Raw genomic sequence first — 144179 nt, 5'->3', positions numbered from 1 at the left:
TTAAAAAGCTATGGTGCAATGGCATCACCTTGTCTCAAACCTGTTCTGATGCTCCACACCTTGGATAACTTCCGCTGGTATTTCACCTTGGCTCTTGTCTGCACTGTACGACGAGTTCATTAACTTCCTTGGTACGCAAGGCTTGCTTCGTATGTTGTACATAATCTGTGTATATTACCATCAGCCTTTGAGAAATCTACAGACGTTACCAAGAACCGATGGATGAATTCTCACCACTCTCCTAGATTTGTCTCAGGTTGAAAATTTCATTCATAGTTTATCTTCCCGTCCGAAAAACTGCCTGGTACTTTCCAACAATATCTCCAGAAAAAGCCTTCAGCTTTTGAAGAACTGTTGATGGCAAAACTTTGTATGGTACACTTAGCAGAGAAATACGTCTAAAATTACTACTGCTCCGTGTGTTGTTCTTTTTGTGCAGTGGGTTAATGGTAACTGATTTACACTTTCTGCACGCTTCACTTATGAGATTGTATATTTTCGTCTGAAGTGTTCGACCTCCTGCCTTCAACATCTCTGCCATTATGCTGTCTTCTCCTGGAGCCTAATTGTTCTTCCTTTCGTAATCGCTCTATGTACGTCCTGTTAAATTATTTCGATTTCTTATTCGTCTAAACCCTCTGCAATTCTTCCATCTCGGAAGACATTTTCAGGATATTCAGCAGTCAGCAACTCCTCAGAATATTCCCTCCATCTGTCCAGAATCCTTTTCTTGCCCATTAGCATCTTTTCGTCCTTATCAGTAATAACTAACGTCTCATTTCTTTGGCCTTTGCTCGCATGTTTCATCGTATGAAACATTTTTCTGTTGTCACATCCGAATTTGGCCTCCCTGTTTCGTTAACCACGTTCGTCATGAACTTTCTTTTCCCTGGCCGCGGAATTCTGTTTGTTTCTACTTCTATGTTCTTGACTGTTTCCAGCTTTTCTGGACAATTTCCATCCAGCATGAGTGTTTCCCAATCTCTCTTCCTGGACTTAACAGCGTGTTTACATTAACCTTCAAACCAATTATTCTTGGTTGTTTGGTTTCTTTCTCCTAGAATTTAATTTGCTGCTTTAGTTACAGTGGTCTTTATTTATCTATTTAACCTGATGTGATTAAGGTCATTAGGCCCTCTCTCACACATACAGGATTTTACACGTACAGTACCTTTTCTACAGCATAGTTACCAAAGAAATAACCATTTCAATATGACAAATAGTATTAAAATAAGTTAAGTGTCGAAGTGACAGTGTGAGTAAATTATGCTGACTATGTACTAATAAAGTTAAAATTGGCAGTACTTGTACTATTGCAGCTGCTGTCACTAACACTAACAGCAATAACAATAATATTAGTGGCAGATATAAGAAGAATTTATAGGTGTAAAAATAGAAGGTTTCTGATATAGTGAGTTCCAGGGAAGGGAAATTAAGGAGACTGCATTCGCTAAGAATAATGGTTAATCCGGAAGATCAGGCTCGAGAGATGGATGTACAAGGGTAATGACTTAGTGCAGCAACAACGGTAATACTTATTGTAACTTCAGTAGATATGTCATTAACTGTTTTCTGAAGCCAAAGAATAATGGTTAATCCGGAAGATCAGGCTGGAGAGATGGATGTACAAGAGTAATGACTTAGTACAAGAACAACGGTAATACTTATTGTAACTTCAGTAGATATGTCATTAACTGTTTTCTGAAGCCAGGGATGTTTATTCAGTTCTGTAATACAGTTCAGGCGGTTATTCCAAATTGCTCAGGCGAGAGCATTCACATCGAAGAGAGATATGAGGGACGCTGTTCATTGATAAAACAGTAGAGAAGACAGAGGGTACGGAAATCTCTGCGCTTGTCTGCGTGCAGCCAGGGTATCTTTGCATATGATGGTGAAACATTACAGAGGGGCCGAACGTAGACTCCTGTGCACGAAGTCAGGATAATAGCAGTTGGGCACCTGTGAAGCGTCTCTGCCGCTAGTAAAACATTGTCAAAGTTGAGCTCTTTATTAACCACGTTTACAGTCGTCTTGTAGCCATTGCCTCATCCAGCTGCGTGTTGGATCCCCGCTGGTGGCTGCCGAGTCAGCTCCTCATCTGCAGGCCCAGGCGAAGGGTGAGTGAGCTCGGGCCGCGTGGTCGTGTGGTCGCTCGATCTCCATCCTACCGACCAGCAGGCGCCTAAGTGTTGAACGGGAACTTGGACCCCACGAGGAGTGAGCTTAAATGAAATTTTCTGATTTTCAACCCCTAACTACACTCCTGGAAATGGAAAAAAGAACACATTGACACCGGTGTGTCAGACCCACCATACTTGCTCCGGATACAGCGAGAGGGCTGTACAAACAATGATCACACGCACGGCACAGCGGACACACCAGGAACCGCGGTGTTGGCCGTCGAATGGCGCTAGCTGCGCAGCATTTGTGCACCGCCGCCGTCAGTGTCAGCCAGTTTGCCGTGGCATACGGAGCTCCATCGCAGTCTTTAACACTGGTAGCATGCCGCGACAGCGTGGACGTGAACCGTATGTGCAGTTGACGGACTTTGAGCGAGGGCGTATAGTGGGCATGCGGGAGGCCGGGTGGACGTACCGCCGAATTGCTCAACACGTGGGGCGTGAGGTCTCCACAGTACATCGATGTTGTCGCCAGTGGTCGGCGGAAGGTGCACGTGCCCGTCGACCTGGGACCGGACCGCAGCGACGCACGGATGCACGCCAAGACCGTAGGATCCTACGCAGTGCCGTAGGGGACCGCACCGCCACTTCCCAGCAAATTAGGGACACTGTTGCTCCTGGGGTATCGGCGAGGACCATTCGCAACCTCTCCATGAAGCAAGGCTACGGTCCCGCACACCGTTAGGCCGTCTTCCGCTCACGCCCCAACATGGTGCAGCCCGCCTCCAGTGGTGTCGCGACAGGCGTGAATGGAGAGACGAATGGAGACGTGTCGTCTTTAGCGATGAGAGTCGCTTCTGCCTTGGTGCCAATGATGGTCGTATGCGTGTTTGGCGCCGTGCAGGTGAGCGCCACAATCAGGACTGCATACGACCGAGGCACACAGGGCCAACACCCGGCATCATGGTGTGGGGAGCGATCTCCTACACTGGCCATACACCACTGGTGATCGCCGAGGGGACACTGAATAGTGCACGGTACATCCAAACCGTCATCGAACCCATCGTTCTACCATTCCTAGACCGGCAAGGGAACTTGCTGTTCCAACAGGACAATGCACGTCCGCATGTATCCCGTGCCACCCAACGTGCTCTAGAAGGTGTAAGTCAACTACCCTGGCCAGCAAGATCTCTGGATCTGTCCCCCATTGAGCATGTTTGGGACTGGATGAAGCGTCGTCTCACGCGGTCTGCACGTCCAGCACGAACGCTGGTCCAACTGAGGCGCCAGGTGGAAATGGCATGGCAAGCCGTTCCACAGGACTACATCCAGCATCTCTACGATCGTCTCCATGGGAGAATAGCAGCCTGCATTGCTGCGAAAGGTGGATATGCACTGTACTAGTGTGCCAACATTGTGCATGCTCTGTTGCCTGTGTCTATGTGCCTGTGGTTCTGTCTGTGATCATGTGATGTATCTGACCCCAGGAATGTGTCAATAAAGTTTCCCCTTCCTGGGACAATGAATTCACGGTGTTCTTATTTCAATTTCCAGGAGTGTATTCTGTGCCGTTATAACATGATCAAATAGTCGAGTATCACAGATACAACGAACACAGGCATTCGTAACAAATTCCGTGCGCCGTTGGGATTTCCTGAGAAAGGCCTCACAGGACAGCACCACTGTAATCAATAATAACTGGAAGCATAAGTGTACAAGTTTCTTTGCAAGTTAAGATGGAACAGTTTTTTATATTTTTGTGGGGCATGGAGAAATGCTGATGCCTTATTTCACATTGTTGTTAAGTGCTCAATCCAATTTAGATCATCTGTTATTAGTCGCAGAGCCTTTGCTGAAAGAGTGGAGTTGATATTTGTCCCACTTAGAGTTAAAGATGGTAGGAATTTCCGATATTTCGGGCTAATGAGCCAAGAATGAGGAACCAGTGCTGTTTAGATTTTGGATGCGTTGAGCTTCAACGTTATATCCTGTGCCCACTTTGATAGTGCACAAAGGTCAGTATTAAGATTCTCGATAGCTGTCTTCAGGTCTATTGGTTTTGCACTTACATACAACTGAAGGTCTTCAGCGTTGTGGTATTTGCAGTAGGAGAAAACTGATGACACATCATTCACGTACAATGAAAAGAGTGTAGGACTTAACACCAAACCCTGGGTGACGCCTGATACTACATGCCTCCATTGTGACTTCAGGCGCCAGATATTACACGTTTCTGGCTAGACATCAAGAATGAGTGAAACCACTGCCTACACTTGGAGAGAAATTTAAGCTGCCAAGTCAAATGTCATAGTTGACATTGTCAAAGGCCTGGCTTAAGTCTAAGAAGCACGATAGTTGCCCCTCTTGTGCAACGATGGAAAGCTTCAAGTCATCTGTCACCTTCATTAAGACAGATGTTGTATTCGTCTAGTAGGTTGTTTGCAGTTAGTAGATCGTGTCCAGAGCAGGAAGAAAGCAAATAGGTCGGTAGTAAATGGGTGCTGTGTCAACGTCCTTATTAGGTAGTGGATTAACTAGTGACAGCTTCCAGGTCTCAGGAAAAACGCTTGTGATTAAGGAGTAGTTGAAGATATCTGTTATAGTGGCCAGTTTGGTCAACAATAAGCTTCATCATTTATACTGTGATGCCACTGTGTCCAGTGGATGTTGATCTGATACATATCATGGCTTTTTTTTTAACGGTGTTCCAAGAAACGTGCACAAGACAGGATTTTTATGGCTCTGGTCGTTAACCACCACGCATTAATCAATGAGTCTCTGTTTCTTCTGTGGTTCAGTTGTGGTTGTAGGTAATGTGAAGTACCGCTTCAGTTCTTTGGTTAGTACAATTGGATCAGCTGCAGCTTTTACTTTTCCTATACCAAGACCATGCAGGTTTTTCCATTGGACAGCTGGTCTATTTCTGCTGTCGGCTAATATATGGGTTTGCCTGAGGTTTGCATTTCTCACAGCTTGACTGACTCTGTTCACCTGTGCTAACCACAGCGCCACCTCACTTGGCGATGATTGTTGGATGTGTGTTGCACAGCAAATAATAAATCTGAATGTATGCATGGCCCTACTCAACTCTCTCGTCAGTTACATCTGACATGTCAGAAAGCCATCTAGATTTACCGAACTTTACATCTCCCAGTTGATCATTAACACATCTTTCATTATTGTGGTCTGATCACAGGAGTTCAAATTTGTTATTCACTTTGATATTGTACTGTTGACATAACTCTTGATCCTTAAGCTTTCCACACTCCGACTGTCTCTTGACCACGTCTCTCCTCTTTCTTTTATATCACAGCTGTAGTTGTAGTTTGCCAATTATCAGATAATGGTCTGCACTGGATTAGCCCCTCTGTAAGATCAAATACTTCTTGCACCTCTTGTTTATAAGCATATTATCAATCTGATTGATGGTAATACGATCTGGGGAAGTCCAGGTTCCTTTTGAAACTGCTTGCTGGGTAAGGTCTTCAAACTCCCCACAAGATTCTGGCTTAGCACCAAACTCATTAGACACAGTTCATTGTCCTTTATTTTCCAAACCATCCAGTTTCTTGGAATGCAGTGACATCAACTTTATATTCTTCCAACTGTGACACTACAATTTTGGCAACTGCCAGTCTATACGGACATCTCTCATGGCTGTTAGCCAACATGTCTTTGTGTCCCATTTTGACACTGATCTATCCCAAAATGAGTTTAATATTTCTGGAGTCAGTGCTTTCCACTGTTCTTTCTAATTCTTCATAAAACTCACTTTTCTCTTCCTCAACACTTAACATTTGTTGATGCATATGCATTAACAAGTGTTACATCTCTGTATTTTAATGCCTTATAGTGATACATGATATGCTCTTACCTTACCAAACAGTCACTCACCACAAATTCTGTCCATACTCATGCCTTCCACTCCCTTCACAGCCTCCAAAAAATATTACTGAATTATTGTCACACAAAATCCCTTCTCCAAACCATCCAGTTTCTTGGAATGCAGTGACATCAACTTTATATTCTTCCAACTGTGACACTACAATTTTGGCAACTGCCAGTCTATACGGACATCTAACATTCCAAGTGCTGAGTCGTAAACTAACAGGATATGTTTCACTAGACCTTAAGAGCTCATCCTGCTCTATGGAATACATACATACAGGATGTATAAGGAATGGAAAAAATGGGCAAGGCAGGTCGTTGTGAGACACACGTAACCTGGCTCCTTTGCTGCTACTTTTCTGACTAGGTTGAACCAGCCACAGGCTATGCTACCACCAATACAGCTTCCAGCTTCACTGAAGAACACAACCTCTCTCACCTGCAAGGACAGTGCTACAATGCTCCTATTACATTTCATTTTAATCATTGTGCTGATCTCATATGCTCTCAATTTTTTTCATATCATTCTTTTTTTCCATTTTGAATCATTGCACATGTGATTTTAAATATTATTATTTATATATCATAATATTTAAACGTTTGGAACTTCTGATCTATTAGATAAAACAAAAGATGAAGTAATCTAATTATATCAGCTGTACAGTGCTGCCAGAAGTGTACATTTAGTTACATGAAGTATCTGACATGTTCCACATCCTGGAGGACCTCCTCACTACGGATCAATTGGAATGAAAGTAAATCTAATCTAATCATGGGTTTGGATGGTAACCATCATACAAACATTTAACACACAAATTCTTGTTGCACCATAGACAAAATAACACAGATGAGGATTTAAACAAAGAAGTCACTATAAATAAAATGAATTTCAAGCCAAATGAAGAACAGGAATAATGAATGCAGTAACATAGATGAAAATACAAAAGATGAAATGGAAGAAATTGAATCAAAGTTACTTACATAAAAGTACTGAAAATCATATGGACAAAGATTCCAAACGAAAAAAGAATGACACTTTTCTACAACTTGTTACCGTTACCGTTGAAACTAGATTCCTATTAATCAGTAATTCAGTATGGGCTGATAACACATAATTTATGGAGCATTGATAAGATTATGTTCTTACAAGTTAATACAACCCACTACTTATCTTTTGCCATTAATAATTGTAAAGATGGAGCATAGTAATGAGCATGCTGACTTTATTTCTAAATCAATTTTCCCTTTTGTACAAGCCAGACAGCTTTGTCATACTTCAGTGACTGATGTCTGCTGTTCCCTTTGTTAACATTACAGACCATCCCTTCTCTAATAGTTTTTGGCAGTCCCCAGTACATTGATAGCCCCCTCTGACAGCAACCTGATACAAGTGCAACTCACATCTATGCAATATGAGAAATGAGACCTCTGCAAGTTTGAACATGCCAAATATCTTGACTTGCTGATTAAGAATATGTACACATCTCAGCACATTCCTTCTCCTGTCACATGCATGCAGCCACTTCCTACAGTGACTAATACCCATGAAGTCATGTAACAAAACTATAATTTCCACTCAGTTAAGCAGATTACTGAGTAGTGAAAACAATCATGTTATGTTCGAATACAATATTCGTACTGCACTGCTTGGCACAGTCACATCAATTAATTATCATAAACAATGGTCTGTGGTTCAGTCTTTGTAACAACTTGGTGCAAAACACAATTTACTCTCTCAAGTAAACTCTCATGATATTACTTCCACACCTAAACTGCTGCTACATACAAAGTGCATAAAAATGTTGTCTAGAATGTTTTCATTAAAACTTGTAAGTATTCTAATCATCTATTCAATATTTCATTTTAATCCAGTATGACACAATGAATACAGTTTATCAATAACAAGAGATACTCTCTTTTCTTCTTCTTCTGCAGCTGTACAACGCATGATGAGTCTTGGCCTCTTCAACTATCTCCTTCCATTCATCCCTATCCCTTGCTAGCACTTTCCAGTTCCTGTGACCAAGCGAGGTGGTGCAGTGGTTAGCACACTGGATTCACATTCGGGAGGCGGACAGTTCAATCCTGTCCTGATGTAGGTTTTCCGTGATATCGCTAAATTGCTCCAGGCAAATGCTGGGATGGTTCCTTTGAAAGAGTACAGTCGACTTCCTTCCCAATCCTTCCCTAACCCAATGAGACCGATGAGCTAGCTGTTTGTTCTCCTCACCCAAACTACCCCAACCCCCAGTTCCTGTAGTCCATCTTCCAAAGGTCTTCTATGACTCCATCCCCCAATCCAGTTTTTGGTTAACGATGTTCTCTCTATCCACCTGACTTTATTTATAATATCTTTTTTGGTATTTCAGTATGATTCATCCATGCCCTGTGTCCAGCCCACCTCAGCCTAGTTGACTTCACAATTCTTCTAACAGACTGGCCTTTGTAGATGGCATACAACTTATGGTTGTATCTCCCTTTCCTTCCACAAATTGGTCCAATTATTCTCCTGAGTATCTTTCTCTCAAATGTGCCCAGTGGTTCAGCATCCTTTGCTGCCAGAGCCCAGGACTCAGAGGTATATTTAAGCACTGGTCTGATCATCATTTCATAAATGGTTAGTTTTGTGATCCTAGTCAGGAGGCTTATAGATAGAAGCTTTACTTCATGTGAGGTATCATTCCGGCTGATTACAATTGAACCCAGATACTTGACGTGATCGACTCTTTCAAAGGTATAACTTCCCATTGTTATTTTGGCTGACATGTTCTCCTGTGCACTTTCCCAGCAACTAGGTATTTTGTTTTCTGCTCATTAATATTTAGTTCCATGTTCCTGCTGGCAATTTCAAGTGCAACAAATGTCTCTTTTCTTGTTACTATGTCGATGTCATCCTCACAGATTTATGAAAAATCATTCCCCTATTCAAGATATTTGCTTCTCTCATCACCTTCCCCATGGTGGCATTGAATAGCAGTCATGCAACCACATCATCTTGCCACACTCCATTTTTAATTTCTAAAGTATTGGACAACATTCCTCCAGTTTTTATGCAACCTTGCATTTCTCTCATTGTTATTATTAGTACCCTTACCATTTTTTTGGAATAATAATTCACCTAGAGCTTGATATAGTTGCTCTCTGTCTGTACTATCATACACTGCTTTAAAATCAATAAAATGATGGTATCTTCTGACCCCATATTCCTTTGATTTTTCCAGAATTTGTCTTTGGGTAAATATTTGGTTGATAGTTGACTTACCAGGGATAAATCCACATTCGTATGGCCCTGTTTCACTCACTATTACCGGAAGGAGTCACTCATACAGAATGTTAGAGAGGGTTTTATATCCCGAATTAAGCAGTGTGATCCCTCTATAGTGACCACATTCCATCTGGTCTCCTTTCTCATACATAGGGCATATAATACTGTTGTAGTGGACTGACAAGACAGCCAGTCCACAGTGACGGGTAACCGAAAGGCACGCGTTTACACACGCCGGCTGGCGTTAGGTCTGAAACAGGATACGTAATGAATGCTATAAAGAAAAGTACGTAGCTGCTGGAATACTTAACTTTAATCCATCATTTGTATACAGCATTCTTGATGATACAAGTGAGACTCTCTCTAGAAATGGTTAATGGCACCTTGCTAGGTCGTAGCCATGGACTTAGCTGAAGGCTATTCTAACTATCTCTCGGCAAATGAGAGAAAGGCTTCGTCAGTGTAGTCGCTAGCAAAGTCGTCGTACAACTGGGGCGAGTGCTAGTACGTCTCTCTAGACCTGCCGTGTGGTGGCGCTCGGTCTGCGATCACTGACAGTGGCGACACGCGGGTCCGACATGTACTAATGGACCGCGGCCGATTTAAAGCTACCACCTAGCAAGTGTGGTGTCTGGCGGTGACACCACAACTGTCTTTCCATATTTGAGGCATTTCCCCTTCTTCCCATACTACTTTAACCAGTTTCAGGATGTTCATTTCCAATTCAGAGTATCCTTGCTTGAAAAGTTTTACTGGAATGTCATCTGTTCCTGCCACCTTGTTGTTATTTGATTTTCTCATTGCAGTTCTTATTTCTTCTAAGTTAGGTGGGTCCACACTGTCATCTAAGTACTCTTCCTCCTGTATTTCTGTTGGGTTCCTTGGTACAACTGGTCTTCAGTTAATTAGTTTATCAAAGTAGCAATGCCACCTCTCACGTATCTCCTTCTCTTCACTTATAATTTCACTATTTTCATCTTTTATTATACTTGTTCTGTCCTTGAAAGGTTTCTCTGTCTTATTTACCTCCCTATAAAATTCCCTGGCTTCATTTTCACTGCTCAGAAACTCCATTTATTTAATATTTGCCTTCATCCACTTCCTCTGTTTCCTTTGATGAGTCTTTTTTTTTTCAATTCTCTGTTTTTCTTTATATTCTTCCATTATCCTCCTGGCACAATGTAGTTGCAATGTGCTTCTGTATGCTTCATTTTTTCATTTGTTACTGTTTCACATTCGGTATTGAATCATGACGTTTTTGTTTGCCTTATGCTGTTCCCAAGTAACGTATCTCACTTGCTGTTGTGTGCACTGTCTTTTTTATCTTTTCTCATTGATCTTCAGTGTTGTTACATTCTCCAGGGTTTTCAAGGGCCTGAATTATTCTCTCCTGATATCGTCCCCTTGCTTCCTCTGATTCTAAAGCTGTTGTCATATTTCTGTGTCTTGGGCCAGGTTCCTTTCACTGCATTGGATATTCTTACCCTCACCCATGCCCAAACTGGGAAGTGGTCCATGTCTGTATTTGGATCTCTTAAACTCCTTACATCCAGTAAGTCTGACTTGAGCCTTGCATCATTTAGTACTTGTTCGATCTGATTTATTGTATTTCCACCTAGTGCTTTCCATGTTCCCTTATGTATTTCATTGTGTGGGAACCATGTTGAGGCTACCACCATATTTCTATATGTTGCAGATAGTATCAACCTTGTCCTGCTGTCATTACTTACAGCCTGTTTACTATAGATACTCATTATTGGTCCATATATCTGTTCTCTTCCCATCCGTGTATTTAAGTCTCTGGATAGTACTTTAATACTGTGCCCTTGGTATTCATCAAATGCTTTTGCCAGAGATTAGTAGAAAGCTTCTTTCTTCTCATTCTCTGTTTCTTAATTTGGTGTGTGGGTGATAATTATGGAGTAATTCAAGAATTTTGCTTTCATCCCAAGTGTCGACAGTCTTCGGTTTAAAGGAGTTGAATCCAATTACTTAGTACTTTAGTTGATGGTGCACCACAAATCCTGTCCTGAACTTATTTCCTTTCACTACAGTTATAAAATATGTTTGCTTCTTTCTTACCTATGATTCCACTCCCAGTCCACCTTACTTCTTGTAATGCTATGATGCTCAACTTCAGGCTCATTATTTGGTCTAGCATCACTTTCACAGCTCTTGGGTGGTACAGAGATCTCATATTCCAAGTACTGATGAATGAATTTGAATTATACTTTATATTATTTTTCTTTCTTGTCTTACTTTTCTTGACTACATCATTTGGTAGCCCGTCCTCTATAGCCTTGTCCATGCCGTGTCTGTCATCCTTTATCTATCCAGCTTTTCTTTGTTGAAGTTTCATAACAAATGTTTTTTACAGAGTAGGCTGTTAACCCTATGTCCAACCCCAGGGTTTTCTCCCCTTAGCCTTTGGAGACCCAACTCCCAGCTGCAAGGCAGCAGTGTGTTAGTTTTGGTCCACCCTGGGTATTTTATTTCCTCAATGTCCACGGTATCTGGTGAACATTCCCCTATCCACCAGCTGAGGAGGAGCCCGATGGGAGAGTAGCAACTCCACATGGGACAAGAGATACTATTTTGTATCATTTATTCATAAATTTTCCTTGCATTGTTCAACAGCCATTTGCAAAATTTGCTCATCATCATCATCATCATCATCATCATCATCACCATCCACTTCCTCGGTCAGATCTATAACTGATAAAGAAAAGAGCAAAATCATCAGATACTGTATTTACAAACATGGTTTTAAATTAAGTGCTATCAATAACAGATCCACAATCAAAAACGTATTGAAACTAGAAACTTCCTGGCAGATTAAAACTGTGTGCCCGACCGAGACTCGAACTCGGGACTTTGCCATTCACGGGCAAGTGCTCTACCATCTGAGCTACAGAAGTACGACTCACGCCCGGTCCTCACAGCTTTACTTCTGCCAGTATCTCGTCTCCTACCTTCCAAACTTTACAGAAGCTCTCCTGTGAGCACTTGCCCGCGAAAGGCAAAGGTCCTGAGTTCGAGTCTCGGTCGGGCACACAGTTTTAATCTGCCAGGAAGTTTCATATCAGTGCACACTCCGCTGCAGAGTGAAAATCTCATTCTAAAAACGTATTGGTTATGAACTATAGATTATAACAAGAAACTGCAAAAAAGTGGAAATTTAAGGAGATGGTACTTGGATAAACTGACAGAACCAGTGGTTGTACAGAGTTTCAGGGAGAGCATTAGGGAACAATTGATAGGAATGGGGGAAAGAAATACAGTAGAAGAAGAATGAGAAGAATGGGTAGCTTTGAGGGATGAAATAGTGAAGGCAGAAGGGGATAGAGTACGTAAAAAGATGAGGGCTGGTAGAAATCCTTGGGTAACAGAAGAAATATTGAATTTATTTGATGAAAGAAGAAAATATAAATATGCAGTAAATGAAGCAGGCAAAAAGAAATAAAAACATCTCAAAAATGAGATCGACAGGAAGTGCAAAATGGCTAAGCAGGGATGGCTAGAGGACAAATGTAAGGATGTAGAGGCTTATCTCACGAGGGGTAAGATAGATACTGCCTACAGGAAAATTAAAGAGACCTTTGGAGAAAAGAGAACCACTTGCATAAATATCAAGAGCTCAGATGGAAACCCAGTTCTAAGCAAAGAAGGGAAAGCAGAAAGGTGGAAGGAGTATATAGAGGGTCTATACAAGAGTAATGTACTTGAGGACAATATTATGGAAACGGAAGAGAGATGAAAATGAAATGGGAGACATGATACTGCGTGACGAGTTTGACAGAGCACTGGAAGACCTAAGTCGAAACAAGGCACTGTGTGTAGACAACATTCCCTTAGAACTACTGACAGCCTTGGGAGAGCCAGCGCTGACAAAACTCTACCATCTGGTGAGCAAGATGTATGAGATAGGCGAAATACCCTCAGACTTCAAGAAGAATATAATAATTCCAATCCCAAGAAAGCAGGTGTTGACAGATGTGAAAATTGCTGAACTATCAGTTTAATAAGTCACAGCTGCAAAGCACTAACATGAATTCTTTACAGATAAATGGAAAAACTGGTAGAACCCGAACTCGGGAAAGATCAGTTTGGATTCCATAGACATGTTAGAACACCTGAGGCAATACTGACCCTACAACTTATCTTAGAAGATAGATTAAAGAAAGGCAAACCTATGTTCCTAGCATTTGTAGACTTAGAGAGAGCTTTTGACAATGTTGATTGAAATACTCTCTTTAAAAAACTGAAGGTGGCAGGGGTAAAATACAGGGAGCAAAAGGCTGTTTACAGTTTGTGCTGAAGCCAGATGGCAGTTATAAGAGTTGAAGGGCATGAAAGGGAAGCAGTGGTTGGGAGGGGAGTGAGACATGGTTGTAGCCTATCCCCGATGTTATTCAATCTGTATATTGAGCAAGCAGTAAAGGAAACAAAGGAAAAATCTGGAGTAGGAATTAAAATCCATGGAGAAGAAATAAAAACTTTGAGGTTCGCCGATGACATTGTAATTCTATCAGAGACAGCAAAGGACCTGGAAGAGCAGTTGTATGGAATGGACAGTGTCTTGAAAGGAGGGTATAAGATGAACATCAACAAAAGCAAAACGAGGACAATAGAATGTAGCCGAATTGAATTGGGTGCTGCTGAACGAATTAGATTAGGAAATGAGACACTTAAACTAGTAGATGAGTTTTGCTATTTGGGGAGCAAAATAACTGACAATGGTCAATGTAGAGAGGATATAAAATGTAGATTAGCTATGGCAAGGAAAACGTTTCTGAAGAAGAGAAATTTGTTAACTTCGAGTACAGATTTAAGTGTCAGGAAGGCGTTTCTGAAAGTATTTCAAATGTAGCCATGTATGGAAGTGAAGCATGGATGATAATCAGTTTGGACAAGAAGCCAATAGAAGCTTTTGAAATGATGTGCTACAGAAGGATGCTGAAGATTAGATGGGTAGATCACATAACTAATGAGGAGGTATTGAATAGAATTGGGGAGAAGAGGAGTTTGTGGCACAACTTGACTAGAAGAAGGGATCGGTTGGTAGGACATGTTCCGAGGCATCAAGGGATCACAAATTTAGCATTGGAGGGCAGTGTGGAGGGTAAAAACCATAGAGGGAGACCAAGAGATGAATACACTAAGCAGATTCAGAAGGATGTAGGTTGCAGTAGGTACTGGGAGATGAAGAAGCTTGCACAGGATAGAGTAGCATGAAGAGCTGTATCAAACCAGTCTCTGGACTGAAGGCCACAGCAACAACAACAACAACAACAATAACAAATTGTGAATTCTTACATTTCAATAAAAAGAGGCACTTATGATCAAAACCTATCTTTCTCTACTTCTCACACAGATCACAGCAACACACAAGATTCATGTTCTCAGATAGACTAACAGAGAGAAGGAAGTATAGGAGGTGTGCAGTTATGTTTATCTACCAACAACAATGAATCCATCTTGCAGAAACTGGAGCATACAACCTGCTACTCACAACAACAAATCAACATTGTAATAACAGATGCACTCATGTGTTCAGTAATATGCATAACAACTGATGACAAGAACATTTAAAAAGTAATATTTGCTACATTGACAGACATATTCAGTCTGTATATGCTCTGTGGGATGTAAACAAAACAAACAGCCTCAGAGGCATGTCTTTGGAATTGAGGTGCAATGCCTACCAGCTATGAGAAACATATAGTGCTCACATCTTTTATACTTCCAGACTTGGTGCAGCTATTGGGCTCACTGATCTGCACTGATGTTTCCCATGTCATTGACCTCTCACCCAAGCTTTGCAAGTTGGTAGCAATGTAATGTCTCTTGATACATGGAGAGCAATGTGCAAACACCTCTGTGTAATGCAAACAGGCACCCAGGAAGCTTGCTCGTCTTCTCCACCTACATATGTCTGGTGAGAACAACTTTGTGATTACTACACAAGATGTACGTCGGTGATAGTAGAATTGTCCTGCACTCTATCACAAATGCCAGTTCTCTAAACCTTCTCAGTAATGTTTTGTGAAATGAGTGTCTTCTTCCCTTCAGGAAATTCCAGTTTGAGTTTATGGAGCATTTCTGTAGAAGCTCACGTGTTAATCAAACCTAGCTATAACAAATCTAGCTGCATGTGTCTGAATTGCTTGGATGTCTTCTTTAATCTGACCTGAATCCTGAAACACTCAAACACTATGCAAGACTGAGTTAAGCTTTTGATAATCCTGAACAGAATGTTGTGCTTATGCAGTAGTTCTATAACCTTTAATTACGAGTTCCCTTATACACTCCTGGAAATTGAAATAAGAACACCGTGAATTCATTGTCCCAGGAAGGGGAAACTTTATTGACACATTCCTGGGGTCAGATACATCACATGATCACACTGACAGAACCACAGGCACATAGACACAGGCAACAGAGCATGCACAATGTCGGCACTAGTACAGTGTATATCCACCTTTCGCAGCAATGCAGGCTGCTATTCTCCCATGGAGACGATCGTAGAGATGCTGGATGTAGTCCTGTGGAACGGCTTGCCATGCCATTTCCACCTGGCGCCTCAGTTGGACCAGCGTTCGTGCTGGACGTGCAGACCGCGTGCGACGACGCTTCATCCAGTCCCAAACATGCTCAATGGGGGACAGATCCGGAGATCTTGCTGGCCAGGGTAGTTGACTTACACCTTCTAGAGCACGTTGGGTGGCACGGGATACATGCGGACGTGCATTGTCCTGTTGGAACAGCAAGTTCCCTTGCCGGTCTAGGAATGGTAGAACGATGGGTTCGATGACGGTTTGGATGTACCGTGCACTATTCAGTGTCCCCTCGACGATCACCAGTGGTGTACGGCCAGTGTAGGAGATCGCTTCCCACACCATGATGCCGGGTGTTGGCCCTGTGTGCCTCGGTCGTATGCAGTCCTGATTGTGGCGCTCACCTGCACGGCGCCAAACATGCATACGACCATCATTGGCACCAAGGCAGAAGCGACTCTCATCGCTGAAGACGACACGTCTCCATTCGTCCCTCCATTCACACCTGTCGCGACACCACTGGAGGCGGGCTGCACGATGTTGGGGCGTGAGCGGAAGACAGCCTAACGGTGTGCGGGACCGTAGCCCAGCTTCATGGAGAGGTTGCGAATGGTCCTCGCCGATACCCCAGGAGCAACAGTGTCCCTAATTTGCTGGGAAGTGGCGGTGCGGTCCCCTACGGCACTGCGTAGGATCCTACGGTCTTGGCGTGCATCCGTGCGTCGCTGCGGTCCAGTCCCAGGTCGATGGGCACGTCCACCTTCCGCCGACCACTTGCGATAACATCGATGTACTGTGGAGACCTCACGCCCCACGTGTTGAGCAATTCGGCGGTACGTCCACCCGGCCTCCCGCATGCCCACTATACGCCCTCGCTCAAAGTCCGTCAACTGCACATACGGTTCACGTCCACACTGTCGCGGCATGCTACCAGTGTTAAAGACTGCGATGGAGCTCCGTATGCCATGGCAAACTGGCTGACACTGACGGCGGCGGTGCACAAATGCTGCGCAGCTAGCGCCATTCGACGGCCAACACCGCGGTTCCTGGTGTGTCCGCTGTGCCGTGCGTGTGATCATTGCTTGTACAGCCCTCTCGCAGTGTCCGGAGCAAGTATGGTGGGTCTGACAAACTGGTGTCAATGTGTTCTTTTTTCCATTTCCAGGAGTGTATAATATAGTAATTGCCTTATATAATCTGGTAATTGGCACTTTTGCCCCCCTCCATTCATACACCCCTCCATCCAGTTCCTGCAATCATTAGGTTCAATTACACTGACATATTTTCCATCACCTAACTGGTATCTTCCCCACCCACTTTATTCCTGAATCCATGTCACCCCCCCCCCCCCCACCTTTCACTCCCTCCCGATTCTAATAAATGTACTTTTATCTAACTGACAATTCTTTCACCAACTCCCAAGCACCATTCTCGCATGCTTTGTTCTCAACTCAGTTCCACCTCCCCACACACTCTGCCCTCCCCTGCATCCCTACTCCCCCCCTGCCATATCCCCCCACCCTCTTTTACTCTATATTTATAAACATCTGGTCATTATGTAAATTCTGCATTTAATATCTTATATTTCATGCATTATATTTTTTTCTGCAATGTATTCATTACAACACAGAATATTTCAAAGGAAATCTTTCCTTACTTTCTGTACAATTTTTATGTATAACACATAGCCCACTTTATAAAAATATTCGACAGATGGTTGTATTCTGTCATGGTTATCAATGTTCTACACTGCATTGATGTATGGCTGTTTCTCATTTAAACCAGTATATGATGTAGGGTACTCGTTTTGGCATGATATATCTTCATACTATAAGCATATTGTTTACACCTTGTATTCACAGATACCTCTGTTCTTCCTAAGATATATTTACACATGTATTCACAGATAACACAATTCTTCCAAAGATGCATGATTTTATGTACCTATGACCTTTCCATAATCGAGGAGTATGTAACAAAGACTTACAGCCTGCGCTGTTCATCTTTGACCACCAGTCAACCAGTAACTTCCATAGTATATTTTCAGACTATATTCACCGCACGTGTTGGAGAGATTTTACAGTTCAGTTATGGCTATATCAGAGAGACATTTATAGTGTCATGCATCCATATACTGTTAAGATGACAAAACACACTATGCTTTAGGGGAGTCACCATTACAGACTTCTGAAGTTTATATTAGCTGCATCCCTTGCTGTAATTAATAGGTCTTTGTTCCGCATGATATTTAAACCATATATGACATTTATGGCATTCATCCAGAATAGGTGAGAAAATTTTGGGCAGGTCTTCGATACATCTATAGAAGTAACTATGATCATGGGCCACCTGTGACCAAAACATGCAGCACGGCACATAAAATCCCAAGCAATTAATGTGTAAACTGTCTCACATTCTCCTTCTGCACTACTCACACTACTCAGGATTTACAAATCTTTAAATAATTTAGTTCATTGGTTATGAATGAAACTTTGCAAAATAATAAACAAATGAATGAAACATACAATAAAAATTATAATTCATAAGAACAAATGGTCATAAATTGTGTGTTACATCCTCCATCTACTGCTTTGCTGTATAGGTACTTGCTATGTGGTAAATTTTATATCACATCCAATTAAAATATGTCTCACTGCTGAATTAACCGTGCTATAAATCATGTGAACGTTACAGTCAAAGCATCTTACTGAGAGCTAAAATTTTATTGCCCCATCTTCACTGCATATTAATTAGTAAAGTAATTATTACACATTTGCTGACTGGCAGTGACAGGAAAACTTCTCAGTGCTGTATCTTTTTATATACAAGGAATAAAGATAATATCTTCACATCAGCAGAATTGTTGTGCTTCCCTCTTTTATCTGATATATCGTCTTTTGTTGTAATATTACCATTAGCGCAGCATGAGCGTAAACACGAACAGTATGTTGTTCACGTATAAACACAGTCCACCACATAACAGATGACAGCTTACATTGCTCCACGTGAAATAAGGAGCAATAAAATTCATATTCTTCTGTGTCACAAATATTTGACTCTTTGTTTCCAAATATTTGATGATTTCTGAGAGTGCAGCTTGGAAGGCACCTAAGAAGACAGTGTAAATTGCTGTGAGTGAAATGAACAGCAATAAAATTCATATTAGTCCTTATCACATCATTGGCTATGCTTACCATGCAAAGATCATGAAAAGACAGATACTTCATTTGCTACAACTAATTACAGGCACATCTGGCTGGTATAATTTTGCTGGTAACAACATGTGTTTTTGCATCTTGCTCAATGCCTGCATCTGTCTCACCCTGTCCTCAGTACAGCACTGCACAGAGGCACTCGATTTCTTTGTTGTCTGCAAGAATGTAGAAGTGAACAAATGGGAGGATGATGGAATTCCATAACATGATACACAGATATTTGACCAGTGCTATGGAACACACAAGGTAATATATACAAATACAAGTCCCATATATACAAATACATGTCCCATAATTTTTGATCATAGATGTATCACATTCATAAATTTCATTGTTCTCTCACTGGTGAACAATGATAAAATATTAGTATTGATATTTATATACTGAAATTTCAAGTTACCTTAATGAATTCCTGGAGTCCTCCCACCAAAGCAGTGCAAACATCTTATACCATGAGGCACACCAATGAGAACTGCACATTAAAGAGGTACAGCAAACTTTTGTATTAATCATCAGTGGCCAAAAACTGAAGGGTGAGTGCCAGTCTTGTTGTAAAATATATTTAATCTTTCATATTGGTATTATTCTTAGCAGTTCTCAGATGAATCGCTTTTACAGTACGTTTAAATCTGTGTTTCAACATTCTGGAAAAGGTACGCATCCAGCATCAATTCACAAGATCATTTCAAGCAATTCACTTACTGAAAGAAGAATGCATCCACTAAGTCTGCTGTTTTTCCTAGTAACGTTTTTCCTAGCGAGCTGCAAATACGGGAGAGCTGTGCTCACTTCCACTAGCTCACTTACATCAATTTTGTGGCTGTGTAAATACTTCGGCCCGTAAAATCTGTTGTCACCAAGACAGCTGAGAAATAATGGCTGGCAGTATAGTCAAACATCTGGCCAGCAACATTGCCAGATTATTATCAACAGTGCAAGTCTGTTGTCCTTGACACAAATCGGATGATACACACATGCAAAGTTTTGTAAACAAAGTACAAGCTTATTACTCAGCAAGGGGAACTGGCCACCTAGTCTTAACAGGCCTCAGGTACAAGACTATGTATGACCATGTTCCAATTCAAAGTAATGTGCACTGTTACCTTGCAGTGCAAGCACAAAAAGTGATAGTGGAAAATACCTTCACAGGCAGTCATGACAACAATGTCATTAATTTTACAGTGAATGAGAATGAAAAAATGCGATTAGTGCTGACAGGTAAGAAATATACAAATATATGTTGACAACCAACCATTAAGTAAGTCAGTTATGTGAAAATTCCAGAAGGAGGGACATGATGATGCTCCAAAGCAGAATAAATAAAACATGTAGAATAAACGTTGCTTTGATGATATAGATAAAAGTGTTGTTAAACAGAATTTCAAGGTAATACTATGTTTGAAAAAACTATACCAAACAGAGTGAAGAATATAAATTAAATAATGAGACAGTTAAAAAAGTAGGAAGTACAAAAATTTGAGAAAAGTGACAGATAAACATTTGACGTGGGGGGAGCACACAGATGTATTGAGTAAGAAGATAAACAAATTGATTGTTGACATGTGTAAAACAGCAAAAGTTGTGGATGATTAAGTTCTCAGGGCACTGTACGACAGACCTGTGTTCCCATATCTGTCCTACTCAATTCATATATGGGACAGTGCAGAAGATAGCTACCTAAAAAGATTATTAAAATTCAGAAAAGAACAGTTGGACGTATACCATAGATACCACTAAGACAAACTTGTAGACAAGCTTTTATACACCATAATATTATGAAAGTGTGCTCACTGCACATGCATCAGAATGTTATGGCAGTGAGACCAGCTGCTAAACACCACATAAATAAAGATGTGCAAGACCACGCAACAAGAGGAAGGGAAAATTATCACACAAGAAATACATTGCAACCTATATTGTTACATAATTATTTAAAAACTATTGAATCTGTTGGAGTTATATATTCGCTGTTTTCTGAAGTCATTTTATCCAGTGTAATATGATACTCCATTGGGGGAGGGGGGGGGGGGAAAGGGGGGAGGGGGTGGGCTATAGCCTCCATAGCCCCCCCTTGCCACTGCCCCTGTAAATATACATTGTATCATCTAGCATGTTGCAAGCCTTTAGGCATAACTCTATTTCCCTGCATGTCAATTTCACTGCTCTTATATTCAAGCAGCTCTTCTGTTGACGTCACAAGGCTGCGTACACCTCCTTCCAGACCTTTGCACCAGAGCAAAATTTGAGATGGTCACCAGAACAGACCCATGACCTCAATGTTTCAATTCAAAAATGCTAGCCACTACTAGAGCATGTAGTCAGTTTACTGTCTCTGCTATGACATTAGTTTGTTGACATTGGAAGTCTTGAAAGTCATGTATTAGGACAAAAAATTCTGTGATGAATGCTGGAGGAGAGATACTTTGGCAGGCAAGGGAAGATTCAAAACAGTGGGCATTATTATGCAGAACTGAAGCAGTAATCTACAAATCAACAGAGACAGCTGTGGAAAATGGCAACATTACCCAGGAAAGTAGTTTTACAAATACGGCTAGCTAAGTATTGTAAGCAGCCAGGGCAAGATATACCATAAGCACTGGTTCTGTTCACATTAGTAATGGGCACTTCTCTCAGTGACACAAAAAAGAATACATCTTGTGGCAGCACTGTTTTTGCATTAGAACTGATCTACTGGAGAGTATGTTGTTACTTACTTTCCTAACTTCTCCTCTGACATAAAAATGATGGTGCTGTCACCCTGTCCAAGTACCGTATTTATTCGAATCTAAGCCGCACTTTTTTCCCAGGTTTTGTAATCCAAAAAACCGCCTGCGGCTTAGAATCGAGTGCAAAGTAAGCGGAAGTTCTGAAAAATGTTGGTAGGTGTCGCCACAACTAACTTCTGCCGTCGAATATATGTAGTGCTACACAGGCATGCTTTGCAGGTACAAAGATAAATACTGGCGCCAAAACCTCTGCATCAGAAAGGTGGAAGACGAGCTTTTTTCTCCGCCCCGAGTTTCGACCACTGCATTTCCCTACATTATACAACGAAGTATATACAAAATCCGTATTGTTCATCTTTGAATGTAGCAGCATTTCAATGCACTACGAGAATCTGACTGGCAAGACTGTTTGGGATTGTTCGTCAATATGCCCAACTCTACGTTCTGAATTTTTTCCTACCTGTGAGAAGAGATGATTGCTAATAGGAACTTTTATGAATTGTGAATCACATGCAGTATTCTCTTCACCATAAGACTAATACGAATACAAACATTTTGCCATGTATTCTTTCGTGTTTGCTGTTATCTCATTTAAATCCTGTCTGCCTAATAACCTACGAAACTAGAGTGAGACAACAGCAAACTCGGAAGAATATACATATCTTGTCATGTTTATATTGGTATTATTCTTATGCCTAATAGTGATAACAGTCAGAAATGAAGCACGGCAATTGACTAGATTTTCAAATCTAAGATGACTCTAATTTCTGTGCAGAATGCAATGTACTAAAGAGGCGTCTGCAAAGATTTTCAAACAGAGAAAAATTTTCGCTAAACTCTTGTTCAGAACATCTTCTATCATACGCAGTATGTTATTTCGTTTTTGTTGATCATTATCAAAGCAGCAGTGTTTAGTAACAACAAATAGCAGTCTCTTGCCATTGTTTCACAAATGAGACGATTCCTCTCTCTCTCTCTCTCTCTCTCTCTCTCTCTCTCTCTCTTTTTAATTGGAAGCAGCGGTAGTGTGCACAGAAGCAACAGCTCACTATCAGAATGCGACAAACAATGCGTGACACAGTACAATAATGCGTTTTCAGCTTAGAGTGACGTAAACACGTATAACAAAGAGAACAGCACTTACCAGATCAAAGAAAAATAAGCAATCAATTCAAACCAGATGAAGCACGTGAAAAAGGAAGGGTACCCGTATAAATATGGACAGAGCGACTGACGCATAGCAATGGCTATCTGGTAAAGCTTAACTGATAAGCTTACGACTCCAACCAAACTACTATAGCTGTATCGTCATTCATTCGACCTAAATTGTGTCTCATATTACAATGGACCAACTTTGTGTCGTTTTGGAGGTGCGGCCTAAAACTTTTCTCTCCCCTTGAATTTCGAGTCTCAAATTTCAGGTGTTGCTTAGATTCAGGAAACTTTTTTTTCGCTTGATTTCGAGTCTCATTTTTCATGTGCGGCTTAGATTCGAGTAAATACGGTAACCAGTTCACCTTGCCAATGACTGGATTCAGGAACTGTCAGTGGATAAGATAACCCGACAAAATCGACAGATGTAAATATATCTTTGGGCATATCTGAAAGGCTATTATTGTTTCAGTATACGAGGGGTGTTCAGTGCGTAATGCAATTTATTTCTTTGTTTATTTATTTATTTATTTCTGTGTGTAACAATGTGCATTCATAGGTGCTTGTAGAATGTCTACGGAGACCTGGTACTGAATAAAAGAATGGTCAGCTATTGGGTGAGATGTCTGCCATCATCACAACAAAGTTGTGCAAACCTGTCCATTCTCTGACATGCCAGCTGATGGGCCACAATGAAGCACAGCACTGCTCAACTGGATGTCTCCATTGGTAGTGTTGACACACTTGTCCAGCAGTTGGGGTCCTCAAAGTTGTGTGCCCACTGGGTTCCTTGCCATCTAACAGAAGACCATAAAGAGCAATGAAGGACCACATGTGAGCAAGGCTGTTTGTGACAATTTTTTGTTGAAAATCATCACAGGTGATGAAACATGGGTTCATCACTTCAAAACATAAACAAAACAGCAATCTGTGGAGTGGCACCACACAACCTCTTCTCCAAAGAAGAAGGCCAAAGTCACTCCCTCAGCCTTTAAAGTCATGCCAATAATCTTCCGGGACTCTGAAGGGGTTATTCTGTTTGTTGTCCTCCATCATGGTGCAATGATCAACTCTGAAGTGTATTGTCCTATCCTCAGGAAAGTGAAGAAAGACTTCAGCATGTCCAACACCACAAAAAAGCAAATAAACTTCTCCATCTCTATGAGAATGAAAGACCTCACACAAGTCAGCACAGCCAAGAGTAGCTCACAGAACTTCATTGAACTGTTCTTTCTCATCCACCCCACAGCCTGGGTCTTGCCATCTGACTTTCACCTGTCTGGCAGAGTGTAGGTGGATGATGGAGAGGTTATTGTACCTCTGCAAGATATTGCCTTTGACATCGTCCAGTAGTGTAGTACCATGCAGGCACATGTCTTCCCAGTAAGGTGGCGTAGGGCCATCACAGTGAACCAAGATTATGTTGAGAAATAGGATTTTGTACCAAAAATAGTGGGTGCACTGGAATCCTGAATAAAGTTGACCTGCTTTCAGAAGAAAAAGTGTTGCTTTACTTACTGAACATCCTTGCATATAAATGACCTAGTGGGCCTCTCTGCAGGCAATAGGCTTGCCGTTCCCCACATGAAGAATGCAACACCAGAATACTGTAACAAAATGCAGGAAGATGTGTAGAGGATCAATGATTGGTGCAACGGCTGGCAGCTGTCAATTGCTCTCAAAAACAAATCATCACTTTGGTATCTACTTTGAAGTAAGCTATGAATTATGTCTCTGTACAAAAATAGTTTTGTGAAACACTGTCTATTTCCATCAACTGGTACACTGACTCAAGAACTGCTTTCAAATTTGGAGACGTGTTGCATGCTGTGACTGTGAGCGTATTTGAATTTATGCAGCAAGTCAATACAAAGGGAGTCCTACAGTACTCATTCATCAATAATAATATTGAACCGTGTCTTCTGATGACAGCTTTCTCATTCAGAGCTCTAAAATGATTAATTTCGCTGCAATGAGATACAAGGTTTTAAAAACAATTCACAAAAAGGACTAAAATTGGAATTTGCATGCAGAGCCACAGCGGTAGTGTCTTCACTTGTGACCCCCCCCACCCCTACAAAAATATCAAATAAGTTTCTTTGAAAAGGCAGTTTTTTGATAGAAGTGATTAAGTAAGAAACAATTAAAATCGCTCAAAAGAGGAAAGGCCGCTGGACCTGATGGGATACCAGTTCGATTTTACACAGAGTACGCCAAGGAACTTGCCCCCCTTCTTGCAGCGGTGTACCATAGGTCTCTAGAAGAGCGTAGCGTTCCAAAGGATTGGAAAAGGGCACAGGTCATCCACATTTTCAAGAAGGGACGTCGAACAGATGTGCAGAACTATAGACCTATATCTCTAACGTCGATCAGTTGTAGAATTTTGGAACACGTATTATGTTCGAGTATAATAACTTTTCTGGAGACTAGAAATCTACTCTGTAGGAATCAGCACGGGTTTCAAAAAAGACGTTCATGTGAAACCTAGCTCGCGCTATTCGTCCACGAGACTCAGAGGGCCATAGACATGTGTTCCCTGGTAGATGCCGTGTTTCTTGACTTCCGAAAGGCGTTCGATACAGTTCCCCACAGTCGTTTAATGAACAACGTAAGAGCATATGGACTACCAGACCAGTTGTGTGATTGGATTGAAGAGTTCCTAGATAACAGAACGCAGCATGTCATTCTCAATGGAGAGAAGTCTTCCAAAGTAAGAGTGATTTCAGGTGTGTCGCAGGGGAGTATCGTAGGACCGTTGCTATTCACAATATACATAAATGACCTTGAGGATGAAGTTCACGGAGGCTTTTCGTGGATGATGCTGTGGTATATCGAGAGGTTGTAACAATGGAAAATTGAACTGGAATGCAGGAGGATCTGCAGCGAATTGACGCATGGTGCAGGGAATCGCAATTGAATCTAAATGTAGACAAGTGTAATGTGCTGCGAATACATAGAAAGATAGATCCCTTATCATTTAGCTACAAAATAGCAGGTCAGCAACTGGAAGCAGTTAATTCCATAAATTATCTGGGAGTACGCATTAGGAGTGATTTAAAATGGAATGATCATATAAAGTTAATCGTTGGTAAATCAGATGCCAGACTGAGATTCATTGGAAGAATCCTAAGGAAATGCAATCCGAAAACAAAGGAAGTAGATTACAGTACGCTTGTTCGCCCACTGCTTGAATACTGCTCAGCAGTGTTGGATCCGTACCAGATAGGGTTGATTGAAGAAATAGAGAAGATCCAACGGAGAGCAGCACGCTTCGTTACAGGATCATTTAGTAATCACGAAAGCGTTACGGAGATGATAGATAAATTCCAGTGGAAGACTCTGCAGGAGAGACGCTCAGTAGCTCGGTACGGGCTTCTGTTGAAGTTTCGAGAACATACCTTCACCGAAGAGTCAGGCAGTATATTGCTCGCTCCTACGTATATCTTGTGAAGAGACCATGAGGATAAAATCAGAGAGATTAGAGCCCACAAAGAAGCATACCGACAATCCTTCTTTCCACGAACAATACGAGACTGGAATAGAAGGGAGAACCGATAGAGGTGCTCAAGGTACCCTCTGCCACACAACGTCAGGTGGCTTGCAGAGTATGGATGTAGATGTAGATGTAGGTATGATTAAATGATGATGGCGTCCTCTTGGGTAAAATATTCCAGAGGTAAAATAGTCCCCCATTCAGATCTCCGGACGGGGACTACTCAAGAGGATGTGGTTATCAGGAGAAAGAAAACTGGCATTCTATGGATCAGAGCATGGAATGTCAGATCCCTTAATCGGACAGGTAGGTTAGAAAATTTAAAAAGGGAAATGGATAGGTTAAAGTTAGATATAGTGGAAATTAGTGAAGTTCGGTGGTAGGAGGAACAAGACTTTTGGTCAGGTGAATACAGGGTTATAAACACAAAATCAAATAGGGGTAATGCAGGAGTAGGTTTAATAATGAATTTAAAAATGGGAGTGATGGTAAGCTACTACAAACAGCATAGTGAACACATTATTGTGGCCAAGATAGACATGAAGCCCACGCCTACTAGGCAGTACAAGTTTATATGCCAACTAGCTCTGCAGATGATGAAGAAATTGATGAAATGTATGATGAGATAAAAGAAATTATTCAGGTAGTGAAGGGAGACGAAAATTTAATAGTCATGGGTGCCTGGAATTCGACAGTAGGAAAAGGAAGAGAAGGAAACATAGTAGGTGAATATGAATTGGGGCTAAGAAATGAAAGAGGAAGCCGCCTGGTAGAATCTTGCACAGAGCATAACTTAATCATAGCTAACACTTGGTTCAAGAATCATGACAGAAGGTTGTATATATGGAAGAACCCTGGAGATACTAAAAGGTTTCAGATAGATTATATAATTGTAAGACAGAGATTTAGGAACCAGATTTTAAATTGTAAGACATTTCCAGGGGCAGGTGTGGACTCTGACCACAATCTATTGGTTATGAACTGTAGATTAAAACTGAAGAAACTGCAAAAAGATGGGAATTTAAGGAGATGGGCTCTGGATAAACTGACTGAACCAGAGGTTGTACAGAGTTTCAGGGAGAGCATAAGGGAACAATTGACAGGAATGGGGGAAATAAATACAGTAGAAGAAGAATGGGTAGCTTTGAGAAATGAAATAGTGAAGGCAGCAGAGGATCAAGTAGGTAAAAAGACGAGGGCTAGTAGAAATCCTTGGGTAACAGAAGAGATACTGAATTTAATTGATGAAAGGAGAAAATACAAAGATGCAGTAAGTGAAGCAGGCAAAAAGGAATACAAACGTCTCAAAAATGAGATCGACAGGAAGTGCAAAATGGCTAAGCAGGGATGGCTAGAGGGCACATGTAAGGATGTAGAGGCTTATCTCACGAGGGGTAAGATAGATACTGCCTACAGGAAAATTAAAAGAGACCTTTGGAGAAAAGAGAACCACTTGCATGAATATCAAGAGCTCAGATGGAAACCCAGTTCTAAGCAAAGAAGGGAAAGCAGAAAGGTGGAAGGAGTATGTAGAGGGTCTATACAGGGGCGATGTTTTTGAGGACAATATTATGGAAATGGAATAGGAGGTAGATGAAGATGAAATGGGAGATATGATACTGCGTGAAGAGTTTGACAGAGCACTGAAAGACCTAAGTCAAAACAAGGCCCCGGTAGTAGACAACATTCCATTAGAACTACTGACAGCCTTGGGAGAGCCAGGCCTAACAAAACTCTACCATCTGGTGAGCAAGATGTATGAGGCAGATGAAATTCCCTCAGACTTCAAGAAGAATATCGTAATTCCAATCCCAAAGAAAGCAGGTATTGACAGATGTGAAAATTACCGAACTATCAGTTTAATAAGTCACAGCTGCAAAATACTAACGCAAATTCTTTACAGACGAATGGAAAAACTGGTAGAAGCTGGCCTTGGGGAAGATCAGTTTGGATTCCGTAGAAATGTTGGAGCACGTGAGGCAATACTGACCCTACGACTTACCTTAGAAGAAAGATTAAGGAAAGGCAAACCTACGTTTCTAGCATTTGTAGACTTAGAGAAAGCTTTTGACAATGTTGACTGGAATACTCTCTTTCAAACTCTGAAGTGCAGGGGTAAAATACAGGGAGCGAAAGCCTATTTATAATTTGTACAGAAACCAGATGGCAGTTATAAGAGTTGAGGGATATGAAAGGGAAGCAGTAGTTGGGAAGGGAGTGAGACAGGGTTGTAGCCTCTCCCCAATGCTACTCAATCTGTATAGTGAGCAAGCAGTAAAGAAAACAAAAGAAATATTCAGAGTAGGTATTAAAATCCATGGAGAAGATATAAAAACTTTGAGGTTTGCCGATGACATTGTAATTCTGTCAGAGACAGCAAAGGACTTGGAAGATCAGTTGAATGGAATGGACCGTGTCTTGAAAGGAGGGTATAAGATGAACATCAACAAAAGCAAAACGAGGATAATGGAATGTAATCGAATTAATTCGGGTGATGCTCAGGGAATTAGATCAGGAAATAAGACACTTGAAGTAGTAAAGGAATTTTGCTATTTGGGGAGTAAAATAACTGAAGATGGCCAAAGTAGAGAGGATATAAAATGTAGAGTGGCAATGGCAAGGAAAGCATTTGTGAAGAAGAGAAATTTGTTAACATCAAGTATTGATTTAAGTGTCAGGAAGTCGTTTCTGAAAGTATTTGTATGGAGTGTAGCCATGTATGGAAGTGAAACATGGACGACAAATAGTTTAGACAAGAAGAGAATAGCAGCTTTCGAAATGTGGTGCTACAGAAGAATGCTGAAGATTAGATGGGTAGATCACATAACTAATGAGGAGGTATTGAATAGAATTGGGGAGAAGAGGAGTTTGTGGCACAACTTGACTAGAAGAAGGGATCGGTTGGTAGGACATGTTCTGAGGCATCAAGGGATCAAAATTTGGTACTGGAGGGCAGCGTGGAGGGTAAAAATCGTAGAGGGAGACCAAGAGATGAATACACTAAGCAGATTCAGAAGGATGTAGGCTGCAGTAGGTACTGGGAGATGAAGAAGCTTGCACAGGATAGAGTAGCATGGAGAGCTACATCAAACCAGTCTCAGGACTGAAGACCACAACAAACAACATACAGCATCATACACATATTGATGAGGCTAATGTCAAGGCAGAATTTAACGAGAAGTCAGTACCACTTCTTGAAGTGGATCCTGGTTCTACACAGACCTCTCAGTTTAACAAAAAGATTGACACCTCCCATCCGTTTGTTGTAGAGTTGTATTAAGGTCGATTGACCCACGGGTACATGCTTTTTTTCTGCTTTACTCCATCTCTCGCAGGTCTCCTTGGCAAGACAATCACTGATTTACAGATATGTTGCTAATGTCACTTGGCAGTTGTCATACCACCTTAGCAGCATTAGTCGTTCATCTTGAAGGACGTGAGAAGATCCACGCGGTTCCCTTTTTAAGTCTTTCAGTGGTGCTTTCTCAATCCTGTCTCTCCAGATAGTGCCAATGAAGTGTAGTTCATGCCTGCTTAGTGTTTCCAAGAGTGGCAGAGAGTTGAAATAGTTGGCAACAAAGACAACATAATTAGGAGGAAAAAAAACCTACCCAAATTTTTTTCTGTTATTGAAGTTCCCAATATATTTCCTTCTTCGTCATCACCAGCACCAGAATAAGGACTGAATTTCACAACACAGCCATCAGATATTGCAAGGCACCATAACTTGTAACCACAACAAATATGTTTTCCTCTTATGAATTGTTTCATCCTGTTATGTCCATAGTAGGGTTCCATGGCTTCATCTAAAGGGAATGAATGTCTTAGCAACCGAACAAGTTGCAGAAACATAATGTCGATGTGTTTCAAAAGCAGATAAATTTTGTAAGTTTTATTACTTGGATCTATAGTTGTGTTATCACTGAAATATGAAAACAATGAATTTGTTCAAACCTGTTTCTGTTGAGTTAATTACTAGGTAATTGTAAATATCTGTTCTTCTCTCCCAATACATTCTTCTAAATGGCACAAAGGGACTGGACTGTAACCATAAAGAATAAGAATTCCAAAATATTTGTACAACTCATCAGCCGAAAGTTGAAATTTTAATATCCTCTCTGAGCAGCAATTTCACTGTCTCTTTACAAGTTTACTCCACAAATTCTTCCTTGAAAACGTACTTGAATATATCTACAGGCATTTTATGAGACACTGAAATCTACTTGACTGCCAACAGTCACGGTTTTCAGTTCCTTTAATATGCACTTCCTTGGTATTGTTTTATATTTCTTTGGTAGTTCTCGTGTGTTCTTAGCTGCACTGTTGCATTCTCTCACAGGCTGAACAATAACATCATTTCTGTTTCCTTCTGAAGTGGCTTGTACTTCTGTTGGTTGCAAAAGAACTCCTTTACCAGTGTCACAGAAACTAACAAGCCTTTCATACAAGGCACATCATCACGTGGTGGAAGGAGGACTAAATCCATCTCATCAGCTCGTTCTATTTCACTGCAGATACTATCTTCATCACTAAGATTCTTCATCACTGAAATTCTCAAGCACTTTTAGAATCTCTTCTGCACCATGGGGATTGTCAGGATTATAATAGTATTTGTCTGACCTGCCAATAAGCTATACTACATCAGAATCTAACAGAATGACCTCAGGAAACAACTGCATCTATTATTTTACTCTAAAAATAAAAAATAAATGTTTCCTGAATTATGTTTAAATGTAGTGGTAGTTTCCCATTGTATGACACATCATACGATAAAGTATTACCCTATTACATAGATAAAGATTTAAAACCAGAAATAAAGTAATGCTTAATTGTTATTCTGATCTAATACTAGAGCCATGAGCCAGACATTTATACCAATACCAGCAGTTTCAGTATAGGACAAAATTCTTACCTGTCAAACATTATCTTGCTGGTTCAGAGTGGCACTAAGAGGAAATGGCGAACTGTGCAGTAATGGTACTTTTGTGTCACTAAGAACTACCATTGTGGAGAGGCATTCACTGACAGTACGCACAAATACACTATTCCATCTAGTGGTAACAATGCAAAATAAAAGCATATGGGCTACCTATGATATAACAAACTGTCGGCATTAATGGGTCGAAAGATTACTTACCGAATTCAGTACATAAATTAGGAATGAAAGGAAATTTAAGAATATTGTATGCATATATCCACCACACTTAAGAACAAACAGAAATGGTGTGATCAATATGTGCAAAATGTTCCATTTAAAACTGGTGTCCATCCATTTTTGCAAACTGCAAAGAAATGCCAAAACTTTTCATCCCCATATCTAGAAGAATTTCAACTGCAGCAGACAGCTATATCCAAAAGGAATATCAAGGAATTATGGATGTTAAAAGCGATAATAAATGGGGGAATTTGATACACATTGTAATCTCTTTGAGGTTGAAATATGAGCTATCCCATCTAAGAGAAAAACAAAAACCCAGAAAGTGGCCAGGTGTAACTCTAGTACAGCCACTATTACAAAAGAAAAGACGAAAAAATTATAGAACGTGAGACAGCTGAAAAAGGTGACTGGTATGAACTCCAGGTACAAATTACTAGAGCAGCAAAGAAAACATTAGGATTGGTCAAGAATATATATATATATTAAAAAAAAAAAGGACATGGTGGAATGATGAGTGCGGAGAAGCACTAGAACAAGTATTTCAAAAATGAAGAAAAGGAGATGTTCAGAAAAGAACACCTGAAACAATTAAGATCTCAAAGAAAAGAAACATAAAAAAATATTCTGGAAACTCAAAAGAAGCTTTGATAATCTCAGCTTATAGAAATACATGAAAATTTCATCAAAAATAAAACTTTTGAACACACATTCAAAGTGTATCAATCCCCAAGTATTTGTTTAAAAGCTGAAAATGGCATATTGGGATTAAATAATACAGAAAGTTTTGAAATATTACTAAAAATTTTTGTCAGGCTGTTACACCACTTACCTCAAATAGTTAAGTTAGAATTTCCAGGAATACCAAAAAAATCTTGAGAAAGATTTCCCAATGACAGAGTTAGAAATTCATGAATGCATCAAAACACTCAAAAACAAAGCAGGTGAGAAGGTGACATTTCAGCAGAATTATTGAAATTGGAAGACCCAAAGATTATTAGTCGTCTACATTTGCTTTTTGAAAACATTTGGAGAATAGGAGAGTTGGAAACAGCTTTAATCCACAAGCTACATAAAAAGGCAGAGAAACAAAATATCAAAAATTACAGAGGAGTATCACTTCTGCCAGTGGCATACAACATATTGCAAACATTCTCCTGGAAAGAGTTGAAGAAACTTTAACAGACAACTGGGAGCGTATCAGTGTGGATACTGCACAGAACAGATTTTTAGCTGAAAAGCAATAATTTGCCACACAGTGTTCACCAATAAATTTATAATAGTATCATTTACTGATTTTAAGGAAGCAGTTGAATTGGTAGACAGACAAATATCAGGGTGTATATGCGGACAAGGAAAAAAAATTCCCAGATTTTTCCCAGATTTCCCAGTTAAAAATACACTTTCCCTGGTGAAAACACTTTTTCCATGTTAAGTAACAGTATATTTTTCCTTGGAATTGCAAAACTTATCAATCCTTTGAATGGTTATGGTTTTATACATGGGTGTACAATTTCCCGGCACTTTAGAAAACGAAACTCAGGGGGGGGAAAACACCTTTTGGAAATATCTTTGATGTGCAGCAACATGTACGCTGCATATTTTTGTATTACGAAAGTATACATTGGAATTCCACCATACACCGCATGTTACTTTCAGAATCATTGAAATCGAGATTGCGATGCGCTTTTGTAAGTGTCATAGCTCATGTCACGTGGTCTCACCAGCCGATCACAGCAAATATTCAGAGCACTTGACCAGCCAAAAGCTACATCACTGTTAAGTAGCACGAACACACAAACAGGGAAAGTTAATAGTTTAAATTAATATACATAGTGTTGCTACAAGAAACGTAAAGCTTTCACATATAACATAGGTCTCTAAGGTTAATAAGCTGCAAGAGAAGCTAAGCTTTCGCATATAATGTTGATCTTTTTTGCACGTGTTACACTTCAAGATATACACACAAATGAGCCAGTAAAATTTTTAACAATGACATAAATGTCTGATCTTCAGGGTTCGAAATTATTCTAAAATGGCTTGTCATCAAAGAGTTGATTTCTAAATGAGAGTCAAATGCTCTGTGATTTAAGAAATTCATGGGACATTCTCGCACGTAGTTCAACTTAAGTAAAAGGATATTTACTTTGAAAGTAACGCTTTTCAAACCACCATTCGCAATATTTTCCCGCGACCTGTTAGAAATAGGTTCGTTTCAGCAGTTGCCAGAGAGCGCAGATAACAGGCGACACGGCACTTGTGCAGCTACCATGATGCAGGGAGCCAGTATGTACGTACGTTAAGACATTGAAAGATCATAAATTATGCCATAAAAGAAATAATACATCAGAGGATACTCCAAGAGCATCGTAATTTCATGAACCATACTAAAATGTGCACATTTAAAGTGCATACTTAAAGTGCACATTCGTATGTCTAGATTCCCAATGAAGTAGACCTTGACCTGATATTAAGCTTTCCAGTGTGGTTTTCAGGATGAAAATTTTCTTGGAGCACCAGTACTGTATTATATCATGTTTGGTTCATTATTATAGCATAACGCCATACATGCTAGAAGATGAAAACGTGCACTTGAAATGCAGCTAACAGCTGAAGACAGCTAGTACTGTGGAATTAAACATTTCGTTGCAAATACATTGGCTGCCTCTGCTGGAAAGGTTCATAAAAGTCAAATTTCTTTAACAAACAGACTAAAATAACTTCATTGTTCTGCAAGGTGATTAATGCTTGACTGTCAGAAAGGTGGAAATAAAATAAAATCTAAAACTAATAACATATTTTAGGCTTCCATAATTATGTGAATGTATTTTAATTCACTTGATAGCTCCCAGCCCTTTTGTTTTCATTTGACATGAGAGTAAACGAAGGGGAAACAGCAAAATCACTAAACGTAAACACGGGTCATGTGGAGACTACCCACTATAACTCAAGACTGCACTGTGCATCAGCCCCAGATCTGCGATATTTGATAACCAGGTCAATACTAAAAAAATTGAACTTTCAAAAATATGTTCATCTTGTAGCGCACATCTTTCTGGAAAGTCTGAAACATAAAACATATGTGATCGAGGAAATTTAAGACATGTTATTTGGTCTTAAGTGTGCCAAGATGCAGTGCCACGCCTCTTCATACAGCATTCTTCTATCACACGTCACTGTATTTCGCTCTGTGGAACTGAAATGTGTATGTTTTGTAATGGATGCCATCAAGCTGTATTCAGGACAGTGGAAATTGAAATGTCCTGTGGTGCCTCTCCTGCTCCCAGTCGGCCGGTTTGACAGCCTGACCAACCCCCCCCCCCCCCTCCCACCCCCAACCCCCCTTTAAAAAAAAAATCGCTCAGTTAACAGCGGATGAGATTATTTATAATCAGGAGAACAAAAACTTTTCAGAAAATTTGCACTCTATATTACCTATTAGCTAATACCTTGCTGTTTTGCGTGACATAAAATACATAAAACCAATAAAGACAAGAGACAAGCAAGAAAGTACACATTTCTTCAATCCTTAGCTCCTAGCATTTTCTCTTTAATCTCGCTACAGCTTTACATGGCATGCTTTCCTTTCTGCGAAAGAATCTATTACCTCATCAAAGTTTGTCAACCGTTTTGCTATATGAAAAATCGAAATGTCATTATCTAATACTGAAAAAGCTGTTAGTACAAATAATACCCAAGACTGTTGTGGTTTCTCGATGTGATTAAGTCTATTTTGTCACAGTCTGCTAGATAAAACATAACAGGCCTTTCTAATATTACAGCAATTTTGTAACACACACCAAATAAACGAGACTGTTTTGGCACAAATGGTCATTTTTATAACACGACAGAATATAATTCACGAATATCAAATGCCTGTTAGGCCTACTACAAGCAAAAAGCTTTATATTAGGAAATAGTTTCACATTTCATTCATGATGATGATGATGATGATGATGATGATGATGTTTGGTTTGTGGGGCGCTCAACTGCGTGGTTATCAGCGCCCGTACAATTTCCCAACCTTAGCTCAGTCCAATTTCGCCACTTTCCTGGATGATGATGAAATGATGAGGACAACACAAACACCCAGTCATCTCGAGGCAGGTGAAAATCCCTGACCCCGCCGGGAATCGAACCCGGGACCCCGTGCTTGGGAAGCGAGAACGCTACCGCGAGACCACGAGCGACGGACATATTTCATTCATACACACCAGTTTCTCAAGCATGAGATTGAAAAGTAGTATTATGAAATTTTTATATAAATTTGGAATCATCTAATTCTTCCATAATTTGTGTGACGTCTCCGTTTCTTCTCCTTCCTCGTTCTAACAAACAATCTTCCTGCCACTGTCAAAATTTGTTCGCCGATTAACTTCACTGAATCACAGGTTTAGTTATCCCGCTATTATTCTCCGGTTAGGCATTGTTACATGTTCATACAACATGTTTTCCGCCTTACTTCCAGAATAGAACTTAAGCAGCTGCTAGCCGGGGACTGTACAACTGGTCTTTACTAGAGTAGGAATCTAGCCAAAAAAATTTCTGTCAAAATTTGATTTTCTTGGATACACTGAGAGGATAATACGTAATATTTGTCATCTGTTCTTCCTGTTAGTCATTTATTTCCATTCTGGCAGTCTGAATCTACAGATTTCGCTTGTAATTGTAATAACGCTGATCATTCACGAACTCAATCAACCACATAATCAGACAGCGATTGGCATTATTCATCCGTTCGGCTTTACTCTGCTCAGCTCATATAACCCCGTTCCCTTTTGTCTGCGGAAAGTTTATTTCTAGATGCGACAAGGATTCTCCTGACAGAAACATCACGTACACTACACACGCATTCAAAAATCAACTTATGATTCATTCAGAAATCAACTTAAAATTTGTTCAAAAATGTTCAAAAACCAACATGGATGCTTTTCAAAACCATATGAATAATCGATAGACCAACGTTTGCTGGACGCTTGGCTCTTTGGGAAACAAGTTTTTTTTTTCCTCAAGAATATGAATTTAACACCCCCTTTTCCAATAGCATCTATATGCTCGCTGCAACTGCTTGCACCACCAACAGCCACATTCCTGTAGCCAGAAACAGGAGAATCTACAACTCAAACGAGACTCAACTGTGCGTGCGCATGAACCCATTCTTAACTGCTAAAACGAATCTAATGTAAACAGTTGTGACTTCACGCTCATCGGACACACTTTGCTGTTGGCAGATGCTTGCATGAGCACTGTGTGTCGTTGTTACATATGGCGCATTTCCTTTGCAATTTAAGTAATTTTCGTTTTTTTCTCTCGCTTATGTTTTGTTGTTGAAGTATTATTCTGCAGTAGTGGGATACAGTAATATCCTTTGTTAGAGTATCGGTTCTTACCAGTCAAAATTACAAAAATTTAACAGAAAACTAAAACAATCTAAAATTCCCAGAATTCTAAAAAATTCCTGGGTTTTTCCTGGTTTTCTCCCGGATGAAAAAATTCCCGGATCTCCCGGCTGTCCCAGGTCGTATACACCCTGAATATTAGATAAAGTCCTTGGAGACTTTATCTCAGCCATGTGAAATAAAACCAGATTTTTTGCAATGTTTTCAAAAGAATTGTACGAATCTGGAATTTTGAACTAAAAAAAAAAAAAAAAACACAAAATTGAACCAACAATTCTTTCTGCTTATAAAGACAAATGAGATTAAGGAAAACTGCCTGGCTTTTGCAGACATTTTCATAATACTTTCAGAAAATCTAACAGAGCCAGTTACATTTTCTGGAAAAAAATAATGCATAGTAGTGAGCTCAAAATCTAAGCTGCAAAAAATGACAAATATCAAATATGCACCAAAACACATAGAAACACAAACAAGTAAAATAGAGTGAGACTATAAATTTAAATATTTTGGAGAAGCTTTACAGCAGAATGGAGTAGGTAACTTTGCAATAGAGACGTAAGAGTTATAACATTTTGCAAAAAAAACATCTACAATAAAAAATAATCTCTAAAAAAAGAAAACTAAAATAATCTACCACAGTTACCACTATGGTAAGAATAGAATGTTTATACACATATGAAAACCTATGATGAATTTCATGCTGAGCAGAACAGAGCCAACTGAAAGAAGGTTTATTAGAAAAATAGTTGATGAATTACAAATTAAAGATGGTTGGGAAATTAGAAACAACAGGGAGCTCAATGAAAATATCAAGAAAGTATCAGAGGTGACGGCAAAGTGAAGATTAATCTCCTTTGGGCAGTTCTACCTAAAGAATGAGAACACACTAATGAAACAAATATTCCCACTATTTTGTAAAAAAATCAACAATACCATGAAATATAGAAATAACAAAATAACTACAAAGAAATGCTGTCAAGGAACCAGGAACAAGAGACAAAAACATTTTTCAGAATAAAATATTAAATTTAGAAGTCTTTCAAGGCAGAAAAAAAGGAAAAAAAAAAACAAGAAATCAGGAGCAAAACGGACAGAAGAAAGGAATAGATGACAAGATAGAGCACAGGAAAAATAGAAAACAGCAAAGAAAGAAGAGGTAATGAAGTTGTTAGCTGACCCTAGTTGACCTGCTGGACAGCCACAGCTCAGATTGCTAAAGAACATACTTCTGGGTCACCTAGAGGTGCACCAGCCCCAGATCAGATCCACCTCAGTGATTATTGGCGATGGACAGGATGCCAGCCAACCTGGTTGCAATCCTTAGCCAGTTTCGCACATCTGAGTAAGAAAATACCAGGCTGGTATCCACGTCCTGCTTTTATATACACATTATTCAGACACTTAGAAAATGTTATGCCACTTGAACTTGAGATATACATTAGATGACACAGACAAGGTAGTGGTACTGTAGATGACAGCTCTGTTGAAATGCTGTGCATTTGCATTTCCAAGCATATATTACAGATCATGGCAATTTAATCTGTTGCATGCTTCCTTTGTGGTGTTACAATTTACTTTACAGCAGTGAAAATAATTGTTGTCATAATTATATGGTACCTAATAATACATTTCTTCACTTACTTAATTTTATTTTTTACCTATTTTAATGCAAAAGAATTTTGTAGTGTAGTGCTTAAGCAAGTTTAAATTTTTCTTCTTCCTTACTTAAAAGAACATCCCTTCCCTTATTTGCTACTGCTGGTTACAGAAAAAACTCAAAGTGTCTTATTTTGAACTCAAAATGTTTCTGGATCAAATCCAATGACAAGCAACTACTCAAATTTCCAGGGAAGTGGACTTTGACCATAATTTATTGGTTGTGAAATGCATGTTAAAATTGCAGAAAGGTATGAAATTAAGGAGATGGGGCCCAGTTGAAAGAATCAAGAGGTTATTGAGATTTTCAAAGGGAGCAATTTGGCAACATCTGATTGAAATAGAGGAAAGGAATACATCAGAAGGTGAATGGACAGCTTTTGAGAGGTGAGATATTGAGGTTGGCAGAGGATCAAATAGGCAAAGAAACAAGGTCCAGTAGTAATTCTTAAATAACAGAGGAGATACTGATTTAATTGGTAAAAGGAGCAAATATAAAAATGCAACAATTGAAGTGGGCAAAGAAGAATATAGATGTCTGAAAAATGATATTGACAGGAAGTGCAAAATAGCAACACAAATATGGGTAGAGGGCAAAAGCAGGGCTGTACAAAGAAGCACTAATATTGCAAAGATAAATTAAAGAAATCTTTGGAGAAAGGAGAAGCACCTGTATGACTGTCAAGAGATCAGATGGCATGCCTATACAAAGCATAGAAGGAAAAGTTAAAAACCAGCAGGAATGTCTACAATGTGTCTGACTATTACAGGCAGAAGTGAAAAGGAACAAGTAGAGGACAATCAAACCAAGCGAACAGTCTTAATAAACAATGTATTATCACTGAGTACATAAACACCTTGTAAAAGTTCCCAAGGATGCAGACTGCAGATATGCACATGGGAACAAACACATTATAACAAGTGTCCCACTTTATGAAGTATAACATGAGATTTTCCAGAATGACATGTTCCACTGCTATCCTCTTAGGCTGATGAAAGATGGTCATGAAAGTAGAAAACATAATTTAGGTAGTTTGTAGGTAGCAAACACGCAACTGTATGCACTTTATGTTGATACAAGCAGAAAAATTAAATGAAGTGTGGACACAGGACATCGGCAAAGTGTTATGATGATAGAACATCTCCAGCTGCTGTGAAGGGATTGCTTATGCTTTGGCATCACAGCTTGGTGATATTTTGGATGGCAGAGACAAAGGGCTGCTGTCTACAGTGTCAACACCCAAGAAAACAATTGAAATGATTTAAGTCTGATATGTAACATGACTCGATGTACTCTTGACATGAAGTCATAAGATTCACTTCCAATCTGTTGCTCGAGTTAATGAAATATGTGTTCACCCAACTGTGTCATAGTTTTATTTGAGCAACAAAACACAGAAGAGTTCTTTCAAAAGTAGTTACATCATTTCGTAGTGAGTTGACATAGTTGTGAGCTCTCTTACAGCTCTTGAGCCTCCGCAGGTGGCGAAGAAGTCTGCATGGTATAATTTAATAGAACTGAGTAGCAGGTCCATGGCTTCAAGAAAATACAACAAGGTAAACATCAAGACTTTTTACTATGTACAGCATTGGGGTGACAGATCAACTAGAAGTGAGAACATAGTTATAATCCATAACAATGGAATCCCACTCCGTCCCACTTCAATGACCACCAATCGTGAAGGCAGGCTTCAACACATCTCCTCATTGAGCCTGTACATGTTCATACATCCTAAGTATGTTTCAAAGGCACTGACAGCCATCCACAATGCATTCCCACAGTTCACCAATTCTGTCAACAGGACTGGAATACATCTAAGATTTTGCATATTCCCACACAAAAAAAAAAAAAAAAAAATCCAAGTGACTTAAGTAAGAGAGCTATGGCACTGGCAAACCAAGAATGATAATAAAACACAAGGCAGTTTATCACTTTGTAATTTACTCCTCACTTGCTGTGTTTTGACAGAAACATAGCCTTGAACATCAACAGCCTTGTAACACTGGTACAACTGCACTGGTGTATCAGGTTTCCCAAACAATGTTCATCACAATTATATGTTTTTTTTTCATGGTCCTCTACTTGCACCTTTAATTTATGCTTACAATAGTCAAACACCCAGCAGAAGAGCTACACAACAGAAATTAATGTCAAGAGAAAGATATTAGTTTTATGTTCCACTGATAATTTGCACTGTAAATCATGATGTGGAATGAGTCATTTTACATTCAGATCACAAATTAATTTGTAGATATGGCTGCATGTGACGACTTACAAGAGTTAATATGTACATGTGAGAGAAATTTTTGTCCACCACCTTCCATACACTACAGCAACAGAATTTCTTCTATGAAATATCAGTTATCAAGGAGATGTTTTCAATTTGTTTTCAAATTTTACTTTGCTTTCTGTCAGACATTTTACATTACTGAGTAAATGATCAAAAATTTTGGTTGCCACATTGTGCACCCGTTTTTGGGCTACTCACAACCTTATTGTGGTGTAATTAATGTCATTTTTTCCTTGTAGTATTGTAATTGTGAATGTCATTCATCCTTTCAAACTGCAGTGATTCATTTAAACAAATTTTATGATAGCATAAGTGTATTGTGAAGCAGTAGTCAAAATGCCTTACTCCTTAAACAGATGTCTACAAGAGAATCATGTGTGACCATTATGTAATATTCCTACAGCACATTTTTGAGCTTAAAGAAGAGTTATCTAAGAACATTATTCCAAAAAACACTACTAAATGAAAATATGCAAAATACGCCAACTTGCTGATTTCTCTCTCCAAGTCCAAATGTGACTAAATTGTGTTTGTATTAAAGAGTATCTTATTGTTCTTTTTTCAGTTTAAATTTTTACCAGTATTAACAACTAAAAATTTTGATGTTTCCATCCTATTTATTACTTCCTCACCAAAATTGGGAAAGGGAATTAAAGTTCAGTGAGAGAAAAACAATGTTTAGCAATGACATTGGAACTCTATCAGGTACGACAAATGATATGGAAGAGCACTTCACTTCAATTAAATGGGTAGTGTCTTGCGCTTTTGAAATGTAGGGCTACAGAACAATGCTGGAGATTAGACGGGAGATCAGTCAACTAATAATGAGACATTAAACCGAACAGGAAGAAATTTATGGTACAGCTTGACTAAAAAGTAGGATCAATTGATGGAACACTTTCTGAGGCATCAAGGAACTCACAGTTTGGCAATGAAGGAAGTGTATGGGGTCGTATGTTTGTAGGAGGAGGTCAAGACTTGAATACAATGAACAGGATCAAATGATTGCACGTTGGTACGAAGAGATGAAGAGGCTGGCAGAAGACTACTGCGGAGAGCTGCATCAAACCAGGACGCGTGCATTCAGCATTTTCTGAACAATTTTGTGGGGACTGTGATTATCATGTCAGACATAATTTCTGCTTTGTTTGCACACCTGAAGTCAAGGTTTTTCTGTCTAATACTTTTCTGTTGCTCTGTAACTTTTTTTTTTTTTTTTTTTTTTTTTTTTTTTTTTTTTTTTTTTTTTTGGTTGCTCTGGAACATCGGAGGTCACTATTTTCTCTGTCTGAAACATCGGGAGTCACTTTCTACATGTTCTCCTGTCTCCCTCACTCACCTTCCCATGGGAGCCATTTTGTAACCAAATTCCCTAGTTTGTGTTCAGATCCCATATTTAAAATACACAACACACAGACAATTTATCAATATGTTTATTCTGCTTTTATAACATGAATGTGATTTTAGCATTTTCCACATTATTTATGTTAACATCAATTAAAAATCAGCTCTATAGTAAGTATGTGGTTTTCTTGTTACAGTTCTATAATTCTGTACTTGCATCTATTCTATCAGATTACAGGTACACCTGGAAATTTTAGTATAATAAAGTCGTTCTCGATTGGTGGCTATTATAAGGAAAAAAAACTTCAAGAAAGAATTTAAAATAAATATATTTCACTGCAATAAAAATGTACACTGAATACTTTGTACAAAATAACATAACTTTATTTAAAAAGTACAGAGTATATGACTAGGAATTTGTATCATTGCTGACTGAGAATATGCACATACTGTGGAGTCTTCACATTTATTCTTTGGTCATCTGCCTTTCACAGCTCCTTTTTTTAAAAATTAGTTTATGACATAGGTATTATGGTATTTGATGAAAATAATTAAGCATTGCAAATAGTTACATGTATCCAGAAGAGCTTGTACAGTCAATTATCTTCATCACAATTTGCTATACACATGACACTCAATTTAGAATATGCATTACAGAGAAATGATTTTTCAACCAATTAATACTGTTAGCCGTATCATCATTTGTACGAGGTGACAAATTCAAACATTATGTTCCAACAGTACTTAAAGGTTTTACATAAAAATTTATAGAGTGCCACTGTCTGTGACATGATGATATTAACATGTTAACATTGTCTCTAAAGATTATATCAGATGTTTGAGCATTAAAAGAAAATATTAATCATGAATAACAGAAGCTTACCAAAATTGTAGGTAGACATATTACCAGTAACAAGTAATTACAAAGTTAAAACAGCAGAAGGAAGAAGTGAGGAACACCTAGAACTGCCCCACTGACGAAGATTGCAATACAGTCCCAACTTTTGATCATCACATAATTGTTAAAGTGGCATACATAAATGAGTAAACACAGAATTGACAAAACAGTTGAAGCTACTCAACAGACGATTGTGTATTGAATATGACATGGCTGTCATTAAAATCTGTATTAAGTAAGTGGAAGAAATGGTTATCTTCCAACATCAGTTTATTGTAGGCAACTGGTGCAGTTAAGTGTCAGGCAACCAGATTCATGCACAAGTCATTCTAATCTGTAATAAGGGTTGAAAGACATGCAATACTGCCTGCCAAACACACTTATGTAAATTGGTTTTAGAATTATGGAATACATTTTGTGCCCACATTTGATGACTTTTAGAGACTGAACAGCTACTCTGCTCGAATCAAGACTGATTCTTCAAGAACAAATCATGTGAAAAATAGCTTATTTCGTTTGTGCATGGTATGCAGAAGACAGAGCTTGAGTTGATGCCATGCTTCATATTCAATATAGTCTCAGATCATTATCTGCTACACAAAGGACATCCTTCCTGAAGATGCAGGGTTGCAATCGAACTGAGAGATTCCCAGCAAATGGAACTCAGTAATACTTGGTACTGAGGTAATGTCAGAGGAGAAATGGACATCTTTTATACCTCATGATAATCGCATTAGGCTGTTAGTATTCACGATGGATGACTTTAAAAGACGACAACTTTGGTTCAAAGAGGCGCTTTGCCAATGAGTTGGGCTACGTAAAATAAACTCAATACTTTATGACTACATACTTTGTCATCAGTCACTGAGTAAATAAGAGAATGAAAAATAATAGTTTGACATTATATCCACTGCAGATACCCTTACTCTTCAGATACTGAGAGTACACTGTCTCCGACATAAAGCCTTCATAATGGCCACAACTGTAAAATTAGATAAATTTATGTTTCAAACAGTACTCTTTCCTGTCTGCCATATGCTAACCCCACCCCAAACACACACACACACACACACACACACACACACACACACACACACACAGAGTGTAAGGTTGTTTATGGAGCAGAAATGCAAATGTAAATGGACATCAGAGAAAACACACCATGTATTCTAAAGCAATAATCACTCTGTATTTAGCTAGTAATTTTCTTGATCATAATGTTCCATTTTCCAAAAAAAATTAAAAAAATAAAATAAATAAAAATTAATTAATTAATTTAAAAAAAGCCACCTCTAATTTCATATGATGACAGCAGTAGCACAATCACTGTATTAATGTCTTCTTTTTCACTATTTGTATAAGATGTCACGCAATTTCGGCTGACAGCATGGGGATAATGGTTGTCCTTTAAAATGTCGACACACAAGGGGTACTGTTAATCTTTGATGATATGATATAGAGATATTGATCCCCCTTATTTATGACTGGCTTACAGTATTTTCGAACCTTGGAGTGCTTTTTCTCTGGAGGGAGCATTGTCTTGCTACATAACATCTACAATGCCACAGTGGTACCGGTCAAATGCCAAGTTAAGAGTGGTGAGAGTGTAAGTTAGGCTTCAGTAAGGAGTGGAGAGGAGCAGCCATGTTGTGGATAAATAGTGTGAAGAGTCTGCTAGAAAAATATATGAGACACTTGTTCATATTAGGCACATGGTAAGGTTTATCTAATAACAAAGCGAGTTCTCTGAGTAAAGCCACCAAACTCTAGTTCACGAAAAAGATACTTAACAAACCAGGGGTACAGAGCAGGTGTATTACAATTGTCTCTGTGACAGGACACAATTTAATTTTTATCACTGTAACAACAGAGAAGAGAAGATATATTACAAAGTTTCAAAATTTTCAAATAATCGGCAAGCCAACTTCTAAACTAGAAGAACCCATGAGAGGTGAAATGAGGAAAGTGAGTAGAAAACATAAAAGCACAATTAAAAAAGATAAATCATGGCATTTTAGAGTAAAACAGGAAAAGTTGGAGTCAGCAACAAGCGAAACTCTAGCACAGGACTTTAAAAGCCTATTGGACTACGAGTAGTCTGACGAAATTGTAGAATACTATTAACCACAGATGAAACTATGAAATTTAACTCTTCCTAATAAGAAAAACAATTTTCCTTTCAGCTGTGTTCTTCGCTGTTCTGTTCATTTTACGGTACTGTTGATTTCACGTCCTCTGACTCCATCTTGAGAAACATGACAGAAGTGCACAGTATAATAAACATTGGCAAAAATGTTATATGGTTTTTTCTATCAGCTGTACCAGGAGTGGATCCTGATGAAGTAACATGCTAGCAAATTAAGGAATTTCTAAATAGGACTTCTCTTTTTATACAATAAACCACCTTCTTGGTCCACCATTGTCTTGTTATTTCCCAAAGTGTTAGACTTCATTCTTGTCTGTTGTCTGTTCCAAATTTCTTTTAAAATGTTGACTTGTTTCATGTGTCTGGCAGTCAGTCTCCTCCTCTCCCCTGCTATCTTTTTTTGTAGAAGTCCTTTTTCTAAGGTCAGTTACCATTTCTCCTACTGAGATGCTGTTCATTCTTGTCTAGAAATACTTTTTCTTTCCTGGAGAATCTCTCACCACATACAGAACAAAGCGACAAGCAACGAAAAAATTTGACAATCAGACTTATTTCCTTGCTTGTTAATAAGTTTTACTCATTTGGTGATCTTTTCTTATTTGGGTGAGTGAACTACTTTCTTCATCCAGCCATCTTCTTCTGTAGTTTTATTTCCTTCAATGACCTTTACAGTGTCTTTAGAAACTTACTTCATTGGAAAATTGTTTGGTACAATTTATTACAAAGCCCAACAATCCTTTTTGTGCACTTTGTCTGACACCTATTTGTCTCTTATAATGTTACTTTTCATCAGTGTTACTTGTCCCCCTTTTTAATTAGTAGCCCTCTGTTTTGTTTCCAATACTACTCTATCTATAATGACCTCAATGTCAGTGGGATATTAAATCCTAATCTATCTATCGATCTATCTATCTATCTATCTTTCTTCCTTCCTTCTTTCCTGTACCATTACATGTGCTTTTCTCAGCACTCCTGTAAAAATGCATTCACCATAGCTAATTTACAGTTCTCATTTTTCACACAAATCCTGCAGGATCTTTGGTACTGCCTCCAAAGACTTCATCTTAAAAGCTTTTATACCAAGGCACTATCCATCTTTTCAATGAGAAGTTTTTAAATTTCCAACAGACAAAACTCGGTGCCTGTTAGCTTTATCACTGACCAACACATTGTCTCTGTTGGGTACTTGAGAGCCATCCACTATCTATTCAAAGATATACCAGCATGAGGAGTACTCTATTCTTAATATTGCAGCTCTGGTATTTCAGTACATTTGGTGGTTAAAGAACTCAAATGTCACTGAAACAGTAATCATAATCACAACATATATGGAGAAATTCTTGAGGATGTAAAGATAGACAAACCTGAAGCTAAGTGTAATAGCTTGGAAATTTGAAAATGATCCATCTCTGCATGCTGAAGCTGCTGTGTGTTGTTCCATAAAAAGGAAAAACTCCACAAATGGGGTAACCCCCAATAAGCAGTTCACGGTTACAACTCAAAACCGTTTCGAACCGCTAACAGGGAGAACAACCACCAGCAACGCTGCAAACACCAAGGCAGCAAATCCACCTACACAAGAATGCAACATGCCTCCAACTACCGGTCACTATCACGGAAGACGAAGTAGCAGCCGGCCTCCGACTACTAAATTTCAATCCCAGACAAGTCTACCAAAACCGAAAGAGAAATACAGAAACCAAGGATCTTTACTCAATAGACATCTTTGTCGTCACACTAGACAAAAAACTAGAAAATGACGCGATCTACCATGTCCGATATATATTGGACACAAAAGTCACAATCGAAAGTTACGAGAGCATGGAAGGCCCCCCCCTCAGTGCAAAAAATGCCAGGGTTTCTTCCATACAGCGAACTATTGCGACATGCCCACCAGATGTGTACGCTGTGGAGGGGACCATAGAGCTAGAGACTGCACCAAACCACCAAACGCAAGTTTCCACTGTGCAAATTGCAATCAAGACGACCAGAAAGCAATCAGAGCCTACCACAAACAAAGACCAGTCAACACAGCAACCACCACCAGACAACTGCAACAAACCATAAAGAACACTGCAATGCCAATCCCAGCAGAATCACAACAAATGAGGCACAGAGCCTTGGCAATAAATGTACAAGCAAACGAAGCAACCACCTCATCCAGTGACAACCAAAACCAGCAGACCACAAACAACAATCAACAGAACAACTTTTCGTCCTTCTTTGAAATGTTCAATCAGATCAAATCACTGTGGGAACATCTTCAGTGGAAAAATATAATTACAATAGCAACAACAACTATTCAAGAATTTACAGCAGCACCAGACATCATGTCAAAGATCATGGGAATCATAGGAGGAGTGATGAAATTCTTCGGCTCCGATAATGGAAATTAGACCCCCAAAACGTTCAAACCTCAGATTTTGCAATTTTAACGCAAGAGGAATTAAAAACAAGAAACACATTTTAAATGAATTTGTAGAAGACCAAAAAATCGATGTCTTATTCGTCACAGAAACCCACCTGCACCCAACAGAAGACTTCAGACTGCGAAATATGACATGCCACAGAACAGATAGAATCAACTGACTGGGAGGAGGATCAGCAATTTTCCTAAGATCGCACATAACACACAATCCAGAACCGACATCACCGATGACATCACTAGAGGCCACAGTCGTCACAATAGTAGCAGACCATGGAAAAATAGCACTAGTAGCAGCATACCTCAGCCCACGCGTCGTCTTTGACAAAAACGATTTACTACAAATCTTCGACAATCATAACCAGGTAATTCTGTGCGGAGATCTAAATGCGAAAAACGCAGCTAGGAACTTGCGCCAAATAACGCAAGAGGCCACATGCTCCAAAACCTAGAAGGATGTCTCCACGCTGTTATTACAGCTCCTGAAGAAATCACCTACATCCCCTATAATCGAAGACACCAACCGGACGTTCTCGACATCACCATCGCAAAAAACATTGACCCCGATTGGAAAAGCGATTGAGCCGCCAAGACCGAGATGCACCACCACAATAGACTGGGATCAGTTCGAAAGAAGGCTGAACAACAATGTACGGCCAAACATCGAACTAAACACGCAACAATAAATTGATGAAGCAATAGAGAAACTAACAGGAAAAATCAAATCAGCACATAGGCAAGCATCAACAAAAGTCACATTTCTGGAAGAAAAATTCAACACCCTCCCACCACTCATCCAAGACCTCAAATATCTAAAGAACCAAGCAAGACACAGGTGGTTACGATTCCGAAATCCGGCAGACAGAACAGAAATAAACCGACTAACGAAACAGATCCACCGTAGAGTGAAGGAATGGAAGGCAGAAATCTGGGAGGATCGAATGAGTGAACTTCGCCTCCGCAACCGAGACGACTGGAAGTTAATCAAAGGCATCAGAAACTCTAAACCAAGAAAATCCACACTTGAAGACAACACCACCACCTTAATCATCAACGCCCTAAGAAAAGCGGAACTCTTTGCCGCCACACATGAAAATCAAAACACGATAAATGAAGAAGCTCAGCCACACCCCGAAGCAGCAGACTTCGAAGGCAGAGTCGTAGCCACAGCAAACTCCATAAGAGAGGACCCAGTAAACGATAGACCAGAACTCACGACACCTGCAGAAGTCAGAAAAATAATTAACCAGCTAGGAATGAACTCTGCACCAGGACCGGACCAAATCTCCAACATGCAATTGAAGCACCTGCCACGGAAACCCTGGTTCTCCTAACAAGAGTAATTAATGCGTGCGTGATCCAACACTACTTTCCTCATGCATGGAAAATCAGTAAAATAGTGCCAATACCGAAGAAAGGAAAAGACCTGAAAAAACCAGAAAACCATAGGCCCATAAGCCTACTCTCAACTTTTTCTAAAGTACTAGGAAGGGTGCTATTACCCAGAATCAGACAACCACTATTAGACGGAAACATCATACGCAGGGAACAATTCGCCTACCAAGAAACTCTATCTGCGGAACTCCAGCTACTGAGAATAACCGAACACGTAACAAGAAATATGAATTTCTCCAAATACACAGCGGCAATCCTACTAGATGTTGAGAAAGCCTACGACAAGGTGTGGAAGGAAAATCTACTGGCTAAACTCAGAGTGAACATAGACATCCCACATTGTTACCTAAAAACCATTGACAGCTACTTAATAAACAGGAGGTTCTACATACAAATCGATGGCAAGAGATCCGAAACAAGACCGCTGAACCAAGGAATCCCCCAAGGATCCGTGTTATCGCCCACCCTGTTTACGGTTTACGTAAATGACATACCACTAACTGGAAACGCCCTACTCGCACAATTTGCGGACGACACAGCGCTACTAGCGAGTCACCGTCGTCTGGATACCACAATACGAAGGCTCCAAGAACAGACCGACCTCACAGAAAAATGGGCAAAGCCAAATAAAGTCAAAATAAACACGGAAAAAACAAAAGCAATTATATGTTCACTCACAGAAGACCCATCCTCCGTGACAGAATCGAACTAAATGGAAGACGCATTGAGTGGTCCAATGACGTTAAATATCTTGGGGTCACAATCGACAAAAAAATGCTATTCAAGAAGCACATAGAAGAGAAAAAGACAAGGATCAACAAAGCCATCCATGCAATCTACCCACTACTTTCCAGTAAGGAGATGCTACCATCAACGAAACTGAAAATCTACAAATCAATAATACAACCCATGATGCTGTATGGTTGCTCGTCCTGGGGAATCACAAGCAAAACTAACGCCAAACCACTATAAATATTACAAAATAGATGTCTTAAACTCGCACTCAATGCCCCATGGTGGACAAACACCGAACTGTTACACCACGAACTTCAAAAGCCGAAGGTAGAACAACAGATAACAGAAACAACAAGAAGGCTAATAGAAAAGGTAGATCAGCTCAGACCTGCTACAAATCAACTAGAGAACCTTGCCACTTTTGAGCCAGCCCCATGGCACAAAGTCAGAGTACCCCTACCGATTATAAGAAATTAAAACAAAATTTTGGAAAAGAAAGACTACAAATCAAAAGCAACAGAACACCAAGAAGGAATGCCTAAAAGGACCAACTTGAGCCCAAAGGCATCTCCAAAGATGACAAAATGGTACCCATATAATATTAATAAATGGTGTCCCAAGTAAGCAACCTTACCCTACACACACGAGGGACCAATCTCTGCAGGAGATAGAGCCCTGGCCTCTAACACACACAAAAAGAAAAAAAAAAAAACAGGTCGGGCTGACGGAAGAGACAGTCACGGTTCAACAAAGAGTGGTGCAAGTCATCACAGGATGTTCAGTCTGTGCCCATGCTTTATGGAGATTTTCAACAAACTCCCATGGCAGTCGTTACAATAGAGGCATTTACTACTGAAATGTCAAGATTATGTTACAGGAAGAGCCAAGCAACATATTACTTCCTCCTTCCTATGTCTCAGTAAATGACCACAAGACAATCCAATAAATTAGAGTTAAAATAGAGGTTTACCGACAATCCTTCTTCCCGTGCACTATTCCCAAATGGGACTGGGAAGGAGTGAGCAAACAGAGGTACCAGAAGTACCCTCTATCACACACTATATGGCACCTTGCAGATTATAGATGTACATGCAGATGTACTATGCAACAGGACAGGATAGAAAATGTATGCTTAACAAAGTATCGTCTACTCAGTGTTAGACATGGACTTCCTTTGCACTTTCAAGATAAGGAGTGTAGTTATGAAAATGGGCTACTGTCGCACAGAAGGGATGGGAAAAGAGAATGATACTACACAAAGTAAAAGAGTTGTGACATACAGGGAAAAAAAGACTTACTGACAGAGGAAGTCAGTGCAATGGCAGCTAAGGTTTTGTTATAAATTTACTGTCTCAGAGGAGAAAAGTATTTTTCTGTTTATTTTACGTGTCCATAATAAACAGTTTTATGTTGGGGAGGGGAGGGGAGGGGGAGGGGGGGAAGTCCCCAAGAGAATACAGCAGCTAAAACATGTCCACATCTCCACGAGACAAAAATGATCCTTGAAGAGCTTCTCAGGAAAGTTTTAATAACAAATCAAGAATAAATAGCTATGTATCTTCTACAAATACGAATAAAGCCTAAGAAGTCAGAAACAACACTACATTACTACTTTCCCTCAAATGAGGACAAAAAAGATGTGTTTTGCATGAAGCATAAGGGAAGTGCCAGGAAGATGTGAAAAACTATATTTACAGCCAGAAATCTGCAACAACTAGGACTTCATTCTACTGGTTATTTTGAAATGTATCGTACTTTATACATAAATATAAAGTATCTTCAGCAAAACTGTTGTTTTCCTTCAGTAAAAACATTAGAAATCTGGAAGTATATGCAAACATACACAGTCAATCATGGCTAAAAGTTTGTGCTGGGTGTCACAAGGAAAAAGAGAATATGACCGTAACAGATTGAATGGAACACATTAAGACAATAATTGTGCCACAGTGATAGGAAATCGATTTGCACAAAAAAGAGAGAGCAATAATGCTTCCTAGGCCTGCACATCCAGGCCGAATATCTTGTGACTGATGAATGATCACCTTCATAACAAGAATGTTCACAATGTTATATTTTTCATAAACATGAAAAACAGAAATCACAATCTGGTATCACACATAATTGAAAATACAAAGCTTATTTATTGTTGTCTTGATATAGAAACACTGACAACAGGATGTGTGGCAATAGATAAACAACACTGATGATGCAACTTACAATGAGAGTCAAGTTTGAACTGTTTCCCAATTTACAATTTCTTCTTCTATTATTACAATATCAATCTTCTCTTATATTAGACTTCTATTTTGCTAATTAAAGCATCTATAATAGATATATGACATAAAATGGCCCCTTTTTCAATTCAGTACAATGAGTAAACAAACTGACAAGGTGTGGAACTATAATTAATTATCACAAAAAAGAGGTGTTCAAGGTGTACAATCAGAAAGTTGAAAGATACTGCCTGTAAGTGCTGTTACTTATGATATAAAAATATGCCACAATCATCAATGGAAATGAACAATGCATGAAGTAAATGGCAAGCATAAATATTAAAGTTAACACAATACGATCAGTATGTATAATATGTCTGCTCTATCTCATTCAAACTATGTTAAATGCAAAATGCAGTAATACAGGAATGTAACATTCCTGTTGTAACACACTGTGCTTTATGCAGATTAATTCACACTATTTTTTTTAACTGATTTGATGATAATTTTGAAACAACTGTCAGTTACTGGCAACATAACAACAGAATCTAAACACTTTTCCTTCTTCATATTCAGTTACACTTTCACATTCCACAATGGGGAGTACTTCTGAAAAACTTCATTTTTAGAAGTACCTCATCTTTGAGATAATGCATTTGTACCAGACTTCTGGTTGTGCACTCTTCCTGTCTTATCTCCCTCTTAAGTCTGTGGCACATTGCACTGACCTGACAATTTCTTTTTTAATGAAGGAAGCTTTCTGAAATAAATAAAACAATTTCACTGCAATAAAGCTTATCAGAAAAATGCTGCAACAAAGATCAAGAATTATCTCAGATATAATCAAAACTCATAATATCTGAAAGTTCCCTAAATTTCAAGACACCACTACAAGACGTAAATACAGTAATAGTTGGTGAAGCTTCCAAGTTGTATGCTCACAGTCCATGAAATGCTTCTGTTTATAACATTTTGTCCATAGCTGTGGCAGAAATCTTCACAGGTGCTCCTGGTTAAACCACATCTTGATGACGGAACCAGGAGGATCTCTGAAGATGTTCAATGCGGCTCTGGACAAAATTTTCCGAACCACAACGTTTCATGGATCATGAGCATACAACCCAAAAGACTCACCAGCTAGGCAGTCTCAGTTGCATAATGGTTTTTTATTTATTTAATTTGCAATGTGTGTCACTATCACAGGGGCATCATCAGATATCAGGGGGGAAAACAAGTTCCTCAGCCAGGAATTAGCTATAAAGTTACATTGTCAGTTAAATAAAGCAACAGGGAAACCTTGGCCTGAGTTATGAAAAGAGCATAATCAAAGACATACTCAGAATATAAAAACACTCTAGGACCACTGGCAAATGTACAGAAAGTTCTGCCGTTACCAAAAATGGCTCATCATCCAATAAAATTTACAGGACACATCCACCAGGTAAAAACACTTGAGGATTACTGGCAATAGTACAGAACATCCCGCAATCACCAAAAATGGGACATTGTCGAATAAAACATACGCAACACATCTATCTATGGAAATAAATAAGAATATGTTTCAAAGCGAAGGGTGGTAAGCGGACCAAACGTAAGGAACCACGTAAGGAAGGTTGGAAATAAAGGAACAACTACTGAGGGCTAAGATACCTTGGTTCACAGAGTATGTGAGCAATATAAAGACTAAAATCATACAAGAGTCACATGTTACCCGTGTTAAGCATACCCACTCTTAACACAACGCAGCACATGTTTACAACATAGGTCAGGTGTATACATCATCCCTATGACACACATTTACAGCTCTTACTACAGAGCTATGAACCAAAGTGAAAGACACTATAGTAGGTGGTCCTGCCAGACAGGAAAACGGAGAATGTGTTCACAGAATAATGATATACTTAGATCCATTAAATAATATAAAAATAAGGAAGCACAACTAAACCATACCAATGTATAAACCAAAGCCAAGTGTGCAAAGACATTTATTTAAAAAGTAACATCATGGCCTCAAAGTAACCCAGGTTATAAAGGCCCCCCCATAAAAGATCAAACATTTTGTCAAACTTGACTATGCTTGCCAAATATCTGACTGTGAACAGTGCAGTTTGATGTGTTTGTCAAGCATAGATCATGTTTGATGCGTTTGTGAGAAATTTTGATTAATGAAAAGTTTGACCATACGGTGTACGTTGTTTGTGTCGATGTTTCACCGTGCTTGTTTAGTGAAAAATTGTTGTATTACAATTTATCTCACTGTATCGTGAGTTTCCGCTACTATTATCAAGTATAAAAAAGAATTGCACTGACAATCACCAAAATGATACCGGTGCCACACCTTTCCCAACCATATATTATGCATGAAGAGGTTAGGAACAAAATCAATATTTTACACATACAGTGACATATAAGTGGAGTGTAATGAAATAAAAGAAATCTAAGTTCTCCGGTTCTTCCATGGACGCTGTGGGCTAACCATGAGGCTCTGAGTGCAACATTTCCATTAACAGGTTTCCAGTTGTTTATTATCTAAATCATTCCTTGGACCAGCATCTTGTTTTCTTCTTCTTTAAACAAAGTGTCAGAAGCAAAGTTAGTAATGCTTTATCAGTACCAAAATACAGCATACATGAAAAGCATCTGCTTCAAAAGTAAGGTCAAACTGACAAGCTTTCTCAGTACATGTACGAGATTCGTTTGACACATCCGTAGCTACATAAGAGATAACTTGACAAGCTAGTTTGTTCCAGACTTAATAAGTATTTAAAACATTTCACTGTCCATTCGAAGAAAGTTGATGTACTCATTCTGGGAGTAATATTTCCTTTAGCATATGTACATGGAGGAAATCTCTCATTTTAAGCCATTCTGTGGATCAGAGTTATTTTTTCTGTCTTCTTTAACCACAGTACTTCTTTGTTTGCATTTGTGGCCATTCGCACTACTCTCAAAATATTCACGAACATGAATATCATCTGCTTCAAAGTGAGGTTAAACTGACAAACATTGTTTGAATGTGTACAGACTTGCTTGGCACATCTGTGGCTAGATAAGAGAGATTTTTGCCGTTTATGGGGGCCTTAAAGAGTCAGTTGTTTGTCGAGCAGGCCTGGGCTCTTAAAATAGACTCTTTTCAAAATTTCGAATTCTATGAGGGTGTTCATCTTCTTGCCTTTTTGTACGACACGCAAAATATCAAGGTCATTTATGGATGGTGTGTGATGGTGAAAAGTTTTCAAATGTTGTGCAAAGGGAGAATATTTTTTAAGTTGCCCTTTTTTTTGTTAAAAGATGCTCACTGAAACAGACTATAAAGGACCTCCCTGTTTGGCCGATACAGTGTGTCCCAATCAAGACGCTTAATTTTATATACTCCTGACCTCAAAAAGAGGAAAGACCTAGGTTTCTCATTGTGAGGAAGCAGGAACTGTATTCCCACATTTCTAGAGAACACAATTTGCACCTCAGTGTTCTACAGAAAAATGAGAACACAGTTCCTGCATCCTCCCTTTCTTGTGACTTCAAATAATAATCATGATTAATAATGTGTCCAATATTTGTTTACTCTTTTGGTCTTGCTAATGAGTAAGATTTTCCTGGAGTGACTTTTGTATATACCTGCCTTCCCACACAAATTAACACATACAATTTTCTCTTTCTGACTTACTATACACATGGGACTTTTCCTTTTATGAAGTTGGACTCACATGCTTCTTTGAATAGCATTTTCAGGTATCTGTCAATAAAATGAATATTTATCATTTAATTTTTACCAACAGTTTATGATGATATGGAAACATAACACTACATACTTTAGTCAGTCCCTAAAAAGAACAACATGTCCATCCAGAAATTATTATGTAACATATCAACCAACAAGTAAAATTGGTGATGAGTTTACAGTTTCTCCCTTAAGCCTCTCTCTCACACACACACTATATGTGACAGGCTGCATAAAAAAAACAAAGATGATGTGACTTACCAAACGAAAGTGCTGGCACGTCGATAGACACACAAACATACACACAAAATTCTAGCTTCCGCAGCCAACGGTTGCTTCGTCAGGAAAGAGGGAAGGAGAGGGAAAGACGAAAGGATTTGGGTTTTAAGGATTCCCTCTCCTTCTCTCCTTCCCTATATCCTGACGAAGTAAACGTTGGTTGCGAAAGCTAGAATTTTGTGTGTATGTTTGTGTGTCTATCAACGTGCCAGCGCTTTCATTTCGTAAGTCACATCATCTTTGTTTTTAGATATATTTTTCCCACGTGGAATGTTTCCCTCTATTATATATACCAAACAAAAGCGCTGGCAGGTCGATAGACACACAAACACAAACATACACACAAAATTCAAGCTTTCACAACCAACGGTTGCCTCATCAGGAAAGAGGGAAGGAGAGGGAAAGACGAAAGGATTTGGGTTTTAAGGGAGAGGGTAAGGAGTCATTCCAATCCCGGGAGCGGAAAGACTTACCTTAAGGGGAAAAAAGGACAGGTATACACTCGCACACACACACATATCCATCCGCATATACACAGACACAAGCAGACATTTGTAAAGGCAAAGAGTTTGGGCAGAGATGTCAGTCGAGGCGGAAGTACAGAGGCAAAGATGTTGTTGAAAGACAGGTGAGGTATGAGCGGCGGCAAATTGAAATTAGAAATTAGCGGAGATTGAGGCCTGGCAGATAGCGAGAAGAGAGGATATGCTGAAGGGCAAGTTCCCATCACCGGAGTTCTGACAGGTTGGTGTTAGTGGGAAGTATCCAGATAACCCGGACGGTGTAACACTGTGCCAAGATGTGCTGGCCGTGCACCAAGGCATGTTTAGCCACAGGGTGATCCTCATTACCAACAAACACTGTCTGCCTGTGTCCATTCATGCGAATGGACAGTTTGTTGCTGGTCATTCCCACATAGAAGGCTTCACAGTGTAGGCAGGTCAGTTGGTAAATCACGTGGGTGCTTTCACACGTGGCTCTGCCTTTGATCGGAAGGTGTACACGATCAACACCTTCAACCCATTACATGCAGTCTCCCATCCTTCATCAAAGACACCAACCACTTTCTCGAATGCCTGGAATCCTTACCCAGTCTGTTACCCCCGGAAACCATCCTTGTAACCATTGATGCCACTTCCCTATACACAAATATCCCGCTCGTCCAGGGCCTCACTGCAATTGAGCACTTCCTTTCACTCGGATCACCGGCCACTCTACCTAAAACCTCTTTCCTCATTACCTTAGCCAGCTTCATCCTGACTCACAACTTCTTCACTTTTGAATGCCAGACATACCAACAATTAAAGGGAACAGCCATGGGTACCCGGATGGTCCCCTCGTATGCCAACCTATTTATGGGTCGCTTAGAGGAAGCCTTCTTGGTTACCCAGGCCTGCCAACCCAAAGTTTGGTACATAGTTATTGATGACATCTTCATGATCTGGACTCACAGTGAAGAAGAACACATGTGACCAAGCTATTGACCAACGAATCAGTGCATGGTAAAAATTTAGTAGCCATAAATCCCAAGAGAATTGGATGAACTTCTTGAAAACACAGAAGCAAACAAGCAAAATCATTCGCAGTGAAAAACGACAGTATGACAAACAGCGACTGACAGATCGAATCGGACTTAAACAATTGTGACATTCTGGCAAAGTACTTTGAAAAACTGCTCAACACGGACCCCCCTATGGAAGAAATGATGACAGAAACGAGCACATACAATCCAGATAGTGAACCTCCAACTCTAGAAGAAGTTAAAGAAATAATCAAGTCACTCAAGAATCGTAGAGCACCAGGAGAAGACGGCATCATCGCGGAAATCTGGAAGTTACAAGACCCAGAACTCACCAAAGACATCCACAGGATCTTGGAAGACATCTGGAAGACCATGAAAATTCCTGACGACTGGAAAACTGCCCTGATACACCCACTACACAAAAAAGGTGACAAGGCTGACCTGAGCAACTACAGAGGAATAGCCCTACTACCGGTCACATACAAGATCCTCTCTATAGCTTTACTGAACAGACTAGAATGCCAGACCGACCACTTGATTGGGAAATACCAAGCAGGCTTCCGTAAAGGGCGGTCTTGTGTGGAACAAATTTGGAACCTGAAAATGATTTTACAACACAAACAGAACCTGATCATTACCTTTGTTGACTTCAAAAAGGCGTACGACTCTATCGACCGGAAAACTCTCTTCAAAATTCTAGCAGAATACAAAGTAGACAACAGAACACAGGCTATCATAGAGCAAACTTTAACCAACATGACCTCCAAAGTAAAGTTCTGGTTTTTTTTTTTTTTTTTTTTTTTTTTTTTTTGTGGTTTTAGGGCGCACAACTTCAATGGTCATTAGCGCCCTGACTACTCTAAAAATGCACCGCGAGGCACAAGTTGACAACAACAACTAAAAGGGAAAACACAATAAAAGACAGACGGACAGGCAGAGCATTAAAAAACATCATCAAATGTCCTTAGCGAGGTTTGTCAAATTGATAAAACAAAGAACACGAGCAGCTGCTCGTGGGTCATCCGCTAAAATGGCATCGAAAGTATTAGGCAGGTTAAGATTGAGGCGCAGTGTGGTAAGATCTGGACAGGACATTAAAATGTGCCTAACCGTCAGCAAGTGCCCACATGGGCAGAACGGCGCCGGCGCAGCCGTCAGCAGATGGCGATGGCTGAACCGGCAGTGTCCAATTCTTAACCTTGCTAAAACGACCTCCTCCCGCCGAGAAGGGCGTGAGGAGGACGTCCAAGCCACGGGAAGAGGTTTTAAGGCCCGAAGCTTGTTGTCGGTAAGTGCAGCCCAATCGGCATGCCACAGCGACACGACGCGCCGACAAATGACCCTGCTAAAATCGGACGAAGGGACACAACAAGAAGCTGTCCGAGGCTGGAGGACCGCAGCCTTGGCCGCGGCATCTGCAGCTTCGTTCCCAGGGATACCCCAGGAACCCACATAAAGCTAACCGGAGAACCGACGTCCACCAGCTGCTGAAGAGAGCGTTGGATCCGGTGTACGAAAGGGTGAACCGGGTACGGATCACTGAGGCTCTGGATGGCGCTCAGGGAATCTGAGCATATGACATAAGCAGAATGTCGGTGGCGGCAGATGTAAAGAACAGCCTGGTAGAGGGCAAAGAGCTCAGCTGTGAAGACCGAACAATGGCCATGGAGCCGGTATTGGAAACTTTGTGCCCCGACAATAAAGGAACACCCGACCCCGTCATTGGTCTTAAAGCCATCTGTATAAATGAAAGTCATGTTGATGAACTTCGAACGAAGTTCCAAAAAACGGGAGTGGTAGACCGAACCGGGGGTGACCTCTTTTGGGAGCGAGCTGAGGTCGAGGTGAACGCGGACCTGAGCCTGGAGCCAAGGTGGCGTGCGGCTCTCGCCCACTCGAAAGGTTGCAGGGAGTGAAAAATTAAGGTGTTGAAGGAGGCGACGAAAGCGAACTCCAGGGGGTAGCAAGGCAGAGACATACAACCCGTATTGAAGGTCAAGAGAGTCGTCAAAAAAGGAACGATAAGACGGATGGTCGGGCATTGACAGTAGCCGACAGGCATACCGACAAAGCAGTATATCGCGCCGGTAGGTGAGTGGCAATTCGCCAGCGGCAGCATGAAGACTCTCTACGGGACTGGTATAAAATGCTCCGATCACAAGTCGTAAACCCCGATGTTGTATGGAGTTGAGGCGGCGTAAGATGGATGGCCGTGCAGAGGAGTATACGAAGCTCCCATAATCCAGCTTGGAGCGGACGATCGACCGATATAGACGAAGTAGGACGGTTCAATCCGCTCCCCACGACATACCACTGAGAACACGGAGGACATTTAAAGAACGGGTACAACGGGCGGCCAAATATGACACATGTGGAGACCAGCTAAGTTTCCTGTCAAAGGTAAGGCCTAAAAATATGGTTGTCTCCACGATTGGGAGAGCAACGGGACCGAGTCGTAAGGACGGTGGGAGAAACTCTTTGTAGCGCCAGAAGTTAATACAGACCGTCTTCTCGGCAGAAAAACGGAAGCCATTGGCGACACTCCAGGAGTAAAGACGGTCAAGAGAACGCTGAAGACAGCGCTCCAGGACACGTGTACACTGCGCGCTGCAATAGATGGTAAAATCGTCCACGAAAAGGGAGCCTGATACATCAGCTGGTAGGCAATCCATTATTGGATTGATTGCGATGGCGAAGAGAGCGACGCTCAAAACTGAGCCCTGTGGCACCCCATTCTCCTGGCGAAAGGTGTCGGACAGGACAGAACCCACACGTACCCTGAACTGTCGATCCAATAAAAAGGAACAAATAAAAAGAGGGAGGCGACCGCGAAAGCCCCATGTATGCATGGTGCGGAGAATGCCCGCCCTCCAACAGGTGTCGTAAGCCTTCTCCAAATCAAAGAACACAGCCGCGGTAGGGCGCTTCCGCAAGAAGTTATTCATAATGAAGGTCGACAAGGTAACCAGATGGTCAACAGCAGAGCGGCGCCTTCGAAATCCACATTGTACATTGGTAAGTAGGCGTCGAGACTCGAGCAGCCAAACCAATCGAGAGTTAACCATTCGCTCCATCACTTTACAGACACAGCTGGTAAGCGAGATAGGTCGATAACTGGAAGGCAAGTGCTTGTCCTTCCCCGGCTTAGGAATCGGGACAACAATAGACTCGCGCCAGCATGCGGGAACATGTCCCTCAATCCAGATGCGATTGTATGTACGAAGAAGAAAACCTTTACCCGCAGGAGAAAGGTTCTTCAACATCTGAATATGAATAGAATCAGGCCCTGGAGCGGAGGACCGTGATCGGCCAAGTGCGGTTTCGAGTTCCCGCATGGTGAATGGTGCATTATAACTTTCACAATTCGAGGAGCGGAAGTCAGGTGGCCTAGCCTCCTCTGCCTGTTTGCGGGGGAGGAAGGCAGGGTGGTAATGAGCGGAGCTCGAAACCTCGGCGAAAAAGCGGCCGAAGGCATTGGAGACAGCCTCAGGGGCCACAAGGACTTCATTCGCGACCTTCAAGCCAGAGACTGGGGAGTGGACCTTAGTGCCAGATAGCCGGCGCAGGCTACCCCAGACAACAGAAGAAGGAGTAAAACTGTTGAAGGTGCTTGTGAAAGCAGCCCAGCTGGCTTTCTTGCTTTCTTTAATAATACGACGACACTGAGCACGTAATCGTTTATAATTAATACAATTTGCCACTGTAGGGTGGCGTTTAAAGGTGTGTAAAGCACGTCGACGAGCACGTAAAGCGTCTCTACATGCTGCGGTCCACCAGGGGACCGGTACGCGACGTGGAGAAGAAGTAGGGTGAGGGATGGAATATTCAGCAGCAGCGAGAATGACTTCCGTGAGGTGTGCGACCTGACGATCGCAGCTTGTGAAGGTTTGATCCTGAAAGGTCGCCCTGGAAGAGAAGAGCCCCCAGTCTGCCTTGGAGATGGTCCAACTAGAGGAGCACGGGGAGGGAGTATGCTGCAGGAGATGGATAACACACGGGAAGTGGTCACTCGAATATGTATCAGCAAGTGCATACCACTCAAACCGGCGTGCAAGTTGGGGAGTACAGATAGAGAGGTCTAAATGGGAATAGGTATGAGATGTGTCCGAAAGAAAAGTAGGGGCGCCAGTATTGAGGCAGACAAGATTGAGCTGGTTGAAAAGGTCTGCTAACAAGGAGCCCCTCGGGCAGGATGCTGGAGAGCCCCAAAGGGGATGGTGGGCATTGAAGTCTCCAGTTAACAAAAATGGTGCAGGTAGCTGAGCAATAAGTTGCATCATGTCTGCCCTGGTAACGGCAGATGACGATGGAGTGTAAACGGTACAAAAGGAAAACGTAAAGGTGGGGAGAGTAATGCGGATGGCAACTGCCTGCAGGCCGGTGTGCAACGTGATGGGATCGTAGTAAATATCATCCCGGACCAGCAACATAACCCCTCCATGAGCTGGGATTCCTACCATAGGGGGTAGGTCAAAACGCACAGAGGTGTAGTGTGCCAAGGCAATTTGATCGCATGGGCGTAGCTTCGTTTCCTGGAGGGCTACGACGAGCGGACGATGCAAGCGGAGCAGCAACTTCAAGTCCTCTCGGTTGGAGCGAATGCTGCGAATATTCCAGTTAATAAGTGCCATCGTAAGAAAAGGAAGATGAGAGAAGGGGTCACCGTGAAGGCCGCTTAGGGCCTGGCTTCGAGCGAGCACTGCCGCCGCTATCAGTAGGCGGACAGTCACCGTCCATGGGGTCGATAGGGTCATCGGCCATCTCGGGAGGATGGCCGGGAGGGGGAGCTTCCTCCGCCGGTGAACGGCCAGATGTTCGGCTACCAGCGGTGCGGCCAGGCGAAACGGATGACGGCCTGGGGCGGCAACCGCTGGGTGGCGCAGGAGAAGAAAGGCGCCGTGGCGGAGAAGGAGAACTGTGCTTCCTATGCGCCTTTTTAGAAGGACGTTTGGTGGAAGTACCGGTCGAAGGCTGGGAGGTCGAGGGACGGAGGAAGTCTGCACGGGATGGTTCCTTCTTGAAGGCCCGTGCATCTGACTTCGGGGTCTTCGACTTAGCAGAAGCTGAGGAAGTGGCTGGTGTCTGTGGGGTGATGGGAGGAAGAGGAGACGTCGACCGCGCGATCTTAGCACTGGCCGAACGGACGACCGTGGTGCTGAAGGTCAGATCGCATGTCTGGGTTGCTACCTCCTTGGTAGTCCGAGGAGAGGCGAGGACAGTGCTGTATTTCCCCGCTGGGAGCAGCGTGGGCTTCCTACTAGCCAATAGCTTGCGAGCAGCCGAGGTGGACACTTTCTCTTTGACCCGAATTTCTTGGATACAGCGTTCTTCCTTATAGACAGGACAGTCGCGGGAGGATACGGCATGGTCACCCTGACAGTTCACACAACGAGGAGACGGAGGTGGACATTCACCCTCATGGGCATCCCTGCCACAAGTGACACATTTAGCCGCATTGGAGCAAGACTGTCGAGTGTGATTGAAACGCTGACACTGGTAGCAGCGCGTAGGTGTCGGGACATAGGGGCGAACAGAAATAACCTCGTAGCCCGCCTTGATGCGCGATGGCAGCTTAACACTATCGAAGGTCAAGAAAAGTGTCCGGGTCGGTACAAGGTTATTGTTGACCTTTTTCATGACCCTATGGACAGCCGTCACGCCCTGCTCAGCGAGGAAAGATTGAAGCTCCTCGTCAGTCAATCCGTCGAGGGAGCTACTATAGACTACACCACGAGACAAATTCAAAGTTCGGTGGGCCTCCACCCGGACAGGGAACGTGTACAAGAGTGTGGCCCGAAGCAGTTTTTGTGCCTGAAAGGCATTCTCAGTTTCTAGTAATAAGGTACCGTTACGCAACCTGGTACAAGATTTGACAGATCCGGCTATGGCATCTACGCCCTTCTGAATAACGAAAGGGTTGACAGAGGAAAAATCCTTTCCGTCCTCAGATCGAGAAACTACGAGGAACTGTGGGGCAGGCGGTAGTACTTTTGTCACTGTTGGCTGGTCACGTTTCCGTTTTTGGGTCGAAGTCGAAAGCGATGGAGTAGAATCCATTGCGGAGGAATCCCCCATGATTGCCAGCGTCTCCGATGGCGCGCTCCTTCCTTGTGGGGACCCTCTCAGAGGGCACTCCCGCCTTAGGTGAATGTTTACACCTCAGGTCACACCTCCCGAGAAACAGACGGAGGGACCAATCGGCATGGTCAGAAGGTATCAGCTCAGGCAATCACCCCTCCCCGGGCCTGGCCTTTACCAGGGGGTACGCGCGTGCCTTACATGTCTACCCAGGGCGGGGACTTACGCGTTACCCCGTCACCGGCTACGCGTGCGAACGCGTGGGTCGGCCTTCAGACACGCACAGGGAGGAAGGAAGAAGAGGAAAAAGAAGAGAGGGAGAAAGAGGACAGACTGTCTCAAACGCCGAGGCGGAGACCAGAGAAGGCAAGGAGAAGATGGCAATGAGAAGAAGGCAATGAGGAAGCAAGGAGAAGAAGGCAATGAGAAGGCAAGGAGAAAAAGGCAATGAGAAGGCAAGGAGAAAAAGGCAATGAGAAGGCAAGGAGAAAAAGGCAATGAGAAGGCAAGGAGAAAAAGGCAATGAGAAGGCAAGGAGAAGTCAAGGGAAAGAGTAAGGAACACAGTGAGGTGGAGAAGAGCAAAGAAAGGAACCAACAAAAGGAAGGAAGAAACGAGAAGTGAAAAACCAAAAAGACCACGATTATAGGTCGTGAAACCGTCCGTCTCCGGACGCAGGCGCTAACTACCCCCGTGAGGGGGATGGACTCCTTTTAGTCGCCTCTTACGACAGGCAGGAATACCTCGGGCCTATTCTAATCCCCGGACCCGCAGGGGGAAAAAGGTCTGGGGGGGAACTATCAGAGCCCTTTGAAATTCGCACAGATGTCAGACAAGGCGATGGCCTCTCACCAAATCTGGTGTTAGATAAGGTCATAAAAGAATGGGAAACATCACAACAGGGGATAACCTTAGGAAACATACAGATTAAATGCCTGGCTTTTGCAGACGATTTGGTGATTGTCACAAAAGGTATAAAGGAAACAAAAGACGCTATTGAAAAACTGCACGAAATTGCTTCCAAAACTGGACTACAGATCTCTTACGAAAAGACACAGTTTATGAGCACAAAGAAACTCTCATCTCTGAACAAAACGGCAAACTTCAAATACCTCGGTGAAACACTACAAATGAGTGGACATAACAGAGACTCAAACGAAGAAAGAAAGAGTAAACTGGACAAGGCATACAAAGTAGTGTGGAATCATTACAACAAGAAGTCTATCTCACAAAAAGCCAAATTACGCCATTACGACATGATGGTGCTCCACGACGCACTATATGCAGCAGAGGCCACACTAATCCTAGGGCATACACGTATCAGACAATTAGAAAAAGTAGAACGGAAAATACTTAGGAAAATATTTGGCGCAACTAACAACAATGGAATATGGATCAAGAAACCTACAGAGGAACTGTACAAACATACGGAGACAATCACAGAAAAGATTAGAAAACACAGACTACAGTTCTATGGACACCTAAACAGAATGTCATCACACAGGCTGACCAAACAGATCTTTGACCGGGTAACCACTAGAAACAACAAATGGGTGGCAGAGATAGAAAACGGCCTGAACCAACTCAACATAACAGCAGACACAATAAATGACACAAAAAAAATTCAGAAACATCATTAAGAAAAGTAAACTACATGAGATACAATGTGACAAACGAACAGGCATAAAATGGACAGAAGAACGCGAGCAAGATCACAGCCAGAAGATGAAAGAAATATGGGCAACCAAAAAGGCAATCAAGTTGAAGCTGAAGACACGAAGCCGGCAAGAAGCATGGACAGAGGACCGGAAACAGAAACACAGCGAGCAAATGAGGGAAGTTTGGGCAGCAAGGAAGGCAGCAAAAGGAACTGGCGATGTATTTAGTCCAAATGCGCTCTTTAAGGGCAAAACAGCAATTATATATATATACACACACCTAAAAACAAAGATGATGTGACTTACCAAATGAAAGTGCTGGCAGGTCGACAGACACACAAACATACACACAAAATTCAAGCTTTCGCAACAAACTGTTGCCTCATCAGGAAAGAGGGAAGGAGAGGGAAAGACGAAAGGATGTGGGTTTTAAGGGAGAGGGTAAGGAGTCATTCCAGTCCCGGGAGCGGAAAGACTTACCTTAGGGGGAAAAAAGGACGGGTATACACTCGCACACACACACATATCCATCCACACATATACAGACACAAGCAGACATCCTTACCCTCTCCCTTAAAACCCACATCCTTTCGTCTTTCCCTCTCCTTCCCTCTTTCCTGATGAAGCCACTGTTTGTTTGCGAAAGCTTGAATTTTGTGTGTGTGTTTGTGTTTGTTTGTGTGTCTATCGACCTGCCAGCACTTTCATTTGGTAAGTCTCATCATCTTTGTTTATATTCCGGGATTGGAATGACTCCTTACCCTCTCCCTTAAAACCCATATCCTTTTGTCTTTCCTTCTCCTTCCCTCTTTCCTGACGAGGCAACCGTTGGTTGCGAAAGTTAGATTTTGTGTGTATGTTTGTGTTTGTTTGTGCGTCTATCGACCTGCCAGCGTTTTTGTTTGGTAAGTCTCATCATCTTTCTTTTTAAATATATATATATATATATAAAAAAAGATGATGTGACTTACCAAACGAAAGTGCTGGCACGTTGATAGACACACAAACATACACACAAAATTCTAGCTTTCGCAACCAACGGCTGCTTCGTCAGGAAAGAGGGAAGCAGAGGGAAAGATGAAAGGATGTGGGTTTTAAGGGAGAGAGTAAGGAGTCATTCCAATCCCGGGAGCGGAAAGACTTACCTTAGGGGGAAAACAGGACGGGTATACACTCGCGCACACACACACACACACACACACACACACACACACACACACACACACACACATCCATCCGCACATACGCAGACACAAGCAGACATTTGTAAAGGCAAAGAGTTTGGGCAGAGATGTCAGTCGAGGTGGAAGTACAGAGGAAAAGATGTTGTGGAAAGACAGGTGAGGTATGAGCGGCGGCAACTTGAAATTAGCAGAGGTTGAGGCCTGGTGGATAACGAGAAGAGAGGATATACTGAAGGGCAAGTTCCCATCTCCGGAGTTCTGACAGGTTGGTGTTAGTGGGAAGTATCCAGATAACCCGGACGGTGTAACACTGTGCCAAGATGGCTCGCCGTGCACCAAGGCATGTTTAGCCACAGGGTGATCCTCATTACCAACAAACACTATCTGCCTGTGTCCATTCATGTGAATGGACAGTTTGTAGCTGGTCATTCCCACATAGAAAACTTCACAGTGTAGGCAGGTCAGTTGGTAAATCACGTGGTTGCTTCCACACGTGGCTCTGCCTTTGATTGTGTACACCTTCCAGGCTACAGGACTGGAGTGCTTGGTGGTGGGAGGGTGCATGGGACAGGTTTTACACTGGGGGCAGTAAATCCCTTAAAACCCACATCCTTTCGTCTTTCCCTCTCCCTCCCTCTTTCCTGCTGAAGCAACCTTTGGTTGCGAAAGCTTGAATTTTGTGTGTGTGTTTGTGTTTGTTTGTGTGTCTATCGACCTGCCAGAACTTTCGTTTGGTAAGTCACATCATCTTTGTTTTTAGATATATTTTTCCCACGTGGAATGTTTCCCTCTATTATATTCATTTTATATATATATGCGTCTAACGACCTGCCAGCGCTTTTGTTTGGTAAGTCTCATCATCTTTGTTATATATATATATATATATATATATATATATATATATATATATATATATATATATATATATATAGAGGGAAACATTCCACGTGGGAAAAATATATTTAAAAAGAAAGATGATGAGACTTACCACACAAAAGCGCTGGCAGGTCGATAGACACACAAACAAACACAAACATACACACAAAATCTAGCTTTCGCAACCAACGGTTGCCTCGTCAGGAAAGAGGGAAGGAGAAGGAAAGACAAAAGGATATGGGTTTTAAGGGAGAGGGTAAGGAGTCATTCCAATCCCGGGAGCGGAAAGACTTACCTTAGGGGGAAAAAAGGACAGGTATACACTCGCACACACACACATATCCATCCACACATACAAGACACAAGCAGACATTTGTAAAGGCAAAGAGTTTGAGCAGAGATGTCAGTCGGGACGGAAGTACAGAGGCAAAGATGATGTTGAAAGACAGGTGAGGTATGAGCGGCGGCAGATTGAAATTAGGAATTAGCGGAGATTGAGGCCTGGCGGATAGCGAGAAGAGAGGATATGCTGAAGGGCAAGTTCCCATCTCCGCAGTTCTGACAGGTTGGTGTTAGTGGGAAGTATCCAGATAACCCGGACGGTGTAACACTGTGCCAAGATGTGCTGGCCGTGCACCAAGGCATGTTTAGCCACAGGGTGATCCTCATTACCAACAAACACTGTCTGCCTGTGTCCATTCATGCGAATGGACAGTTTGTTGCTGGTCATTCCCACATAGAACGCTTCACAGTGTAGGCAGGTCAGTTGGTAAATCACGTGGGTGCTTTCACACGTGGCTCTGCCTTTGATCGTGTACACCTTCCGGGTTACAGGACTGGAATAGGTGGTGGTGGGAGGGTGCATGGGACTGGTTTTACACCGGGGACGGTTACAGGGGTAGGAGCCAGAGGGTAGGGAAGGTGGTTTGGGGATTTCATAGGGATGAACTAAGAGGTTACGAAGGTTGGGTGGACGGCGGAAAGACACTCTTGGTGGAGTGGGGAGGATTTCATGAAGGATGGATCTCATTTCAGGGCAGGATTTGACGAAGTCGTATCCCTGCTGGAGAGCCACATTCAGAATCTGATCCAGTCCCGGAAAGTATCCTGTCACAAGTGGGGCACTTTTGGGGTTCTTCTGTGGAGGGTTCCGGGTTTGAGGAGATGAGGAAGTGGCTCTGGTTATTTGCTTCTGTACCAGGTCGGGAGGGTAGTTACAGGATGCAAAAGCTGTTTTCAGGTTGTTGGTGTAATGGTTCAAGGATTCCGGACTGGAGCAAATTCGTTTGCCACGAAGACCTAGGCTGTAGGGAAGGGACCGTTTGATGTGGAATGGGTGGCAGCTGTCATAATGGAGGTACTGTTGCTTGTTGGTGGGTTTGATGTGGACGGACGTGTGAAGCTGGCCATTGGACAGGTGGAGGTCAACGTCAAGGAAAGTGGCATGGGATTTAGAGTAGGACCAGGTGAATCCGATGGAACCAAAGGAGTTGAGGTTGGAGAGGAAATTCTGGAGTTCTTCTTCACTGTGAGACCAGATCAAGAAAATGTCATCAATAAATCTGTACCAAACTTTGGGTTGGCAGGCCTGGGTAACCAAGAAGGCTTCCTCTAAGCGACCCATGAATAGGTTGGCGTACGAGTGGGCCATCCTGGTACCCATGGCTGTTCCCTTTAATTGTTGGTATGTCTGGCCTTCAAAAGTGAAGAAGTTGTGGGTCAGGATGAAGCTGGCTAAGGTAATGAGGAAAGAGGTTTTAGGTAGGGCGGCAGGTGATCGGTATGAAAGGAAGTGCTCCATCGCAGCGAGGCCCTGGACATGCGGAATATTTGTGTATAAGGAAGTGGCATCAATGGTTACAAGGATGGTTTCCGGGGGTAACAGACTGGGTAGGGATTCCAGGCGTTCGAGAAAGTGGTTGGTGTCTTTGATGAAGGATGGGAGACTGCATGTAATGGGTTGAAGGTGTTGATCTACGTAGGCAGAGATGCGTTCTGTGGGGGCTTGGTAACCAGCTACAATGGGACGGCCGGGATGATTGGGTTTGTGAATTTTGGGAAGAAGGTAGAAGGTAGGGGTGCGGGGTGTTGGTGGGGTCAGGAGGTTGATGGAGTCAGGTGAAAGGTTTTGTAGGGGGCCTAAGGTTCTGAGGATTCCTTGAAGCTCCGCCTGGACTTCAGGAATGGGATTACCATGGCACACTTTGTAAGTGGTGTTGTCTGAAAGCTGACAGTCCCTCAGCTACATACTCCCGACGATCAAGTACCACAGTCGTGGAACCCTTGTCCGCCGGAAGAATGACGATGGATTGGTCAGCCTTCAGATCACGCATAGCTTGGGCTTCAGCAGTGGTGATGTTGGGAGTAGGATTAAGGTTGTTTAAGAAGGATTGAGAGGCAAGGCTGGAAGTCAGAAATTCCTGGAAGGTTAGGAGAGGGTGATTTTGAGGAAGAGGAGGTGGGTCCCGCTGTGACGGAGGACGGAACTGTTCCAGGCATGGTTCAATTTGGATAGTATCTTGGGGAGTTGGATCATTAGGAGTAGGATTAGGATCATTTTTCTTCGTGGCAAAGTGATATTTCCAGCAGAGAGTACGGGTGTAGGACAGTAAATCTTTGACAAGGGCTGTTTGGTTAAATCTGGGAGTGGGGCTGAAGGTGAGGCCTTTGGATAGGACAGAGGTTTCGGATTGGGAGAGAGGTTTGGAGGAGAGGTTAACTACTGAATTGGGGTGTTGTGGTTCCAGATTGTGTTGATTGGAATTTTGAGGTTTTGGAGGGAGTGGAGCTGGAAGTGGGAGATTGAGTAGATGGGAGAGACTGGGTTTGTGTGCAATGAGAGGAGGTTGAGGTTTGCTGGAAAGGTTGTGAAGGGTGAGTGAGTTGCCTTTCCGGAGGTGGGAAACCAGGAGATTGGATAGTTTTTTAAGGTGGAGGGTGGCATGCTCTTCTAATTTGCGGTTGGCCTGTAGGAGGATGCTCTGAACAACCGGTGTGGATGTGGGAGAGGAAAGATTGAGGACTTTTATTAGGGACAGGAGTTGATGGGTGTGTTGATTGGCTGAGTGGATGTGTAGGTGAAGGATTAGGTGGGTGAGGGCAATGGATTGTTCGGTTTGGAACTGGTATAGGGACTGATGGAAAGAAGGGTTGCAGCCAGAGATGGGAACTTTAAGTGTGAGGCCTTTGGGGGTGATGCCAAATGTCAGACAAGCCTGAGAAAATAAAATATGGGAGTGTAATCTGGCTAGGGCGAAGGCATGTTTGCGGAGGGAATGTAAATAAAACTTAATGGGGTCGTTGTGGAGGTGTTGTGAGGGTGACATGGTACTAGAAGGTGGAAAGTGGAACACGAGGCTGAAATGAAAATGAAAATAAATATAAAAATATATGGGGAGAGATAAAGGTAAAACTAGAAAGCAAATGGAGATCTGGTGTGAAAAAAGGCGAAAAAGGGTTGGTTAGAGCTGGGCTATGTTGATCCTGTGGTGAACTTGTGTAGGTAGATAATGATGTGCATAAAGGTTAGTGCCGCCAAAACACGTTAAAGGGTGGAGAAATACGGGAAAATTTCGAAAAAACTACGTGAGGATGTATTAAAAGGGTGGTTTGGTGGTGGCAGATTATGGGAATGAAGCTAACAATTGTCTGATGAAGAAATAATGACGTTAAAACCTGTGGGAAGCGGCTAAAAATGATCGATGATGTGAGAAAAACGGAACTGGAAATAAAGCAAAATATATTAAAACTAGCCGAAAAGGTTGTTTAATAGCTGAAAGGAACTGTTTGTGAACTGGAAACGGTGGATTTTATAGCAGCGGTAGTGTTGAAAGCGGAAAAAAAAAAATTTGGTTATGGCTTGGAAGTGGGTTACGTATTATTACGTATTATTGAGTATATATCGGCAGGATAAAATTGTATACTGGATTACGGTAAAAAAAAGGAGAAGGTGAATAGAAAGTAAAACTGCTGGCAAAAACAGAAGGAGGAAATAAGATGACAGAAAAGACTACGAAATGTAACAGTGACAATAACAATAATAAACGTGATTGTTGGGTTCAAATTAATGATATGAATATAATAGAGGGAAACATTCCACGTGGGAAAAATATATTTAAAAAGAAAGATGATGAGACTTAACCAAACAAAAGCGCTGGCAGGTCGATAGACACACAAACATACACACAAAATCTAGCTTTCGCAACCAACGGTTGCCTCGTCAGGAAAGAGGGAAGGAGAAGGAAAGACAAAAGGATATGGGTTTTAAGGGAGAGGGTAAGGAAAGCTAGATTTTGTGTGTATGTTTGTGTGTCTATCGACCTGCCAGCGCTTTTGTTTGGTTAACTGACCTGCCTACACTGTGAAGCGTTCTATGTGGGAATGACCAGCAACAAACTGTCCATTCGCATGAATGGACACAGGCAGACAGTGTTTGTTGGTAATGAGGATCACCCTGTGGCTAAACATGCCTTGGTGCACGGCCAGCACATCTTGGCACAGTGTTACACCGTCCGGGTTATCTGGATACTTCCCACTAACACCAACCTGTCAGAACTCCGGAGATGGGAACTTGCCCTTCAGCATATCCTCTCTTCTCGCTATCCGCCAGGTCTCAATCTCCGCTAATTCCTAATTTCAATCTGCCGCCGCTCATACCTCACCTGTCTTTCAACATCATCTTTGCCTCTGTACTTCCGTCCCGACTGACATCTCTGCTCAAACTCTTTGCCTTTACAAATGTCTGCTTGTGTCTTGTATGTGTGGGTGGATATGTGTGTTTGTGCGAGTGTATACCTGTCCTTTTTTCCCCCTAAGGTAAGTCTTTCCGCTCCCGGGATGGAATGACTCCTTACCCTCTCCCTTAAAACCCATATCCTTTTGTCTTTCCTTCTCCTTCCCTCCTTCCTGACGAGGCAACCGTTGGTTGCGAAAGCTAGATTTTATGTGTATGTTTGTGTGTCTATCGACCTGCCAGCGCTTTTGTTTGGTTAAGTCTCATCATCTTTCTTTTTAAATATATTTTTCCCACGTGGAATGTTTCCCTCTATTATATTCATATCATTAATTTGAACCCAACAATCACGTTTGTTATTGTTATTGTCACTGTTACATTTCGTAGTCTTTTCTGTCATCTTATTTCCTCCTTCTGTTTTTGCCAGCAGTTTTACTTTCTATTCACCTTCTCCTTTTTTTACCGTAATCCAGTATACAATTTTATCCTGCCGATATATACTCAATAATACGTAATAATACGTAACCCACTTCCAAGCCATAACCAAATTTTTTTTTTTCCGCTTTCAACACTACCGCTGCTATAAAATCCACCGTTTCCAGTTCACAAACAGTTCCTTTCAGCTATTAAACAACCTTTTCGGCTAGTTTTAATATATTTTGCTTTATTTCCAGTTCCGTTTTTCTCACATCATCGATCATTTTTAGCCGCTTCCCACAGGTTTTAACGTCATTATTTCTTCATCAGACAATTGTTAGCTTCATTCCCATAATCTGCCACCACCAAACCACCCTTTTAATACATCCTCACGTAGTTTTTTCGAAATTTTCCCGTATTTCTCCACCCTTTAACGTGTTTTGGCGGCACTAACCTTTATGCACATCATTATCTACCTACACAAGTTCACCACAGGATCAACATAGCCCAGCTCTAACCAACCCTTTTTCGCCTTTTTTCACACCAGATCTCCATTTGCTTTCTAGTTTTACCTTTATCTCTCCCCATATATTTTTATATTTATTTTCATTTTCATTTCAGCCTCGTGTTCCACTTTCCACCTTCTAGTACCATGTCACCCTCACAACACCTCCACAACGACCCCAGTAAGTTTTATTTACATTCCCTCCGCAAACATGCCTTCGCCCTAGCCAGATTACACTCCCATATTTTATTTTCTCAGGCTTGTCTGACATTTGGCATCACCCCCAAAGGCCTCACACTTAAAGTTCCCATCTCTGGCTGCAACCCTTCTTTCCATCAGTCCCTATACCAGTTCCAAACCGAACAATCCATTGCCCTCACCCACCTAATCCTTCACCTACACATCCACTCAGCCAATCAACACACCCATCAACTCCTGTCCCTAATAAAAGTCCTCAATCTTTCCTCTCCCACATCCACACCGGTTGTTCAGAGCATCCTCCTACAGGCCAACCGCAAATTAGAAAAGCATGCCACCCTCCACCTTAAAAAACTATCCAATCTCCTGGTTTCCCACCTCCGGAAAGGCAACTCACTCACCCTTCACAACCTTTCCAGCAAACCTCAACCTCCTCTCATTGCACACAAACCCAGTCTCTCCCATCTACTCAATCTCCCACTTCCAGCTCCACTCCCTCCAAAACCTCAAAATTCCAATCAACACAATCTGGAACCACAACACCCCAATTCAGTAGTTAACCTCTCCTCCAAACCTCTCTCCCAATCCGAAACCTCTGTCCTATCCAAAGGCCTCACCTTCAGCCCCACTCCCAGATTTAACCAAACAGCCCTTGTCAAAGATTTACTGTCCTACACCCGTACTCTCTGCTGGAAATATCACTTTGCCACGAAGAAAAATGATCCTAATCCTACTCCTAATGATCCAACTCCCCAAGATACTATCCAAATTGAACCATGCCTGGAACAGTTCCGTCCTCCGTCACAGCGGGACCCACCTCCTCTTCCTCAAAATCACCCTCTCCTAACCTTCCAGGAATTTCTGACTTCCAGCCTTGCCTCTCAATCCTTCTTAAACAACCTTAATCCTACTCCCAACATCACCACTGCTGAAGCCCAAGCTATGCGTGATCTGAAGGCTGACCAATCCATCGTCATTCTTCCGGCGGACAAGGGTTCCACGACTGTGGTACTTGATCGTCGGGAGTATGTAGCTGAGGGACTGCGTCAGCTTTCAGACAACACCACTTACAAATTGTGCCATGGTAATCCCATTCCTGATGTCCAGGCGGAGCTTCAAGGAATCCTCAGAACCTTAGGCCCCCTACAAAACCTTTCACCTGACTCCATCAACCTCCTGACCCCACCAACACCCCGCACCCCTACCTTCTACCTTCTTCCCAAAATTCACAAACCCAATCATCCCGGCCGTCCCATTGTAGCTGGTTACCAAGCCCCCACAGAACGCATCTCTGCCTACGTAGATCAACACCTTCAACCCATTACATGCAGTCTCCCATCCTTCATCAAAGACACCAACCACTTTCTCGAACGCCTGGAATCCATACCCAGTCTGTTACCCCCGGAAACCATCCTTGTAACCATTGATGCCACTTCCTTATACACAAATATTCCGCATGTCCAGGGCCTCGCTGCGATGGAGCACTTCCTTTCATGCCGATCACCTGCCGCCCTACCTAAAACCTCTTTCCTCATTACCTTAGCCAGCTTCATCCTGACCCACAACTTCTTCACTTTTGAAGGCCAGACATACCAACAATTAAAGGGAACAGCCATGGGTACCAGGATGGCCCACTCGTACGCCAACCTATTCATGGGTCGCTTAGAGGAAGCCTTCTTGGTTACCCAGGCCTGCCAACCCAAAGTTTGGTACAGATTTATTGATGACATTTTCATGATCTGGTCTCACAGTGAAGAAGAACTCCAGAATTTCCTCTCCAACCTCAACTCCTTTGGTTCCATCGGATTCACCTGGTCCTACTCTAAATCCCATGCCACTTTCCTTGACGTTGACCTCCACCTGTCCAATGGCCAGCTTCACACGTCCGTCCACATCAAACCCACCAACAAGCAACAGTACCTCCATTATGACAGCTGCCACCCATTCCACATCAAACGGTCCCTTCCCTACAGCCTAGGTCTTCGTGGCAAATGAATCTGCTCCAGTCCAGAATCCTTGAACCATTACACCAACAACCTGAAAACAGCTTTTGCATCCCGTAACTACCCTCCCGACCTGGTACAGAAGCAAATAACCAAGGCCACTTCCTCATCTCCTCAAACCCGGAACCCTCCACAGAAGAACCCCAAAAGTGCCCCACTTGTGACAGGATACTTTCCGGGACTGGATCAGATTCTGAATGTGGCTCTCCAGCAGGGATACGACTTCCTCAAATCCTGCCCTGAAATGAGATCCATCCTTCATGAAATCCTCCCCACTCCACCAAGAGTGTCTTTCCGCCGTCCACCCAACCTTCATAACCTCTTAGTTCATCCCTATGAAATCCCCAAACCACCTTCCCTACCCTCTGGCTCCTACCCCTGTAACCGTCCCCGGTGTAAAACCTGTCCCATGCACCCTCCCACCACCACCTATTCCAGTCCTGTAACCCGGAAGGTGTACACGATCAAAGGCAGAGCCACGTGTGAAAGCACCCACGTGATTTACCAACTGACCTGCCTACACTGTGAAGCGTTCTATGTGGGAATGACCAGCAACAAACTGTCCATTCGCATGAATGGACACAGGCAGACAGTGTTTGTTGGTAATGAGGATCACCCTGTGGCTAAACATGCCTTGGTGCACGGCCAGCACATCTTGGCACAGTGTTACACCGTCCGGGTTATCTGGATACTTCCCACTAACACCAACCTGTCAGAACTCCGGAGATGGGAACTTGCCCTTCAGCATATCCTCTCTTCTCGCTATCCGCCAGGCCTCAATCTCCGCTAATTCCTAATTTCAATCTGCCGCCGCTCATACCTCACCTGTCTTTCAACATCATCTTTGCCTCTGTACTTCCGTCCCGACTGACATCTCTGCTCAAACTCTTTGCCTTTACAAATGTCTGCTTGTGTCTTGTATGTTTTTTTTTTTTTTTTTGTGGTTTTAGGGCGCACAACTTCAATGGTCATTAGCGCCCTGACTACTCTAAAAATGCACCGCGAGGCACAAGTGGACAACAATTAAAAGGGAAAACACGCTAAAAGAGACTGAGAGGCATAGGATTAAAAAACAACATCAAATGTCCTTAGCGAGGTTTGTCAAATTGATAAAACAAAGAACACGAGCAGCTGCTCGTGGGTCATCCGCTAAAATGGCATCGAAGGTATTAGGCAGGTTAAGATCGAGGCGCAGTGTGTTAAGATCTGGACAAGACATTAAAATGTGTCTAACCGTCAGCAAGTGCCCACATGGGCAGAACGGCGCCGGCGCAGCCGTCAGCACATGGCGATGGCTGAACCGGCAGTGTCCAATCCTTAACCTTGCTAAAACGACCTCCTCCCGCCGAGAAGGGCGTGAGGAGGACGTCCAAGCCACTGGAAGAGGTTTTAAGGCCCGAAGCTTGTTGTTGGTAAGTGCAGCCCAATCGGCATGCCACAGCGACACAACGCGCCGACAAATGACCCTGCTAAAATCGGACGAAGGGACACAACAAGAAGCTGTCCGAGGCTGGAGGACCGCAGCCTTGGCCGCGGCATCTGCAGCTTCGTTCCCAGGGATACCGACATGGCCAGGAACCCACATAAAGCTAACCGGCGGACCGACGTCCACCAGCCGCTGAAGAGAGCGTTGGATCCGGTGCACGAAAGGGTGAACCGGGTACGGATCACTGAGGCTCAGGATGGCGCTCAGGGAATCTGAGCAGATGACATAAGCAGAATGTCGGTGGCGGCAGATGTAAAGAACAGCCTGGTAGAGGGCAAAGAGCTCAGCTGTGAAGACCGAACAATGATCATGGAGCCGGTATTGGAAACTTTGTGCCCCGACTATAAAGGAGCACCCGACCCCGTCATTGGTCTTAGAGCCATCTGTATAAATGAAAGTCATGTTGATGAACTTCGAACGAAGTTCCAAAAAACGGGAGTGGTAGACCGAACTGGGGGTGACCTCTTTTGGGAGCGAGCTGAGGTCAAGGTGAACGCGGACCTGAGCCTGGAGCCAAGGTGGCGTGTGGCTCTCGCCCACTCGAAAGGTTGCAGGGAGTGAAAAATTAAGGTGTTGAAGGAGGCGACGAAAGCGAACTCCAGGGGGTAGCAGGGCAGAGACATACAACCTATATTGACGGTCAAGAGAGTCGTCAAAAAAGGAACGATAAGACGGATGGTCGGGCATTGACAGTAGCCGACAGGCATACCGACAAAGCAGTATATCGCGCCGGTAAGTGAGTGGCAATTCGCCAGCGTCAGCATGAAGACTCTCTACGGGACTGGTATAAAATGCTCTGATCGCAAGTCGTAAACCCCGATGTTGTATGGAGTTGAGGCGGCGTAAGATGGATGGCCGTGCAGAGGAGTATACGAAGCTCCCATAATCCAGCTTGGAGCGGACGATCGACCGATATAGACGAAGTAGGACGGTTCGATCCGCACCCCACGACATACCACTGAGAACACGGAGGACATTTAAAGAACGGGTACAACGGGCGGCCAAATATGACACATGTGGAGACCAGCTAAGTTTCCTGTCAAAGGTAAGGCCTAAAAATTTGGTTGTCTCCACGATTGGGAGAGCAACGGGACCAAGTCGTAAGGACGGTGGGAGAAACTCTTTGTAGCGCCAGAAGTTAATACAGACCGTCTTCTCGGCAGAAAAACGGAAGCCATTGGCGACACTCCAGGAGTAAAGACGGTCAAGAGAACGCTGAAGACAGCGCTCCAGGACACGTGTACGCTGCGCGCTGCAATAGATGGTAAAATCGTCCACAAAAAGGGAGCCTGATACATCAGCTGGGAGGCAATCCATTATTGGATTGATCGCGATGGCGAACAGAGCGACGCTCAAAACTGAGCCCTGTGGCACCCCATTCTCCTGGCGAAAGGTGTCGGACAGGACAGAACCCACACGTACCCTGAACTGTCGATCCATTAAAAAGGAACGAATAAAAAGAGGGAGGCGACCGCGAAGGCCCCATGTATGCATGGTGCGGAGAATGCCTGCCCTCCAACAGGTGTCGTAAGCCTTCTCCAAATCAAAGAACACAGCCGCGGTCGGGCGCTTCCGCAAGAAGTTATTCATAATGAAGGTCGACAAGGTAACCAGATGGTCAACAGCAGAGCGGCGCCTACGAAATCCACATTGGACATTGGTAAGTAGGCGTCGAGACTCAAGCAGCCAAACCAATCGAGAGTTAACCATTCGCTCCATCACTTTACAGACACAGCTGGTAAGTGAGATAGGTCGATAACTGGAAGGCAAGTGCTTGTCCTTCCCCGGCTTAGGAATCGGGACAACAATAGACTCGCGCCAGCATGCGGGAACATGTCCCTCAATCCAGATGCGATTGTATGTACGAAGAAGAAAACCTTTACCCGCAGGAGAAAGGTTCTTCAGCATCTGAACATGAATAGAATCAGGCCCTGGAGCGGAGGACCGTGATCGGCCAAGTGCGGTTTCGAGTTCCCGCATGGTGAATGGGGCATTATAACTTTCACAATTCGAGGAGCAAAAGTCAGGTGGCCTAGCCTCCTCTGCCTGTTTGCGGGGGAGGAAGGCAGGGTGGTAATGAGCGGAGCTCGAAACCTCGGCGAAAAAGCGGCCGAAGGCATTGGAGACAGCCTCAGGGGCCACAAGGACTTCATTCGCGACCTTCAAGCCAGAAACTGGGGAGTGGACCTTAGTGCCTGATAGCCGGCGCAGGCTACCCCAGACAACAGAAGAAGGGGTAAAACTGTTGAAGGTGCTTGTGAAAGCAGCCCAGCTGGCTTTCTTGCTTTCGTTAATAATACGACGACACTGAGCACGTAATCGTTTATAATTAATACAATTCGCCACTGTAGGGTGGCGTTTAAAGGTGCGTAAAGCACGTCGACGAGCACGTAAAGCGTCTCTACATGCTGCGGTCCACCAGGGGACCGGTACGCGACGTGGAGAAGAAGTAGGGTGAGGGATGGAATATTCAGCAGCAGCGAGAATGACTTCCGTGAGGTGTGCGACCTGACGATCGCAGCTTGTGAAGGTTTGATCCTGAAAGGTCGCCCTGGAAGAAAAGAGCCCCCAGTCGGCCTTGGAGATGGTCCAACTAGAGGAGCACGGAGAGGGAGTATGCTGCAGGAGATGGATAACACACGGGAAGTGGTCGCTCGAATATGTATCAGCAAGTGCATACCACTCAAACCGGCGTGCAAGTTGGGGAGTACATATAGAGAGGTCTAAATGGGAATAGGTATGAGATGTGTCCGAAAGAAAAGTAGGGGCGCCAGTATGAAGGCAGACAAGATTGAGCTGGTTGAAAAGGTCTGCTAACAAGGAGCCCCTCGGGCAGGAGGCTGGAGAACCCCAAAGGGGATGGTGGGCATTGAAGTCTCCAGTTAACAAAAACGGTGCAGGTAGCTGAGCAATAAGTTGCATCATGTCTGCCCTGGTAACGGCAGATGACGAGGGAGTGTAAACGGTACAAAAGGAAAACGTAAAAGTGGGGAGAGTAATGCGGATGGCGACTGCCTGCAGGCCGGTGTGCAATGTGATGGGATCGTAGTAAATATCATCCCGGACCAGCAACATAACCCCTCCATGAGCTGGGATTCCTACCATAGGGGGTAGGTCAAAACGCACAGAGGTGTAGTGTGCCAAGGCAATGTGATCGCATGGGCGTAGCTTCGTTTCCTGGAGGGCTACGACGAGCGGACGATGCAAGCGGAGCAGCAACTTCAAGTCCTCTCGGTTGGAGCGAATGCTGCGAATATTCCAGTGAATAAGTGCCATCGTAAGAAAAGGAAGATGAGAGAAGGGGTCACCTCGAAGGCCGCTTAGGGCCTGGCTTCGAGCGAGCACTGCCGCCGCTATCAGTAGGCGGACAGTCATCGTCCATGGGGTCTATAGGGTCATCGGCCATCTCGGGAGGATGGCCGGGAGGGGGAGCTTCCTCCGCCGGTGAACGGCCAGATGTACGGCTACCGGCGGTGCGGCCAGGCGAAACGGATGACGGCCTGGGGCGGCAACCGCTGGGTGGCGCAGGAGAAGAGATGCGCCGTGGCGGAGAAGGAGAACTGTGCTTCCTATGCGCCTTTTTGGAAGGACGTTTGGTGGAAGTACCGGTCGAAGGCTGGGAGGTCGAGGGACGGAGGAAGTCTGCACGGGATGGTTCCTTCTTGAAGGACCGTGCATCTGACTTCGGGGTCTTCGACTTAGCAGAAGCTGAGGAAGTGGCTGGTGTCTGTGGGGTGATGGGAGGAAGAGGAGACGTCGACCGCGCGATCTTAGCACTGGCCGAACGGACGACCGTGGTGCTGAAGGTCAGATCGCATGTCTGGGTTGCGACCTCCCGGGTAGTCCGAGGAGAGGCGAGGACAGTACTATATTTCCCCGCTGGGAGCAGCGTGGGCTTCCTACTAGCCAATAGCTTGCGAGCAGCCGAGGTGGACACTTTCTCTTTGACACGAATTTCTTGGATGCAACGTTCGTCCTTATAGACAGGACAGTCGCGGGAGGATGCGGCATGGTCACCCTGACAGTTCACACAATGAGGAGACGGAGGTGGACAGTCACCCTCATGGGCATCCCTGCCACAAGTGACACATTTAGCCGCATTGGAACAAGACTGTCGAGTGTGATTGAAACGCTGACACTGGTAGCAGCGCGTAGGTGTCGGGACATAGGGGCGAACAGAAATAACCTCGTAGCCCGCCTTGATGCGCGATGGCAGCTTAACACTATCGAAGGTCAAGAAGAGTGTCCGGGTCGGTACAAGGTCGTTGTTGACCTTTTTCATGACCCGATGGACAGCCGTCACGCCCTGCTCAGCGAGGAAAGATTGAAGCTCCTCGTCAGTCAATCCGTCGAGGGAGCTAGTATACACTACACCACGAGACGAATTCAAAGTACGGTGGGCCTCCACCCGGACAGGGAACGTGTACAGGAGGGTGGCCCGAAGCAGTTTTTGTGCCTGAAAGGCACTCGCAGTTTCTAGTAATAAGGTGCCGTTACGCAACCTGGTACAAGATTTGACAGATCCGGCTATGGCATCAACGCCCTTCTGAATAACAAAAGGGTTGACAGAGGAAAAATCCTTTCCGTCCTCAGTGCGAGAAACTACGAGGAACTGTGGGGCAGGCGGTAGTACTTTTGTCACTGTTGGCTGGTCACGTTTCCGTTTTTGGGTCGAAGTCGAAAGCGATGGAGTAGAATCCATTGCGGAGGAATCCCCCATGATTGCCAGCGTCTCCGATGGCGCGCTCCTTCCTTGTGGGGACCCTCTCAGAGGGCACTCCCGCCTTAGGTGAATGTTTACACCTCAGGTCACACCTCCCGAGAAACAGACGGAGGGACCAATCGGCATGGTCAGAAGGTATCAGCTCAGGCAATCACCCCTCCCCGGGCCTGGCCTTTACCAGGGGGTACGCGCGTGCCTTACATGTCTACCCAGGGCGGGGACTTACGCGTTACCCCGTCACCGGCTACGCGTGCGAACGCGTGGGTCGGCCTTCAGACACACACAGGGAGGAAGGAAGAAGAGGAAAAAGAAGAGAGAGAGGGAGAAAGAGAACAGACTGTCTCAAACGCCGAGGCGGAGACCAGAGAAGGCAAGGAGAAGAAGGCAATGAGAAGAAGGCAATGAGAAGGCAAGGAGAAAAAGGCAATGAGAAGGCAAGGAGAAAAAGGCAATGAGAAGGCAAGGAGAAAAAGGCAATGAGAAGGCAAGGAGAAAAAGGCAATGAGAAGGCAAGGAGAAAAAGGCAATGAGAAGGCAAGGAGAAAAAGGCAATGAGAAGGCAAGGAGAAAAAGGCAATGAGAAGGCAAGGAGAAAAAGGCAATGAGAAGGCAAGGAGAAAAAGGCAATGAGAAGGCAAGGAGAAAAAGGCAATGAGAAGGCAAGGAGAAAAAGGCAATGAGAAGGCAAGGAGAAGTCAAGGGAAAGAGTAAGGAAGACAGTGAGGTGGAGAAGAGCAAAGAAAGGGACCAACAAAAGGAAGGAAGAAACGAGAAGTTTAAAACCAAAAAGACCACGATTATAGATCGTGAAACCGTCCGTCTCCGGACGCAGGCGCTAACTACCCCCGTGAGGGGGATGGACTCCTTTTAGTCGCCTCTTACGACAGGCAGGAATACCTCGGGCCTATTCTAATCCCCGGACCCGCAGGGGGGGTGTCTTGTATGTGTGGATGGATATGTGTGTGTGTGCGAGTGTATACCTGTCCTTTTTTCCCCCTAAGGTAAGTCTTTCCGCTCCCGGGATTGGAATGACTCCTTACCCTCTCCCTTAAAACCCATATCCTTTTGTCTTTCCTTCTCCTTCCCTCTTTCCTGACGAGGCAACCGTTGGTTGCGAAAGCTAGATTTTGTGTGTATGTTTGTGTTTGTTTGTGTGTCTATCGACCTGCCAGCGCTTTTGTTTGGTAAGTCTCATCATCTTTCTTTTTAAATATATTTTTCCCACGTGGAATGTTTCCCTCTATTATATTCATATCATTAATTTCAACCCAACAATCACGTTTGTTATTGTTATTGTTATAGTCACTGTTACATTTCGTAGTCTTTTCTGTCATCTTATTTCCTCCTTCTGTTTTTGCCAGCAGTTTTACTATTATACACACACACACACACACACACACACACACACACACACACACACACACACAGATATCCATCCGCACATACACAGACACAAGCAGAAATTTCCTGCTTGTGTCTGTGTATGTGCGGATGGATGTGTGTGTGTGTGTGTGTGTGTGTGTGTGTGTGTGTGTGTGTGTGTGTGTGTGTGTGCGCGCGAGTGTATACCTGTCCTTTTTTCCCCCTAAGGTAAGTCTTTCCGCTCCCGGGATTGGAATGACTCCTTACCCTCTCCCTTAAAACCCGCATCCTTTCATCTCTCCCTTTCCTTCCCTCTTTCCTGACGAAGCAACCGGGGGTTGCGAAAGCTCGAATTTTGTGTGTATGTTTGTGTTTGTTTGTGTGTCTATCGACCTGCCAGCGCTTTTGTTTGTGTGTGTGTGTGTGTGTGTGTGTGTGTGTGTGTGTGTTAATTCCAATTGTAAATATCTATATATTTGTTTAAGTATAGAGCAAGATTGAAGCATTTACTCAACATTTGTGTCAATTCCAATTGTAAATATCTATATATTTGTTTAAGTATAGAGCAAGATTGAAGCATTTACTCAACATACCATGTTCAGTTGTTTCTGTAACAAACGACCGAGATGGAAGGTTCAGTTCAAATGAATTTATCTAAGAACAACTGTCAATCAGCAAACTATTAAATTTAAGTTGGGTAAGATAACAAGAACAAAACATTTATATAGACTACACCTGAAACACAGTTCAAAGTAGGTAGAAAATGGGTATCTTGCAATATGAGACAGAGATGAGAGTCGCAGAATTTGAGTGAAAGAAGAAAACAAAGTCATTGCCAACAGAGATGTAATCTTTAATACAAGGTCTGGATGCTGTGATTAGTAAGTAAAATTACAATTGCAGGACGTTGAGCAAAATAATCATGGAAAGCATGCAGCTCAAAAAGTTAAAAATGAGATAAACTCAGACAAAGAGTCTGATGAATCAGACTGATAAGAACAGTGCTGTTAACAGAAAAGAAACTGTTTATGGCACCTCTTCGACAATTATGAAATTGTTCAACATGACTTTGCAATACTTGATGAAGAGATAACTACTGGAACAAAAGTAAAAAATGAAATGATGGTATCACACACACACACACACACACACACACACACACACACCGTGCTGCTTACAGTCCTGAGATATATCAGGCTTCTGACACAAACACATCCAAACCATTAGGCACCATCATCATCATAGCAGATACAAGAATGATGAAGCTGTAATCTGAAATTGTAAGGTGACTGTGAAATCAAAAAAAGTAAACTTAAATGTGAAACCATCACACTCTGCTTTCAATGCAACATTAGGGGTATAAATGGGACTGTTAAGAGTGAAATTCACATTCATGAAAAGGAGAAATTAGAACAGAATTTAATGGAAGCCTTCAGCTGAATTAAAAGACAGTGAAAGAAAAGGCAAACCCAACAGTTTCATACAGTGGTTGAATAATATTTCAAGCAAGAACTGAGAATTCAATGGGTTCATCTTCTTAATGTTCAAAAAATTCTTGTGAAATTAATGAGTAATAGCCTGTATTAACATATTATTAGCTAACTTTTCATTCTTTTTCATCTTTGCTTTAAGTTTGCTTATCTGATACAAGTGTTACAACAATTTTTGGCCAAATACTACTACTACTACTACTACTACTACTACTACTACTAATAATAATAATAATAATAATAATAATAATAACAAACTGTGGAAACATACCTTAGCCAAGTTATATTTAACAGTTCTTAGGCAACACTTCCTTCCACCAGTTACTGGGATAGTGGTACTTCTGTATCTCGATACCTTCACGTGGTACAGGCATGACGTACCCACCAAACTCCTTCTGAGGCAACGGAGGAGTGATCAGCCTTGGCGGGAAGCACTGCAGGGAGTCCATGCTCTCGCAGTCCGGTGGAAGGACCCTGCGCTTCCATCCCACTCTCCGGAGCATGTTTATCTGGACCACAAAGGAATGTAGTGTTCATAAATGAAAAGCGCATTTAATGTCTGAAGATGGCCTTGTAACTCGAAAACCGATTAACACAATACAGGTAACACTGTAGAACAAAAGCAAACTACTGCTCTTCATTTATTATAATGTTATTCTAGTAAGAACCGACAGAAGATTCAGTTAACATGAATGTAGTGTTAACTTAGAACAGAAATTTAATAACATAGGTCCCCTACCATGGTGACATCTGCAACACAAACACTGAACAGCAATACATAAGATCACAAAAAGGTATACAATGAATGTTCTAACAGATCTACAGTTAAAATATAATGCAAAAATGTCACATAAAAACCATCAAATTTGGAAAAATACAACTCTACAGAAGGTGAGAACAATGTCAGTTTTGATAGTTCCCATACAGATGGCAACACTTATCTCTCAGTTTTTACGTTTGAGGGCTAGCACATTTTTCCATGCATATCTTTATACGATAAGTTGCAGGAGGAGTTCCCAACTGCACAATTCACAAAAGGTGGTGTTGGAGGGAAGAAGCCAGATGGCTGAGGTGATCAGTGAAGACAAGCATGGAGTGTTGTGCAGCATGCTCGGCAATGAGTTGGTCAAGCTGCCTCTGTGTCACACTTTGGCAGTGACCTTACTGTGTGAACAGACAGTTTGCTAGCTGCTGCCCCCCAGTATGCTGCACAGTGGTTGCAGATAAGTTAGTAATACACATGGCTGCTTTCACATGTGGCTCTGCATTTCATGGGGGTAGGAAATGCATGTGACAGGACTGAAGTGTAGCAGTGGGAGGATGTAAGGGACAGATCTTGCAGCTATGTCTTTTACACACACACACACACACACACACACACACACACACACAAATTAACAAGCTATTGACAATCACAGAGAGACAGAGAATACACATGATGACTGGCGACCGGACACATTGTCATTGCTCTTACTAAGAACGTACGACAAATTCTGGAGAAGAAGAGTAATCACAGGCATTATTAGATTGTTGGTTAGTATTTAAGTGATAATTGTTGGATATCCGTTTGTGTTCATCTACAACAGAGCAGGTTATTGTTGAAATAATCAAGACAGGCAGAACTAGATGTGTGAAAAATTAGTTTGTTGTCATGTAACACGGAGAAGATCAAAACACATGAACTGGAAATGATTTGTCATTAGAGGCTACAACTGGTGATGTAGTTCGCAGAGCAGGACAAGAGGGCACAAGATGGTCTGAAGTTACTGAAACTAATGTCCAACCAAGGATTAGCAGGGATGTAGTAGTGAAATAGGAGCCAAATGAGAACCAATGAGCATGCAGTAGCATGTACTAGTGACAGAACGGACAGAGATCCAATGTTGGTTAAAATCTTTAGTACATTAAGTGAAAACAAAAATAGCCAAAATGGAACAAAATTAGATCAGGCTAAATTAAATGAACAAAAAATGATTCAGAGAGCTTTAACAGAAGTGAAATGTAATAGTAAAAAATGAAATGGAAGCAGCAGTAAAGAACAAATTGCCAGGCTTCAAGGACAGGATTAACGAAACGTAACATCCAAGTGAAAATTAAAATGGCAGAGGCAAGTAACCAATGTTGAACAGAGACTAAAGGGTTTTCAAAAGAAATGGGGAGGCAAAGACCAAAATAAATGTAATGCAGGAGACCCAAGGAGAGCCAAAAGCAGAGTTGGATTCCCTACAAAAGGCTTAATACAATGGAAGAGAAAGTCAGCAAGCATAAGATTGCATGAAAAGCTGAAAAGTTATACCATAATATGGTATAATTTTCTAGCCATTCATGCCATCTTATGCTTGATAATGGTCATCTGACCGAAACTAGTAGTGAAGTGAATTGTGCAAAATAAACGACAGCTACAGGTTCACCACGAATTTTAACAATTATTTGGCAGCCAAGTATCCCCACCTGCAAACATACATAAAGAAAGCCAGCAGTATGGAACACAAGCTGCCAGATGTTATTGGAGGAATGGTGTCATATAATGCCAGCAACTACACTTTGAGAATTATTGTGAGATAGTGAAGTTTACCAGCCTAGAATTCAAGAGGGGTGTGGGGGAGTTACTTTATGGATTCCGTAAAGGTGTTGAGAGGAATATACCTCACATATAAACAGAGGAAGGTAGCCGCCAAATGCAACTTAATAAAAGAAGATAGCCAGTGGTGAGGTAATGACATGAGAGATCAGTGTTCAGACTTACAAGATTTGAAGATTCATCAACAAGTATTAGTTCAGTGGTGCATAGGCAAATGTCATTAGAGAATTTTTGAGAAATCCTGACTGCAATAGCTCTGCATACACAAAACCCTGCTGTGAGCAAATGCTAAATAAAATCTGGTAAACACAGGTGGTGTTGAATGTATAGCTCAAGCTTGTAAGAGTACAGACATCAATCCTGTACATGACAGATCAAACCTACCCTTAAGCTTCTTTGATAGAACACAGTGGCATCGCTGGTGGGGATGCCCCCACAGTTCTAGAAGAGACAGATTGGTGCCTGGAGATTGCTTGACATGAAGGGGTAAGTCAGTCACACCAGAGTCATAGTGCGAGTATGATGTGTGTGTGTGTGTGTGTGTGTGTGTGTGTGTGTGTGCGCGTGCACGCACGCGCAAAAAGCCGTCATGGTTAAAGCAATAATTTTGAAGCTCAGAATGTTTTGTATCAGGAGAATTTTTATATAATTAAAAGACAATTGTACACTAAGGTACTGGCAATGGTAAACTCATATAAGCTCATGGCAGATGACTGGTTGTAAATGTTGTGTGGGTGCAATTAGAACAAGCAGGGAAGTGGTATTTTAATTTAGAATGAAATAAATTACAGGAGAGTGTGGGAGAACAGGCAGGGCACCAACTGTAGGTTCATGGTCAGAACTTTAATTATCGCACATGTACCTTGGGAGTTATTTCGCCCTCCAAACTTGTGAATGTACAATGCCTAATTATCCAACCAGCCTGACTACAGCAACTAATAATCATGTATAAATCAATAAACAGTATGGAGTGGTGACTTGCAAGTTGTGCAAACTTTGCAGAAATATCACCAAAATAAATACAGGATTTTATACCACTGAAAATTTTATGAAATGAACTGAATGACCTAACCAAACAGAAAGAACTATAAGCAACCCATACAAAGAGGAAACAACAAGAAATTTTGAGAGAATAGGATTTGTAGTTCCCAACTGCTATGCGGAACAAGAGGACAGGATACATTTGATGAAATAAATGCAAGGAGATCAAACTACCAGTGGAATATTAGAAGAAAAAGAGGATTAAAATAGGTGAGAAATTGCATACTAGCAAATTTGCAAACACTAAGCCGCTGTGGTGAAGATACACACCAAAAAGGAATGTGATTGTTGAGCACTTGAACCAAAACTGTATGAGAAAGTACTATGACTGTAACCATATAAGCTCAGGTTGCAGGAAGCTGGTTGAGAAATGCAACACATGAAGACATCAAACCACTGCCCACAAGTGTGAAGGTAATATTTGTGGTGAGGAAGAGTGCGCAACAAATGAACACATGCTTATTGTAAACATGTTTCAACAAACAGCAGGTCACAGCAATAGAGATAAATTTGGGTATGTGGTTTATGATGTTCAGAACCAAGACAGTCAAAATATTGAAGTTCTAGAACAACAGAAAGGAAACACATAAATATATAGACACTGGACAAAACTGTAAAAAAGGATGGCAATTATAAGAACAACAAGTTGGAGTCTAGTATAATAGGCAGGAGTAGTACAAGAAGAATTACTTGACTTAGTGCAAGGTGTGAAGAAATGGTCTATGAGAATTCTACTCAAGAGGAGATATACAACATTGTAGAGAGCATTGTAAAAAGGAAGAGAGTGCTGCAGCTGACATAAAAAAAAGCCTCTTATTGCATTCTGACGTTTACACAAGCAATGAAGATGAAGGTACTGGTAATGAACAGGAGGACAATTTTAAAGTGAAGTGCCACATGATTAATTGTGAAAGAAGATATGTGTGAATTTGAAAAAGACTGGATAGAAGCATGAATTTAAAAGAAGTTGCAGTGTAATTAATAATATGCACTAAGAAGAAAAGAGGTAGATTTGAAAGAGAATGAAGAACATAGGGAAAGATAGATTGCTACTTACCGTAAACATGACACACTAAGCTGCAGGCAGGTACAGGGTGTACATAAAGTCTGGGAACACTTTGAATTATTTATTGCACAAGAACCAAACATTCTACAGATATCACACATATGTCATTTTGAAGAGAATCCCTGAAAGTTTTTTTTCATATATACTGCCACAGTGTAGTTTGGTAATTTGTGGATAGTCAGCGCTAGTCACAAACATGGAGAGTTCAGGTGTGGAGTGAGCTTTCTGTGTGTTGGAGTTCCACAAGCAAGTGTGCTACAGCTGTTCAACAGATGTTTAGAACCAAGCCACCAACAAGGAAGGCCTTTTACCACTGGCACAACAAATTCGTTATGACAGGCTGCTTGTGCCTGGCAAAGAGAAGTGGATGTTCCAGTGTGAGGGAAGTGAATGTGGAGCGTGTACGAGAGACATTTATAAGGAGTCCAAAGAAATTGGTGTGTCGTGCATCCCGTGAACTCAAACTGGCTCTAAGGACAGTGTGGAAAGTCATGCGACAGAAACTGCCCATGAAATTAGTCAAGCTGGAGCTATTGCGGAAGCTCAATGACGATGACAAAGACAAGCATTTTGAGTTTTGTTTGCAGTTGTAAAAATTGAATGAGGATGGTGATGACATTGTTGATTGCTTAATTTTTAGCCACAAAGCCGCTTTTCTCACTAATGGGAAAGTGAGCAGGCATAATTGCCGAATCTGAGGTACAAAGCATCCACACGAATGCATTAAATTTGAGCGTGATTCTCTAAAGGTAAATGTTTTTTCTGTGCCTTGTTACATCGAAAATTATACAAGCCATTCTTCTTCACTGAGAAAACTGTCACTGGATATTTCTACTTGGACACGTTTCAGCAATGGCTGATGCCTCACATGCAATCAGGCTCTCCGTTCAGCTTTCAGCAGGATGGGGCTCCACTCCATTTTCATCAGTAAGTTCGTGGGTACCTGAACACGGAGCTGCCGCATCGATGGATCGGCTGTGCTACAGAAGGGGACAACTGTTTCATGAAATGGACTCCCCGACCACCAGATCTCCTTCCATGTTACTTTTCTGTGGGGACACATTAAAGATCTGGTGCATGTACCACCTCTACCACATGACGTAGCAGAGCTCCGGGAGGAGAGAATATGGGAAGCGACTACCATGATCGACGATGCCATGCTGAGACAGGTATGGCAAGAATTTGATTACCGTATTGACATCTGCTGGGTCACTCATGGTTCGCATATTGAATGTTTGTAAAAAAAAACCAACTTTGAGTCTCTTCAAAATGCAATATGTATGACATCTGTAAAATGTTTAGTTCTTGCGCAATAAATAATTGAAAGTGCACCTGGACTTTATGTACACTCTGCACAATAAAGAGACACTTAAGCCCATTTCACACGAGTGACTTTCAGCTCAAAACTGACAACTCAAAGTGTGTGTAGATTTTATGCCTGCATGTAAATCAGCAACCAACCATGATGAAATGTGTCTATGACATCAACGATCTCCAGATTGTGCCGAGTGTGGAGTTCTAAATTACTAAGTATGCTGCAAACTGCACATGCACATTGGCACAAGATTATGGCGGCATTTGCTAGCATCGGAAGTTATGACCTATTCTGGTTGAGTTCACTTCCATTATAGAAATGGATTTTGTGCATTCATGTATGCTGTATATTTACTATGTTGTTTACTTCATTTCTGTGAGACACTGGAAAGGTTGCACAAGGTCTTGGCATTTTTCGTACCAGTTTTCTCCAACAAAAGAGATGGAATATATGAAAGCAAAAAGTATTTACATTTTATAGAGATGAAAAACCTACACTGTGCACAAACAAGAACATAAACAGATAAACATATTTCAATAGCATTTATTTCAACGGAGAGAAACTGAGTGTTGTTGGACAAGAAAAATAATTTTCATCGTAAGCGTATTTGGCACTTAACACAAAAAGCATGTTACAAAAGATAAAGCAGAAAGGCACTATTTACTGCGTTCTACATTTTGTCTAATGTGTTTGCAAATATATATTTTCTCCAGCAAATATGTGTTTATGTTCTGAAACGTTTGGATGACAATTTTCTGACACTTTCACTTCTCAGGAATGTGAACAATTTATCACAAGACCTTCGGCAAGAACTTCCAATATCAATTCCTCTTTAGTCTTTAATAAACTTATAGTCATTGCCTGTTCCTACATTCTCTTACTATCTTTTGATTTTCCCGTAGCAAGAATAGCGCCTCATAGCCTCACTTTCACCACTCAGATGAAAAACTGCACAGTAGACATCTCTCACACCGGCAAATTTGGTGTTGACATGTTAACAAAAATGTCTACTCCACGCATATGTGACTCAGTATGCAAATAAAATGCCAGGAGCACCACAGTCGACGCACTTGTCTGAAGTAGTCAATTGAGACAAGCAAGAAAATCATGTAAAAAGGGCTTTACACATTAGTTTTTGGCCACAGCCTTCATCGGAAAAGGAAACACATACACATTCACTCACAAAAGCAAGCACAGCTAATGCACACATGATTATCATCTCCAGCAACTCAGACCAGACTTCTTTACCAGTCCAAGCAGCCTCAGACGGTGGTCATTTCGTGTGTTAAGTGTGCTTGCTTGTGTGATTGAATGTGAATGTGTTTCTTTTTATGACAAAGGCTGTGGCCAAAAGCTAATGTGCAAGTGCCTTAATTGTGGATATCTGCAACTTAGCATGTCATCTTTACAGTAAATAGTAATCTATCTTTTTCCTTACATTGTTGATAATCCAATATGGAATTTCCATTGTTTAAAGAGAATAAATAGAAAGGAAAACATGAAGAGATGTAGAACAGGGGCAGCATGAAAATATGTTAAAAGACTTTTGAAAGCAGCAACACAAACCAATGTTTGCGAAAAACGCAAAAAGCTCAATATTGTAGAATTGAGAAAGGTGAACATATTATCAGACCAGCACAGAAAGTTTTTAGTAAGCAGGGGAGAAGGAAGGAGGGACTGACTTCTGGTGAGGAAAGATATCAATACCTGAGCCAATCAAAGAATGGAGTGAAGGAAGCATGACGAAAGAAAGTCAAACTGTGATAGAAGCATTAATTCAAGGGTCACAACAAGCTGAAATGCTATTTCATGGGTGAGGAAGACAGGAGGGGAAAATATGATTTTCACTGTATCAGTGAATGATGATAATTTGCATACTGGGAACAAGTGGAAGAAATACAAGGAACATGGAAAGAGAGACTACAATTGCTACACTTGCTCAAACAATGGATGCTGGTGTAAATAATGAGTCACAAAACTCACACATGAAACTTTTGAACTTAAATCACAAATTAACATTACCAAATTTCTTTAAAACTACTGATAGCCTTGAGCGAGCCAGCCCTGATTGGTGAGCAAGATGTATGAGACAGATAAAGTACCCCCAGACTTCAAAAAAATATATACATAATAATTCCAATCCTAAAGCAAGCAGGTATTGACAGATGTGAAAATTACCAAACCATCAGTTTAATAGTCACAGTTGCAAAATACTAACACGAATTCTTTACAGATGAATGGAAAAACTGGTGTAGAAGCCAACCATGGGGAAGATCAGTTTGGATACCGCAGAAATGTTCAAACACGTGACGCAATACTGATCATACAACTTATCTTAGAAGATAGATTAAGGAAAGGCAAACCTACGTTTCTAGCATTTGTAGGCTTAGAGAAAGCTTTTGACAATGTTGATTGGAATACTCTCTTTCAGATCCTGAAGATGGCAAGGGTCAAATACAGGGAGCGAAAGGCTATTTACAATTTTTACAGAAACCAGACGACAGCTGTAAGAGTCGGGGGGCATGAAAGGAAAGCAGTGGTTGGGAAGGGAGTGAGACAGGGTTGTAGCCTATCCCCAATGTTATTCAATCTGTATATTGAGAAAGCAGTGAAAGAAACAAAAGAAAAATTTGGAATAGGAATTCAAATCCATGGAGAAGAAATAAAAACGTTTGAGGTATGCTGATGACAATGTAATTCTGTCAGAGACAGCAAAGGATCTGGAAGAGCAGTTGAATGGAATGGAATGTGTCAGGAAAGGAGGATATAAGATTGTTTGTTTTGTTTTGCTTCAGGGCACAAAAAACAACCGGCGTCATATGCGCCCAAGTCAAAACTATAGAACCTGAACACAGAGAGGAGTTAAATGACTATATGTCAGTCTCAATGGACAGAATAGGAGACAGCTAAAAACAGGCATGCGGAAAAAGGGCTAAAAAGAAACATGTGCTATTGTTAAGCATCTGTCCAATTTTAAAGTCAATTCAATCCAGAGTACACATGAATTCAGACAAAATTCAGTTTAAATGTTATAAATGTCCCTAAAAAGCCACATTACGCATTGTAGATTCCATAGTTGTCAGCACGGCGAAATTTGCTTCCTGCACAACACCCTCATTGCCCACATTTGTCGTAATTCAACTTCTCACCCAAGCTGGTGTCACTGCTCCCCTTCGAACTATTCTGTAGTGCTGTACTTGAGCAATAGTAAAACATGGACGGCAATATCTTTTAGGGTGCAGATCACATGTAACAACAGCAACTAACATGTAAATAACAGAAGCAATCAATCACGATTCAGTACAATTCTCAATCTTTTGCTTGTCCTGTAATCTAGTGACATATGTCTCTACTATCTCCAAAATGGGTTTTTCTGCCATAATTTATTCCTGCAAAAAATTGCTGTCTGTTAAAAAAAATTTAAAAAATTAAAAAAAAAGAGAAAGAAAAAAAGAGAAGAAGAAGAAGAAGAAGAAGAAGAAGGAGAAGAAGAGCAGTGAATTCTGGATTAATTTTCTTTCTCATTTCATCTTAATGTCACCATCCTGTTGTAAGGTTGGTAATGTTTTTCCCGTTATCCTGACACATGAACAGAGACCAGATTTCTCATTTGTGACCCACGTGGTAAATCATTACAGTTTCTCAGAACCAAATAAAATATTGACTGTGGTTCAGAATCAAGTAATGGACTTTGAGGGACAATTTTTTCACCTCTGAATGTTACCTACACTTAAAAAGCAGCATAAATTCATGCATACAGTATCGATAGATCTATAAGAACTTTTATTGCAAACCTGTTGAAATACAACAAAATTTTTAAGTTGATAGAATTTAATGCTATTTCCTCCCGTTTTCACTAAACTGTCGATTTTCAAGCAGAGCATTAGACTGTTTTACTGGCTAATTCATAGTTTCTTGACTAGCCTTTGCACTAGCACCCCAAGTCACACATCACATGATCGTTCGAGCAAGATTGGTACTGTATCAAGCGCTTTGGCATACTGAGAAATCTCGAGCCTATTAGAATACAGATATTGTTTGCTAAGCCCTACCATTCAGAATTCTACAAAATACATCTGTACGAAAGCTCAATGACCAAAGCTTTATTTGCAAATGTAGGTTGAACCCCATAGTCATATATTAAACAGTGTGAAAATGTTCACCTCAGCAGCAATAGTTTAATCTGAGCATATAAGATGAGCCTGTATTTTTCGAAAGATGGATTTGGGGAAAAAAAGCCTTGTCTTATGAACAGATAAATACAGTATACTGGTGTGAACTCCCCTCATGACCACCTCACCTCCCAAGGATGATGTTTAATGGAAAAGAAATTTAAACAACAATAACAGATCAAAGTTCAAAATTTTTATGTTATTATCTTTAAGTAACATAAACTGAATTACTTGTTGTCATGGTCTTCAGACAGAATACCTGTCCGATGCAGCTCTTCATGCTACACTATTCTGTACAAACCTCTTCAACTACAAATAGCTACTGCAGCTGACACCCTTCTAAATCTTCTTACTGTACTCATCTCTTTGTCTCCCTCTAGGATTTTATACCCCCACACTTCCCTCCAGTACTAAACTGGTGATCCCTTGATGTCTCAGAATGTGTCCTATCAAACAATCCCTTCTTTTGGTCAAGTTGTGCCACAAATTTCTTGTCTCCTCATTAGTTACGTGATCTACCCATATAATCGTCAGCATTCTTCTGTAGCACCGCATCTCAAAAGCTTTTATTCTCTTCTTGTCTAAACTGTTTATTGTCCATGTCTCACATCCACACAGAGCTACACTTCATACAAATATTTTCATGAAAGACTTCCTAATACTTATATCTATATTCAATGTTAACAATTTTTTCTTCTTCAGAAACACTTTTCTTGCCAGTGCCAGTCTGCATTTTATATCGTCTCTTCTTCAGCCATCATCAGTTATTTTGCTACTCACACAACAAAACTCATCTACTACTTTCAGTTTCTCTTTTTCTAATCTAATTCCCTCATCTGATTTAATTTCACTACATGCCATTATCCTTGTTTTGTTTCTGCTGGTATTTATCTTATATCCTCTTTTCAAGACACGGTCCACTCCATTCAACACTGCTCTTCCATGTCTTTCACCATCTCTGACAGAACTACAATGTCATTCACAAACCTAAAAGCTTTTATTCTTCTTCCTGAACTTTAATTCTTACTCTATACTTTTCTTTGATTTCCTTTACTGCTTGCTCAATGCACAGATTGAATAATGTAAGGGATAGGCAACAACCCTGTGCCATTGCCTTCTCAACCAGTGCTTGCCATTAATAATAAGTTTATTGCAGCCAAATAGCAATACAAGTTCAAGGTACAATGATTATAATACACGAAATTAGAAATTTTACATACTGTGATTTGCAGTCACTTACTGACTGTGTCCTTTTGGTACAGAGTTCTATATGGTAACATTTGCATATTTGATGACACAGCTTACACTCGCACATTGTGTTTGGTTCATGATATGGCATGTTGCTGCAAATATGGTGATGGAAACCATGGACTGCCATTTTGGTGATCACATGTCTCATTTCGAAGTTTTCTTTTGTCCATGTTTGGTCAATCATGGCGCTTGTGTTGTAAAATTCCGGGGTATATCTTCCTTTTTTCCTGCAATGTTTTAATTACACTTTCCAAAGCGCTGGTATTCGTTAGCATCAGGTTTGTCCATAGATTTTCAATGAGAAAGGGTTCCCTCGCCAGCAGGTGTACAAGTCTGGATCCTGTTGTTTTGAGCACCCCTATTGCTTTCTTTATATAAGTCACCTTCACTCTTTCATGTGTCATTAGGTTTTTCACTGTAAATTCTATGCCGAACAGTGCTTGCCTTCATTTCCCTTGACTCTTGTAACTGCCATCTGGTTTCTGTGTAAGTTGTAAATAGCCTTTTGCTCCATGTGTTTTACTCCTGCTACCATCAGAGATCCAAAGAGTGTACTTCAGTCAATGTTGTTAAAAGGTTTCTGTAAGCCTACAAATGCTATAAATGTAGGTATGCCTTTCCTTAACCTACCTACTAGATAAGTCATAGGGTCAGTATTGCCTCACGTGGTTCTACACTTCTCCAGAACCCAAACTGACCTTCGCCAAAGTTGGCCTCTACCAGTTTTTCCATTCTTCTGTAAGGAATGTGTGTTAGTATTTTACAATGATGACTTATTAAACTGATAGTTTGGTAATATTCACTCCTGTCAGCATTTGCTTTCTTTGCAATTCAAACTATTACATTCTTCTTGAAGTCTGAGCGTATTTTACCTGTATCATACATCTTGCATGCCAGATGGAAAAGTTCTGTCATGGCTGGCTCTCCCAAGGCTATCAGTAGTTCTGATGGAATACTGTCTACTTCTGTGGCCTTACTTCGACTTAGGTCTATCAAATTCTTCTCACTGTATCAAATCTATCATCTCATCCTTCTCTTCATCCTCTTCCAGTTCTATAATATTGCTTTCAAGTTCATCTCCCTTGTACAGACCCCAAATTACTTATGCTCTTATAGTGGAACTACATGAGTTGAACTACAGTAGTTGTTCATTTACAATATCAAAAATGTGATGCTGAGTTTTGGCATGTTATTATAGTTTATTTAATACTGATTTTAGTTTGTTTTGTTTAGTAATTTAATTTGATCCTTAACTCAGAAACAGAATAACAACTTGGCAGCAGAATTAGGAAAAGTTGTCCACATCCTAGCAGTGTTACAAGAAGTTAGAAGTTAGCTTTGGGGAAAAAATTCTTGTACTGGTGAATGCTTGTACACAGTGACAAAAATTTCATAGCTAGTAGCTTTTCGGATCAGTCTACCAAGACAAAGGTCAAATAACAGTAAGCAAAATTACCTACATGAACAAACACACAGCTTAATGTGTAAATCCATTGTGTCAGATGGTTATGATAAAAATGCTTTCAACATTAGTTCTATTACAGCTTCAATTTTGAAACACGATGTATGGTGCTAATACATGAAGTGTGTTTATGCCTTCATGAGGTATAGATATCATATATGAAGAGAAAAGGCTATGGTTTCATAGCCAAGAATATTCCAACAAGCAAGCATGGAAAACATATTTCATACACACGGCTTACCATGTGGTCTTCCTCAAAAACAATAAGTTGCACAGATCCACCAGCAAACTGTGGATCCTTGACAGTGTACCTCCCTTCCGCACTATCGTAGGCCAGTTGTAGGCCTTGCTTCCGGAATGCTCTGAGAAGGAAAACTTCATCCTTCCTAGCTAGCTCCTCATTGCGGAGGCACATCTCTACATCAGACTCCCATGGCAGCGAGCGGGACAGTCTTATCTGGCCCCACAGTGCTCCGTAGCAAAGGAAGTGCGTCAGTCCCAAGGAAGAAAGAACTCTGTGTGTTCTGTAAAACAAATTACAATTTTTATTTTGTGTTTTAAGTCCATAACTGTACAGTAATTAAGGACCAAGTTATGCATAATGCAATTTTTTAAAAAAAAGTTGGTTCAACAACTAAACCTTTGTCTAGCAATAACATTAGTTACAATACAGCAGTTGTTTTGTGACAAGCAAAAATATGTCCCCCTAGATCGAGTGCGCCACCATGCCTACATCTGGGAAATAGAGAAATGGAAATAGAAAGAGTATCCTTCAGTGTTGCTATACACTGAAGAGCCAAATGAACTGGTACACCTTCCTAATATTTTGTAGGGCCCCCAAAATCACACAGAAGTGCCGCAACACGATGTGGCATGGACTCGACTAATGTCTGACATAGTTCTGGAGAGAACTGACACCATGAATCCCAGGGCTGTCCATAAATCCATTATGGAGAGTTAGAACGGAAAAGATCTTTTTTTCACATTTCTGGATTTTTCTCTCTTTATATAATTATTTTATTTGGAAAATTGCAAATTTTATATCACTTATAAACTCTCATGGAAAGTATTTTATTTTATTTTTTTAAATATAATCTACACCAGTTGAAAATGTTAAAATTTTTACATGCATTACTTCAAGATCTAATAAAATGGGTAATTTTTTATATAGAAGGCTGTGGATTGCTGTGTTACACAGGTTAAATTACGTGTTTGTTTTGGTAGCACTGTCAAAAACAGTATCGTATCATTTCATAGTATGAACACGCATTGTATGTCTAAGTGCTAATGTTTTTCTGAGGAAAAGTGACGAATAGATTGGTAAATCTCTCAAAAAGAAAAGTAAGACACCAAAACGAAGTGTTTTTAAGAAATGTGAGTTTCACGGAAATAAATTTTCGAATAAAGGGAAACATTGTGTTCAACATGTGGTGTGAGAAGTTACAGACAATGACATACAGGCAAACTCATCAGTATCTAGAGAAACACCCATTAGTGCTTCGAAGATTAAAATAAAACATGATACACAGTTTTCTCAAGACGAAAGTGATGTAAATGGTAGGTTAGGTTATATTCTAATACATTTACATATACTAACAATGGTGTTAGGTGAATGTGTGTGTTACAAAATATGTGGAGGGCCAGTTAGTTTATATGTAGACAGCAAGGTGTCAAATGGACTAGCCAGGAAACTCATCATTAATTGTGCCAGTTGTAAATATACTCATTAATTTTGGAAGTCTGATAAGTGTAAAGATAATCATTTATTAAAGTACGTTAAGTGGTTTTATGGACTGAGGAGCCATTGGCAAAGGACACGTAGAAACAATGTATACCGTGTATGAATATGCCACGCCCACCTTGTAAAATCGACAAGTATGCAGGATTTATTGGAGCTGCTGTGGAATCTGTTGCATGTGAGTCAGAGAACGGTGCTTCAAACAAAGCTGTTGAAATAAATGATGGTATGACTGATAAACCAGTAGCTTTTGATGGCACTTGACCGAAGCGTAGCTACAGTTCTAAGAATTCTGTTGCTACGGTGACCAGTGTGGATACAGGAAAGGTAATAGATTCCCAGATTTTAAGCAAACATTGTTATAAGTGTAAGTCAGGGAATGAAGAAGGGCATATCTGTGACAGAAATTAAGAAGGGACAAGTGGTGGTATGGAGGCCTCTGCCGCTGTTGAAATTTTTAGTCGATCTGTCAACGAAAGGGGTGTGTATTACACTAAGTTCTTAGGTGATGGAGACTCAAAAGCATGTGACAGTATAGTAGCCACTCAGCCTTATGGTGAGAAGATTATCACAAAACTGGAATGTGTTGGCTGTGTCCAGAAGAGGATGGGCACCAAGGTTTGAGAAACAAGAAACCGTCTGATGGTAAAACCAGGCTGACAGACAAAATGATTGATGAACTACAGCAGTATTATGGAATGGCCATTACAAACAATACAGAGGATATGTTGAAAATGAAGCAGACAGATGGGCTTCCTTCTTCCACAGACTGTCAACTGATGAAAAACCAGTACACCACCTTTGCCCTCCTGGACCTGATTCATGGTGCAATTACCACAACATCCAGTACTCAGGCAGTTCATACAGCCATAAACATTCCATCCCAGCAGCAGTCATGGATATCATAAAACCTATTTACAGACACCTGGCAAATAATCCTGAATTACTGAAGAAGTGTCTGTGTGGCCAGACTCAAAATCGCAATGAGTCGTTCAATAATCTTATATGGACCCACTTACCAAAAAATGTTCTTGTTGGAATGAAGACACTAAAGTGGGGAGTCAGTGATGCTGTTATTGCTTTTAATGATGGCAACTGGTAGGGTGAAAGTGCTACAGCATATGGGACGTAATCCTAGAGCAAACTGCATCAGAGAACTTGAATGAAGGGACAAGGTTCGCATTGATAAAGCAGAGTACGCAACACAGTTGGTCACTAAGGAGTCCAGAATGAAGAAAAAACTTGGAAAAACGTCAAGAGGATGATGTACAGTATGGTGCAGGGTGCTTCTGTGTGACAAAAAATTAAAGATTAAGCATAATTTAAGTGAGTTACTGTCTTTTGAAGCTGTTCCTGAAAATGTACATTTTCTGTTGCATTTTTCCCTCAATCTCGGAAACCACTTTGAGCAGATTATTCAAATTTTCAGGGAGTAATAGCATACATATCCTGTGTCTACTGAACTAAAAGAAGAACATAATGTTATGTATAATAAAAATTATTTATAATAACGTACAAAAAAGTACACAAAATTTTAAACGTGCAATTAAAAAATTGTATTTCTGAAATCAGAGGCTGAAATGCAATTACTGTAGTTCAATAGATTCAGAACACACAGTTTAATGCCCTGTAAAAGTTTCATGTCAATGGCTACAGTGGTTCCTGAAATACAGGGAAGCCAAATCACTAAATTTAACATTTTCGGGATAGGGTGTTCCACCTCCCTTTAAGAGTACAAGGCATGGAGATCTCTTCTCAACAAAAGGCTGCAAGGCATCCCAGATATGCTCAATAGCGTTTTTGTCTGGGAAGTTTGGTAGCCAGCAGAAGAGTTTAAACTCAGAAGAGTTGGTTGGTTTGTGGGATTGAAGGGACCAGACTGCTAGGGCCATCGGTCCCTTGTTCCAAACCTTCAAACACCCACAAAGAATAAAAGCAAACAATGGAGACGACAAGAGATGACACAGGACAAGAAAGACTCAAACAGACACCAGACAAAAGGAATTAAAATCACACAGAGTGTGACAGTGGTTGGCCAACCATAGAGACAAAAAAGGAAAAGCCAACCACCAAGAAACACACTAAAAAACTCCGTCTAAAATCGTAGGCCAAAGGCCAGACTCGATACAAAATAAAGACAAACACTTAGATCAAGTGATAAAAGCCCCCTGCACGAATAAAATGCAAAACTAAGCTTGCCATGGCAGTGTCATCTGTTAAAAGTGCAGGGAGCATATCAGGCAGTGCAAACGTCTGCCTGAGTGCAGTTAAAAGGGGACAGGCCAACAATAGGTGGACCACCGTCAAAGCCGACCCGCAGCGACATCGAGGCGGGTCCTCATGGCGCAGTAAATAGCTGTGTGTCAAGCGGGTGTGGCCAATGCGGAGCCGACAAAGGACAACTGAGTCCCTTCGAGGGGCTCGCATGGAGGACCGCCATACATTCGTCATCTCCTTGATAGGACAGAGTTTGTTTGGTGTGGTCAGGTTGTGCCATTCAGTGTTCCAAAGTTCGAAAACTTTGCGGCATAAGACAGCTCGCAAATCAGTCTCCGGGAGGCCAATGTCCAGAGATGATTTACTGGTGGCCTGTTTGGCCAGGCGGTCAACATGTTTATTGCCCAGTATCCCAACATGGCCTGGGGTCCACACAAAGACCACAGAGTGGCCACAATGGGCAAGAGTATGAAGGGACTCCTCGACAGCCATCACCAGACAAGAGTGAGGGAAACACTGCTCGGTAGCTCGTAAACCGCTCAGGGAGTCACTACAGATAATGAAGGACTCACCTGAGCAGGAGCGGATACACTCTAGCGCACGAAATATGGTGACCAGCTCAGCAGTGAAAACACTGCAGCCAGACGGCAATGAGTATTGTTCATAATGGTCCCCTTGAGTGAGAGCATATCCAACACAACCAGCAACCATCGAACCACCAGTGTAAACAACGCCAGAGCCCTGATACGTGGCAAGGATGGAAAGAAAGCGGCAGAAGAAGGCCTCAGGAGGGACGGAGTCCTTCGGGCCCTGTGCCAATTTGAGCCAAAGGCATGGGCGGGGCACACATCACGGGGGTGTATGCAGAGGGGCCCGGAGAGAAGCTCTCTGACGCGGACCGCAATCGTATAACCCGACTGGGGCCAACATTCTGGGAGATGGACGACCGTCTGAGGGAACAGGAGACGATAATTAGGATGCCTGGGCAAGCTATAAACATGTGTAGCATAAGCGGCCAGTAAACATTGGCACCATAACTGCAGTGGAGGGACACTTGCCTCCACGAGTAAGCTGTTGACAGGGCTGGTACGGAAAGTTCCAATGGCAAGTCGGATCCTGCTGTGAAGGATAGGGTCCAGCACCCGCAACGCAGAAGGGGATGCTGAATCATAAGCCAGGCTCCCATAATCCAGACAGGACTGAATTAACGCCTGGTAGAGCCGTAAGAGGGTAGGTCAGTCAGCTCCCCAGCTGGTGTGGCTCAAGCATTGCAGAGCATTAAGATGTCGCCAACACATCTGTTTAAGCTGCCGAATATGAGGGAGCCCAGCCGATGTGTCTCCACCACAGCAAGAGGTTCGCCGTCAAGATAAAGCCGTGGCTCAGGGTGAACTGTGCGTCGCCGGCAGAAATGCATAACGCAAGTCTTGGCAGCAGAAAACTGGAAGCCATGCACTACAGCCCAAGACTGCGCCTTGCGGATAGCGCCATGCAGCTGACGTTCAGCAGCTACAATGCCAATGGAGCTATAGCAGAGGCGTAAGTCGTCAGCATACAAGGACGCTGAGACAGATGTTCCCACCACCACAGCGAGCCCATTAATTGCAATTAAAAACGGCCAGACACTTAAGACAGATCCTTGCGGTACCCAGTTCTCCTGAACTCAGGGGGAACTATGGGAGGCCACAACTTGCACGTGGAAGGTACGATGCAACAGAAAATTTCGTATGAAAATCGGCAGCGCACCCCGAAGACCCCAACCATGAAGCGTAGAGAGGATGTGATGATGTTACGTCGCCATGTCGTATCATATGCCTTCCGCATGTCAAAAAAGACAGCGACGAGGTGCTGACGGCGGGCAAAGGCCATACGGATGGCAGACTCCAGGCTCACCAGATTATCTGTGGTAGAGCAGCTCTTACGGAACCCACCCTGAGACGGAGTCATAAGGCCCCAAGACTTGAGCACCCAACTCAACCGCCGGCTCACCATGCGTTCGAGCAACTTGCAAAGAATGTTGGTGAGGCTAATGGGGCGGTAGCTGTCCACCTCCAGGGGGTTCTTTCCGGTATCAAAATGGGGATGACGATGATTTCCCGCCATTGCGACAGGAACTCACCCTGAACCCAGATATGGTTGTAAAGGTCGAGGAGGCATCGCTGGCAGTCCACTGAGAGGTGTTTGAGCATCTGACAGTGGATGCAGTCTGGCCCGGGAGCTGTATCAGGGCAAGCGGCTAGGGCACTTTGGAATTCCCATTCACTGAATGGAACATTGTAGGATTCAGGATGGCGCATGTGAAATGAAAGGCTCCGACGTTCCAACTGCTCTTTAATGGAGCGGAAGGCCAGTGCGTAATTTGCAAAAGCGGAACTCTGATCAAAATGCTCTTCTAAGCTGTTGGAAGTTGTGTCGGGGTCAGTACAAACTGCTCCATTCCGTGAAAGCGCAGGGACACTGACGGGGGGTCCGATAGCCGACAGTCACTGAATCTTGGCCCATACCTGCGATGGAGAGGTATGGAGGCCAATGGTGGAGACATACCTTTCTCAGCACTCCTGCTTGTGTTGGCGAATGAGGCAGTGGGCCCGCGCAGAGCCGTTCAAAGGCAATGAGGTGTTCTAACGAGGCATGCCGCTTGTGACGCTGGAGCGCCCGCCTGCAATCTCAGATCGCCTCAGCGATCTCAGGTGACCACCAAGGCACAGTGCTCTGCCAAGAGGACCCTGAAGAACAGGGAATAGCAGATTCTGCGGCAGTAATTATGCCGGTGGTGGCGGAGTGAACCACCGCATCAATGGCGTCATTGGAAAGAGGCTCAATAGCGACAACAGAAGAGAACAAGTCCCAGTCAGACTTATTCATAGCCCATCTGCAGGTGCGCCCAGAAGAGTGGCGCTGTGGCAGTGACAGAAATATCAGAAAGTGATCACTACTGCACAAGTCATCGTGCACCCTCCATTGGACAGATGGTAAGAGGCTAGGGCTGCAAATCGAAAGGTCAGTTGCCGAGTATGTGCCATGCGCCACACTGAAATGTGTGAAGGCACCATCATTTAAAAGGGAAAGGTTGAGCTGTGCCAATACACGCTCAACAGTGGCACCTCGGCCTGTTGCCACTGATCCACCCCACGGAGGGTCATGGGTGTTGAAGTCGCCCAGTAACAGAAAAGGGGGTGGCAATTGGGCTATCAGTGCAGCCAGGACATGCTGCGGGACATCACCATCTGGTGGAAGATACAGACAGTAACAGCCTGTGGCATCCACACCCGAACAGTGACAGCTCTGCAGGTGTTTGTAGAGGGACAGACTCGCTGTGAAGGAAGTGAAGGATGTAGATGCAGACGCCACCAGATACCCCTTCATAAGCTGCCCGGTTCCTATAATAACCCCGATAGCCACGGAGGGCGGGGGTTCGCATTGCCGGAAACCAAGTTTCTTGAAGAGCAATGCAGAGGAAAGGGTGAAGGCTGAGAAGTTGTAAGAGCTCAGCAAGATGGTGGAAGAAACCACTGCCGTTCTACTGGAGGATATTGTCCATAGCTGAGAAAAGCATGAAGGGACTGGGGAGGCAGATTAAGCCACTGGGTCACCTGCTGCCATTGATTGAGTGCCTGTGCACGTGCTATCCATGGTGTCTGAGGGACCGGCGAGATCGAGGTCCTCAGTGGACGCCAGGATCTCCACCTCACCCTCAGACGCAGAACTCGAATGGTGCGGTGGGGTGGGTGCCACCGCAGGTTCCTTGGCCTTAGAGGTCATCCTCTTGGGCTTCTCTCGCTGCACCTTGGGTTTCACCAGCTGGGAGGGCTTCGCCGATTCTGTCTCCAGGACAGAGGAGAATTGTGAAGCCCTACGACCAGCTGCTTGTGGGCACTTATGCCACTGTCGGGCGTCATCCTTCCCGCTTGTGGAAACCTGGGAAGGGAGGGACCCAAAGGACCCTTTGCGAGTTAGAGTAGCCGAAGAAGTTGGACGCTTCTCCAGCTTAGAAGCAGGGACAGACGTCCCCGATGGGTTGGGGGGGAGGGGGGGTGTTGCTTCTGAGGTAGGTGGCACAGGAGCAACTAGGTGGGTAGTGCCCCCATGGGCAAGGGGGCATGTGGAGTTATACGGCTCGGCGATCCGACTGGAATTCGCTGAACTGATGGGGCTAGCATGTTTGTTGTAGCAGCGGCATATGAAGATGTCATTCTCACAGGATGTAGTCGGTCATATTTCCTCTTAGCCTCAGTATAGGTCAGTCGGTCCAGAGTCTTATATTCCATGATTTTTCGCTCTTTCTGTAAGATCCTGCAGTTTGGCGAGCAAGGTGAATGATGCTCTCCACAGTTGACATAGATGGGAGGTGGGGCACACGGAGTATTGGGATGTGATAGGCGTCCGCAATCTCGACATGTGAGGCCGGAAGTACAGCGGGAAGACATACGGCCAAACTTCCAGCACTTGAAGCACTGGATCAGGGGAGGGATATAGGGCTTGACATCACACTGGTAGACCATCACCTTGACCTTCTCCGGTAACGTATCACCCTCAAAGCCAAGATGAAGGCACCGGTAGCAACCTGATTATCCTTCGGACCCTGATGAACGCGCAGGACGAAATGAACACCTCGACACTCTAAGTTGGCGCGCAGCTCGTCATCAGACTGCAAAAGTAAGTCCCTATGGAAAATAATACCCTGGACCATATTTAAACTCTTATGTCGTGTGATGGTAATGTTAACATCCCCCAACTTGTCACAAGCCCGTAACCTTTGTGACTGGGCAGAGGATGCCATTTTTATCAAAACTGACCCAGAGCGCATTTTGGACAAGCCCTCCACCTCCCCGAACTTGTCCTCTAAATTGCTCTACGAAGAACTGAGGCTTTGTGGACATGAAAGACTCCCCATCAGCTCTCGTACAAACTAGGAGCCAGGGCGAATAACCGTCACTGCCATCCTGAGACTTACACTCCTCACACAGTGTGGCCAGGGAGGGGGAACGTTTTCGGATCATATTTCTGAGTGTTAAATTGAGCCCAAGAACACTTAGAGACTGCTGGCGGATGGTCACCAGCGAGAGATGATGTACCACACTTCACTGCGGGTCATCCGCCCTGATGCCACCCACTCTGACCAAGGGCCCTCCCCATGGGTGCCACCCAGCCTCAGCAAGGGCCACCTGGCAGGATGGCCATTGCCGGGAGTCCCGATGCCCAAGGGAGATAGGCATCTACTCCTTGGCATACGTGGGGAGTTAATGGCACAGGCCTCACCAAAGCGATCCCTGTGTTGTCAGGGGGCTACAGCCAACAGGGTACATGGTGGTCCACCACAACGGACTGGCTACTGTGCTGGACATTAGGTGACAAGCAGTCCATGTTCGTCTTCAGTGCAGAAAGCGGCACTGCACACTGCATGGCGGAAAATGCACACTGGAAGGTAGCCATGCCCAAGAGATGGAGAGCGGGCAGTACTGCAATGCAACGACCAATAAGCTGCCGAAAGGTCTTTGGAAGAATTTTGAGATATGGAGGTCAAACCCAACAGGGGACCATCACATAAAGGCCAAAACATTTGAGAATCCTTTTAGTCGCCTCTTACGACAGGCAGGAATTCCACGGGCCTATTCTTAACCCCGAATCCGCAGGGGGCTCAGAAGAGTATTCCTGGAGCCACTCTGTAGCAATTCTGGATGTGTGGGGTGTCACATGGTCCTGCAGGAATTGCCCCAGTTCGTCAGAATGCACAATGGACATGAATGGATGCAGGTGATCAGACGGATCTTACATACGTGTCACCTGTCAGAGTCGTATCTAGACGTAACAGAGGTCCCATATCACTCCAACTGCACGCCACCCCACACCATTACAGAGCCTCCACCAGCTTAAACAGTCCCCTGCTGACATGCAGGGTCCATGGATTCATGAAGTTGTCTCCATACTCGTACATGTCCATCTGCTTGATACAATTTGAAAAGAGACTCATTTCCAGTCATGTTTCCAGTCATCAACAGTCCAGTGTCAGTGCTGATGGGCCCAGGCAAGGCATAATGCTTTGTGTCGTGCAGTCAGCTCCAAAAGCCCATATCGATGACGTTTCGTTGAATAGTTCACATGCTGACTGTTAATGGCTCAGCATCTGCAGCAGTTTGCTGAAGGGCTGTACGTCTGTCATGTTGAACAATTCTCTTCAGTCGTCTTAGGTCCCATTTCTGCAGGATCTTTTTCTGGCCACAGTGATGTTGGAGATTTGATGTTTTATCAGAATCCTGATGTTCATGATACACTCATGAAATGGTTGTACAGGTAAATCCCCACTTCTCGCTCTGCGAGAAGCACGCAGAGAAGACTGCCACAAGGTCGTGGTCTCGTTAATTGTCTTCAGTTTGTTTGGGGGAATCAGGGCAGACCATTCTGATTTCCATACTTCCAGCAGTGTATGGCAAGGTCTGGTTCTGGGACCCCAATTTCCAGAATTGGAATCTTGGTGGCCAGCTTAACCAATGGGTCAGCTTGTTCATTTCCAGAAATCCAACATGACCGGGGTCCAAACGAAAATGATTGGTTGTCTAGCTAGAAGGAGATCAGAGACAAGATCCTGGATAACCATAACCATTGGGTTAGGACAGTAGCACTGGTGTATAGCCTGAAGGTTGCTAAGGGAGCCATTACAGATTAGGATACTCTTGCCAGTGCAAGAATGAACATGGCTAACGACTAGTGTAATGGCCACAATTCAACAGTGAAGATACTGCAGACATCTGGTAAAGGGTTGAGTTCACTGCACCGTACACATGTACATGCCAAACCTATTTGTCTGTCGGCTGTTAAGCCGTTGGTTAATACCACTTCTGAACCCGGATACATGTCAAGGACAACCAAGACCAGGTGGTGAAAAATAGTGGAGTCAATGGAATCTTTTGGACCAAATGAGTCTTTGAGACAAATCCAAGGTCAGGGCACAAGCCATGTGGCAGATGTGATTTCTTCATGACCAGAGACGACAGTCGAGGTGGTTTCAGTTTCGAGCAGAAACACTGGAGGTGCGCAGCAGTTGTAAACCCAGTTCTGGATTGCTGTTATGGGAGGCGGAGCTCCCTTCCACGGAAAAGGACACAGTAGTTAGGATATTCAGGGAAGGCACAAATGCGTATAGTGTAATGCAGCAGCTATTGTTGGTGCCTGTTAGGTAATGGAGGGACTCCAGCCTCAACTAGTAAGCTGTTCACAGGGTTAGTTCGGAAGGCTACTATCCCAAGTCGGCTACCACAATGATGAATAAGGTCCAGTATCCACAATGCTGAGGGTGATGCTGAACAATATGCAAGAATCTTATAATAAAGACGGGAAAGAATCAGGGCTTCGTGGAGCTACAAAAGGCTAGAGTGATCTGTTTGTTCCCCAGCTAGTGTTACTGAGAAAGCGAAGTATATTGAAGAGTTGCCAGCACTTTCGTTTAACTTGGCAAAGGTGGTGAAGCCATGTCAGCTAGGAATCTAAGACTTGTCCCAAAAAGCAAAACGTCAAATTACAAGAAGTAATTGATGGTTTAGGTAAAGCTCTGGGTGTGGGTGGGCAGTACGGCTATGACAGAAGTGCATAACATGAATCTTGGCAGCTGAAAACCCAAAGCCATGGGTGAGAGCTCATGAATGCGCCTTTTGTATGGTGCCCTGTAGGCGATGCTCAGCAACACCCATACTAATGAGCAACAACAAAATCAAAAACCATCAGCATATTCGGAGGGCGATACCAAAGACCTTACAACTGCCACTATACAGCTGATGGCTACAAAAAAAAAAAAAAGATGACGACGCTCTGTACAGAGCCCTGAGGAACCTCATTCTCTAGGATACGGGGGGGTATTGAGCGAAGCACCCATCTGAATCTGGAACATACAGTGCAACAGGATGTTCTTGACAAAAATCGGGTGTGGACCCCAGAGACCCCACCATGTAACGTACGAGGTGCATTCAAGTTCTAAGGCCTCAGATCTTTTTTCTAATTAACTACTCACCTGAAATCGATGAAACTGGCGTTACTTCTCGACGTAATCGCCCTGCAGACGTACACATTTTTCACAACGCTGACGCCATGATTCCATGGCAGCGGCGAAGGCTTCTTTAGGAGTCTGTTTTGACCACTGGAAAATCACTGAGGCAATAGCAGCACGACTGGTGAATGTGCAGCCACGGAGAGTGTCTTTCATTGTTGGAAAAAGCCAAAAGTCACTAGGAGTCAGGTCAGGTGAGTAGGGAGCATGAGGAATCACTTCAAAGTTGTTATCACGAAGAAACTGTTGTGTAATGTTAGCTCGATGTGCGGGTGCGTTGTCTTGGTGAAACAGCACACACGCAGCCCTTCCCGTACGTTTTTGTTGCAGTGCAGGAAGGAATTTGTTCTTCAAAACATTTTCGTAGGATGCACCTGTTACCGTAGTGCCCTTTGGAGCACAATGGGTAAGGATTACGTCCTCGCTGTCGCAGAACATGGACACCATCATTTTTTCAGCACTGGCGGTTACCCAAAATTTTTTTGGTGGCGGTGAATCTGTGTGCTTCCATTGAGCTGCCTGGCGCTTTGTTTCTGGATTGAACAATGGCATCCACGTCTCATCCATTGTCACAACCGACGAAAAGAAAGTCCCATTCATGCTGTCGTTGCGCGTCAACATTGCTTGGCAACATGCCACACGGGCAGCCATGTGGTCGTCCGTCAGCATTCGTGGCACCCACCTGGATGGCGCTTTTCACATTTTCAGGTCGTCATGCAGGATTGTGTGCACAGAACCCACAGAAATGCCAACTCTGGAGGTGATCTGTTCAACAGTCATTCGGCAATCCCCCAAAACAATTCTCTCCACTTTCTCGATCATGTCATCCGACCGGCTTGTGCGAGCCCAAGGTTGTTTCGGTTTGTTGTCACACGATGTTCTGCCTTCATTAAACTGTCGCACCCACGAACGCACTTTCGACACATCCATAACTCCATCACCACATGTCTCCTTCAACTGTCGATGAATTTCATTTGGTTTCACACCACGCAAATTCAGAAAACGAATGATTGCACGCTGTTCAAGTAAGGAAAATGTTGCCATTTTAAGTATTTAAAACAGTTCTCATTCTCGCTGCTGGCGGTAAAATTTCATCTGCCGTACGGTGCTGCCATCTCTGGGACGCATTGACAATGAACGCGGCCTCATTTTAAAACAATGCGCATGTTTCTATCTCTTTCCAGTCCGGAGAAAAAAAATCGGAGGCCTTAGAACTTGAATGCACCTCGTAGTAAGGATGTGGTGATGCCCTGTCATGTCATAAGCCTTCTGTACATCTGAAAAGACAACAAATAGGTGCTGATGATGAGTAAAAGGCCATCTGGATGGTGGACTCCAGGTGAACCAAATCATCAGCAGCAGAGCGGCCTTTGCGAAAACCATCCTGATATGCAACCAGAAGGCCCCAAGACTCAAGGAGCCAATACAGCCCCTTGTTCACCATGCATTCAAGCGACTTACAGAGAACAACAGTAAGGCTGGTTGGATGATCACTATCGACAGTGGGTTCTTACCTAGTTTCAGTACCAGAACTACTGCACTTTCACACCACTGAGACGGGGACTGACCCTCGTCCCAGACCCAACTAAAGGAGGCAAGGGTGTAACACTGACAATCCACTGAGAGATGTTTTAGCATCTGGATGTGGATGCGGGCTGGCCCTCGGGCCATATCCGGGAAAGCGCTAGGGCACTGAGGAGTTCCCACTCACTGAATGGAGTATTATATGACATATTGCAGGTAGTAAAAGATAAAGTGCATTTGTTCCGCCCGCTATTCAATGAGCCAAAGGATGGGTTGGTAGTTGTCAGATGCAAATGCGTGGTTATAATGCTCACAGCGTCTGGATCAGTATAAATAGCAACATCTAACGAAATACTTGATGTACCTGACAGGGAGTCGAAGCTGTGGAGCAATCTAATTTTTGCCCATACCTGTGATGGAGAGGTATGTGGTCCAATAGTGGAAACCTACTGTTCTCAGGACGCTTGCTTTTATAGTTTTATGAGGTAGTGGATGCGGGCATAGACCCATTTAAAGGAATGGGGTGCTCCTGCGAAGGGTGCCGCTTATGGCATTGGAGAGCCCTCCTACGATATCTAATGGCCGCGGGGCCCAAGGGGTCCACCAGCATCTTCTGATAGGGGGATCCCAAGGAAGAGGGTCTGGCTTACTTTGCTGCTAAAAGAATGGCTGCCACTGTATGCTGAACAGACACATCAATACTACCTTGCAATGGGGAACTAAGGATGACAACAAGAGGTGAACACATCCCAGTCAGCATCATTACAGAGAACCCATCTGGGGACGCATCCAGGAGAGCAATGCTGAGGGAGGGATAGAAGATCGGGAACTGATCACTACCACACAGGCCACCATGGACCCGCCAATGGAGAGATGGTAGAAGACTCGGACTGCACAAGGAGAGAATGAACAAGCCTATTAAGTTTTGTGTGCCACACTGAAGTTTAGGGAGACACCAGAGTTCAAGAGGAAACTGATCACTGTACCACCCCACAAAGGGTTATGGGTGTTGAAGTCACCCAAGAGTGGAAAATTGAAGGGAGGTGAGAGAGCAATGGAGGCAGTACATTCCGGGACATGACATCATCAGGAGATAAATGTTATAGATGGTAAAATCTGGAGGGAGATAAACATTACAGATGGTAAAATCTGGAGGGAGATAAACATAACAGATGGTAAAATCATGATGTCTCCTTACCTGATCTATCACAGCCTTCAAAGATGTATCACGAGGCACAAGATCACTGTATACGGAGTCCAGCACATACAAACTTCACATGATACCCTCTCATAATCTATGTTTCTTAACATAACCTCAGTAGCCTTGAAGGGCAAGAGTTCGAATTGCTGGAAACAACATTAACTGGACTGCAATACAGAATGCAGGGTAAGTGCTTAAAAGCTACTGTAGCTCAGCCAGGTGGTGGGAAAACCTGTTACAATTCCACTGGAGGATCGGACTGTGTGAATACTGTGGGGCCTGAAGCGACTACACGGGGACAGGAGGGCAAGTTATGACCCTGGGTCATGTGCTGCCATGTCCCTGAAATAGTTTCAGAGACAGAGGAAGAATGAGAAATCTGCTGCCAGCAGCCTGTTGTCACTTCAGCCACCGGGTGCTGTCTGGCTGGGGACCAGCAGGAACCATGTAAAGAAGAGTCCCAAGGGACTCTTTCCTTGCTAGAGAAGCCAGAGGAGGACGAGGCGCCTCCAGCTTGGGGTGGGGACCAGTGACCCCAGCATGTGAGGACCAATGCTCCTGAAGTAGGTGTAGTGGAAGCACCAGAAGGGACCTCAACAGTCGAGGGGGGACGTGGTGGGGCAGGTATCAGCAAATGGCTCGGAGGACCCATTTTAAGAGGTGCAACAGAGGACGGCACAGTAGAGAGAGAAGGCGATGATGTTGCAGCTGTAGTGTAAGATTCTGTCATTTGTATGGGATTAATATGCTCATACTTCTTTCTAGCCTCTTGATATGTGAGCCTGTCCAGGGTCTTATACAATTGGATTTTCCTGTCGTGCTTAAAAACGGAGCCATCTGTTGAGCACAGAGAGTGGAGCTTGCAGCAGTTTACACAGATGGGGGCAGGGGCACAAGGAAAGTTCACATGCAGCATGGCCACAATCCCTGCAGACACGATTAGAGGTGTAATGGGGAGACATATGTCCACACTTCCTAAACCTAAAGCATCTCATAGAAGGAGAAACTTTGCGTTTCATGTCACACCAATAGACCAACACCTTGATCTACTCAAGCAAAGTACCACCCTCGAAAGCCAAAGTGAAGGCCCCGGCAGCAACTTGGTTTTCCCTTGTTCTGGTGGTGGTGGTGGTGGTGGTGGTGGTAAAGTTCCTATGGGACCACACTACTGAGGTCATCGGCCCCTAGGCTTACACACTACTTAATCTAACTTAAACTAACTTACGCTAAGGACAACACAGGCACCCATGCCCGACTCCAACCTCTAACAGCGGGAGCTGCGTGAACCGTGGCAAAGCGCTCCCTTGTTCTCCTATTGACTTGCCAGATGAAGTGCACACCACATCGCTCTAAGTAGGCCAGCAGCTCCTCGTCAGATTGCAAAAGAAGATTGCAGGTGATGTCCTGGATCACACTGAGACTCTTGCGGGGAATGGCAGTCACAGTAATGTTACCCAACCTTTCACGAGGGAGCAGCGCCTGTGACTGGGCAGGAGATGACATTTTTATCGGGAGGGAACCTCTCTTCATCTTAGAGATGGCTGCAATTTCCCCATATTTGTCTTCAGCATGCCCCACAAAAAATAAAGGCTCTCTGGCCAAAAAGGTGTTCCACTGGTCCTGTTAAAGACCAGGAATTGGGGAGAAGATTTTACTCCTTGTCGTCTAGTTCTGCATTACTCCTATGGCATGGCCAGGGAAGGGAACATGTTGGGATCATACTTTGTTGCATCATATGAGCCCTTTTCATTTGAAGACCACTGTGTCGATGTAACCAGCAGCAGGAGAAAGTTTAAGTCACTTCATGTGCGCACTATCTGCAATGGTGCCATCCACTCTGAAAGGGGGCTCTCCCCATGGGCACCACCCAGCCACAGCAAGGGCTAACTGGCCAGTAATCAGTTTCCATGAGTCCCGTGCCCCAGCCAGCCATGATGGGCAAATAATCTATGGCATAGACGGACAGTGTGCAGCGCAGGCAACGATACTACACTTCTTGCATGGTCAGGGGGCTGCCACTGTGCAGGTACTTGATGATCCCCAGAACGGGATGGCTACCATGTTGGGTTTTGGATGTACTATGACAAGATGGAAGGGTGCCAGGGTAAAAAGGCACAGAGGTGGAGCATACACCACAGTGAGCAACCTTCCCTGCATGACAAGCACTTCTGTAAAATTTGGAAAAGATGGCAGGCCAAATCCAATAATGAGGACCATATAATCACTAAGGTGAAGATAGCAAAGTCCAGCAGGCCTGTACCAAAAGGACCATCTGAGGGGAAATCAGAGGAGATATAAGATAGTCAAAGTGTAGGGGTTTGCAGCACAGAAAGAGGAAGTAGTATTGCAAAGGCTGAGATCCTGTGATAGCTACCCCATACTCACCAAAGAGTGGTTGTGGTGATAAGCGGGGTTGGGGAGGAGGGTAAGGGGTAAGAGGAAGGGAGTTCTGTAATAGAAAGAAATGATAAAGGCTAAAAAACACAATGAAAACTGGCATGATCAACAACATTAAAGTAGAGTAAGAGAAATTATCAGGTCGTCTTATATTAACCACGGATTACTCACAGCCAATACCCCGATGATGATGATGAAGAGTTGGGTTGAGGGGGCACTCGACATCATGGTCATCAAGCACCCTGATGGAACAACCACAGGAAATCTCATGGGTGGGGACGAAGGCTGTCCCCACATGCAGAGTAGTTTATAACATACTAAAGGCTGCCGCCCTTCCCCACCAGTTTAGGGATGAGACTTGATAGTTCACAAAGATGATGTTGTTTGGTTTGTGGGGCGCTCAACTGCTTGGTTATCAGCGCCCGTACAATTACCCAATCTTTGCTCAGTCCAATTTCGCCACTTTCCTGGATGATGATAAAATGAGGAGGACAACACAAACACCCAGTCATCTCGAGGCAGGTGAAAATCCCTGACCCCACAGGGAATCGAACCCAGGACCCCGCGCTCGGGAAGCGAGAACGCTACCGCGAGACCACGAGCGGCGGACATAGTTCACAAAATTTCACCACTCTGTTAACACTGGTATTGGTATCTGCGAGGACAGTGGACAGATCTCCAGCAAGACCAAGGGCTGCCCTATTAGCAGTATAAGGACACACGTAGCCACATTATGCTGAACTGAAAGTGGCACGCCACAGACTTCACAGAAAGGTGGATCCTCCCCCCGGAGGAGGAAGCTATGTGTGAAAGGGCTATGCCCAATGTGCAGTCTGGGAAGCAAAACCTCCTTCCAGCGGCGAGGCTGACACGAAGTCTGCCAAGCTTTTGTGGTCGGTTTGAGTGACCGCAGTTTGTTGTCTGACACCTGCAACTATTCAGTCTCCCACTGACGCATGATGCATCTGTCAGAAAATGAGATGATGGCATGCAACGGGATGGGACATTGATGGACAGCACCATCCCAACATGCTTCCTTGGCAGCTTTATCACCCATGTCATTACCCTGTATCCCAACATGGCCAGGTACCCAGCAAAAGATCACCTTCTTGCCACGGCGTTGGGAGCCGCTGTAAGCAGTCATGGATGAGCTGAACCAGCGGGTCTACCAGATACATTTGGCAAAGCGCTTGCAGTGCACTAAGAGAAGAGAGTCGGAACAGACATGAAAACTCGTATGGTGATGTCTGTGAACCTTCTCCAGTGCCATTAGAATGCCATATAACTCCGCATCATAATTTGTAAATTGTTCTGGGAGACGCACTTTAAAAACCCCATCAGGGAAAACCACTGAACAACCAAGAGCATTCCCCTGAAACAATGGAATAAGAGAGCCCTATACGAAGGGGCCAATAATATTTCATGTGCAGAATTATATGTAGCCTGTGTTGATTTGCAGAGTAACTTGGAATTTAGGACGGTGGAAAGATTAGAAAACTTAATGTTTTGGGAGAACAACATTTTACACAACTCCTGCAAGAAAAAGTTAAGATCCCAAGAGGCTTTAAAGAAATTTGACAATATTCAGAATATTTTTTTCATATGCAGAATAGTTATGGACTTTTAACTTTATCATTAACATAAATAACCACTGCTTACTGTAACTTTATTTCTATGCCACTGGTGCTTGAGCAAACTTCAAAAATTATATGCGTTGGAGCAAGAACTGAAAGTTAAATTCATCGAATTTTTGTGAACTCGCACTTGTTCACAACTCTGATTAAATTCAATCGCACTGTGTATACTTTTCACTCAATAAGAATTCAGAGCAGTTTTTCAGGTCAATGCTACGATAAGATACATATGCTGTTGTATGTCCATTCGGGGCAGCATCAGATGTCAAGTGTGATTTATAAACATACCTTTCAATAAACAAAAATTTAAATTAAAATTGCCACGTGTTGTCAATCTTCATCCCAATCAGAAATTGGCAGACCTATAGAGGTCAGATAGCTAAAAAAGAGAACTTGCAGATTGAACACCGGGGATTTAACCCAGCTGTGTGGTTACCTGTAGGCAAACTGTGAACCAAACTGACCATACATTGTCCCACCATCCACAGGGCAAGCCAAATGACAAACATGTTGAACAGAACTTATTTCCCAAGTGATGAAGTACACACAATAACCCCCCTCCCGGTAGCATCGTAACACATGCTTTACATACACAGCTTGCTCACAGCTTCACACACACACACAACTTGTGCGAACATGTAAGCCCCTGCAGTGTGTAGAAGTTTTGGTTGGTTGGTTGATTGGAGGAGGGGATGGGGATGGCCCACAAGGTCACCAATCCTTTGATCCAAGAGCATTGCATCCAGAAGAAGAGATGTTCACTGAAAAAATTTTCTGATCTAGTTGTGAGATTCAAACAGTAAGACAGAGAAGGCTAAAAAATGTCATGTATATCTTTTGTACCATCAATAATAAAAGCAAGATGAACGAAATATGGAAGTCAGCTGATAGGCATCCTCAGGGCTCTGCGTGCAACAGGAAATGTCCTGTCCACAGATGTCCCACCCTTCATCCATTACAGTCAAGAGCACCTACTATTCAGCAAGGTGCAACACCCAGAACAGAAAATTGGGCATGGCAGAAAATAGGCACACTGAAGCTAAAAGTCATTAAAACAGAGTAATAGAAGGATAAGAGAGAAGCCTGGTCAAGGAGGTAGGGTTAAGGATCCCCCAGACCTAGCATACAGTGGGAGACAGCCCATCCCCAACCAACCTGCCCCTGCTCCGGAAATAGATTAAATCCTAAAAACTGAGAGGTGGGGGAGGCGTGAAGGGCAGGGGGGTGGGGAGGAATTATAAAGAAAACTGAGAAGCAGGTCAAGGGCACACACAACCACAATGCACAATGTGCATGTTGTTCATTACACAAAATAAATCTTTGGGTTAATCTGGTGTGACCAATGCAGAGATGACATAGGACTGTGAATTCCTCCTGGGAGAAGGAGAAGGAAGAGCACCACCTTGATTACGCAGAGATTATTAGATGGGCAGTAGCCCACCAGATGTCTTTCCACTTTCGAATGAGCACAGATCTCGTGTGCACCCACAAAGCCCACCTGGTGTTGGTACGGCAAATGGGAAGTGAGTAAGTGCTCCTCTAGCCGAACAGTCAGCCAATTCATTCCCCAAAACACCCACAAGACTTGGGATCCACTGAAAGACAACTGAGTAGGCAGCACAATGAAGGTCAGCGAGAAGGTCATGAATATTGGAGACCAAAGGGTGACATAAATAGCATCAGTCAAGCACCTGGAGAGTGCTCGCTAAGTCACTACATATTAAAAAACCGGGACAGATAAGATCCTTTAATAAAATAGAGGGCTCTGCTAATGGCTGTTAGCTCTGCTGTAAACACACTATACGTTCCTGCCAGTGAATGGCATTCCATATTGACAGAAGATGTAAAAGCATAACCCGTATAATTCACAGTTTTAGAGTCATCATTGTAAAAGATGACAGCATCCTGGAATTCTTTAAGAATTACGTGACAGATACATGGGGACCAACAGAGACTAGGACCTATACTGGTCCTAATTCATGGCCTGGTCACCATCCAAGGGAGAGTGCATGAGAAAACAAGGCGAGCACAGTCCAGGGAGGAGAGATGGAGATTTTAGCAGAGGGAGGCAAGGTGCTTTCCAAACAGTAATCCCACCTGACAGTGGGAATCAGGATGACATGCCTTGTGTGTAAAGAGGATGGGATACATGGGATGATCAAGGAACTGTCAAATGTCAATTGCATAAGAAACTAAGAGCTGGCGAATATGATGAGGAATGATCCCTACTTCAGCAATGAGACTGTCTGCAGGATCAGTCCAAAAGACCCAACAGACATGTCACAATGGTGGACTGGGTCTAACAGTCTCAAAGCTGAAGGAGCTGCCAAGCCATAAACCTGGCAACAATAGTCCAGTTGGGACGAAACCAGCGCACAGTAAATACGGACAAGAGTAGCACGATCTGCACATCAAGACATGTGGGCAAGAAAGCATGACAGCATTAAGCTTCCACATGCAACTGCTTCTTCAGGTGACAAATATAGGGTAGCCAAGATCAAATTTTTATCAAAAAGGAGGCCCAAGAAGTGGGATTGTGCAATAATGTCCATTTTGCAGCATACCTAAGAAGAGTTCCGGGTTAGGATGGACCACTGGACAACGGCAGGAATGCATGACCGGCATTCAGCAGAGGTTATTGAGTGGGTGCTATACCAAAACCAAAAATCATTGACATGCAACACAGAGATGACCAGCAGCCTGACAATAGGTCACTAGCCCATTGATGGTAAGCCAGTGGGATAGAAACTGGTAGGGGACTGCAAAAGCTCCAGTCACTAAATGGTAAGTAAAGTGTAGGACTTATGCTGGTCAAAACAGACTGTGAAAAGGTGCTGGCATTTAGAAAAAGCCTGTCAGACTGCCATCCCACACCTAAGCAGATGGTCAGTTGATCGTCCCTCTCAGAAACCACACTGATAGAGGGACAAAAGGACCATTTGAGAAACCAGAATAATTGTGGGCAACCATCTTTTCAAGCAGCTTACGAAGTATGTTGGTCAAGCTAATCAGTTGGCAACTGTCGAGAGACATTGTGTTCTCACTGGGCTTAAGGATTGGTATATCTACACTACCTCACCATTGTGAGGGGAAGGCATCTTGGAGCCAAAGACAGCTGAGGCCCTAAGTTGTTGCCTTTCAGGAACATTCAGATGCCAGATCATGTGACTGAACTGAATGAGGAGACATAATGCTCCCAGCATTTCTTCTTACTGTGTTTGAGTAGATAGCAAACCTAAGCACAAAGTCACTTAAAGTGATTAACTTGGTCTGCGAAGGATGTCTGAATCATTGCAGGGCTCATCATAGCTATTGCAATGTCTCAATGACTTTACAGTACTGGCCGAGGAATGGCCGGGGCCAGGATGAGGGGGATACCCATAGAAAGTGAAATAGCAGTTCCAGTGGTGTGGATGATTGTACCCGAGACACCTTGCACAACCTCATCAACACAATCTGACAGAGAGGAATCAAATGTAACAGCAGAGGTATACAAAGGCCAACACCAAATGGCTCTGTGAAGTGCTGACCATGGTAGTCAGTCAGTGGCAAGGAAATGTCACATCACTGAAAAGTGGTCAGTGGCAAAAATGTCATCACGCAACAACCAGTATAGCGAAGTCATAATATTAGGGGAAGAGATTGACAGCTGAAAAGGTGCCATGGATGGCACTGGAGTGAGTAGGAGAACCATCATTAAGGAGGCACAGATCAGGTCTGTGAGAGGCCGGTCAATTAAAAGGCCATTACCAAGGGAAATGTTACCCCCAAACAGGGGATGGTAGTTATTGAAAAAAAAAGGGGGGGGGGGCTGTTGGATTACTGTGGTCAATTCAACGTAAGTGGCCTGCCTGGTGATACATAAATGCTGCACATGACGATTGCTGAGGTCATTCACACATGTACCACTGTTGCCTCAAATGAGGTACGAAGAGGAACCCATTCACTGATGACATCTATATGAACTAAAGTGTAGACCTCTCCAGAAGCTCTCTCGAGACCAGCATGGTTACGACAGAATGCCCGACAACGATGGAGAATGGTCATCAGTGAAGTGCATTTCTTGGAGAGCAATGCAAATCACAGAAGAAGAGGAAATAAGGTGGTGGTGTATTGGCACGTGTCAATAGTATCCATTAAAATTACACTGAATGATCACATGACTGACCAGGTTAGGCACGAAGGGGCCAGGAGCACCAGTCACACGGCAGGATCACTGCCTGTCACCAGTGAAGATGGAACCACATCCAAAAACACCAGCTCAGAATCCGACAGCGTGGGGGAATCTGGCACCTCTGGGGACAATGGAAGAGCCCTGTGCCAATTCTCCTCCTCCTCCTCCTCCTCGGCAATCTTTGATGGGCAAGGTTCTTTCAAGGGAATATTTGCATTGGGTGCTGCAGGGAGAGCTGAAGAACAGCCAGATCTGGGACTCTCAGGCCGTGGCTCCTTCAGCTATTGTTTGGTGTCAGGCCTCTGGTCCAGGTGTTGTCAGGGAGATGGATCCCAAAAAAGAGCCCTGTCACCATGAGATGTCAAAGAACGCTTCTCCAGTTGGGTGCAGGACACGGTTCCCGAAGAAGGAACTGTGAGAACCACAAGAGAGGTGGTGATGGGAGATCTGTTTTGGAGAAGGTTGTATGGGTGCTTTTTGTCTCCTCAAAAAAAGAGAGAGCGAGAGATAACAGAAAGAAACTGAGAAAACTGGCAGACTTGAAGGTTTATGTACTGGGCACTTTCCACAGAAAGGTAGATTTTCATAAGGACTACCTTCAAGGAGTGATCACTCATCGTGCCAAATTTTGTGTCCGTCATGCAGCAGGATGACATATGCCCAAAGCGTAAACATCTTAAGCATATTATAGGTGGTGGGACATGCCATTCCTCATCACATCTGCACACCATGACATTAACTTTCTACAGGAGGACACTTCCTTTAAAGGCTTAGGTAAAGGCATCTCGACCCTTTCTGTACAACTGATAAAATGCATGCCACATATCAGTCCAGAGTTCCTTGCCTGTTTGGAGCATAAGATCTCTGTGAACGATGATTCTTTGGACAATTTTCAAAGTTTTGTGTGGGATAATGGTCAGGAGTATGTCACTTAGACAATCAGATGTCTGAAGAGCTGAAGACTGGCAGCAGACGAAGTTTTAATTAATAACAAACCATTTTGCATTTTTCCAAGAGACTCAGTTTCCCCACATTTGCCTTCAACTTTTTTGACAAAAAATAATGCTTGCATTGGAGTAAAAGTACCCCAGCAGTCTGAGTACATACCAAGTATTAGGTGAAGCATTTCACTTCCAAATGTCTGGCTTATCCCTCTTCCAAAGCATAGCCAGGGGAGGAAATATTGTGGGGTTGTATCTCTCTGCATTGTAATAACATTTCCCATCTAAAAAGACTGCTGGAGACTTGCGGCCACTAGTGGAAGAAAGTTTAATTCAGAAGTTTGATGATAACTAGGTCTACAGCCTGCGTGATATTTTTAAGTGACATCATTCCACAGCTTTCTAATGTGTATGGTGTGTGGAACAGCAGATAAATTTGCAACTCCACAAGCAATTGCTCTTACACAGTATGTCAAAGTTTTATATTATTGTGTGGGTTACAAAAGTGTAAGTAGCTTCCAAATTTTCACTTTACCATTTGTCAGTTTCATAATTACGAATATTATACTTGACGACTGACTGTTTTCACAAAGCTTAAAAATGACCATGTGTCAAAATTTCAATCACAAAAAATAAAGTTTTAACAGTCTAAAGCAAAATGATTTCATAAAAAACGTTTAATTAGTTCATGTGTGAATCTTCTGCCATGTTACCAACCACTCTTATCATGGGTTCACCTGCTGAGGACCACAGCAAGGGATACTTGGCCAGTAAACCATTGCCCAGAGCCTCTTTGTCCCAGCCAGGAAGGGTACATACTCCTTGGCTTGTGTGAGGAGTTTCCAGCTAAGGCGGCAACAGTACAGGGGGTTACCACGATGGCCCCCTGCCCTACAACTGAATGGCTACCATGCTGAGTTTTGGGCACAGTAGTTTTGCAGGAGAGGAAGGAAGCAAACAGAGAAAGGAACAAAAGGTGAAATATACACTGCACTGGGCAACATTCCTTGCACAACACACACTCCTGTAAAATTTAGAAAAGAGAGAGAAGATCAAAGCCAACAATGGGGGCCATACAGTTAAGAATGAAAAGTTGTAGAATGCCAAAAGGAAAGAAAAATGAGTGCCCAAATTCACAAACCAAATCCAGGCATAACTGCCAACCAATAGACAATCCAGCAAATAAGCAAAGAGGAAATAAGAATAGTAGAAGGATAGAATTGTGGTGCAAAAAGGGAAGTAGTGCTGCAATGGCCATGGCCATGGCTTTGTGGTGGTCAAGCATGTACTCACAAGAGATGTGAGCCCCTGGGGGCCCTCATTTTTGCTTCATAGATGTGTTTAAGAGAACTGGAGAAACTATTATCACTCATAGTAAATGAACATATGGAAATTCATTGTTTACATGAAAGGTGCATGGTAGCAGGCTGTGCTTTGAATTAAGGCAACAGAAGGCAAAGAGTAATCTCGCCCATCCCCCTCATTTTACACATACGAGAGAGAGAGAGAGAGAGAGAGAGAGAGAGAGAGAGAGAGAGAGAGGTGGGGGGAGGCGGAGGGAGGGAGGCTGCTTCAATCAACAGACCTTCAAACTTTATCTCCTTGAACTATGCAAAAAAGGCTGCCATTCTCAAGTGGGTCTAATTAGATATTCCCAGAAATACAACAATTAAATTAGCGTAATACTCCACATTGTTATGATGATGTACACAATTACAATTCCAAAAATCTACATCTACATGATGAAATTAAGAACTTACAGGTATTTCATGAGTGTAATGAATCTCGAAGCAGGACAAGTCACATGAAACTATGTTATACTGACAAATATTTTGTTTGCGCAAAGTCAGTCTCTCTCTCTCTCTCTCTCTCGGTCTTTCCATCTAATCCTGTCTGATAAGTCTCCCCTGACCTGTGGGTCTGTCTGACTTTTCCAAGCTCTTCCCATTTCCTAAACTACACCAGTCCTTTTCATTACCACTTTTCCTTCCCCTTCAACCCTTCTGCCAGAAGAAGGAGCAACTAGCTCCAAAACAGCTTGCAAACTTCCATACCTTTTTTAAATGCATTCTCCTGCTGCCACTTAGTGAGTAGTTTTTCCATCTATCCAAAAAAATTACATATAATATGAAGTAAGCCTCAAAATATCAAATGGGTAAGCTGTTACACAACTTTATTCTTAAAAAGCTGGAAAAATAATACATTGACTTTAAAAAGTTTTTTCTGTAGTTTCCTACCGAATGATTGAAGATACAGAAAAAATATCATATTACGAGGGTCAGTCAAAAAGTAATGCCTCCTATTTTTTTTTCTACGTTTAATTGTCAGGAAATTTAAATGCAATTACATAGGTTGAAAACCACAACATTGAGGATCATTTTGTCATTTTTCAATGTAATCTCCGCCCATCTCTACAGTTTTGGTCCATCTTTGAACAAGGGCATGTATCCCAGCACGGTAAAAATCACAGCTCTGCTTCCTAAGCCATTGACGCACGGATGTTTTGACGGCCTCCTCATCTTCAAAATGAATCCCACGATGAGCTTCTTTTAGTGGCCCGAACAGATGGAAGTCTGATGGTGCCAGGTCAGGGCTGTATGGGGGATGAGGCAAAACTTCTCATCCAATTTTGACAATCTCATCAGAGGTGTGACGACTGGTGTGTGGTCTTGCATTGTCATGCAAAAGAAGAACATCTGCCATTGATTTTGTTGGGCGAACTCGCTGAAGACGTGCTTTAAGTTTGTTGAGGGTTGTGACGTATTGAACAGAATTTATTGTGCATCCCTGCTCCAAAAAATCAACCAGAATCACACCCTCTGTATCCCAGAAAACTGTTGCCATAACTTTCCCTGCCGATCGCACAGTTTTGAATTTTTTCTTCCTCGGGGAGCTTGTGTGACGCCACTCCATTGACTGCCTCTTTAATTCGGGTTCAAAAAAATGCACCCATGTTTCGTCCCCGGTCACAATTTTTTTCAGAAACTCATCTCCCTCCAAACGGAAGCGCTGCAAGTGTTGGGAGGCTATTGTTTTCCTTGCCTCTTTATTCTGATCGGTTAACATTCTTGGAACCCACCGTGCACAAACTTTTGAGTACCCGAATTGTTTAATAATCGTGATCACACTGCCTTTACTAAGAGAAATAATGCGACACACTTCATCTGCAGTCACCCGACGGTCACCACGAATGATGTCATCAACTTGCTGAATGTTGTGTGGAGTCACTGCACTCACCGGCCTGCCGCTCCGCTTTTCGTCAGTCAACGGTGTTTGCCCTTCAGCTTCCTTACGACGACGAACCCATCGTCTAACAGTGCTGACATCCACTGTCACAACACCATACACCTTCTTCAGTCTTTCATGAATGCGTATGGGCGTTTCACCTTCTGCATTCAAGAATTCAATCACACAACGCTGTCTCAAACGAACATCGATGTCGGCCATCTTACAAACTTCTGCTGTGCTGCCACCTGTTGACACAGAAAGTTACTACTGCAGTGGATTGCAGAAGAAGGTTTGAGGAATGGCGCCAAATTCAAATTTTTCACTTAACTTAATTTCTTTAAGTAGAAAAAAAATGGGAGGCATTACTTTTTGACCGACCCTCGTATTTTTTGTAGCATATTTGTAGAATAGTTGCTGTCAAAAATTATGTGGATGAACTTATTAGCTGTGAAGCTTTGAAAAGTTAAAGATTTCTTAAAGTGATAAGAAACAAATAGGCAACATCTCACAGTGGTGAAAAAAACCACAACAGTAATAGGCATATGTCTGTCCTAAGCTTCTTCTTCTTCTTCTTCTTCTTCTTCTTCTTCTTCATGTGTTTTTGCTCATGCAGGTCTTTCACAAAGCCTCTTCCAATCTTCTCTCTCCCCCACTTTAGTCCTCTTCGATTCACATCATCCTCACACAGTCTTTACATCTTGTTCATGGTCTCCCAAGTATTGGCAGGTAAACAAATAAACCTTATTCACATGACAAAATGCCTGTCAGGTGCAGACCATCTAGTGCAGAACAAAAAAACAAAATATTAACACAAAGATCAATGAGAGGTCTAGCAAGCCAGTGCTAGCACACCATCACTGTTTTCAAAAAACAAATGAACTTGGGATTCAACCCACATGTAACAGTTAAATTTGCACAAAATGCCAGCTCAACGTTCCAAAATTTATATACAGACACCACCTTGTCCTCATGATTTATCTCATACTGTCACAGTTCTTTAAATGATAGTCTAACTGGGGAGAACAACAGCTTGAAATAATACAACCCAATCAAAATTATTTTGAAACACAGACATTTGTCTGTTCTACCACCCATCTAGATCATTCATATGTAAATCCCTGCATTCATGTATAATCAATGTTTGGAGGTTAGCAAATCTAAAGATTACAGAGGCCCATGTCACTGGGAAAAAAAAGTGACAAAATTTATTTTGAACTCTACCCAGATATCTTGTTGATTTTGAATGCTTGCATCATTTGAAAATGTGATATCTGTGGATTTTGACATTGGACTACTGCAGTGCAGATGCAAAGAAAATAAAGTAGCATGTGCACTTGGCTTTGTTAAGTGGGTGTGTTGTTGCTCAATTGTGAAACTCCACCTTCGCATTTTGATGACAAATACGGGAATAACACACACACACACACACACACACACACACACACACCAATATGAAATGCTTTTGTGAGCTGTGGCTACCCTAAGTGATGACAATCTGAGAATGGTTTGCAGGCTTTTGTCATTTCTTTATATGAAACTTCCTGGCAGATTAAAACTGTGTGCCCGACCGAGACTCAAACTCGGCACCTTCGCCTTTCGCGGGCAAGTGCTCTACCATCTGAGCTACCGAAGCACGACTCACGACCGGTACTCACAGCTTTACTTCTGCCAGTATCTCGTCTCCTACCTTCCTAACTTTACAGAAGCTGTCCTGCGAACCTTGCAGAACGAGCACTCCTTTCTTCAGGGATTGGAATGACTCCTTACCCTCTCCCCTAAAACCCTCATCCTATCATCTTTCCCTCTCCTTCCCTCTTTCCTGACGAAGCAACCGGGGGGTTGCGAAAGCTCGAAATTTTGTGTGTGTGTTTGCGTTTTTTATTGTGCCTATCTACCAGCGCTTCCCCATTTGGTAAGTCATGGAATCTTTGTTTTTAATATATTTTTCCCATGTGGAATGTTTCTGAAGGAAACATTCCACGTAGGAAAAATATACCTAAAAACAAAGATGATGTGACTTACCAAATGAAGGTGCTGGCAGGTCGACAGACACACAAACGAACACAAACATACACACAAAATTCTAGCTTTTGCAACCAACGGCTGCTTCATCAGGAGAGAGGGAAGGAGAGGGAAAGACGAAAGGATGTGGGTTTTAAGGGAGAGGGTAAGGAGTCATTCCAATCCCGGGAGCGGAAGGACTTACCTTAGGGGGGAAAAAAGGACAGGTATACACACACACACACACACACACACACACACACACACACACACACACACATCCATCCGCACATACACAGACACAAGCAGACATTTGTAAAGGCAAAGAGTTTGGGCAGAGATGTCAGTCGAGGCGGAAGTAAAGAGGCAAAGATGTTGTTGAAAGACAGGTGAGGTATGAGTGGCGGCACCTTGAAATTAGCGGAGGTTGAGGCCTGGCGGATAACGAGAAGAGAGGATATACTGAAGGGCAAGTTCCCATCTCCGGAGTTCTGACAGGTTGGTGTTAGTGGGAAGTCTCCAGATAACCCAGACGGTGTAACACTGTGCCAAGATGTGCTGGCCGTGCACCAAGGCATGTTTAGCCACAGGGTGATCCTCATTACCAACAAACACTGTCTGCCTGTGTCCATTCATGAGAATGGACAGTTTGTTGCTGGTCATTCCCACATAGAAAGCTTCACAGTGTAGGCAGGTCAGTTGGTAGATCACGTGGGTGCTTTCACACGTGGCTCTGCCTTTGATCGTGTACATCTTCCGGGTTACAGGACTGGAGTAGGTGGTGTTGGGAGGGTGCATGGGACTGGTTTTACACTGGGGACAGTTACAAGGGTAGGAGCCAGAGGGTAGGGAAGCTGGTTTGGGGATTTCATAGGGATGAACTAAGAGGTTACGAAGGTTAGGTGGACGGCGGAAAGACACTCTTGGTGGAGTGGGGAGGATTTCATGAAGGATGGATCTCATTTCAGGGCAGGATTTGAGGAAGTCGTATCCCTGCTGGAGAGCCACGTTCAGAGTCTGATCCAGTCCCGGAAAGTATCCTGTCACAAGTGGGGCACTTTTGGGGTTCTTCTGTGGGAGGTTCTGGGTTTGAAGGGATGAGGAAGTGGCTCTGGTTATTTGCTTCTGTACCAGGTCGGGAGGGTAGTTGCGGGATGCAAAAGCTGTTTTCAGGTTGTTGGTGTAATGGTTCAGGGATTCCGGACTGGAGCAGATTCGTTTGCCACGAAGACCTAGGCTGTAGGGAAGGGACCGTTTGATGTGGAATGGGTGGCAGCTGTCATAATGGAGGTACTGTTGCTTGTTGGTGGGTTTGATGTGGACGGACGTGTGAAGCTGGCCATTGGACAGATGGAGGTCAACGTCAAGGAAGTGGCATGGGATTTAGAGTAGGACCAGGTGAATCCGATGGAACCAAAGGAGTTGAGGTTGGAGAGGAAATTCTGGAGTTCTTCTTCACTGTGAGTCCAGATCATGAAGATGTCATCAATAAATCTGTACCAAACTTTGGGTTTGCAGGCCTGGGTAACCAAGAAGGCTTCCTCTAAGCGACCCATGAATAGGTTGGCGTACGAGGGGGCCATCCTGGTAACCATGGCTGTTCCCTTTAATTGTTGGTAGGTCTGGCCTTCAAAAGTGAAGAAGTTGCGGGTCAGGATGAAGCTGGCTAAGGTAATAAGGAAAGAGGTTTTAGGTAGGGTGGCAGGTGATCGGCGTGAAAGGAAGTGCTCCATCGCAGCGAGGCCCTGGACATTCGGAATATTTGTGTATAAGGAAGTGGCATCAATGGTTTCAAGGATGGTTTCCGGGGGTAACAGACTGGGTAAGGATTCCAGGCGTTCGAGAAAGTGGTGGTGTCTCTGATGAAGGATGGGAGACTGCATGTAATGGGTTGAAGATGTTGATCTACGTAGGCAGAGATACGTTCTGTGGGGGCTTGGTAACCAGCTACAATGGGGTGGCCGGGATGATTGGGTTTGTGAATTTTAGGAAGAAGGTAGAAGGTAGGGGTGCGGGGTGTTGGTGGGGTCAGGAGGTTGATGGAGTCAGGTGAAAGGTTTTGTGGGGGCCTAAGGTTCTGAGGATTCCTTGAAGCTCCGCCTGGACATCAGGAATGGGATTACCTTGGCAAACTTTGTATGTGGTGTTGTCTGAAAGCTGACGCAGTCCCTCAGTCACATACTCCTGACGATCAAGTACCACTGTCGTGGAACCCTTGTCCGCCGGAAGAATGACGATGGAACGGTCAGCCTTCAGATCACGGATAGCTTGGGCTTCAGCAGTGGTGATGTTGGGAGTAGGATTAAGGTTGTTTAAGAAGGATTGAGAGTCAAGGCTGGAAGTCAGAAATTCCTGGAAGGTTTGGAGGGGGTGATTTTGAGGAAGAGGAGGTGGGTACCGCTGTGACGGAGGACAGAACTGTTCCAGGCAGGGTTCAATTTGGATAGTGTCTTGGGGAGTTGGATCATTAGGAGTAGGATTAGGATCATTTTTCTTCGTGGCAAAGTGATATTTCCAGCAGAGAGTACGAGTGTAGGACAGTAAATCTTTGACGAGGGCTGTTTGGTTGAATCTGGAAGTGGGACTGAAGGTGAGGCCTTTGGATAGGACAGAGGTTTCAGATTGGGAGAGAGGTTTGGAGGAAAGGTTAGCTACTGAATTAGGGTGTTGTGGTACCAGATTGTGTTGATTGGAAGTTTGAAGTTTTGGAGGGAGTGGAGCTGGAAGTGGGAGATTGAGTAGATGGGAGGGACTGGGTTTTTGTGGGCAATGAGAGGAGGTTGAGGTTTGCTGGAAAGGTTGTGAAGGGTGAGTGAGTTGCCTTTCCGGAGGTGGGAAACCAGGAGATTGGATAGTTTTTTGAGGTGAAGGGTGGCATGCTGTTCTAATTTGCGGTTGGCCTGTAGGAGGATGCTCTGAACAGCCGGTGTGGATGTGGGAGAGGAAAGATTGAGGATTTTTATTAAGGATAGGAGTTGACAGGTGTGTTCAATGGCTGAGTTGATGTGTAGGTGAAGGATTAGGTGGGTGAGGGCAATGGATTGTTCAGTTTGGAACTGGTATAGGGACTGATCGAAAGAAGGGTTGCAGCCAGAGATGGGAACTTTAAGTGTGAGGCCTTTGGGGATAATGCCAAATGTCAGACAAGCCTGAGAAAATAAAATATGGGAGTGTAATCTGGCTAGGGCGAAGGCATGTTTGCGGACGGAATGTAAATAAAACTTAATGGGGTCGTTGTGGAGGTGTTGTGAGGGTGACATGGTATTTCACCTGACTCCATCAACCTCCTGACCCCACAGACACCCCGCACCCGTACCTTCTTCCTAAATTTCACGAACCCAATCATCCTGGCCAACCCATTGTAGCTGGTTACCAAGCCCCCACAGAACGTATCTCTGCCTACGTAGATCAACACCTTCATCCTATTCATGGGTCGCTAAGAGGAAGCCTTCTTGGTTACCCAGGCCTGCAAACCCAAAGTTTGGTACAGATTTATTGATGACATCTTCATGATCTGGACTCACAGTGAAGAAGAACTCCAGAATTTCCTCTCCAACCTCAACTCCTTTGGTTCCATCAGATTCACCTGGTCCTACTCTAAATCCCATGCCACTTTCCTTGACGTTGACCTCCATCTGTCCAATGGCCAGCTTCACACGTCCGTCCACATCAAACCCACCAACAAGCAACAGTACCTCCATTATGACAGCTGCCACCCATTCCACATCAAACGGTCCCTTCCCTACAGCCTAGATCTTCGTGGCAAACGAATCTGCTCCAGTCCGGAATCCCTGAACCATTACACCAACAATCTGAAAACAGCTTTTGCATCCCGCAACTACCCTCCCGACCTGGTACAGAAGCAAATAACCAGAGCCACTTCCTCATCCCTTCAAACCCAGAACCTCCCACAGAAGAACCCCAAAAGTGCCCCACTTGTGACAGGATACTTTCCGGGACTGGATCAGACTCTGAATGTGGCTCTCCAGCAGGGATACGACTTCCTCAAATCCTGCCCTGAAATGAGATGCATCCTTCATGAAATCCTCCCCACTCCACCAAGAGTGTCTTTCCGCCGTCCACCTAACCTTCGTAACCTCTTAGTTCATCCCTATGAAATCCCCAAACCAGCTTCCCTACCCTCTGGCTCCTACCCTTGTAACTGCCCCCAGTGTAAAACCTGTCCCATGCACCCTCCCAACACCACCTACTCCAGTCCTGTAACCCGGAAGGTGTACACGATCAAAGGCAGAGCCACGTGTGAAAGCACCCACGTGATCTACCAACTGACCTGCCTACACTGTGAAGCTTTCTATATGGGAATGACCAGCAACAAACTGTCCATTCTCATGAATGGACACAGGCAGGCAGTGTTTGTTGGTAATGAGGATCACCTGGTGGCTAAACATGCCTTGGTGCACGGCCAGCACATCTTGGCACAGTGTTACACCGTCTGGGTTATCTGGATACTTCCCACTAACACCAACCTGTCAGAACTCCGGAGATGGGAACTTGCCCTTCAGTATATCCTCTCTTCTTGTTATCTGCCATGCCTCAGCCTCCACTGATTTCAAGTTGCTGCCACTCATACCTCACCTGTCTTTCAACAACAACTTTGCCTCTTTACTTCCGCCTCGACTGACATCTCTGCCCAAACTCTTTGCCTTTACAAATGTCTGCTTTTGTCTGTGTATGTGCGGATGGATATGTGTGTATGTGTGTGTGTGTGTGTGTGTGTGTGTCAAGTGGACTGCAAATGAAATGACAGCAAATATTTGGGAGTTTTGATGAGAGTTTTGAAAAATATTTTTTAAAATCTTAATTCAACATAAAGAGGGGAGTTAGGATCTGTAACAATATCTCTGTCAATCTGCATTATTAATATATACACCTGGATGCCCTGTAATTCTATTTCGCAACATGGAGGATGATTTTTTTAAAAATACATAAAAATCTCTGCGGGTAGGTGTACTATATATATTAACACACATTGTTTCTAGCAAATGTTCAACTATTTGTCAAACAGCACACTTCATTCACAACTCTCGTGAATCTGCTGGTCATATCTCCTGGTTACACAGTTTTAAATATCTATATCTAATACAAAATCATTTCTCCTGGCTAACCATCCCCCCCCCCTTGGACAAATTTTTAGTTAAAAACTGGTAGCCTATAAGAAACTAGTTTTACATTGTAGTTGCATGAGTAGAACTAAAAAGTATGTTCATCAATGTTAACACTAATCATACGTGCATATACTGTAAATTGACCTGTTCCACATCACATCATTTTGATAAAAGAACCATTCAAATGATCTATGGACTACATAACTCATTAACTAACTATTGTTTCTACAATAACCATTGCTTCTGCAGTCTTTATATTAGTCAACCTTCTAACACCAACTGTAAACAAAGGGATAATTTTGCAGATAAATTGCCTTGCTGTCTGGTAGAACATGCACATCTTCATATTTTGGTACCATTTTCATTTGGTTTTAACTGTTAAAAATACAATACTTTCTTTGTAATAAGGAGAAGATCAAAGTGATAACATTATTTTGGAATGAAAGACTGGTGTATCTTACCTGTCAGCTAAATTATGAAGATCATCTTGGAAATTGGTTGGGTGATGGCACGTTTGTGTGAAGGCCTTTGTATGCATTTGCTTCAGCACCACCCAGGTCAGCATAGTAACAGTACACAGGCACAGCGAAGACAACACTCTGGTGAGTGTGAAGCGCATCCTACCTGTAAAAATTAATAAGAAATAAACACAAAAACAGAAGTGAAGAAGTGCCCCAATTACCATTTACAACCCTTCAGTTTTAATTAAATTAGTAATCATGTGACATTTATAAAACACGTTTAAAGTCAGACTGATTTCTAAAACAATAAAGATGTTAACTGAACATGCCTACTTTTTTTAGTGTTTAGTGAACCATGCTGCTATCTGAATGAGAGAATGGCTCACACACAGGGCAGGGTGCCTAATGAATTTTGCTTAATGGAGGAAAGACAACAGATTTCGTTCAGTCAGGTAGAGTAATATGTCTTGACTTCCGGAAAGCATTTGAATCAGTACCATTCATACACTTTTTGTAAGTACAATCCCGTGAAGTATCAAGCGAAATATGTGACTGGCCTGATGGTTTTCTCATTGAGAGAACAAAACATGTTATCTTGGATGGAGGGTCATCGCAATCCTTGCTTTAAACATATAGAAATGTAAAATTATGCACTTCATTGAACGAAAAAATGCAAGACCCTACAACTACGACATCAATGAGCTGTAACTGAAAATGGTCAACTCAAATATCTTGGTGTAACAATTTATAGGGATACAAATTTTAGTACCTTCAGTAAGTGTAACAACACCTCTACTCGGTACAGTTGGCATGGGTACTACACAGGCTAACAGTTACTTGGTTACAACCAGAAACAGAACCCCTTAAACTGAACGAACTCACTGTGCAAATTGAATTACGGAATACAGAGCTTCAAAGCCATGTAGATATGTGCATGACAATATACTCAGCATGCGATTGGCACAGCCAGCTAATGACCGAGCATATGACAGAAGAAATACTTCAGTTGATTGATGAAAGGAGGAAGTACAAACATGTTCCGGGAAAATCAGGAATACAGAAATACAAGTCGCTGACGCATGAAATAAATAGGAAGTGCAGGGAAGCTAAGAAGAAATGGCTGCAGGAAAAATGTGAATACATCGAAAAAGATATGATTGTCGGAAGGACAGACTCAGCATACAGCAAAGTCGAAACAACCTTTGGTGACATTAAAAGCAACGGTGGTAACATTAAGAGTGCAACGGGAATTCCACTGTTAAATGGAGAGGAGAGAGCAGATAGGTGGAAAGAATACATTGAAAGCCTCTATGAGGGTGAAGATTTGTCTGATGTGATAGAAGAAGAAACAGGAGTCGATATAGAAGAGATAGGGGATCCAGTATTAGAATCGGAATTTAAAAGAGCTTTGGAGGACTTACGGTCAAATAAGGCAGAAGGGATAGATAACATTCCATCAGAATTTCTAAAATCATTGGGGGAAGTGGCAACAAAACGACTATTCACGTTGGTGTGTAGAATATATGAGTCTGGCGATATACCATCTGACTTTCGGAAAAGCATCATCCACACAATTCCGAAGACGGCAAGAGCTGACAAGTGCGAGAATTATCGCACAATCAGCTTAACAGCTCATGCATCGAAGCTGCTTACAAGAATAATATACAGAAGAATGGAAAAGAAAATTGAGAACGCGCTAGGTGACGATCAGTTTGGCTTTAGGAAAAGTAAAGGGACGAGTGAGGCAATTCTGACGTTACGGCTAATAATGGAAGGAAGGATAAAGAAAAATCAAGACACTTTCATAGGATTTGTCGACCTGAAAAAAGCGTTCAACAATATAAAATGGTGCAAGCTGTTCGAGATTCTGATAAAAGTAGGGGTAAGCTATAGGGAGAGACGGGTCATATACAATATGTACAACAACCAAGAGGGAATAATAAGAGTGGACGATCAAGAACGAAGTGCTCGTATTAAGAAGGGTGTAAGACAAGGCTGTAGCCTTTCGCCCCTACTCTTCAATCTGTACATTGAGGAAGTAATGATGGAAATAAAAGAAAGGTTCAGGAGTGGAATTAAAATACAAGGTGAAAGGATTTCAATGATACGATTCGCTGATGACATTGCTATCCTGAGTGAAAGTGAAGAAGAACTAAATATCTGCTGAACGGAATGAGCAGTCTAATGTGTACACAGTATGGTTTGAGAGTAAATCGGAGAAAGACGAAGGTAATGAGAAGTAGTAGAAATGAGAACAGCGAGAAACTTAACATCAGGATTGATGGTCACGAAGTCAATGAAGTTAAGGAATTCTGCTACCTAGGCAGTAAAATAACCAATGACGGATGGAGCAAGGAGGACATCAAAGGCAGACTCGCTATGGCAAAAAAGGCATTTCTGGCCAAGAGAAGTCTACTAATATCAAATACTGGCCTTAATTTGAGGAAGAAATTTCTGAGGATGTACGTCTGGAGTACAGCATGGACTGTGGGAAAACCGGAACAGAAGAGAATCGAAGCATTTGAGATGTGGTGCTATAGACGAATGTTGAAAATTAGGTGGACTAATAAATATATGAGGAGGTTCTACGCAGAATCGGAAAGGAATATGTGGAAAACACTGATAAGGAGAAGGGACAGGATGATAGGACATCTGCTAAGACACGAGGGAATGACTTCCATGGTACTAGAGGGAGCTGTAGAGGGCAAAAACTGTAGAGGAAGACAGAGATTGGAAGACGTCAAGCAAATAATTGAGGACGTAGGTTGCAAGTGCTACTCTGAGATGACGAGGTTAGCACAGGAAAGGAATTTGTGGCAGGCCGCATCAAACCAGTCAGTAGACTGATGCCCAAAAAGAAAAAAATCTCCAAACCCCAGCAACGACACATGACAACAAAGAGACAGACAATGACTCGCAGCGCAGGCAGCCACGTGCGCCGGCTGGCTCAGAGAAAAATAACATAGACGCTAACCTGGTTTTTAAAGAATAACACATATTTATTGCTTAAAAGAATAATATCTATTTACTGCTTATATGAGCTTAAGTTTTATTAATGTATATGTTTTGAGTACCAAGGAATGAAAGCTTTTCCTAGCCAACCTGCTCAATTGGTGTAAAATCACGAGCAGTTTCAGTATCACATAAAGAAAGATAAAGCACCTCCACATAAATAATGATATTTCGATTATATTATGCAGCACATAAAGGACATCAAGCAAGTTGACAGTGAGCATAAAGCACTGGTGGACACACACTCCTGTAGCGGTGTGATCACGAATAAACTCAACTTTGAAGCCCTCCATCTTGCACAGCAAGAGGACACACCCATTGAAGATAAAATGAAAGACAATGCCCATAACAAAGAGAAAGCATATAACAGTATCTGCTTGAAGATTGTGGTTAACATCTCTAGCAGGTGAAACAGTATAAGTATTTAGAGATATTACTAAGAAGTGATCTTAAATATGACGGTCACATAAAAGCCATATTAGGGAAGACAAATCAGAAGACTCAGATTTGCTGGAAGGATTCTGAGAAAATGATATGCATCCAAAAAGAAAGGGAGAAAAAAATCAGATACAAGGTACTAGAGTTATTAATTGTAGAATATTGTTCCAGTGTTTGGAACCCTTGTCAATAAGGTGTGACAACAAACATCAAATGTTTTCAGACACTATAACAGGTAGGTACAGGCAATATATAAGTGTAACAAAAATGGGGAATACAGAAGCGTCCGATTCCACCTGTTGGCTTTGAACCATGACATCACCAATACAGCGGAAACATAACAAACATGAAAATACATCGAAAAACCATCACACTCTTCTCCCTCCACAAATATAGTCAAACGAAAGAGACAAGCATGGGATATTGAGGGTTTTTGGGTGGGGGCAAACTAAATATAAACACACACCACCATACCAAACAACACAAAACGACAAAATAAAATGACAACACAAAATTCCCAATACAGAGTGTATCCTCTGGTATCGGTCACTTCCCTTCACCTATACAGCTCAACCGCAATTGTTGATACCACATTATAAAACTCCAAAAATTACATCACCGCCACAACTATTAGTACCACAAAAACAACACCTAGACAAACAAAATTGGAAATAAACACTCCCCTTGACCTATATAGGTCACCAGCAGCTCAGGATACTAAAAGACCTATAGCTACAACCATGCATTGGAATCGAACACATCTCCTATATAGGTTAACAGCAACTCACGATACCAAATCACCGATACCACCAACCAAACAACTCCTAAGTACCCCACCAACCATTATAACACGCAAAAAATACACCGAAAAGAACGACTACTTACCACAAAAAAAGGTCCGGCAATGCACTCTAGGTCAGCCACCACAATCACACACATCCACACACACAGCCCAGTTGCAAAATTCTGATGAGGGACAAAGCATTGTCCCCCATCTCCGCACGGAAACGCGCACTGTTGAACTTATCTGCCATATCCATACCTAACAAAGGCAGCAACAAATTAATTTAAACAAATTCACACATAACACACAACAAATAGCACTACAATAACTTAGACACAACAAAAACTAAATCGTTAAGTGACTGAAACCAATTCCTGTCGAAGCACACTCAAAAACAATACCTCACGGGTCAAGCAGTAACACGAAAATGAACCCAATACACCACATAACACGCAACCCATATACACACCATCAGAGGGCACCACAGACCACAACAAAATGACACCTATAAACACGCCACACTCATAAACTAAACTCCGCGGCATTGTGACGTCACACACCACAACAGGCTTACGTCACGGGTCAAAGCCGACCGGTGGTTTCGGACGCTTCCGTTGACCCCAAAAATGCTCAAGGAATTTAAATGGGAATACTTGGAAGAAACATGACAACTCTCACATAACACCCTGTTTGGTAAATTCAGAGAATCTGTACTCAAAGAAGACTGTGTGACCATTATGCAGCCACTATTGTAGATCTCCTGTAGTGCACATCAGCGTCCATGGGGATGAGTCAATAGAGGTATTTGCACAGTACAGCAGACAAATTTACATCCTTGAGAGCTATCCATTAATTTTTAGTGATGAGCATTCTACCTCAGATCCTTACCATCAGCTTCTGCATTCCATCACACTCACGTAAATGAGAAAGAAAACTGTCCTGCAAGTATGTGCTAACACCATGCACAAGTAACGCAAGTATCAGTGGTTTTAATGGTGTGTCGATACTTCAGATTCACCAGTGTGAAGAACAATGTTATAAATTGCAAAAGAAACTGTTGGATCATGTATGGCATGTAACTAAGCGTTAAAATGTGGATAAAAACAGGGAAGTTAATTGGCACTTTAAAGATTGCTGGCCACTTAATTATCACATACAGAAGTCTTTTGTACACGTTCTAGGCAAAAACTGAAATGGTGGAATCATACAACTTACCCCCACCAAAGGTACTCAATAAATTACAGAAATAACACTTCTTCAATAAGTCAAATCATTGCACTAAAAGTCATACACAAGACAACAGCTGCAATAAGTTCCAAGGAAGAACAATACCAGTGCTACAGACGGCAATTAACCTATACAACTTGTGTATGTCCAACTGTGGAAAAAAGAGGGGAAAAAAAAGGAAGAGAGACAACATGTACTAATGACAGTGTAACATTAATTTTGGAATTAAATAAACCTGCCTGAAAAATCACTCAGTTGTACAAAATTGGCTAGCTGTTCGAAATTCTCACTAAAATACATATAGGCCATAGGTAAAGACTGGTAACATGAAATATATACAGGAATCAAGATAGAGCAATAAGGGCTAGAATGCGACACAGTACCCCATCTCCACATCCCCCTTTGGAATCTTTGTTGTGGTGACAGAATGATCTGTAGTGTAGTCCGAGGTCTACGTTACGTTGGAAGTTGATAATTTAGTTGAGGGTTGGTGCAGCCAACAAATGTGAATGCAAAATAAAGGCCATGGTAACAAACAGATCTGTAGTATCGCCTGATACTTTTCCATATGTAATGCAATTTTTGTTGTTAGAACTAAACTGCATTACAAATTCAGAAATGCATAAAATATAATCGGCAAGCCTCCAAACAGTATTTTTGTGCATATTATACACCAAATACTGGAACACGTGAGGCAATACTGACCTTACGACTTATCTTAGAAGAAAGATTAAGGAAAGGCAAACCTACGTTCCTAGCATTTGTAGACTTAGAGAAAGCTTTTGACAATGTTAACTGGAATACTCTCTTTCAAATTCTAAAGGTGGCAGGGGTAAAATACAGGGAGCGAAAGGCTATTTACAATTTGTATGGAAACCAGATGGCAGTTATAAGAGTCGAGAGGCATGAAAGAGAAGCAGTGGTTGGGAAGGGAGTAAGACAGGGTTGTAGCCTCTCCCCGATGCTATTCAATCTGTATATTGAGCAAGCAGTAAAGGAAACAAAAGAAAAATTTGGAGTAGGTATTAAAATCCATGGAGAAGAAATAAAAACGTTGAGGTTCGCCGATGACATTGTAATTCTGTCAGAGACAGCAAAGGACTTGGAAGAGCAGTTGAACGGAATGGATAGTGTCTTGAAGGGAGGATATAAGATGAACATCAACAAAAACAAAACAAGGATAATGGAATGTAGTCGAATTAAGTCGGGTGATGTTGAGGGTATTAGATTAGGAAATGAGACACTTAAAGTAGTAAAGGAGTTTTGCTATTTGGGGAGCAAAATAACTGATGATGGTCGAAATAGAGAGGATATAAAATGTAGACTGGCAATGGCAAGGAAAGCGTTTCTGAAGAAGAGAAATTTGTTAACATCGACTATAGATTTAAGTGTCAGGAAGTCATTTCTGAAAGTATTTGTATGGAGTGTAGCCATGTATGGAAGTGAAACATGGACGGTAAATAGTTTGGACAAGAAGAGAATAGAAGCTTTCGAAATGTGGTGCTACAGAAGAATGCTTAAGATTAGATGGGTAGATCACATAACTAATGAGGAAGTATTGAATAGGATTGGGGAGAAGAGAAGTTTGTGGCACAACTTGACCAGAAGAAGGGATCGGTTGGTAGGACATGTTCTGAGGCATCAAGGGATCACCAATTTAGTATTGGAGGGCAGCGTGGAGGGTAAAAATCGTAGGGGGAGACCAAGAGATGAATACACTAAGCAGATTCAGAAAGATGTAGGTTGCAGTAGGTACTGGGAGATGAAGAAGCTTGCACAGGATAGAGTAGCATGGAGAGCTGCATCAAACCAGTCTCAGGACTGAAGACCACAACAACAACAACAACATACACCAAATGCTACCTACAAAAAGTGTGACGGATGTCCACTATGTGACTTATATTGCAATCAAAGTGGGGAGATCAAGAACAAATTACTCAAATAAAAAATGTGCAAAAGGCAAGGATGCAGTCTCTTGCAATTACTGCTCAGTCTATTACAACAAGTAAGCATTGAAAGAAATAAGAGAAAGGTAGAAATTCTGGGTGTAAGGACATCAATGATACAGTTCACTGATGACACTGATATACTCAGTGAAAGTGAGTGAGAAATTACAGGACCTTTTCAATGGAATGAACAGTCTAATGAGCACAAGATACTGATTGACAGTAAACAAATGAAAGAGTAAAACAGGGTGTAGCAGAAATGAGATTAGCAGCAAATGTATCAAAACTGAGTACCACAGGTTAGATGAAGTGACAGAATTGTTACCTCTGAAGCAAAATAATTAACGACTGACAAATCAAGGAGGATATATGACAAACTAGCACAGGCAAAACAGATATTCTTGATCAAAAGACGTCTACTAGTATCATACATCACAGTTATTTTGAGGCAAAAATTTATGAAAATGTAGATAGGCCTATGGAGAACAGCACTGTATAGAAGTGACTCATGGGCAATGGGAAAACCAGAAAAGAAGATAACAGAATTCATGTGTCTGCGACGTGATGCTGTACGATGATGGTGGCTGAGAGAATGAAAAATGAAGAGCTTCATAGAATTGGCAAGGAGAGGAATATTTGAAGAACACGATGAGACAAATAACTCGCAATGATATGTGGAAGTACTACTCCAAAATAAAGATGTCGTCACAGGAGAAGCCATAACAAGCTGCAAATCATCCAGAAGACTGGTAACTCAAAAAGTACTTATAAATCAGTATCTCTTAACCTTTAACTATGTTTCTTCTTGTATTACGTTTAAAAGTCCAATGTCACTGTAAAATAATCTGTGAATGAATAAATAACTATTACCTAATCATGCAGTCTCTTCAATCAAATGTGTTCTTGGAAATCAAGTATGGTGTACTAAAAAGGTAATCCAACTTGATAAAGGTTCTCCAACTTATTCTGAATCCTGTGATTTAACACTGACCTAATCTTTCTCATCGCCTTAATTGTTCTTCTAGCATAAGGAAATCCAAACCAAACAACTAGCAGGTTTATGTCAATAATACTGGCCACAAATGATCCAGTAATACTGTACAATTTCATGGGGTCCACACTGTGTTTACATTCCTGTAATTGCAATTTCTTTCTTGCCAGATCTAAGCTACGTATTTGATAGAAACATCCCAAAGTTTCTGCAAAACAATATTCTGAAACAATCAATCTGCTGTCCCGTTATTCCACTAGTCACAAGTATCCCCCTCACCATTGATTCCCCCGCCCCCCGCCACCATCCTTTTGAACGTTATTTTGCCAACTACCAATGTTACTTCATTATACTGTTCACGTTCCAATTACCCCATGATACATATGAACATATCTATCCGGCACAGCAAATGTTGACACTCAGAAGATGTAAGTATATGAAAGATTGTCAACATTTAAACATAAACCAGAATTTTACCTCACTACAGCCCGTCCGTACAATGCACCAGAATACCTATAAGAATATTACTGCAACTAACACAAACTGTGTGTGTGTGTGTGTGTGTGTGTGTGTGTGTGTGTGTAAGGTATTTACCATCACGAGTGCGAACTTGCCTGACAGTTATATTATGTTGTCTGAAGTGCCGACTACGTGTGTTTTTTTCGTAAATATTGTCTTTGTTGGTACTCAAACATAAATGAATACTACACACAATGTGAAAGTAATTACGAGACCGTGTACAGCACAAGGAGCAACAATAAATTTTTAAGAGTACGTAATATTCCATTATCTGTTTGGATCTAATTCTTAACGCAAAACTCTGTTACCGTTACTTACGTTAACTGACACGTCTGCTATTTGTAAAATGGTCTAACGACAAACAAACTAAACACTGTTTACATTACTCACCTGCGTCACGAATGTTAAAAACATTACTTATCCATGCTTACGTTTGTCCACATTATCTATTTCTCCGGGACATTGACTCTGAGAAAGGGCAAATGTAATAACAATCGCCGTATTTCTTCAGTCTCTTGTATCTAACGTCAGGAACCTGCTAAGCAATTTTGCATCGCCTGTTCAACAATAAATTAGCACATCTAATTGACAGACGCGCCTCGCCAAAGATATGTTTTATATTTGTATCGTTATTTACATTTATATTACGAGTGACTGTGTTCTTTCCAAAGTTATACTTTGAATTTGTCGAAGGGACGCACTTGTTGCAATGGGCCGTGGACTTCTAATATTTCGGTGTTCTGTGAGTTTATGGCTGTTTGTCCACTGGTGCAACGCAACGGCAACGCGATGTTTTGGCTACCGTTGGATGAGAGTTGCGTTGCACTTTCTTCGTCCACTGATGCAAATCTTTTGCGACGTACGACCGTCTCAAATGTGCTGATTTTTGCCATTCTGCTACACAACGCCAAGTTATGCAGTTCGCAATGGTCTCATTGCGTATTTGCATTTGAAGAAGCTTCAAAGAGAGTGGATATTCTGGATTTTTCCATTCCTTCGCAAGAAACAGATACATTCAACTTTCGCTTTATCGCGAGAACTCGAAAAAGACGAAGTAAAATTTAAAGGAATTTATAGGATGTCGAAGAATCTATTTGAGGAGCTGACTGAAAGTATTTGACCAACCATTCCAAAAAAAGATACAAACTGAAGGAAAAGTGTTTCAGTTGAAGTAAAACTGCTACTTACTTTCAGGTAACATGCATTTTATTGATTATAATAATGTATAAAAGAATTTCATGGTGAAGCAAATACATATACCTATAAATCTCAAGTCATCATAAAAGATATAATTCTACAGTATTTAAAATTTTTTAACACAAAAAATGAAAAATGATGATGTGAGTTCTTATAACTGAACATGTGGGTTGTCAGCATCAAATTGCTACCAGCTGACTGATGGCTGCTGAGAATCCTCGGAAATAGATGGTTCATGGGATGTGGCACCCAGAATTGAGGTTCCATGTTCGTGAGTTTTATACTGAAGCGGTGTTCCAAATAAAGTCATCCATGGGCATGGAGTGTTGAGTTAGAGGACTCTTGAATAACATCTATCAATGGTAGCACTTCGCTTCTGAACTGAAAAAAAGACTTTTTTGTCATACTTTCCACATCTACCAGTAGATTAGTAAAAATGCTTTCTCAGACCGTCTTCTGAGACACTGCTTTGCTGATCACAGAAACTTATAAAACTCTGTCGCCTGCAGGTATCAGTGATTGATTTCTGACCTTCTTCACAGTGTGTTTAGTTTTCATTTCGGACAGTACAGGTGTAGGCTGGAACTTAACGCTGGGTTGAGATGACTGGGATGGAGTGGTGCTATATGGAGATGCATGTTCGTCTGATTACTCGTCATCAATTTCCTCCTCATCATCATTGATATGTGCTCTGATGAGAGCCTAAATTTCTTGCTCAGGTACTGGAGGCAAATTTGCAGCAACGTCTGCTAGCAACAGTTTAACAACTGGAATAAGAAACTGTAGCTCCTTAGACAAGTACTGTCTGCTTGAAATACCGTATTCACACTTCTCCACCTTTTCTTACAGAAAGCAACTGAAATATAAAGAAATAATGCATTACTTAAGAAAATTGTTCTACCAATTTGTTTGTACCTACATTTCCTAAAGCTGCTATAAATTTCAGATGTCTCTCAGCAATGGTATTCGAGAAAAAGGTACAGAATTTCTTCTTTTTCAAAATTTCTAATTTAATTTAATATAATTATTTTAAATAATAAATCATAGCTCTATGAATATTTAGTAGTATTCCCTTAAGTATAGTGTTTTCAGTTGATAGGTTTCAGTTTTTTAGGTCTGGTAATAGTTGAAGAAAAATATAAACTTTTGTAATGTGATTTTGTCTACATCTTTCCTACACTGACAACAGCGACTCTTGTTTCAGGTACGTGGAAAGTGGTTCAGTTTCTCCTCACTATCGTTTTGTTTCACTCATGGGAATAATACCACCAGAAGCACAGTGAAGGAATACTGTGACGCTATTTGGATTGGGCTACAGAAGAAATACATACCAGCTCCAGACAAAACCCACTGGAAACAAATATCACAACGTTTTCAATCTGTCTGGAACCTACTCAACTGCATAGGTGCAATACATGGAACAAAACATGAAAAGTAAAAAAATTCTATAAGTGATCAACAATTCCAACTATAAGTCATATCATTCAATTGCCCTGATGACTGCAGTCGATTCTGATTGATTGAAACAAAATGTCTGGGAAGAAAGAGTAATGGCGGAATTTTCAAAGATCGAGATTCAATCACAGCCTCGTTCTGCAATGATCAATCAATTTGGCTGTATGATGGAGAGACCTTCAAGCAGCTCTTTGGTTTCACGAGTACCTTACCTCATGGCATTACAAAATTTTATGTTGTTGCTGATGAAGTATTACGTTTCAAGAAAAATTTCATGCAACCACATCCTTAAAAAAGACTGAATGACAGCACATGGATTTTCAACTACATATTGAGCCGGTATTGAAATTCTATAGTGTGTGCATTCGGCATGCTGAGCCAAAAGTTCCCAGTTTTAGAGAATGCTATAACTTGCAAAAATATCTTGAAAGGAAAAGCTGTGTGTGTGCTGCACAACTTCATCAGAAGCAGATAAGGGAAAGTATAATCCATAAGTCAACACTTCGCATGGCTTTGAAAGGATCAAATTGGACAGCCAGTGCAAGTAGATGAATCACTTCAATTGATGACACCTCAAATGCCCAATAATTACGAAATCATTTAACACAACATTTCCTGGCATGTTGCTTTACCTTGGCGATGGAAGTATTGCGTTTACAGTAACTAAATCAAAATAAAATCGATTATCAGTTGTGCAAGTGCATGGAAGGTTTGTTGTTGCACCAATAAAAATAG

At 42.6% G+C, this 144179-nt stretch overlaps 1 protein-coding gene across 3 annotated transcripts; it reads right to left on the bottom strand.

The window, feature by feature from the left end:
- Positions 1-51932: 51932 nt before the first annotated feature.
- On the bottom strand, positions 51933-141394 carry LOC126100490 (uncharacterized). Of its 3 annotated transcripts, XM_049911099.1 has the most exons (6): positions 141183-141394; positions 136211-136367; positions 131876-132038; positions 97437-97719; positions 84579-84816; positions 51933-52833 (listed from the first exon to the last, which is right to left on the bottom strand). In XM_049911099.1, the coding sequence occupies exons 3-5, from the start codon at positions 132031-132033 to the stop codon at positions 84595-84597; spliced, it is 663 nt and encodes a 220-aa protein (XP_049767056.1). In that variant the 5' UTR covers positions 132034-132038; positions 136211-136367; positions 141183-141394; the 3' UTR covers positions 51933-52833; positions 84579-84594. The 3 variants fall into 3 exon arrangements, with proteins under 3 accessions (XP_049767056.1, XP_049767055.1, XP_049767057.1); XM_049911098.1 differs by lacking the exon at positions 136211-136367; XM_049911100.1 differs by lacking the exon at positions 136211-136367 and having other exon boundaries at positions 141224-141394.
- Positions 141395-144179: the final 2785 nt, after the last annotated feature.

The sequence above is a fragment of the Schistocerca cancellata genome, chromosome 9 (assembly GCF_023864275.1).
Source record: "Schistocerca cancellata isolate TAMUIC-IGC-003103 chromosome 9, iqSchCanc2.1, whole genome shotgun sequence".
Taxonomy (NCBI): domain Eukaryota; kingdom Metazoa; phylum Arthropoda; class Insecta; order Orthoptera; family Acrididae; genus Schistocerca; species Schistocerca cancellata.
The sequence above is the reverse complement of the archived record's forward strand: the minus strand, read 5'-3'. Positions and strand labels throughout refer to the sequence as shown.

Excerpts from the sequence above, each read along its gene's own strand:
- LOC126100490 (XM_049911099.1), bottom strand. The coding sequence starts at position 132,033 with ATGCGCTTCACACTCACCAGAGTGTTGTCTTCGCTGTGCCTGTGTACT. Across the intron at positions 97,720-131,875 it reads CTTCATAATTTAGCTGACAG|AACACACAGAGTTCTTTCTT; the intron begins GTAAGATACACC and ends TTTGTTTTACAG. Across the intron at positions 84,817-97,436 it reads TTTTTGAGGAAGACCACATG|ATAAACATGCTCCGGAGAGT; the intron begins GTAAGCCGTGTG and ends TTTGTGGTCCAG.